At 39.3% G+C, this 136,927-nt stretch overlaps 10 protein-coding genes across 19 annotated transcripts in view; 5 read left to right on the top strand and 5 right to left on the bottom strand.

Annotated features, from left to right (window-relative positions):
• LOC146469001 (orexin receptor type 2-like) overlaps positions 1–572 on the top strand; it is a 1,217-nt gene extending 645 nt beyond the window's left edge. The window contains exon 1 of the mRNA XM_085123996.1: positions 1–572. This exon is cut by the window's left edge and continues 645 nt beyond it. Coding sequence (XP_084980122.1) covers positions 1–543 — 543 coding nt within the window. The 3' untranslated portion in view covers positions 544–572.
• A 14,278-nt stretch (positions 573–14,850) lies between these two features.
• LOC146469000 (orexin/Hypocretin receptor type 1-like) lies at positions 14,851–16,364 on the top strand. The gene has a single exon (XM_085124062.1). The coding sequence runs from the start codon at positions 14,885–14,887 to the stop codon at positions 16,103–16,105; it is 1,221 nt and encodes a 406-aa protein (XP_084980188.1). The 5' UTR covers positions 14,851–14,884; the 3' UTR covers positions 16,106–16,364.
• An 11,165-nt stretch (positions 16,365–27,529) lies between these two features.
• On the bottom strand, positions 27,530–36,156 carry LOC146468999 (neuropeptide Y receptor type 1-like). 3 transcript variants are annotated; one of them, XM_085124118.1, is made up of 3 exons: positions 35,964–36,156; positions 35,706–35,781; positions 27,530–29,368 (listed from the first exon to the last, which is right to left on the bottom strand). In XM_085124118.1, exon 3 carries the CDS (start codon positions 29,257–29,259, stop codon positions 28,024–28,026), a length of 1,236 nt encoding a protein of 411 aa, XP_084980244.1. In that variant the 5' UTR covers positions 29,260–29,368; positions 35,706–35,781; positions 35,964–36,156; the 3' UTR covers positions 27,530–28,023. The 3 variants fall into 3 exon arrangements, with proteins under 3 accessions (XP_084980244.1, XP_084980243.1, XP_084980245.1); XM_085124117.1 differs by having other exon boundaries at positions 27,530–30,725; positions 35,706–36,156; XM_085124119.1 differs by lacking the exons at positions 35,706–35,781; positions 35,964–36,156 and adding an exon at positions 31,062–32,442 and having other exon boundaries at positions 27,530–30,725.
• An 8,864-nt stretch (positions 36,157–45,020) lies between these two features.
• Positions 45,021–58,375, bottom strand: LOC146468998 (neuropeptide Y receptor type 2-like). 4 transcript variants are annotated; one of them, XM_085124058.1, is made up of 3 exons: positions 58,179–58,375; positions 54,929–55,031; positions 45,021–47,357 (listed from the first exon to the last, which is right to left on the bottom strand). In XM_085124058.1, exon 3 carries the CDS (start codon positions 47,320–47,322, stop codon positions 46,264–46,266), a length of 1,059 nt encoding a protein of 352 aa, XP_084980184.1. In that variant the 5' UTR covers positions 47,323–47,357; positions 54,929–55,031; positions 58,179–58,375; the 3' UTR covers positions 45,021–46,263. The 4 variants fall into 4 exon arrangements, with proteins under 4 accessions (XP_084980184.1, XP_084980185.1, XP_084980186.1 ...); XM_085124059.1 differs by lacking the exon at positions 54,929–55,031; XM_085124060.1 differs by lacking the exons at positions 54,929–55,031; positions 58,179–58,375 and adding an exon at positions 54,439–54,672.
• A 10,612-nt stretch (positions 58,376–68,987) lies between these two features.
• LOC146468997 (transcription elongation factor SPT6-like) lies at positions 68,988–97,047 on the top strand. Its single transcript, XM_085124050.1, has 30 exons — positions 68,988–69,295; positions 69,394–69,461; positions 69,756–69,893; positions 71,837–71,918; positions 72,376–72,466; positions 74,478–74,655; positions 75,188–75,274; positions 76,956–77,060; positions 77,802–77,909; positions 78,746–78,835; positions 80,576–80,718; positions 81,087–81,295; positions 81,374–81,509; positions 82,277–82,427; positions 83,554–83,708; positions 83,806–83,848; positions 84,549–84,692; positions 85,936–86,190; positions 86,833–87,045; positions 87,651–87,788; positions 88,491–88,658; positions 90,152–90,379; positions 90,825–91,229; positions 91,543–91,683; positions 92,653–92,759; positions 92,989–93,077; positions 93,800–93,915; positions 94,306–94,428; positions 94,671–95,019; positions 95,811–97,047. The coding sequence occupies exons 1-30, from the start codon at positions 69,079–69,081 to the stop codon at positions 96,269–96,271; spliced, it is 4,938 nt and encodes a 1,645-aa protein (XP_084980176.1). The 5' UTR covers positions 68,988–69,078; the 3' UTR covers positions 96,272–97,047.
• Positions 97,048–101,882: 4,835 nt separating this feature from the next.
• Positions 101,883–110,029, bottom strand: LOC146468996 (uncharacterized). 2 transcript variants are annotated; one of them, XM_085124125.1, is made up of 5 exons: positions 109,772–110,029; positions 104,418–104,625; positions 104,131–104,227; positions 103,538–103,634; positions 101,883–102,280 (listed from the first exon to the last, which is right to left on the bottom strand). In XM_085124125.1, exons 1-5 carry the CDS (start codon positions 109,879–109,881, stop codon positions 102,277–102,279), a joined length of 516 nt encoding a protein of 171 aa, XP_084980251.1. In that variant the 5' UTR covers positions 109,882–110,029; the 3' UTR covers positions 101,883–102,276. The 2 variants fall into 2 exon arrangements, with proteins under 2 accessions (XP_084980251.1, XP_084980250.1); XM_085124124.1 differs by having other exon boundaries at positions 101,885–102,280; positions 104,418–104,628.
• LOC146468995 (uncharacterized) lies at positions 109,929–114,306 on the bottom strand. 3 transcript variants are annotated; one of them, XM_085124121.1, is made up of 3 exons: positions 112,676–113,762; positions 112,052–112,112; positions 109,929–111,542 (listed from the first exon to the last, which is right to left on the bottom strand). In XM_085124121.1, the coding sequence occupies exons 1-3, from the start codon at positions 112,780–112,782 to the stop codon at positions 109,929–109,931; spliced, it is 1,782 nt and encodes a 593-aa protein (XP_084980247.1). In that variant the 5' UTR covers positions 112,783–113,762. The 3 variants fall into 3 exon arrangements, with proteins under 3 accessions (XP_084980247.1, XP_084980248.1, XP_084980249.1); XM_085124122.1 differs by having other exon boundaries at positions 109,929–111,527; XM_085124123.1 differs by lacking the exons at positions 112,052–112,112; positions 112,676–113,762 and adding an exon at positions 114,214–114,306 and having other exon boundaries at positions 109,929–111,527.
• A 5,898-nt stretch (positions 114,307–120,204) lies between these two features.
• LOC146468994 (putative serine incorporator) lies at positions 120,205–126,107 on the bottom strand. The gene is made up of 6 exons (XM_085124046.1): positions 125,809–126,107; positions 124,450–124,675; positions 123,792–124,136; positions 123,057–123,128; positions 122,132–122,495; positions 120,205–121,660 (listed from the first exon to the last, which is right to left on the bottom strand). The coding sequence occupies exons 1-6, from the start codon at positions 126,037–126,039 to the stop codon at positions 121,519–121,521; spliced, it is 1,380 nt and encodes a 459-aa protein (XP_084980172.1). The 5' UTR covers positions 126,040–126,107; the 3' UTR covers positions 120,205–121,518.
• Positions 126,108–126,249: 142 nt separating this feature from the next.
• Positions 126,250–133,873, top strand: LOC146468992 (uncharacterized). 2 transcript variants are annotated; one of them, XM_085124048.1, is made up of 2 exons: positions 126,250–126,358; positions 131,997–133,873. In XM_085124048.1, exon 2 carries the CDS (start codon positions 133,046–133,048, stop codon positions 133,871–133,873), a length of 828 nt encoding a protein of 275 aa, XP_084980174.1. In that variant the 5' UTR covers positions 126,250–126,358; positions 131,997–133,045. The 2 variants fall into 2 exon arrangements, with proteins under 2 accessions (XP_084980174.1, XP_084980173.1); XM_085124047.1 differs by having other exon boundaries at positions 126,250–126,403.
• Positions 132,584–133,018, top strand: LOC146468993 (protein CFDP2-like). The gene has a single exon (XM_085124101.1). The coding sequence runs from the start codon at positions 132,584–132,586 to the stop codon at positions 133,016–133,018; it is 435 nt and encodes a 144-aa protein (XP_084980227.1).
• Positions 133,874–136,927: the final 3,054 nt, after the last annotated feature.

The following is a 136,927-nucleotide window of genomic DNA, read 5'->3' as shown; positions in this document are numbered from 1 at the left end:
ATTTCTTACTCGTTGGTCAGCAAGAAGATAAGAGAGCATATCTTCCTGATAAAAAGGTTTCAAGACGAGCAGAGCAAGGCGATGTTATCTGTCATCCATTGCTCAGTGTGCGTAGACGAACTAGGAACAGCACAAAGAGACAGTAAAGACCAGGCTGACATTGGCCTCGAACATCTTGTAGTCGGCAAGAGCATCAACAATCAACAGACCAGACGTACCACCGCCTTATTTGAAAACCATATACCACCATTGAACGTACAAAACAAAAATACCATGGAACTTGAGAATGATCTACTAAAACTGGCGTTTGCATTAGTGCTCATTTTTTTCATTTGTTATATTCCTTATCAAGTTCAGTTTCTTATGGTCGAATTTAAAGTTGAGGCGTTTACATTCTGGCCTTACCGTTACACTTTTAGTAGAATTGTTTTCACTCTAACTTGTTTACCAAGTGCCTTGCATCCAATATGTTACGGGATGATGAGCAAGTTTTATCATAAAGCATTTATGAGATTAATAACTTGTAGAGATCACAAAACGTGAAAGTTTGAGTTCAATTTACGTCAATTTAAAGGCTGTACTCTTTTGGCTAACACACGTTAATACTGTAATTTGACACGGTGCACAACAATAATATTATGGTCCTCGTGGAGTCACTCATGGGAAGAAATATTTCTGACTGAGGTAGCCTTGGAACAGGTGTAACTATTCTCTTGCTGCTTGAAAAGGTTAGCATTGTACAGTAGCACTTGTCGCTTGGGAGTAAGACGATAGTGGATCTCAATACAACTTGTCGCAGCGTCAGAAAAACAAACATTCTTAGCATTCAGATGACTAGATGTTTTGTTGACAGCTACAATTTTGCCTTTCGATCTATTTACCTGGCTTAGAGTAAAACCGATTATAACTAATAAATTGGGTTGGGTTTATTTTCAGTGTCAGTTTCCCTCCTTTCTGGTAGTCAATATGTACAACATCGATATACCATACTTGTTAACTCGTAATTTATTTCATGTACGTGCTGTGATACAATTCAAGTCATGCACCCACTTTGACACAATTCAATAAAATGCTAATTTCTTTTACCACCCGCCTGGAGTACTGGTTATATCTATCCGGTGGGTGGTGCACTTTTAATTGTATACACATTTAATTATATACTCATTATTCAAAAGTTGAAAATAATATTTTATTAGGAGATATGGGATTAATCTATTGTTTACAGCGTCTGATAACGTAAGTTTGCCGGCCGAGTTCTAGAGGATTGTGAATTGGCTTGATCTGAGTAAACTATACCTCGGTGTCTTCAGTTCGCCATTAGACAGACACATTTAGCTATTAGTGTAAGTTTCAGCTGAGACCCTCAACTGTAAGCTGTTTAAGTACAAACAGTCGTTCGTTAGTTAGAGTTACCGTCAATTATTTCACGGCCGTTCACCCACTAATTCCAGTTTAACTAATACCTAACAATCATCTTTTAAGAGAACTTGCACCTGAGTTTGAGTCGTACTATTACATTAGCTAACCTTCTGATTTCATATTTTCTAAAAAAATGCCAATCAATTTCCAGATTCCCACACAATTTCACAGAGTTATCACGCCAAAAACTAGGAAGTATGGATACAAAAGCGTATTTCACTCGTTCAGATCAAACACATGATGCAGCCCCGATTGTCACTGGAGTGGGACCACATTGGTTTGCGTACAGCCGTCCTCTTCATTGTTTTCATTGTTTTTTCATTGTTCTCTTCATGTTTGTGTCTCCTCTCCTGGGTTGTCAGAGACATTAACCTATAGCGATTCGATGCCAACAGCCAGGCTTGTTTGCAAGAGCTCTTCAGATAAACCTTACCAATATAGGAGATAAACTCAGTCATTCTGGGATAAAACTTTGACCATTGTTCTTGGCTGCTTTTCAAGTCTAAAAGCATAAAGCGTAAGCTAACAACTGACACATGACGAGAAGGCATAAAAGCTTCGCCAGAAGTGAGGGACATATGAAGGCTAACTACAGAATGTTTGCTATAATTACGTAAGCGAGAAGGGGCTGGTTGATGGCTTGATTGTTCTGAAATTTGAAGTTTGAAGCCTGCAGACTTAGAGTGGAACCAAACGCTTCACCCTCTTTTAATGGGTCTTCGCCAAAGTGTGAAAACAAGGGTAAGTATTTTTACAGTAGTGTTTCAACATTTGGCCAAAAGGCTTGTGTTGCTCTCTATTGCCTCATTCTATTGAAAGACACCCCTACCCCATGTCATAAACTATGTGGAAGAAAAATAGGACCAGAACGTCATTAACATCATCATCATAATCGATGCATAGACTTGATAACTCCTGCAGTCAAAAGTTTGCTTATAATGGGGTGCCGTAAAGATTGCAATTTGCTAAAAAAATTTTTAAAGGGATAGAAAGGACACTGTGTGCTGTGTTCCGTGGAAGGAAGGGTTTGATATTAACAGATAAATTTGTAAAATTTGATGCACCATAATAGTATTTAAGAAATCTTTCAGCTTAACTTTCGAGAGAATGATATCAGCATTGGGAGATGTTATGCATTTAAGGTGCTGGACGTTACTCTGGCAACGTAATTTGAAACAGTACCATCTGATGCATATATAACCGCCATAAACACAACAGAAGATTGTTCAGACTGCGTGATACTGATATATTGAACAACTGTAATATATTCTGGTGCATGCCCCGTTATATTTGGAAACTGTTTTAAAAATGCGCAGTTGACATTAAAATGGGGAGAACATGGTTAACCTGGTTGTGAGTTTTTGGCTAAACTATAGAATACAAGGTCACTTCATCAGGTATAAAGCCCGAGCTGGCTCGGCGGCTCCTCAGTCACAGGTGAGCCACCGAGCCCCCGAACCACACAGCGGTCGAGCCGCTTTGTGGTGGATGGCAAAGGATGGCAAAGGAGATATTTTCCGGCAAATAGAGCGAGTGGAACTGTATTTTGCTCTTAATAACGTTGACAAAGATCACGAGGACTTTACGTTTTTGGCTTGGTCGTGGCGGAAGCTTAGTATGGAGATCTTTGCAATACCTGAGCGTCCAAAAGATAGGTTTTTTGGCGATTTTACGAAGTTTTAATTGTACATTATTCTGCAAGTCGAGTTTGATAGCAGAACATTTTAACAACTTGAGGTCGAATCAGGTTTGTGGTTGAGTTAAAAATGACGACGTTACGTGATCGACTTGTTTGTAATTGTGGGCTGAAAAACGACCTGCCTATAGAGGAAGTTCTTGAGATGTTCAAGATTGTGTTTGGAACAGCACAATCCATGTTCTTGGCAGACAAAGAGGTTTCATGACGTCAACGTTCCTACAGATAAATCGGATTACATTTTCCAGTGTTAGGCGACTGGCTGGGAATCTGTTGGTTGCAAAAGTTTGGGGGTCATGCGATGATGGTTAGACATGACTTGAAATGGAATGATCGTGTGAAGGATATAACGGCTAAGGCGGCGAAACGATTGTATCTCCTGAGTCAGCTTAGGAGAACTGCCATAAAGGCCGCTGATTTGGTAGCTTTTTATTGTAGTGCTATTAGATCTGTGTTACAGTACGTACTCGTGTCAGCTTTTCCATAGTAGCCTTCTAAAATACCTGTCTGACGATGTCGAACACATCCAAAGGCGCGCTATGCGAACATTCTTTCGTGTTTTCCTGGCTTAACGTACAGTGAAGCGATTGTCAAGGCTGGTGTCTCTATCACTATCAACCTGTCATACGTGAAATATTAAATTATTTACCTAAAATGCAAATGATAAGATTATAAGATCTCTGTGTTGTCACCCGGCTATAGCCAGTTCTAACACTAACCATTTGAGGAAGAAGTGTCGTTATATTAAGCCATCTTGTTCGCACTGATAGATTCATATAGATTACTTCATGGAAAGTGCGAGCGTACGGTGTTTACGCACGAGCTGTTGACGTATCAGAAATCGAACGAGTGAGCGCAGCGAACGAGTGAGATTTCTGATACAAAACAACGAGTGCGTAAACACCGTACAAAGCACTTTCCATGCTGTAATTTGTTTATTTTATACATACTGAGATTTTTCCGTGCTGAACAGGTTTGATAAACATGTACACATAGCTCACAAGTGTTTTATTGCTATAATGAAAGTACACGAAAATATCACGTTATTTCAAAAATGCGTTTTCGAGTGCTGTGATTGTCAGACGTTTACTTGAAAGGCCTCCTTTTTCCGCCATGGTTTTCATCAAACTGTCAATTTGTTCTGACCCATTTGCACTTGATTTAACCCAGTTTTTTTTTTTTTTTGACGAAGGACTTTTTTTGAAATTTATTTCGAGATAGTATGGCGCACCAGGTTTATTCATCGCGTCAGGTCGCTTTTCAGAATAAATCTTGTAAACGGCAACTGGATCTCTTTCGGGTGGACCGTTTGATGGTGCAAAAGCCTTCGGTTTAACAGCTCCTGACATTACGAGGTTCAGCTCCCGGTCTAGTTTTCGTTTGCCGTTCAGAATACTCTAAGTATTCAGTTCCGTTAGCTTCCATGTGAAGTTGCACGTCGCCCTAAGTCATCTGCCGGTGTTCTTCACAGCCTCTCAAGCCAAAATTTACCGAATTGAAAAACCAGACTGTGTTTGGCAAAGCTTCGGCATTTGAGATTTCGAGTAAATTCTTTTCGTAAAGGCATTTTCTTGCTTGATCAAACGCAATGTCTTCGATAATATTATACTCGCTGAGTACTTGCGTTCTTTTAAATACCGGTTGAACTCTTGAAAACAACTCTCGAAAGCTTGATGGTTAATAGTCTTGGCCATCTTTTCTTTTCACACCAACAATGAATTCACTAACGTAGTGGTTGAGCTCTTCTGGTTAAATTTCTTCAATTTTCCTTTGTTCGCTTTTCTCCAGCAGAAATGCAGTAAGTAGCTTCACATCCCGCTGCGTTCTTGCTCGAGTGTTTTTGTTTTCTTGGTCGGTAATATATTCTCCGCCGGATGGGTTTATCCAAAGGTTTGAACCTACTGTCAGAACATTCAGCCTCCAGTGCCAGAACATTCAGCCATCAGTAGTTGTTTATCAGAATGTTTTAAAGTCGTCTAGAAATGTCCTGCGAAAAAGCCGAAATCCCGGCAAGCGAGAAATTTAGAGCCGTAGAAAAGCTAACGCAATCGACAAAGATACTACCATGTCTCACGTTCATTCATTTATGGAAAACGTTGATGCGTTTTGACAGCCGCTTTCTGATTGGATGAAACGGATTTTCCACGTGTGAGAAAGTCGTTTCGCTGTTGCCATTGGCTGCGAGAATTTCCGAACCGGATTTTCAACAGATCAATTCTATCTGTAAATCTCAGTATGTATGAAGTAAATTATCATCTTCTCTTGACATTATGCATCATGCAGCTGGATGTATTGAATAGTCAACAATTACTACCGCTTAAATGCTTTTTAAATTTATATAGTTTAAATAGCTAACAGAGGATTTTGTACATTATTGTCTTATTTATTTCCTTTAACGAAGCCATTTTGTAATTGTGTAACTTTAAACCTATGAAATTTAGTCTTTTTGACTGCAACATTTTTTAAAATAAACGATCAATAAAGGATCTTGTTTCTTCTGTGGTCAAAAGCATCCTCCATAAAAGTGTTGGTGTAAAACAGCTCAGTGCTACAGATTTCAGAAAAGGGGTCATATTACCATGCCAAACTGTGTAACCATAAATCTGAATCCCACTCTACGTGTTATGTTGACAATGCTTCCCTTGTGGATACTACTGATAGGATGGCTTGTTTCGGTTTGTACACCCTCAGTTCCACAGTGAAGAATTGATCGGGATACCAACTTCAATTGTTACTGGGGGGACCAGCAAGTATATATGCAAGCTAACACTGGATCTGCTGTGCCTATTGTTTCTGATACTGGAAAAACAAAAACTCATTTCCTTCAGTGGAAATCAACAAACCTTCAGTTGAAATTCAAGTAGCTGTGAAGAATCAGATCAAGACCCAGGTTGGGGCTCAAGTAGAAAAGCATGAATTGTTGACATGGAACTGGCTGGAGAAACTGAAGCTGGATAGGTAAAATATTTTAAAGCTGTCTCAATAAAATGCTTTGGAAGGAATTATCTTTAAGAATGAAGCTCTGTTTGAAACTGGGTATGCATACCTCAAGGAATTTAAAGCTGCCATTCAGGTTCGTAAAGATGCGTAGTACATGTTCCTGAAGGCGCAAGCAGTCTCTTATACCCTAAAGGGAAGGGTGGAGCTAGGGTTGCAGAAACTGAAGGATAATTTACGGGGTAAGCCAAAGAAATCCGCTGCCCTTCTTGGTCCCAAAGAAAGGTGGTTCTTTGCGATTTTGTGGTGGCTACAAGCCCACAGTAAACCATTGTATCGATTTTCATCAGTATCCATTGCCAATACAGAAGATTTGTTTGCATCTCTGTCTGAGAGTTAGATGTTTACAAAAACTGATTTACTTAACTACTATCAGCGGGTTGAACTAGATTTTGAAGATTCCCATAGTTACCTGACAATTAACACCCATAATTATTTTCTGGATCAGTCTCCAAGGAGTAAAGTTCACAGCGTGTCGGTTAGACGATGTTCCCAGCGGAACGTTTGCTGATTATCGAGGAAGTTTTTAAGCGGTGAGAAGAACATTATACAAGGTGGAATCGTACCAGGCCGGGGTTTGAGTTTCTGGGGCAATAGATAGACAACGACGGAATTCGACCCCTGTCACAGAAGATCGATACCATAATAGAAGACAAAAGACCTACCGTCAATGTCACAGAATTGAAGTCGAATTCCAAATTTGGCCACGAACCTTTACCCTCTCCATGACCTTTCACTGGGGCGTGCCTTTGACGGTGCACAGAGGAAAGTGAGTGTGCTTTTGTGAAGACAATTCAACAGGGGCAAGATTCCTCCTGTAAGTTCATTATGATCTTCAGAAACTGGTTCGCCTTGCTTGTAATGCATCACCCTATGGGGAAGAGGACGTAATCTCCTATCCGAAGGAGGTTGGAGCGGAAAAACCAGTTTCCTTTGCCTCCAGCACTCTCTCCGCTAGTAAGGGTAGCTATTCTCAGATTGAACAAAAGCGATTTTCATAGTCTTTGGAGTGAAGAGGTTCCATTCGTACCCTTACGGGCGGAACGCTTAGGTTGATCACAGATGATAAACCTTTAAAAACTATTTTTGGGCCCAAGATGGGTGGATACCCCCATTGGAAGCAGTGAGAATGCAGAGTGTCGGAGACTCCACGTTTGAAACCGTTTTCGAAAGTCTCCGTTTTCATCGGCTTTTTCGGGCATTTTAGTGTTGACGATAGGCGAAGACGCATCAAAAGGTATGCGTTTTCAAACGAAAACGCGTTAGTGTGGATGGGGCCTAACACCTCATCTTGAACCGCAGCGGCGTTCACACTGTCACTGATTAAGGTTCTGTTTTTACGCCGTTAAAACGTTGAGGAAGAGGTTGAACTCCTGGAGTTCATGTTGATCAGGTTGTGCTCGTTCAAAATTGGCGACATGGAGCTCAAAGGTTGGTTCCTGGAGCGATCATCCAGGTGAAGCGGAGTCCACGCACCTATCTAGTTTGCTGCGTAACCAAATACGATTTTCCACGTAGACCACCAGAAGAGGACAGAATGCAACCTTTCTTCAAGTCTTGCTGTTTTAAAGAGCCATTTCGAACACGAGAAAGGGTTTGGGAAACCTCAGGCAAAGATGGTGAGTGATTCGTTGGTCTGCCCCAAGCACTCTCTAAATGAGGCCACTCAGAAACATTCTGGGAGACGTTCTGATGCAGGAAGAATGGAGAATTTATTTTCCCGAGTAGACAACAGGCACAGTGATTGCAGACACTACAAAGAAAGCCATTTATCTCCAGGTACACCGTTCTCAATAGGCACCCTCGTCGAGGGAGAAAACCGCCACAGAGACTGAATCTTTGAGATATATTTGTGAACATTGAACATTACTCCTAGATCAGAAGTCATTTGACTGAGATCATATGGAGCACATGGTTGATCTGGTTGTTTTGTGTGCACCGACTGTCACAACTGTTACAAAATGGCACGTGTTTTAGCGTAGAATCACTGTCTGGTAAAATTAGTAATTTCTTAGGCGACCGTTTATTCGATCATTTGCGTTTGTTCGATCATCTGTCAAATGTCCTCTCAGAAGTTAAAAGTTTTCAGTTCCAATTGTTCTATATTTAATCATTTATCGGTATTTTATTCATGTGTGGCGTATGTATCTCACTATTCCAATCCAATCAGTGTAACCTGACTGACGAAGATAATAGCATTCATCCCAAGTCAGCATAACGAAAAATATCACCCAACAGCGACATAAGTATCCAACTGAAAATAGTGATTTAACCCCGGCATCAAATAACACATTTGAGTGCTGAGTGTGTCCTGGCCTGATCACGGTCGGTAATGAAGCTGAAGGGCTTAAGAGCGCCTTTTTTTCATGACTGAGTGAGTGATGGCACAGGGTTCAAAAATTGACTACCCTCATATTTTGCTCAGACATACTCTATGATGAGTTAATAAACGTGGTGTATTTCTAATGTTCAGCTCTGCTTTTGTTTTCCAGAAAATTACCAATAACTGTAACGGGCGCCGACCGTCACAAAATGGCGGAAATTAGTGCGTCGAGTAACAACACAAGAACTTCGCTCGTGTAAAGGGCAAAAGGAAGCACGGTTTTTTCAAATTGGTATATTTGTGTAAGAGACATTGGCAAATGATTCAAGTCTAAAACCAGGATTGTTTACTTAACTGGGAATGCACGGCACGAGTTTGAAAATCACCAATATTTCACTGTTTAAAAATCTCATTTTGGAGCAGTTTTTCAATAAACATTTTTCCCATGCGGTATAACTCAGAAGCGCTCGAGATTAAGGTTGTGATTAGTGGAAATAGTCTTCTTTTCAAGGATATAAAAATTAGTCTGGGGCTTTTCACTTCTGCACGAAAAAACCATGCTCTATGTCGAGAAAATCACAAACTCCACTTGTCAACAAACACAAATAATCGAATTAGTCTCTGTTATCGAAGCCAATATTCCAAGCAAATCTTAGTGCTTAGCACCTATTTGATTAGAAGGTCAACATTACAAGTTTACCTTGCTAAAACAGTGGCTGTAGATTGGTTTTCATTCCTACTTTCTCTTCAAAATTACCATCTTCCCTCCGACAGCGAGCTCGAGTTTACGAAATTAACAACTATCCGAACGATACCTGGGTGGCTCTTGTACAAACATCGGTGCTATTCTTCGCAGTTTCAAATACACCATATCTGCTATCTCTCTCTAACGTAAAACTGAGCTTGTTTCATCGTAAAAAAATGACCATTGAGCGAGATTTTCGATTACTGAGCGACACTGTCGTTTTGACTTCTTCAATCCATGCATATCATTTGTATGTCACGCAATGACATATCACACTCCTTACAAGGAAGGCTTGGTTACCAATATTCCTTCAGGTGTTACACAAGTTTTGCGGATAAGGAAATAATTTTGGTTTGTTAAAAAAGACACTCTGTGATCCAAAATTCTTCAAATAAATGGAAAAAACGCCAAAAAGAACGAGATAGGTTAAGGAAGAAAGAACCTTACCATCGACCGACAGACAAGCAGCCCGAACGATAGAAAGAAAAAAAGAAAGAAAGAAAACGAACTTGTAAGCAAACAAAGGAAGAAATGAAGGAAATAAACAAATGTAAAATTTAGAAGAAGGAAAGTAGTAATAAAATAATGGGAAGGGAAAAGCGGGAACGCTCAACACTAAAGAAAACCAAATTTAATAAGGTGAACCAATCCTAATGATATATATAATGACCATCGCGTCATTCAAAATTTTTAAACAAACAGATGATCGCGCAGCCACGTTGTCCTTCCGGATAACACATGAAATGGATATCAATTGCTCTTTTGGTTTCAGAGGTTAGCTGGGGGACAGTGCTCCCAAGATAAACGAAGACGAGCAAAAGAAAAAAAGTGCCCTTATCCTCCCGTTGCTTCCATGTGGAAAAAGCATCTCAGCACACACACAGTCTGTCGGCGTAAGTGATGTTGAGTCGGAGATCAACTTAATTTTTGCACGGGCTTCAATTTTCACTGCACCTTGTGACATTTCGGACATGACCATCTGTCCAGTTCATCCCACCTCCATGGGCATTGGGTGGTGGAGAGGTTCCCAACGATACCTTATCGAGCTACGCCAAAGGGAAATCGCGCAAGGCTGACCGCGGTATTAACAAGGCGCTTTCGGAGACTATCTAAGACGTACCAGAGCCAACAGGTACAAATTTTCCCGTAAGGCAACGTAGTTTTGCTAATTCATGTTAGGGGAAGGTCAATATGAAATTTAAAAGTTGTGTCTTATTTTCAAACTGAGCGAAAAGCCGTAAGTCGGAAAAAAATTAACATATACTTGCAACAAGAAGCTCGCATTTTTCATAACTAGCCTGTTTTTGGTGTGCGATAATTTAATTAAAATGTTTATCACGAACTTAATTTTTTTTTCCGTAAATGAAACCAACATGCTTATTTTCCTGGAAACCCAACTATAAATGCAACGCTTACGCTATTATTATTATTATTATTATTATTATTATTATTATTATGCAGCCTAGACAAAGTGACTGATTCTTTTTCATGTAAGGCTGTTTGCGATGAACTGATGTGAATGAACTTATTATTATTATTATTAAACTGAACTTATTATTATTATTATTATTATTATTATTATTATTATGGATACTTTTTATAGGCGTAGCTACTAATCTGTGAAGAACTCCGTTAAGTTCTCTCAAATAAACTGAACTCTGACAGTTACACAATTTTGTAGTCTCATTATATTCCCTCAGAAGCCCTTCAGACTAATCGCTGGTACTGAGGGGCTCATTACAGTGGTTATTTTACATCTCCAAATTGGAGACGGGGCCGCCATAAAAATTTCAACGTGGCCATCCGAACCATTTGAGGGTCTAACCTTCTTCTCTAAATATTTCTGACCATGAGTATGGGTGCGGCCGTGGTTAGAACCCTGCGGTGCTTAATATTATTCTAGAAACTTTTTTGTTTTGTTTTTTTTTTATTTTCAGGAGCACAGTTGTCCTAATAATTATCGTTACTTTGGGTAGGAATATGCCGTGGCTGTAAATTGCAATTAATCGGGATTCATCGGCCATATGGAACTGTGTAGCTAAAGCTAAGCCTAGCTGATGTTACAAAGGGCATTGAAAATGTTGTCCTTCTAAAGGACATTTGTTTGTCTTTTAGCATGTCACTGACACATCAGTTCATCGCAAACAGCCTTACATGAAAAAGATTCAGTCACTTTGTCTAGGCTGCATCTGCCAGCAATAAGATTCGTTTTCCGGGCTCTTATCTGCTTTTTGCTTTAAGTATGTTCTTCATTGGCCTTACAAGCTGAGTGCTAAAAGCATTGGTGGCATTTATACCACTGTTAGGCTAACCTTCAGGTGACACTTGCACCACCGGCCCGTGTTACACTACCCGCCTTGAATAGCTTTTGCTAAACGCGGGTAGTGTACATCTGAATAATGTAAAAGATGATTTTAATAAATGGTTGATTTATTTGAGCGTAGCTTACATAAAGCGCGAACTTTCTTATCGTAAAGAAGTAATTGTAATTGCCTTTAAATGCGGTTCTCTTTTATTGTTTTAGTCTCGTCGATAAAGTCAGGCAAGGCTGGGCTATTGAGCTGGACATGGTGTGCCCATTTGACACCAGCCCCCCCAGTGGTACCATTCTGTCCACTGCACGTGCACGATGTACAAAGCATCTGCTTGTAAAACATTTGTACTAAAAAATCCCATACTAAAAGATAAAAAGCTGGTAACAGATTTAGTACCATGTCAGCTAGGGGATTTTAAGCTTGAAGTCGGACGCAGACAAACTGCTGCGGAAAAAAATATAACCTGGTTGTTTATTTTGTTGGGTGTCCTGCGCGCTTGGTCTCATTGCGTGATCGTCTCGTTCTACAGACGATTCCTCTTGTGTGCGTCTTCGGGCTGCAAAATTTCTTCTTCTGCGACTATAGATAATCGCATCATCGTTCTTAATGGTACAATTGAGTTACCTTATTTGCTATAGCTGTGTGGAGACTCAAATATGGTTGAATCTGTCAGGAACTGTAATGTTTCATGCAGGAGTCATACGTATGGTTGTTGATTACTTGTGCTTTGGTAAACATGGTCGAAGGGAAGATAACAATTTTGAAGGGAGAGTGGCGATGAAAAGCAATCTACAGCCACAAGTTTTGCAAGGTAAACTTGTAATGTTGACTTTCAAATCAAATACGGTGCTAAGCACTAAGAGTTTGCTTGGAATATTGGCTTCGATAACGGAGACTAATTCGATTATTTGTGTTTGTTGACAAGTGGAGTTTGTGATTTTTCTCGACATAGAGCGTGTTTTTTCCGTGCAGAAGTTAAGAGCCCCAGACTAATATTTATATCCTTGAAAAGAAGACTATTTCCACTAATCACAGCCTTAATTTCAAGCGCTTCTGAGTTATACCGCATGGGAAAAATGTTTATTGAAAAACTGCTCCAAAATGAGATTTTTAAACAGTGAAATATTGGTGATTTTTAAACTCTTGCCGTGCATTCCCAGTTAAGTAAACAATCCTGGTTTTAGACTTGAATCATTTGCCAGTGTCTCTTACACAAATATACCAATTTGAAAAAACCGTGCTTCCTTTTGCGCTTTACACGAGCGAAGTTCTTGTGTTGTTACTCGACGCACTAATTCCCGCCATTTTATGACGGTCGGCGCCCGTTACAGTTTTGGAGAATTTTCTTGAAAATACAGCCAGCTTTGAACAAAAAAAATATATCACGTTTGTTGGCTTATCATAGGGTATCTCTGAGCGAAATATGAAGATTTTGAATTTTTGAAGCATGTGCCACATTTTACTGATATCACGCGGTCGTCACAGACATTCTCTCTTAAAAGTTGCGGTGAACGAGATGAGCATCAACCAAAATGTCCATTTAACATTCGATACAGACCACTGAAACATTTGACATTTAAAAAAGCAAAGTATTTTAGCAGCCAAAAAAAACATTGCTCTTTATTTTGTAATTTGTAACCTCAACAGTGCAGTCTGTGAGCGTGTTTTACTGTGTTCCCTGTTTGATTACCAAGGCGCTACTTATAAAGATCATTCAGATAAGCTTGGCTGAAACATTGAAATGGTTATGCTTACATCTGCGGAAACATAAATAAAAAAATTAAAATATATTTTGAGTTAATTAAAAACATATCATATATTTATAAACACAAAATAGCTAATGTTAATCAAAACCTCAATCGCCACCCAAGCACAAATCCCTGCCACCCATAAATGATATTTCTATTTACCAGGCAATAAATGTTCATGATGTTCTTGACGCTAGAAGAAGTAAGCCTGCTAGCTAAGGAAAAAGTATGCAATTGAGATCAATGTTTGTGAAACGCAATATCTGCTCATATGCATAGAGGAATTAATATCTGGTTGAAATAGGAAGATACCTTTGTTGCTGGTTTATACCTTTGGTCGGATAACTCACAAGTCTCCAAATTTTGATGCACAAACTAAGCAAAATATGCATTCAGTGATCTTTGAACAAATGGACCCTTTGTACCTAACGGTCACATGGTACAAAAAGTGCCTTGCTGGAGAGCAAGCTAAGCACTGGGACATGACCCGGACATCCAAAACAATAATTATTTAAGTTTGACTGGATGAAGTCACTTTGTTTTGGATGCCCCAGTGCGTAGCTTGATCTCCAGCAGTTTTTTGTACCATGTGACCGTTAGCTTCAAAGGGCCCATTCTATCGTCAGGCACTATAATAAAAATATAGAGAACAGTGAAGAGGATTTGCGAGTTGATATATTGGGAATTGAAGGATGGTTTTTCTTGTATGCTGGCTATGGTATATAGACATAGTATATGGTATATAGGATGTGAAATTTATGGTGGCAGTTCTCAATACAAAAAGAAATGCAAGTAAATATCCACGTCTGGCTTAAAAAACATAGAGCGTCTAATATTTAGTTATCTCGTGAATGATTTTCGAGAGCAAAGCACATATCTTGCGTACCTTTAGGAAATATAGTTGTATGCTTATTTTTACATGATCACAATCCCAGTGAGTGGCCTGTTTTTTTTTTTATTATTATACTTGCCAGTTTCAATCATTTAGAAACATAATTTTATGACAAACAAGCACGAGCATTAACCTCTTGGAAAGAAAAATATTTCGAATCAGGACCTCAACAAAAGAGTATTGTTGTTATCTTCAAATTGAAACACTAATTGCCTGCTGTGAAAAAAAGTGAAGATCAGTAAAAGAACTCCTTTGTTGGTATTGCTAATCAAGCAGTTTTCAAAACACCTTCTCAGGGGGCAAACCTAACAGCAATCCATGACCACACGTAAAACCGGAGGCGCGGCAAGAAGTAATGTTTCATACGCAAGTCACCAAACGACAGCTGCTAAGATTTGAATGGCATTTATCTTATCCGATCAAACACAACAAAAACGTTGGCTTGTAGGTTTATTTTAGCATCCTAAATCATGTCTACCTACACCTGTAGTTTCAAACTAATAGAGCTCATACAAAAATGACTGATATTTTAATATTATTTCGTCTGTGTTCAAACTAGCCTCGTTCAAAGGTAAAATATTATTTTCATTTTTGAACTCAAGAACGAGGTTAGCAGAGCTCATTTGAATGCCAACAAAAGAATGTTAAAATGTCTTCCATTTTTGCATAGGGGCTATTGTGTTGACAAATAGCTGTTCTGATAAATCCTCCTTCCGTTTAAAATAATTGATCACCAGCGAACGCCCGTCATGGATTTAATGTCTTGCACAAGGATAAACGAGACATTCGAAAACAGTTTCACTACTGAACCAGAAGCATTAAGAATAACTCGCACGATTGTGTTCAGTCTGATAGCAGCACTCGCTTTGGTTGGAAACTATGTGGTTTGCCGAGCAGTATGGAGAAATCCTGGCCCAAAACCCATTGCACATTACTTCGTCAGTAATTTGGCTTTTGCTGAAATTGTCAGCATGGTTTGTTTGGTATTTACGTTTCACGCTTACGAACCGCCATGGTCTTGGAAGCTGGGGCATGTGATGTGCAAGATTCTGGAGCCTCTACAAATAGCAAGTCTGCTGGTCGTCACAACAACTTTGGCCCTCCTTGCTGTCTATCGCTGTGTTTTGCTCATCAAGCCAATGGTAAGAAAACCAACTCGTAGACAAACATGCTGTGCTATACTTGTTTCGTGGGTAGGGGCCGTTGGGCTGTCAGTTCCTACAGGACATTTTCGTGTGGTGAATTCATACGGAGAAAAATGTGAGATTCATCATTGCGAAGAACTGTTTCCTGAAGGCTACAAGCACTACCAGAATATTTATTCAGTCGTTCTTTTCGTCATCAACTTTGCCCTACCACTTGTTATCATGACGATATCTTATGTCGTAGTCAGCAAGAAAATTAGGCAACATGTCCTTGTCGTGCAAAGGCTTCGGGACCAGGAAGGCAATACGTTTAAATCGTCCTTAGTTCTGCCATCAACGGGTGGCAAGGAACAAATTGGCGTCATGAGCCAAATGGCGCATGCAAAACACGAAATAATAGAACTCTCGAAAATTGTAAAAAATGGTATCACAGAAATGAAGGAAGGAGAGCCGCAAAGAACGAAATGGCACCTGAAACAAAACGACGTGAGGAGTGGAATCGGCGAAAACCTACATCATGACCAAACCACGCCGTCAACAGAGTACAACCAGCAGAACAAAGACACGTTTGAACTGGAGAACGATATCTTAAAAATGGTTTATGCACTTGTGTTAATTTTTGTACTTTGTTATATTCCTTATCAAGTTCAGTTTCTTCTGAGGGAATTTAATGTTGAAGCGTTTGTATTCTGGCCACACCGTCAAATTGTTGCCAGAGTTTCGTTTACTCTAACTTGCGTACCAAGTGCTTTGCATCCGGTGTTTTATGGTTTAATGAGCAAGTTTTATCGCAAATCCTTTATAAGGATATTTTCATGTAGGTAGTGAATGCTATGATTCACCTTTTAAAAATTAGCCTATATGGCGTACATGTCCGAGTCAGAATCTAACAAAATGCATGAATGTTTTTCTTTCCAAACATCAAATGTCTGAGAATAAAATTCTTGAGCACAATCTGAATATGAATATATGAAACATGTATTTTGAACTTCGGAAGAAAGATTTAATAGAAAAAAGATCCTTGCAGTTAGAACGCAACTTAGGCAGTTGCAAAAAGAAAGCCTAAAAAAAAAATTCAGGCTTGAACGGGATTCGAACCCTCGGGTGTAGTGCTCTATCAACTGAGCTATTAAGCCAACTGGTAGCTGATCATATTGTGAGTTCGCAATATACCCGTGAAGGATGAATAAATGAATATGAATATATGAAACATACATTTTGAACTGCGGATTAAAAATAAAATAGAAGAAAGATCCTCGCAGTAAGTACGCAACTTAGGCAGTTGCAAACAGAGGTCATGAGTTCGAATCTCGTTCAAGCCTGAATTTTTTTCAGGTTTTCTATTCGTAACCGCCTAAGTTGCGTACCAACTGCGAGGATCTTTCTTCTATTTAATCTCTCATCCGCAGTTCAAAATATATGTTTCATATCATAAATTCATATTCATTTATTCATCCTTTACGGGTATATTACGAAATCAAAATACGATCAGCTCCCAGTTAGCTTGAGAGCTCAGTTGGTAGAGCACTGCACCGGCATCGCAGAGGTCATAGGTTCAAACCCCGTTCAAGCCTGAGTTTTTTTCAGGCTTTCTTTTCGTAACTGCCTAAGTTGCGTACTAACTACGAGGATCTTTCTTCTAATTAATATTTTATCTACAGTTCAAAATATGTTTGATGTATTTACATTTATTTATTCATCTTTCACGGATATATTACGAACTAACAATATGACCAGCCCCCAGTTGGCTTGTGATAGCTCAGTTGGTAGAGCACTGCACCGGCGTCGCAGAGGTCATGAGTTCGAACTCCGTTCATGACTGATTTTTTTTTCTCAGGCTTTCTTTTTGCAACTACGTTAGTTGCGTACTAACTTCGAGGATCTTTGTTCTATTTAATGAGCAAAATCTATCCCAAATATCCGTTGACAGTAGTGACCTAACCCCCTCCTCCCAAAAAAATTGATCATCCTTAAGTCTCTGGTACACTAGCAAGTTTCCCTTGACACATGTTCACATGACCAAGTTTCATCTACATCTGCAGTTTATATATGAATAATTTCATATACTTCACATCATTTCACTCCTTTCACGGGAAAATGGGAACCCACAATTGACCTTGCTCCCAATGTGTGGCTTCATAGCTCAGTTGGTAGAGCATCGCACCGGTGACGCGGAGGTCACGGGTTCGAACCCCGTTGAACCCTGAATTTTTTTTAGGCTTCTAATTTCCAATTGCATAAATTGGAAAATTCACTGCGATGATTACTTCTCACTTTCATCTACATCCACAGTTCATATATGAATAATTTCATATACTTCACATCATGACCAAGTTTCTTTGCAAATTATGTTTGTTTTTGTAAGCGACTACCAAGCTTGCTTGAGACTTGGTAGACTGTGGCAAAAGCCTTTACACACGATCAAGGTTTCCTTAACGAGTTTAAATCTTCTTGTTCAAGAACTGTTTTCCCAAGGAGACCTGGAAAAAATGTTTATTTTGTTGTACGTGCATAAGAATATATTGTCAAGGAAATCGTACTCGTGTGCAGCCACTCTGGAATATTAAATTACTAAATAGCGACTCCAAAGTAATGAGACCCAAAGGTAACGAGCTGAAATGTACCTTGACCATCTGCATTTGTTAAAGATATCACATGCTGTGTACTAACACGGTACGGGAGCGAAACGGACTTTGCTAGTAAAACCTGTACAATGCACATAGACTGCTAAGTAAGTAAGTAAGTAAGTAAGTAAGTAAGTAAGTAAGTAAGTAAGTAAGTAAAACCTTTATTAAAGTGTCGTTGTATTTAGCCTAGGTAGACTAATTGGGGACACTAACAAAATATCGTACTAGTAAAAGTTAGATATTTACAAGAAAATAATTAAAATAAACAAACGTGGGAGATCCTGTATAGTTCATGAACAAGATAAAGTTAAAATTTAAAATCTAAAATGATTCTATTGACTACAAAGATTACAGCAATTGCTGTTACAGGGAAGACTAACCTCTTTTAACCTCTCTTCAAAGAGGGACAACTGCTAGCTTTGATAGAGGATGAGAACCCAGATGTTATAGTTGGCATCGAGTCGTGGTTCACTTCTTCACTTAACTCTGGCGAATTGTTTCCACAACAATATCAAGTCTTCGGGAAAGACAGCCGGATTATCTGATGCACATGGAGGTGTTTTTATTGCCACAAAAAACGACCTTGTGGCATCACTTAGGGAACATCTCTCAAAATGGTAGTGAACTGTTATGGGTTCAGCTCCAAATGCACGGTTCAAGCTCTACCCTAGGCTTGTCAAAACCTTCTATAGACCATCATCCGATGAAGCCTATGCTGAAAATCTCCGGGCTTCCCTTGAAAGAATTCCCAGGGCCGTAGCTAGTATGAGGCAAACCGAGGCACTTGCCTCAGTCATTGTTTTTTTTTTTCGGGGAAAGTAAGATTTTTTTTTTAAAGGAGAAAGAAAGGCGCTAGCAGCAAATAAATTGACAACAGTTAAATAAATATAAAAAAATGTTAACGCAACATGGTATTATGTTTAATGATAACGCGAATCAGGCAGTGGCCTGAATTACAGATGAGAAAAATTAAGCAAAAATTCATGCTAACCAGGCAGCGACTTCCTAAAAAAAACTGACTCTTTTTCATGTGTTTTGCCGTCATTTCTCGATTTTTTATGTCCTCTCTGATCTGAGTGAGGAAAATCTATCAAAATGCAGCGTTCTATTTCCCTGCTAGCAGAGGTCTCTGCCGTCAGAGACCTCTGCTAGCAGGGAACGTTCTATCTAATCAACAGCTTTTTTCAAAGAAAGCGGCAAGTAGATGCTCTCATAACATGCTTTCAGTTCTTCTCAATAATCGAAACAAAATTTAAGCTTGTTTTGACATTATTTAGCTAAGCAACTTTGACCACCTAGTAAAGATGGTGATCAGTGAAGAAGCCACCGGAGATGGTGGGAAAGAAGTTGTAGAGGCGGAAAGCGGACAGGCGACAGCGCGACTAAGTGCAGGAAGCTGTTCATGCGAGCGCAGCTTTAGCGCTCTCCGCAAGTTGAAGACCTGGAGTGAGTTGCATGAAATTTAATGTCGGGCGTAACTGCTAAGGCCAGGCTTTCAGCCCAGTCACATTCAGTATTTTAGCACAGGTTGAATGGCCTTGCATTAGCCCAAGTCCACAGCGAAATCCCTGTGGACCCGCTCGAGGTTCTACAGCGATGGGATGCCAGTGGGAACAGGTGAATAACAGCTAAATTCGTTGCCTTTTAGAAACGAGAACGTCCGAGACCAGGTTTTATGAGCCTGCGAGACCCTACTTTTCACGAAACCGCTGGTCAGCCGAACCTGGTTTAGGCCGTTGTTATCTAAGGTCTTCATATAGAAACAAACCACCAACAAACACATTAAAAAGTCGCATACAAGAACACAGAGCCCCTAAAGTAGCATTTAAATAGTTCCCCTCTCCCCCTTCCCCCCGCCAAAACACCTACATCTCTAGATCTATATGTCCTTTAAGGCTCCTAGCGGAATTTTTATCAAATAAGCTTTGATCCCAGTGTTTTGTCTAAACGTAGCCATCATATTTAAGACCCTAAACAGCTAGGCGGGAAATTCAACCATGGATATTGCCTCAGTCATTATTTTTTTCTGGCTACGGCCCTGATTCCTGTTCAGGATACATCAAAATTACCTGACATTGACTGGACTCTCAATCGGTCCAGGCCTTGTGGTAGACATCCAGCTCAAAGTAAAGCTTGACCATAACCTACAATAAATAGTTGTTGAGCCCAGACTGAAGAGGTATGATTATACCGAACCTATTCTTTACGAACAATGAATCACTGGTGCAACACGTGAACGTCAGACCCATCTCCAAGGACATCCCAGCTCTTAACAAAGAGCTTACTATGTTGTCATCCTTCCTCCGGTCAGAGGATGTTCTATGTATGTTGGAACCAGTTTCGCTCAACTCGTGTGGAGTGTATGGTAAAAAACATTTCTCCAGAGCTGTCACCAACAAACATTCTCAACCTTGGATTGACACTGGCGTAAGGCGTGCTTTGAATAAGAAACGTAAGCTTAAAAATCGAACTCTGATGCTGATTGGGCTTCTTTTCGGAAACATATAGACGGTCTCTCGACCGACGCATCAGAAACAAACAGTGCGATTACGTGTCAGGTACTGTTGATGCTTCACTGGAATCAAATAATACCAAACCTTTTTGGAACTATATTAAATCGTGAAAGCCTAACTCTTTTGGTATCTCATCATTAACCAGCGAATCTGGCAAAATAGCTACGTAATCTAAAGACAGGGTAAACGCGCTAAATCATCAGTTTCAGTCTATCCTCTCATCCAAACCATGCAGCCTGTAGAAGACTTAGGTATCCCAGGCTTATCACCGTTGGTGATCAGCACGTCGGGAGTGTACAAGATACTGTCAGACCTTCAAGAGCGCAAGGCCTCAGGACCTGATGGCATCCCTATTTGTGTGCTACCCCAATGTGCATGAAGCGTTGCTCCTGTACGGCAAAAGATTTATCAAGCTTCTATTGACACAAGATACCTATCCTCCGACTTGCGAACTACACGTATTACTCCGGCTGTTTTCAAGAATTAAATTAAAGACCTGCATCATTATAAACATCTACACCTTGTATGACCTCTTGACTGACAATGCAGAAGATGTGAAACACAACTGGCTTTACTCATAGAAGATCTTGCCAGTGCACTCGAGCTCCATCATCGATAACAGATTGATATGATCATCTTAGATTTTTGCAAGGCCTTTGATAAGGTTGCTGTTAAGATTGCTGATCGACCTTGAATGGCTGAGCCTCGAGGCGCTGAGGGTTGTTAGCTGCCTAACCTTCATTTTCAAAATTGTTCTTGGCCTTGTGATGTTGAAAGCCATGCAGATCATCAGGAGTGGGCGTGCCACCAGGCAATCCACAGGACCGTCAACACTACAGGAACGCACCGTCCCAGAGTGGAACCATCTACCCGGCCTCATATTCGGAATGCTACATCTGTTCATACTGGAAATAAATTTAATCTTCACATGGCAAGAATAACTTCAAAGTCTAGCTACAGGTCTTTTACATACTCAGCCTCTAAACTATACACTAGTCTAAATGCTACTTCAAAGAGCTCTAACTCACTCAGGTCTTTTTCTGCCAATTGTTGGTCCGACGCGTGTAGATTTCAATGATAACAGTTTTTTATTGTAACCTGTTTTGTATTATTTTGTTTTATAACCTGAATGCATTTAGTGTTGCTATTTTTTAATTTTTATTGATTAACTGTAGACCTGTTTGTAATTAGTGTTCCTATTTTAATCTGGTATTTTCAATCTCCATAGATTAACTTTAGACCCACAGCTTCATTGTAAATAAGTGTTAGCCTTATGAATTCTGTGCCTAATAAAGTATCTATCTATAATTCAGATATAGTGATTCAAATCCTAGACATTAATGAATTAATAAGCAAAAGCCGTCACTATGACTGAATATCTGCTGACCGCGTCCCTGTGTGCAGATATCCGCATACGGAGATTTTGCACAGTGTCGATTTAAATTTAAATATGGCTTATTAGAAAACGACACTGGATTGCCTTTTCAGTGAAACTTAATGATCTACCGTCCTGAACGTGAAAAAATAGTTTCCCAGAAGGTCACAAGGTACCGAAATGTTGTCGAGCAACTTGTGGCTAAGCCTTCTTCTTTTCCACAGTTGTCTTGTGTCAGATTAGCTGTTAATAATGGTAATTGAATTGAGTGGAGTGCAACCCAAGGTCCATTACCTGACAGTTGAGGTGTGGCTGAAAATTTGACTGGTAGCTGAGATTCTAGCGCCCTCACCCAGACCCCATAAAGACATCTTTTCCCTTTACATGAACACAAGTCGCTCTTATGTCAAGTCATGGACATAAATTTTACAGAAAGTTTTTAATTTATTTTTATACATCGTACAGTTTTAGATTCTCATTTATGCTTAGTTAGGTGTCCCCTATTAGCTAAGGGTTAACCATCTGCTAGATATTTTATTGACACGTTAATAAAGTTTATTCATTCATCCATTCTGGTCAGATTTTGTGGCATGCTTTGCAAACCCACGCGCACAATATAATATAATATAATATAATATAATATAATATAATATAATATGGACATATGTTAGCGCCAAGAAATCACTACGCTGATTAATTGTCATCAATTTGAAGCCAATGCGAAAAGATGAAAATGCATTTTAAGAGATAGTACACTAAATATCGAAGCACAATTCCCAACACAAACTCGCGGCGAAACAAGCAACACCACTGATTATTTCAAATTCAGTTGGCGAAAGTGGAGGTGGCGGTAAAAGACTGAATCTGTGTACACGAAGAAGGTTTCCTTGACAAGTCGGCATTTAAAAAGGGTTTTATGTTCTCGTGTGCACGACCGAACCAATCAAGTTTGCCTTGACAAGTCTTCTTGTGCAAACAAGTTTACGGAAAAAATTTCTACTGTTTACACAGGAACATGTTGAAGCAATAGACTAAAAAAGTTAGTTTTCAAGAAAAGCGTGCCAATGTCAAGAATCTACCGGTCAGCCTCTAGCCTTGGCGCTCTTAAGGGAAAAAAGGCAGACAAAATCTACAGAAGGATCTTGCCTGTAACCTCGCTGAAACCACCGTTACACATGTCTGACGCATAGTGAAGTTCTTCGTAACGCAATATTTTTTCCTGGTATAGATGAACACAGTATGTTATCACGTGGGCATCACATAACGACATAAATAACAATCAAAATGATAGTATATGTGGCCCGAACGTAAGCCTATTTACGTCATATTATTTCGTAAACGTCAGCTCTTCCGTTTTCATGCCCTGACAAGTAAGACATTAACTCCTAGTTGGACGATTCTTCAACATTTTTTCATCAATGGTAACGAAAGTGTAGAAAGTTGAAATATCATTTACAACAAAACGAGAGATATGACTCTCCACTGACAATCGTTCGTTCAAACATTAAGATTGTCAGTTTAATATTATACTAGTATACCGGAACGGCAGTGAATGCTGCCTTGGGGAGACAGGTGACTGCTGTTATGATGAGAATGAGAAGGGGAGGTTGAAAGAGTTGAAAATGACCCATGGTGCTCATTTGAAACCGGAAAACACAGTGATGACAAGAAACGTGTAAAACAACGGAAATGTGTATTTAATGACATGTTGAAAGTACAAAGGAAACAGAACTTACAATTGTATTTGTTTGAAACTGTAAAAATATACAATAAATTGTAGTGTGATTTTACTTAACGGTGGAACAGACTTCTGAGTTATACTTACTACTAGTAGTAATCAAAGATTAAAGAGTGCGTTCGACAGCCCTAAGTTGTGCGATTGTACGGCCTGCTGCGTGACTTTTTTTAGGTAGCTCTTTCGTCCTTTTATATCTGTACGTAATGTGTAACTACCAAGGTGAAATATTTGCAATAAACGAAGCTGAGTTTAAATTTCAGCGGCTACGTTGTTGAACTTTTAAAAAAAAAATAGAAAGTATTTTCGGTCCGCCCGTTGCGTGACACCGTCGAACTTTAAAATAATGCACATCATTGTCGGTATAACGCTTATAATCTTTGAGAAAAACGAAACTTACAGGCCAGCGTACTATTTTGGTCTTCTGACTCAAAAGGTATTTTACCAAAATGCCGCGAAACTTACGCGACTATAAAGCCGTAAAAATGTCGAACTGAAGCGAGCTAATTTGCATACAGTTTTGAAAGACATCTCAGAGCCAAGGTTTATATTCAAAGAGCGGATAACTCTATCCAGTGGATAAAATGTTCTCCAACCAATAGATTTTATCCGCTGGATAGCGAATTATCCGCTGGATAAAATAATCCGCTCTTTAAACAACCGGGGCCTGATGTCAGTTTCTGATGTGTGCATATTTCAGATATTTTTGTATTTTGATTTTATACTAACGTAATACGTGACTCGCAAAACCTCGCGAACCTAGGGCTGGGTGAAAAGCCCTCTTTACCCGTATTGTAGCATCAAATGAGGAGATTAAAAGGTTTCTGAACATAGCAACGATTTTGATGAGAATGGTCTTGTCGTAGTTCCACAGGCTAGTTTGCGGTTGAAATCTATTTCTGACCCGACGAAATGTGCAACAGGCGGCATGCAACGCTGTCGTGTTCGATGAATTTATTTCCCACGGAAAATTATTTTACCGCGGCCACAAAACGTGTAATTTCTTCAATGCAATCTTTCACAAAAAAGATTTTTGGAAGAAAGGGAAAAGATTCTGTAGAGATATTTCCATCCAGTGAATATTGATGAACATTGCAGTTGAAATGTGATCCCGTACACTGAATGTAAAACTTTCCCGATGTATGCAAATTTAGTCAAGAGCGCGAAAACGAGGGGGCGACTCTTATACGAAAACGAGACTAAAAAGATGGCTCCCGCACGAAAACGAGGTCAGATGTCGTCATAAGTTCGCACCAGTTTCCCGGCCGACACATGCCCCTGCAAAACTCAAGCGGGGGCGCCATTTGGGTGTCCTTACAGCAATCTCGAAAAATTCTGCATAGCCGTACACAGGCACACCATCTCGAAAGACACAGGACGCAAAAACGAAATTAGGCTTGCGTTCTCCTTCGTCGAACGCAATTACTAAGTAGTGAGCGTTTCTAAAACGCCCTCTATTAGAGTGATTACATAAAACCTGTGAAGCAGCTACATACAAGGCAAAAAATATCGGACATTTGAAATGTTGTTCCCTGTTGCACTTGTTTATTTGGTAAGATAATGAATCTAACTTTTGTTTTACGGGGCGTATAAACATACACCAAGAGATCAAGTTTGGAACGAGGCGTATAAACATGCACCAAGTGATCAAGTTTAGAACGAAGTGTGAAAATTCACACCAAACGAAGCAATGGAAAACTAACGTTTACTGACCTTGCAGTGAATACAATGATTCGCGTAAATAAAAATCTGATAGAAAATAAAATGTTGTTTACATGTCAAGCATGTCATTGAAAACGACTAACATCCAGTAACACATTTGAAATGCGTATGTTATTCACATATTCATGACTTAAGCTGAGCTAAAATGCAGTTTTGCCCTGCTGAAAAAAATATAATCAGAAGATTGCACGATTGGAATTAAATACGCTGTCTCAGCGATTTCGGCGCGGCCGGCTTCGAGAGTTCTGAAACATGGCTAAACATAAATAATTCTTCTACAAATACAGTCCTTGTATGCATTATTTGCTTTTCGCATGAGGTAGTGTTCAAATTATAGTGTAAGTACGTAGCTTGAGTGCCTACGTTTTGTATTTAAAAATGAACAAAGTTGGAAATAATCAACGCAGATAAGCTTACGTAATCAACAACACAACTTTCAAGAATTTGCCTTCACTTTTACCTCGAGGGTTCTCGAGGATATACCTGACGCTGAAATTGCAAATATATTGCGTTCTGAAATTAAAAGAGATTCAGTTTAGAAAATATAAACGAAGTAGAAACATTCCGCAAAATCAGGGGCATTCAAAACGACGAAAAATACTCACCTTGATTTCTCTCCCTTGCTCTGTCCGAAACTGGAAAAAGCAAAGCAGTGCGTTGCATTGTGGTGCCCACAAAATTAACCACAATTCCTTTTTCCTTTGATCTTTGCGCGACCACAATCCTTTGCATTTTGCAAGAAAGCTCTCGCAAGGCCCCATAAGTATATTTCTGTGCCGATTAGAGTTGCTGCCTTGCTCGGTCGCTGCAGGCTCCCTCGCTGCGGCAGCAATAATCTGTGAGTTGTTCACAAAAAGGGTTGAAACTGCTAAGGTAAATATTCGCCAAATCCTACGTAGGACAAGAAAGTTACCGTTAAAATATTGTAATACGACTGGACAAACTTTATGTGTTTCTAGTTATGTGAATAATCCGATGACTGATTTGGTGTGTAATATGAGTAACCAGGTTTAAATATTAAAGAAAACCAATGAACTCAGTGACTAGTAAACGCTTGAACTGTTAGGAATAAGGCGAAGATGGGAAGAGAAAGCTCAAATGCCCATTTACAGATAGCTTTTAGTGGCACCCAACTTCAATTAAGTGCCCCTCATCTCAGCGTGATTCTGGGGGCAATGTACCGCCACTGCCTTGCATCCAGACCTTTCTCATTTTTCAAATTAGCACGCAAAGATAAGTGGGTATTTCACCTTCTCATGGTGCCTTCCGCTTCGCGCTCGTTTATTGCGACGGGCGCCGTGTGGAGAAGGAAGGATCGCAGACGTTTCGAATATGTTTGAAATTTGTTGCAATTTGGTAAGGATTTCGGTGAAAAAGTATCCATTAAAGTGACATTTACAGGGGTGGCCCGCATTACGAATGACATTAAAAATTAGTTTTCATTCGTTGTCCAATGACTCCACCAAAGGTTACACTTCACTGTCGACCAAATGAAAACAATACTTCACGCCAAGCTAAACCTTTTCCTGCGCCTTCAATGTAGACTTCGTGTAATTTTTCTAGTTCGGTACAACCAATCACAGAACGCAGACGCCAATGACGTACGAAACCTTAGTTTGAGCTCGTGCTAACCTCTGATTGGTTGATATTAATTTCAGACGTGAGCACCTTATGATGAGAGAGAGTTTGTTCACGAGCGGCTCATCAAAGTTTGTTTAGAAACCTGGATAGTTTATATTAAAAAGAAAGGTGTTAAAAGTTAAAATTGATAAATGCCGAATGTAGGCATATATAATGAGGGAGTCCTCATAGAGTTATGGCCAAACTACGACTGCCTTTATTAAACAACCTCACTGGACTACAAACAGCATGCTAACCGCCCGGCAGCTTTTTAACATTTCAAAGACCCTTTGGCTGTTAGAACTTCGCTCCGACATCGCACTGAATTAGCAGCTGGTTTACACGTGTGACTTGAAGTAGCAGTGCTCAGTTGCATCATGTTATTTAACATGCCAAAGAAGCAATCTGAGCCAAAAGAGGCGGAATTTCTGAGTACTAAAGGACTTTTCAGGGCACCAATTAGCTTCACGATATGTTTGACAGAGACGGTATTAAATTCGCGAAAATGAAACACTTTCTGATTTTTGCAGTTGAAAAAAGTCATCTCACAGACACCGTGTAACATCCCAGGAGAAAATCGACCATGTTCTCCATCAGCAAGGACTGAAGAGCAAATACAGGAACAAATAGCAGTAACTGACAATGATACTAAAGATATTCAGATTTAACTTTTTATTTCTATAGTTAGATACCTTAGTTAATTCTTTTACATTCTGACAGCACACAAGATCATCAAGCTTCGCTGGCTATACTAAACAATTAGCATTTTATTTTATAATTTTTTTTGTTGGTTACAATGTTCAATACAATGATTAGAAACAGTCCCACACATAAATCGAGCTAAGATTGCTTGGGACGCTGACTCATTAGGGTCCGAACGTTGGGTCAATTTGTGATTATTTTACTCAAGTGTTTTACTATTTACTTATCAACTTAAGATCTGAATTCATCTCTCCTGACTATAAATTCAATCAGCAAAACTATATAACATAGATTTTACAACGGGTAATAGAAATCATGTTTATAGAATCTTATCAGACTATCGTTACCCGGTCAGTTACATGGAAAAACGTGAAACAACGTTTTGCCACTAAAAATCAAGGCTTTCACGGCCTCTTGCTTTCAAATCTTTTTTTCTTTGAAAAAGTTTTTTATTTTTTGTTGTTTTTTCTACAAGCTATCATTCTGACAAATGCTTTATAATAAAACTTGCTCATCATCCCGTAACATATTGGATGCAAGGCACTTGGTAAACAGGTTAGAGTGAAAACAATTCTACTGAAAGTGTAACGGTGAGGCCAGAACACAAATACTTGGACTTTAAATACCATCATGAGAAACTGAACTTGATAAGGAATATAACAAACTAAAAAAACCAATACCAAAGCATAGACCATTTTTAACAGGTCGTTTTCGAGTTCAAAAGCACCTTTTTCACTCTGTTTTGGCATCTGGTCGTCTGGTGAAGTTTTAAGGGTTTCCTTGTTGTGTTCTTGATCTTCGAGATTGACATACATGGCACGTCCTTTTCGATGATGATCAGCCCTACATTTTTGTTTGTTGCTGTTGTCTGAAATGTTCTCTAGCTCGATTTCGTCCCGGTTTTCCCCGGCTGTTTGCAGTTCCTCTCCACAAACAGAATATTGGGTGACAGATGACAGCGCCTTGCTTTGCTCGTCTCGAAGCCTTTTTATTACGAAGATATGCTCTCTGATCTTCTTGCTGACCAACGCGTAGGAAATCGCCATTATCAGAAGTGGCAAGGCAAAGTTGATGACGAAAAGAACGACTGTATAAGTATCCTGGTGGTGCTGGAGTCCTTCAGGAAACACCTCTTCGCATTGATGGATCGACTCGCATTTGTCTCCGTATGAATTCACCACACGAAAATGTCCTGTAGGAACTGACAGCCCAACGGCCCCTACCCACGAGACAAGTATAACACAGCATGTTTGTCTACGAGTTGGTTTTCTTACCATTGGCTTAATGAGCAAAACACAGCGATAGACAGCAAGGAGGGCCAAAGTTGTTGTGACGACCAGCAGACTTGCTATTTGTAGAGGCTCCAGAATCTTGCACATCACATGCCCCAGCTTCCAAGACCATGGCGGTTCGTACGCGTGAAATGTAAATACCAAACAAACCATGCTGACAATTTCAGCTAAAGCCAAGTTGCTGACCAAGTAATGCGCAATGGGTTTGGGGCCAGGATTTCTCCATACTGCTCGCCACACCACATAGTTTCCAACCAAAGCGAGTGCTGCTATGAGACTGAACACGACCGTGCGAGTTATTCTTAATGCCTCTGGTTCAGGGGCGAACAAAGGTGAACTGGTGTTGCTCGCATCCGCTACTGACTGATTGATACTGTTTTCAATGCAAGACATCTTCAGAAAAGGAAGGGTACTTTAAGGTCTTCTTAAGACTGGTTCTATGCAGTTTTCGTGATGGAAGGCTTATATTACGGAGGGAAGTTGTCACACGTTTTATGAAGACCTGTTGAGAAAATTAAATTTAAATAAATTCATGTTTTTCGCTTTTGTTACTGGAAACCGGTACCATTTACCGATCGTTCTACAAATAATACCGGATACATTGGTCCGTTGACCCCCCAATAAAAGTGGCTAATTTGCGTGCTATTCAACAGCGTTTAGACGGTTTCGCGTATTTTATTTTGTTGAAACGAAGGTTTACTTAAGAAAAAAGCAATAATATAATGTGTCTCAAATAAAGGAATGATAAATTAACCTTGGGTTATTCATTGTGAATGTCTGAAAGATTCTCTTTACTGCGGAAAAACCTACCAATCAAAGTCCGGATGTGTTCAGCGTTTGCTTCAGTCAAGTCATAGAAAGTGGCTCATTTGTTATCAATAACTACATTCGACAGTTTATAGTTTTTCTTGAACCTCTCAAGAGTAATACAATCAGGCAAGATGGCAGAAGATTTAACATGACAATACCTTCAGCTGGGGGCTTAGGCGTCCTGGAGAGAAGCTCAAATGGAGCATTCACGGGCATCTGAAATTCCGTGCCTCGAAAATTCAAATATTCATCTATTTCCCCTCAACACCGCATGAAAACAATTTGAAAGCAATCAATGCTTTGTTTAGAAGTCATTCATTGAACAGCAGTAGACAATATTGATTTTTTCCTCACCTAAAGAAGGCCACTAAAAGAACCTTCCATTGTTTAGAACATTGACATTACGTTATTTGAAAGTCAAAAGAATCTGTTTTCTTTGAATTCATTTTTGTCTTGGATTATTCCTCATAATTCTGAGAACAGATGTGCTGAGATGCCCTTCAGGGTTTAAATTAAAGGCTCAGGGCTGATCAATGTTTGAATTAAAGTGAAAAATTTAAAATTCGACAAAAGAGTAATTATTTTATGTTTAGATACCTTATTCACTGTATAGTTACGAAACATTTGTTATTCAGTTTTATAGAGGTTAAGCTAACGGGATTTAAGTTTTTTTCGCTCTCTCGGTCTTTTAGACATTTATGCTTCAGAACCTTGTTAAACTGTGATAAATTTTATCATTTACAAGCTTGCCAGATTGAGCTGCTTTTGTTGTTACAATATTATGTGTTGTTGTCGCCTCTCCGCAACTGGTTGGTGTGTGTGTGTGGCGATAATTACGCCCTCCGCTGGCTAGAAATTATATTTATGTTGCTCTCCTCCTAAATAAGAAACTAAAATGCACTTTGAAGGTCAATTTTGTGCTTTTAATTCTATTTCATGGTCAATGTTATTACAGGTTGAAATCTTGCTTGTCGAGCTACCGGGAAAAAGCGTTCATACGCAACTTTACTGAGGCCACCATGGTAATGATAATTCTCTATTCAGGGTTTCTGTGGATAAAAAGACACGGATTTGTAATATTTTTAAACCAAAATATGTTGCTCAGAAAATAAACGTATCTGTTAGATTTATTTTAGATTGCACGTTCTTGTTAAAAGATACAAATGAGAATCGTTGGTAAAATTTGGTTACGAATTTGGCATTTGTAAATGGATCCACAAGAGAAATAAATTCTGTCAATACGGCAAATTAAAAAGCAAGATATGAGGGCTAGACGTCAATTAGCAACTGAAAAATATAAAAGAAATGAAATTCATTTTTTGTGAGAAAAGCGTGGTAAACGACGAGGAAGAGCTGATCCAAGCTAGTTAGGAAAAGAGTAATACCTGAACAAAAATGTATTTTTCATGATCACGACAAGCTGCCAAGGATACTTTGTCATATGGGCAACACAACGTCTATACAACTTTCAGCGTAGTTTCTCTATACATGTTGGTGTTAATACGCGCCTTTGCTAAACAAATGAAGCCGGGCAGGAAGAATCTAGCAAGAACGGAAGTAGAAAACCAGCTCACAAGACGGGAAGATACCCACAATCAAGACGAGACGGGAACAAGAAACAAATGAGAAAAAAACAGGAAGAACAAGCGAGGCGGACGAGCTCTTGATTACTATTTTTCGTGGTTTACGTGCATGTACGCCATCTCCTCATCAATTGTTTGCTTTAATTTTATTGAAGTAGGTTAATAACGTATCTAGCTGAGCACAGCTTGAAATTTTAACTTTACTAGCCCCGATTTTCGGGTTTCTTCATAAACTTCATAAATGATCATTTGAATGAATTTTTTTATTAAATAAGTCAAATAAGTTTTTTTTGCCTTTTCTTGTTTTTGTCATTCACAGGCGTGTATAACTTACAATCAATGGATAAAAAGCTGTTTAGCTTTTGTAGAGTCCAAGGAAGCGTTTTAATGAAGCATGGATCCCAAGTTAACTCAAACCAGATTTTCACTTCATCCGCTCGTTAAAGTCTTAAAAGCTCAACTCTGAGAACATTAGGACGCAGGAAACAAAGTTCAGTATGGTTTCTTCAACGTTTTATGATGATATTTTTTCGTTCAGAAGCGATAAGTGTCTGCTTATGTAAAATAAATGAGAACAGTGGGGGTGGTTCTTCACCTGCAGTTGAAATTAAACGACTTGACTAAATTTATCTTGACAGTCAAGATCCTTACTCTTAGCTCTTGTACAAGTCTTAAAAGCCTTGAAACGATCGATGTTCCGATTTCAAGGACGAGACAAAAACATCTTATCTTATCTCTAAATTCCATCGTTTAAAATTTACATGTAACCAACAGCTTGACATAATTTTTTTTATAGTCATTTTTTTTCTATTTGTTATTAGTTTCTTTATTCACAGAATTCGAGGTGAAACAAAGTGCTGTGAGATTAATTTTAACCCTGGAGCGCAGTTAATTTCGCCCAAATTTCTGTTGGTTATTCATCATTAAAAATCCAACAATTATTTTCGCTTGCCTGTGATTGGTCTAAATACATCACGTGAAGCAATATACACCCAGTAAACCTGAGACATATTCACTGATATTCCCTAAGTGCAAAATTACATTATTTTGAATGACCTCCCCGAGTTTCGGTCGGTGCGATGAAGGACCGAAGAATTCACTTGAGATAGAAGAGTACTTGGACATAGTTGTCGATAAAGCTGTGCCGCAAAAGGTCGCAAAACACCAGAACGCCAACAGTATACAGGGAAAAAAATGATTATTTAAACTGGATCATTTGTCTGGCTTAGCGGCCATGGTATATGAACCATTATACCATGTACCATGCCCCAGAAGCTGAGCGACAATTAAATTGCATTCTGGTTGTTCTTGCAAAGCGAAAATCAGCAAGATCTAGCAATATTTCTTGATTGTTTTCAATAAAACAATTATTCCCCTCGCGCTTGTTGGATATGAGATGATTATAGCCAAATCGGCGCTACGCGCCTCATTGGCTATCTGTCATCTCATATCCCACGCGCGCTCGTGGAATAATTGTTAACTAGCCGTCGTTTTGTTCGAGTTTTTTCGAGCTTCGCTTTCAGAGAACTGTTCATTTCTTCAAACAAATAACGCCGCGGACAAATGATTGTTCACATTCGCGCTACGGCGTTTTTATAGTAGACGCATTATCCGACTGGGATGAATTTTGGAAAACTATATTTAGGTTGATATTCTTTTTCATTTTGCACTTTTAAATTCGTCTTTTATATCTTTATAAAGATTATAAGGGCTGAAACAAGATTAATTAAGCATCTACTAGCGGAGTATGTTTTTTTTTTTTTGGCGCACTGCCTTAGATTGTGCGTCGCGACATATAGCTGTCCATCATTTTCTCGTCTGTATACAGACGAACTACATAACATAACCAACCCAGAAAAAGTAAATGTGGTGTACCAATGTCCCTCCCCCCACCCAACCCCCACCTTTAGATAATGCCTCTCTAGTATAAAAGCGGCCAATACCAATTTCAAGCTATTTATGAAATATTTGGTAACCGTACCCTATTTGGTGGCCTTAAAATCCTATTCGGATGCTCACCTTGCAGTTACATGGGCAAATCATATCAATCCTGCATGCTGGCCATTAATACTCAATCAAAGGGGCTCTTGGACGGCTTATTAAATATTCTCTCAAGTGAATTCAATCGCATTGCATTCTGGATGGCTCGGGAAGTGGATCATTCAACACAAAGTCGACTTGACATCAATAATCGCCAAGAATATTCAGTAGAATAGTGGGAGAGACATGCATTAGGAGTTGCTGTAAGTTCTCAAAGATATGTGGCAATTTAAAAATCGCTAAAGAATGCATTCAGCCTGAACATCACCGCCAATTGAATTAATACAATCGAGTTTACCGTTTTAATGAGTCAAATTGCTTGGTGACATTTTATCTAAAGAACGTTTCTTTACCGATTGAAGGGATGGTTGTCAAGATGTGGGCTGAACACAACAGAGCCGAATAGATGATGTAGCCAAATAAACAACAAAACGAATCGAGGATATATAAACTATAAAGGCAGATTGACGACCAGAGAAACTCATTTTGATTATATATCGGTCTTTCCAAAATAAAATTTCATGAATGGATCCATCTCCAACATAGCAGTCCTGTCGTCCCTTCTCCTGGCGCTACGTGTTCTGTTTTACTCTTGGAATCTTTTTTAACCAAAGTCAGTTATATATGTTGTGACAGCTCAGTTGGAAACATAAAATAAAACTTAGCTAGACGGAATTTTGGTCGGCATTGTCCCTTCTAAGGACGCCACGAAATTTTAAAAATCTTCAGCCATAAAAGCTTCACTTACCGTTAATTAAAAATTTCGTAGCAGTTTGCCAAAGATCAGTATTGATCCAGAATCGATGAAGAAGTTGCAAAACGAGTTAAAATGGGAAAATTCATTGCAAGCACTGACCAATTCAACTTCAACAACTAAACAAGCCATTAAACAGCAAGGACCTAGATGAATGAAACAATTTCAATTCACCCATACACCAAAGGAAGAAATTAGAGAAATGTAAGCTTGCAGGTGTCGAGAGGATGCCCTCCGTGTCCTGAAAGATGTTTACCTCGCCACCATCAAGGAGGTGAACAATTTAGGGCTGTCTTAGACGCTGATTGAATATGTCATGGCTTTCGATTGGAAAAGGCCTTGGTAGAAGATCTCAGAGGAATGAAAAGGAGCCATGGAACATCCACGTTAAACAGTCACCTACAATGTTTGAAGCCGCTCTGCTAATGAACCGGGCGGGTGATTTGGATCAACACTGATCGTACAAAGTTAGCCATAAAATGTCGTACTGAAGTTTGGTGGAATCTAGGGTTCATTTAAATAAAGCAGGATATGAACAAGCTGCGATGCTTGTTTCTTCTGCTCGTGGCGTTCAATTGAAAGACAACCGGCAATTATTTGAAATTACTTTCCTTTTGCGGTTGAGTTTGTAACTGGTCAGTTGAAATGAAATAGCGCGCCTGTAAATCAAAGTAACAAAATCAGCACCAAACTTTTGTAAAAACCATAGCGTTTGGCTTACTGCCTAGTTTCCTTGCGCTTACTGAGTGTTGCGTATTTTCACTTGCGATCTAAGTTCTATCCACCTTCGTGCGATGAATTTTAACTTAAGTTTTGTGCCATCAAATCGCTCAGGGTTGTGCCCTAGGCATCGCCCAGTTGCAACTTTTCAGATACGATCGTGTAAAATTACTTTGTATTTCCAAGGAGTACTGGCAGAATGTAGCATTGGACCAGCTCTGCTTGCTGGGATAGACAATGTTAACACCACATTTATATATCTAAACATCAGTGCAAGGCTATATACCACCAAAGGCGAGAAAATGAACCACCATAATGTAGTGACGTAGCAGCCCCAACCCGGCAAGGCCAAAGAAAGCTAACACCAATCAGCCAGCTGATGAACAGAGGGCCTTACAAGGAGACGACCGTTTTTGGTTTTTGCTACAAACTAATCAGGAGAACCCAACGAGAAAATGTGATAAAAAATACTTGAAATGCTGTTTCTGCTTCCTTGGATGGCTTTGGGACCTTTACTAAATAAGGATATTTTAGTGGATATTAAAACTCACTCAGTTTAGCTGAATAGTTAAAGGGCAGAAAATTTTGGCGAACTGAATCTCCCAATTTTTGACTTCACGTTGGCTTCTCAATCCTAAACGGCATTTTTTGTACCTCCGGAGACAAAAGAAATTCAGTGACTTTGGCATCTTACGAAAGTTTGAGGAGACATGTCGCTAAGGAAATTGAAACTCTAGCGTTTATTTGGATGAATTCCGAATTTCTGAGGTGATTAAGTCCTTCAGAATGGTATTCATGTAGCGAAGCAAACCGTCGTCAGACTGTGCCACTGTGTAAATTAAAAAAGATTTCTAAAATAATCAGATAATTATAATAAAAAACGGCTCTGAGAATAACCCGTAAATCCCCCCGAGTTTTCATGAAATACATACCAGTGATCCTGTGTCTGGTTTTTAGACGACGGCACAGAGGGAATTTTCAGCTCAGTTGTTTGTCACCTTGCCAGCACTGTAATCAGAAGCAATATATGTACTCTCTAAGGCAATATCGCTCTTTTGAAATCAATACCAGTGCAAGATTCCATTTGATAACATTGTCTCAGCATGAAAGAGTGATACCTCGATACGAGCGATTCAAATAAGAAAAATGCCGCCTTAAAAGGCCGTAAATTAATAATCGATTGTACTTACAGTGCAATCTCGATTATTCGAACCCTCGAGTTTTCGAAAGTCAGGATTCTTCGAACCAAAAGTTGTTTCCCCTGAATTTGTTTCGGTCAGATTTTTACGCTCGATTTTTGAAACTGCCGATTTTTCGAACCAAATTAATTTTCGCGAGGAGGTTCGAATAATCGGTATTCCACTGTTCCAAATCTGCGGTTGAATTGGCTTGAACAACAGCTGGCTTCTAGCCGATGTATTGGAAAATGCGTCCTTGGGTATGCAAATAACTTAAGTATCCTTGGGTATGCAAATGACTTAAGTACTGGCTAGCACTAGTAAATCCAAGGCAAAGTTTATTTCCGATTTTTCAGAAAAATATTTTCGTCCTTATTTTCTACGAAGTTTTTACAAGGTCTTTACAAGTATGTGCCAGATAAAATTTAATTTTTTTGCGCGAGGTGAAGAAATTAAACTTCAGAAAATCAAGTAGAAACAAGCCCCCAAAACAAGTTTTCCCATCACAGTAAAAGAGGCACCTTTACCCCAGTATATATCCGATGACGGATGGAAATTATAATGATTAGTGTATGGTGATATTCGTGGATTGATTGGTTACTCAAACTCGGGATAGTCTTTGCTATTCCCCATTCGGCATTTTCTCGGATTTTGCCCATTCTTCCAGTTTGTCAGAAATAAAGTAATTGATCTGGGCTGTCTATCCACTGGTTTGGTATATACTAAAACAATAATTTACCTTTAGTTTTTTTTTACACCATTATCCACCTCCAGTTTGATGGATAATTGTTAATTATTCATGAAAAAACGGCGAAAATCGAAATAATGAATCTATTAGAGATGTCATGTTTACCTTACGTGCTGTTAAGTCGGTGGACTGCCAAGTGCTCTCAACGTAATATGGATATAATATTTTAAAAACATCTGAACGAAACAAAACATTTCCGTCATTTTCAGAAAAGAATATGAGGAGTTCTCCACAGTGTCCTTCGCTTTAACAGAATATCTGCGTTCTATTCCGTTCCAAATTTCTTCTTCTGCTTTCGCTTTTTTTTGTCTTCTAAGTATGCTTTCTCGAGTAAAGGCTTTGAGTGTATTTAAACAATGGCGATATTTTCGCGAAATTTATTGCACTTTTAAGTTTATTTTTTTTTAATTATACCTAGCAAAATATGGTTCCCTCATTTCACGAAATAAAGTTACCACAAAAATTGAAATACGGTATTTGAAGGCAAATGGTAACACCTTTTACCGAATATCACAAAAAAGGCTTAAGAGCAGGGGTTATTCCAAATTGAACTCACAGGCTTACCACAGAATTTGTATTTTGTGTCGATCAATCAGATTACCCTTCCTAAGATGATGCTAAGCACGGTTTAAACTCAGATTAAAATGAAATAATAACGGTAAAAATGTGATCTGAGTTGTAAGTTGTACTCTTTTAGGCCTGTTTACATGGAGGGAGGATGATCCTCGCAGTATGATCACTCTATAGGGCGAAGTTACCCTGCATTTTTCGACTGATTACTAAAATAGATAACAGGTTGACTTTAGCAAGTGGGTTAAGTTGTCTTGTGTTAACAAGCGTCAAGCGCCTCAACAACTCGCAACGTAAAATTGTCTTAGTAAGGATTTCACATAAAAAGCATTGTTTAGCGGTAAGCTTCAAAGCTTTTAATAGGCGGCCAATTGCAAATTAGAAAACATCTGCTACCACGGCAATCAAGCTTGAAACAAACTTCGTATTGGCATAAGACTCTACTTGACAAAAAATTTTGACGGGCTGTTTTTAATCGCCTTTATCGCTACGAAGGTTCTTTTTGTTCAATTCCGTCAAATCGCATGGTGGTTTGGGGAGATTGCTGGCTATCACTGACTTGTGATTGACAGGCACCGGGGAAGAAAAAGGGCGTTATAAAATTTAAGGAAAATACTTAACTTTTGTCAAACTGACGAGGGAAGTCATCATGTATGCCATCTCCTGTATTACAACGTTTTAGGGAAAACAGGTCTTCTGATGAGTGTTAACAAAGTTTTAGGCTTAGCCTTTGGGCGGGAAGTCGCCGATTCTTTTCTTCCTTGTCTCACGAAGATTTCAAAGAATTTTGAGACATTTAATACACTGAAGGCACACAGATTAACGCCCTTCCTGCGAAGATGTCAAACGCCTGGACTTACCAACAAGTCGAAATCGGGGATGTTTTAGTTCATGTGTCGGGGGGGGGGGGGGAGGGAAGGGGGGACAAACCGAACGCGAAGTTCTCGGGAGAAGCGCGAAGCACTCGGACAAAACCTGAGAGGAAATGAGACGAAAAAGACTTTAAGAACCCTTAATTTTCCCAGGGTACAAAATTTGCAAAAAAAAAGGGCAAGCGTAATTGGTCAAATCGTAGTGATATTCGATGGTGCCGGGACAACAATTGAGTAAAGCTGCTCTTTACGGGAAAAATATATTTTTGTTGCCAAAAACACGTACACTGACTAAAATTTGCGGGGCACGTTATCTCCTTACCCTTGTGTAAGCAAGCAATAACAGCCTACCCTGCGAGCAGAGCCCTTTCGATCTTCCAGTGCAGGCCTGTCACTCTTGTACACTCTGAGAGAGCTGGTCCGATCATGCAGCACTTATGTGTGACTTAGTAAGTTACAATCGGCATCATCAAGACAGTCCATTAACGCAAACTTCACTCGGTTCCGACGTTATTTGTTTCTTAAAGCCACACTTACAAAACACCTGGACAAAAAAAAAATAATATTAAAGGTTTCCGCCTCTTTTCGAAACAGAATAATGGTTTCTGTTCTTTTTAGGTAGGGGATACTTCTTAAAGAGCTTCTTTTGAGAATTTTAGCTGCGGTTCAATTAATTCTTAATATTAAATGTCTCCTTACCATTTCATCGGACAATAAAATTCCTTGGAATAATCACATTGTTGCTGACTTTAGAAAGAACACAAGACTCCTCACTATCTATTTTTTGATTAAAATCAGCGTTAATTTTCTATAATTTTCAAAACAATCGTCAACAACCACAGTTATCGTACAAACATTCATGGTTTTCTTAAATGAAAGTCTTTGTATCGTAGTATTTAAATTCAGCGATTTGGCTGTTAAATTCAAATGTGAATAAACCTGAAAAAATTGTAATATGATGTTTTTTGTTATCAGTAATCAGTGTACTGCGAAATAACGAACTTCACGACATCCTTTTCAATGATCGACCTAAAATTTATCAACGCTCTCGATGAAATCAATGAAAATATGTGTACTTGGTCAAAGATGTTTGCTATCGAGATAAAATTATCTGATGGCCAGTGTCAAGCTTCTACCGAACAAAACGATTGCGTGTAGTAATAAACAATTAAAAAAAAAAGTTTTCGTAATGATTTACATAATCAACACGGTCCGAGTTTAGCGATTGTGGGTTTAGGGCTTGAGTTGTTTCAGCGCTTGCGGCTCCAGTCGCTTTTTTTCCCTTAAATTTCACGAAAGGGAGCTTGAAGCGCAAAAGCCGTGGTTTCTCTCGTTCCTTACTTCCTCTTTCAAAGGCAGAGTGCGTTCGTATGGTAGAAATGCACTTGCCAGGGGTCACTTTAGGAGTCTAGGTGTAAATAAACCACTCTGATTGCAGGGCTGACACTACGGCAAAGGGCCATTTTTTTGGGCCAATATTTCAACTAGTACAACTAGTCTTCTTCAGTGCCAGCGTTGTTGATAGTTCAACGCCAAAAACAAAACAAAAAAAAAACAAAAACACAAATCAACAACAATAACAAAAAAAACAACAACAACAAAGAAACAGAAAAACGTTCACCCTGTCGTCTGTATGCGACTGTTCCAAGCTTGTGTTTGCTCTCACTTGTTCTCGTTCTCATTATCTGAGAGCCCGGAGCTGGATATGTTTTTCGTTTGCCCGCTTATGTATCACATTGTGTTTAGAATTTTTAATTCCAGAATTAAAATAAATAACTCTCCGAAACGACGAGATCTTACTATTGTTAAGGACACAGGAAAAGCGAAACGAATCATTTTTTCTTGAGTCTTAGGTGTTCAACGTGTGCGGTCATCGGCGGTGATTTCACACACTTTTCACTTTTGATTACCCTTAACGAAAACATAGTTGTTCAGTAAAAATATAAACTCCTTTTGAAACCTAAGAGGAGCTAGGAGGTTGGTTTCTCACAAGTGGCCTTTCACTGGCTCGTTATGAGCATGCGCCAGGAGTCACCACAGTCAGACACTTTTTAGTTTCTCAGTCTTTGGAGTTGTTCTCTTGTTTGGAACTCTTCAAAACACAGGAACACACTTTTCATATCCTTCAACAATCTTATGTTAGGAAGGTAATTACAGTTGGATTTCTGATGAAACACACCTTCTCGTGTTTGATATATTATTTAATTTTAGGAATGATGTATCATTCTAGAAAGTGACACAGGCATGCTCGGAAAAAAATCCGAGTGCTCCTATCAGGAGTCGAACCTAAGACCTTCCGATTACTAGTCCGGATGCTCTACCACTGGGATACAGGAGACTCGTGGGAGCGGAGGCCATTAAACCAGGTTCATGGGACAATAAACATCCTGCATACTGCTAGGATTTGAATGCCGAACGCGAAATGTGATGGTATATTTCCAGCCTGGTGAATGAATGAGAATGATGTATTATTCTAAAAAGTGACACAGGCATACTCGGAAAAAAAATTCATTCACCAGGCTGGAAATGTACCATCACATTTATTTCATATTTAATTTTAATTGATAAAAAATATCCTAGTTAGTTACAATTATTGTTTATCGGTATCTATCTGTGTATTGAGCGAAAATAAAATTGCATTGTATTGTTGTCTCTGTTGACTGTTCCGTTTGCCTTTGTAGTTGTTGTAGGGTAAAACAATTGTTGTTTGAGAAATCTGCATTGATAACGTACAGCTCTGTGAAAAGCGTTTGCTGCGTACATGAATCATGGGAGTTTGATTTAACCAGTAGGCGGAAGAATCTTACAATCAGTGACAGTACGAACTTCAAGACCTAACAATAATTCAAATTTCAAAAATTCTAAAAGGAAGGTAAGTACCCCTTGCCTATCCCTCGCTACGGGACTGAATATCAGTCATTATCTTGAAATTTTGATTTATGGCGGAAACTTAAATTACCCCCTGGTAATTATACGACTTTGCACTACTCAAAACGGGGAACTAGTAAACGCTGGGAACAGCAATGTTTCAGACAGAAATAACGGAGAAGACGAAATCATCCTTTGAGGCTTGGTTTAATGATTACGCTAAAGCAAAATAAAGTAATAATAAATACAAAAAAAGGTATGGTCACCGATTTCTTGCGCATTCGGAACATATGAATAAAGTGATCCCTAATTAATGAATATATACAATTCTAACATCCCCAGAGCAAACGGATTTTTGCTTATAAGTATTGTTCATTCAATCCCGTCTGAATGGCGTGCCCTTGCTAAAGCGTCCACTAATGTTGTATCATTAAGCGCTACCATTCCGAGCACCCCGACAATCAAGACAGACAACGTCAATTTAACTCCGATTTTTGATGTGCAAATCGTCGAAGCATATTTATCAATTTTTCCTTGAGAAAAACAGATCCGCTTACCGATAAACAAAAGTTACAAGATAAGTATTCAGATACAATCGTTGATCGGGAAAAGGTTTTTCCTTAGCCTTTTACGCCACCTAACATTAGAATCAAAACTCAGGGAATTTCAACATAACATACAAAATTGTATTGTTTACACCAATGTCACCAATCAGCTCGGCCCAACTGACTCTTCATGTTGGATTTTCTGCCAAGAGGACATAGAATCCATCGAGCATTTACTTTTCTCGTGCAAAGTATTTTCTGAATTTTGGAAACACGTTTTGTCCTGGTTAAGGGATAATGGAATCCAAATCAAACACGCTAAAAGAGACAAGTTTGATATTTGAAAAATTTGATGCTACGGATGCAGCGGATGATTTCACTCTAATCAATCACATGTTGCTATTGGGTAAATATTATCTTTACTCCAGTAGATGTCAAAAAATAGCTGAACCTAATCTTTCATGCAGGTTTTATCGCGAGGACAAATCGTGTGTACACGATATTGAGCTTTATGTTGCAAGGGAGAATGGTAAACTATTGCAGCATCTAAAGAAATGGGAGAAATAATTCCACAAATTTCAATAATATTACATGATGACCCTGGAAGCTACTTACATAGTTTTGGTTTTTCTGTCAGTGAATTACGCGTTCTTTTTTGTAATTGATTTCGTATTGTTGTTTGTTTTTAGCTTTATTTTATGTACTAGTATTGCGTCTTTTTTCCTTTCTGTAATTATAAAATTGTATTCTTGAATATTTTATAATCAATTAAATGAAAAAAAGAAAGGATATAGGCGATATAAATTAAAGTAAAGGATTTCATGACACAGAAACATAATATTCGCCTAATACATTGAACAAAGAAACCATTATAGATCACGATAGCTAACGTGATCTGTTTGGACTTTAACACGGTATTTAAAACCTACAAAGTTCGCAACAACGGAAAGAAGACAGGTATAAATTGTTGTGTTTGCATTAACTTGATTCAGCGTTGCTTTCGGTAAAAATCTAGAAAAATCTTAGAGTGTGTCATTAGCACTTACCAAGCCATGCATTCTCGATCCCAGAGCTCTTCCCTTTCGCGCATCACTGGCGTCTGACGTAGTCAAGCCGAGAGGCCCTGGGGTCGAGAATGCAAGCCGTGCATTTCAGGCTGTGTTGAACTGCAAGAAATTACAAATTTTTTTCCACTGTAGTTCACATTTCGGTATCGCAGACTCCGAAAACTAGTGTTAACTTTTAGTACTGGTAACACTAGAAAGTTTTGTGTTAGTCTAAGCAAAGAATTAGGACTTAGTGGGAGAAAGTAGTTGGTACAAGCCTTCAAGAACTCCATTTCAAAACAAAGCCCAAAATGCAAGTCCAGGGGGGTGGTCAGTTTTGAAATTAACGTTTCAGGGCAAGTCCTTTTTGTCTTAACAAGCACAGCACCGTATACCTAGTTACCCAAGGGTGTTGCAGTGTGATGAGGAAGTTTATCACGTGACTTGTCGGCGCCCAAACCCTGACTCCAACACAAACCTAATTCTAATGTAAGGAACTGAAACAATTAGTCGTCATTCGTAAATTTGGGGAGGGAAAACTAATCAAAAGGGTCTTTGAATCTGTTGTCCCTTGTCAGTTGTAATTAAAACTGGTACAAATGTCAATTGTCAGTAGAATTTTAAGCTACATACCAGTTTCAATTAAAATCATTTTTCAGTTGTCTTTATAAATGACCCCTTACAGCGCTGTTTGGTGATAACTCGATTTCACTGTGAATCAAATTTTACGCTTCAAATTAGTGGCATTCGAACAAGACACTTGAAAATATCCGCTTCGCGATTTTTACATTCTACTAAAGTATATTTATCTCAGTGAGCGCAAGTGAGAAGCATCGAGCACCTGAAAAACAGTTTTACAGTTTTATTTGCACCCAATTTTAATAACAACAGCAAACTCGAACCTCTTTCCTTGTAACTTATTCCCCAATATACTACTTGACATTCGAGAATACAGTACAATCAAAATATTTTTATTTCGATTTCTTAACCATTAGCGCCTTAATTCATTTAAAATTTAGTTTTATTATTCATTTTCAAAATATTATCAAGTTTAATCTGACGTTCTTTGTCAGCTTTTAACCTTACTGCTTCTCTGTCAATCTTTTGTTGCTTGCCTACATAGGCCCGAATCCACCCGGGTGGTTGGATGTATTCACAAAACTGTGGATCGGACAGACTCCCTTCACATGTTCTCATAAATTCTCCCACAACTTACCTATCACTCCACATACAACCATGAAGTCACTTATGTCCTTAAATGTCCCCTTAATCCACCACGTGATCTCAATCCATGAATTCACCCATTACCCATAATCCATGACACTACCCCAACCCATGAATTCTCACTTCTCAGTAGTCATACCCATGATGCATTCATCCCTAGGCAACACCTTTTGATCTCACCAACTAAGATTTCACCCGCACTCATCTCCAAGCAATCATACATTCATGAATGTAATCACATAGATCTCATCTTAAATTTGTTCACCATTCAACCATAAAATCACTCATTAATTTCTCTGTAATAACTCATAAATTCAATCATATTCTGTCTTATGTATCCCCTTACCCTTTGTGACCCTTTACCTATAAAATAATTCACCCAAGTATTCAACCATACGGTCAATTATAAATACTTCGATGTATTTAGCAAAATACATTCTTCAGTGGAACCTGTCCCCAGACATCTCTTTATTGCGGACAGTTCCTTTTGGTAGCGGCAAAATCCTTATATATTCAATAAAAAAAAGAAAGAAAGAAAAAAGAAAAGACCCTCAAAATACCCTGGAGAGTCCCGATAACTTACCGGGTCCATTACTAGGAACATCCTTAATTAGGAACACGGTTTCCGTAAACCATGTTCCTAAGTAAGGATTCTGTATTTAATGATTTTGAAAACTAAATTTTAATTGTCTTGAACATTTTATGTCACGCACTGACAAGTTTGTACCAAAAATTAGCACCATAGAAGCACCCATCCGCGGGCCTTCCAGAAACAGACCCAGACCCATAGCCACAGTAGAGGCAACTTTGGCAGTAGCTTCGGTTAAAACTTCCAAGTTCAAAATGTTCAAGACATTTGGAAAATTAAGGTTTTCAAGAAATGATTTTAGAAAGATTTTAAGTAAGTAAACACATATTTTGTCGATTGCTAGCCATGGTGGTTGTTTGTATCAGATCGAGTGGAAGAAATTCAGTTCTTCTCTCCAGACCTGACGGAGCTTAAGCCATTAATTTAATGTCTACTGTCAAATTTGATCTAACTACGGTATATTTTTACTTTTGAAAAATATTACAAATGATATCAAATGGGGAATAAACTACTATATTGCCAGCACTTGTCAAATGAGTTTTCCGTCAGATGTGAGATTTCAGCTACAACCATGAAAAATCAATTCGCTCAAGGAAAGGTGTCTTAAAGAAGTCTTAAATATCCAACAGTCGGTGACACTCTAGACTCTGTTTTGTGACTGTGAGTTCTTGCTACACAGTGAATGTTGTCACTCCATACTACCATATCCTATGTTTTTCCATTTACTGAACAAATTTCCCTCCAAACTAAGGCAACTTTCTGTGGACGCAGTGTAAAGTACAGAGCTTTGTTTTATATCACCGCGGGTTGAGGCGTTTCTTGATTTCTTTTTGTGTCAGTGTAGGTATTATTGCCACCATTCAGTCATCCAACACAATGCCTTCCGTCCAGTTTTCTCCCTTCTGCGGAACACCAGATTTTCTTCTAAACATGTCCGCGTAGAGTTCTTAAGAGCGAAACATTATGTTATATACAATGGGGATTGAAGCTGTCTAGGGATACTGAGAAGCTTTTCATAACTAATAGTTGACAAGACGTCTTGACTCTTCACAAACTGCTTAAAGGCTTAACTTGTTCCATTTTCTTAATTTATGGCCTCTAAATTTGTAAAATACTTCAAAGAAGCTCTTTAGAGCGAAATCCATTAGTGTTCAATGATGCAGTGTAAAATTCTCAACTATCTTTTATAGCAGAAGCCTGTCACCTGATGCCTTCTGTTTATACTCGACATGTGACCAGTTTCTTGATCGAGTCTTCTGTATGCGCTAATTCTTGGCATAATTCAGACACCAGATCTCCTCTCAAATACAATGAGAGCAAAGTTTAAAGCAAACAAAGCAAACTGGACTTTCTGTGGACGCACTGTTAAGTATCTGAGCTGTCCTGAATACACTAACTTGATTACTTCTACACCCTTTGCGCGCGTGTTATTCCACTATTTTTTTTAATTTAGTCAAACCAGAGACTACCTTACCTCATAATTTCCCCGTTTTCTTACATTTCGATGCTAAATATGGTGAGAAAATTCTAAGCTCTTTAGCTTCCCAACCTTTTTTGTGCCCGTCAGTTGCCAACACTACTTGAGTTCTTCATTTGTACACATGTTATCGGCCGAATTCAGTCGTTTCGTTGGTCTATTATAAATGTCCTCCCATTTTCTTTACAAATTTCCTATGAAATGTGGACAGAGAATCTATCAAACTAATGACACCGTCTTCAGTGCACTTCGGTGTACGCAGTCTACTGAATCAGCTGTCTTTAACTCTTGTTCCACAGCTCGTGAGTGCCTTGACTTGTTTATAACCGGCAATCCGCTTGATTACATTTAATCTGTTCACATATGGGATACGTCAACGCCTACACATCACAATCTTGGAAAAAGCTCGTGCGAAGAAACTGCTCATTGTACCATAACACAGTGGATGGATGGCGCCTGGTAAACACGTCAAGATATAAAAATACTTGCGCAGAACGATTTGGTAACGAAACCGCCATCTACCATTTGCCTCTGTAGAGTATTCCCACAGGAACAAGACCTGGTAAGGAATATAACACACTACAAATGATATGATTATCAGGTAGATCATTCTCAATAAGTCGAACTCGCGCTCCGCACCACTCTTGCTTCCCCTATGCTGCCTGTTGACTTCCAGGTGTAGACGCTGTCTCCTTGGTTTATCTTGCCCAATGGGGTACGCCTCTCGACGTTCCTCGGAGATTGTTGTCATTTCTGGAGTGTCCAGGGTATTTTCTTGAATATGACGCTTGAGTTTCAGTGTCACAGCGCCATAAGACCACGACATGACCAAATAGGGGAGTACAAAGCACAGACAAAACCGAACCATGCTGTATGTTTTGGAACCATTTCCAGGGAACTTTGAAATGCACACTTTGTGTCCCGATGGCAACTTCGAAAGACTCCGTGTAACAAACAGAGGAAGCGACAATGCTAACGCCACAAACCACATTCCACCAATAATCACTGCCATAACGACACCTGAGACTTTTCTGCTCAGAAGTTTCATCATTATCTGGTACCGATAAACAGCAATAGCTGCCAAGTTGCACGTCACTACAATAACAGCTAAGACTTGAAGCGGATTGACAAGTTTACAGGCGAATTCACCAAACAGCCAGCTGTATTTTTCTTGGTAGGCCATCAGAAATGGTTGACACAATGAGCTGATGATCTCAGCAACAGCCAAGTTAGCAACCAAGTAATACGCAAATGGCTTGCTTCCTCTGGGAAGCTCCATCACGGCTTTTAAAACCAAAGAATTACCGATTAAACTCGCAAAGACGATCACGGAAAATAACACCAGGCTGAACACTCGGAGTCCATACGGTTCCGTATAGGTCGCTTCTTTGGTGGTTTCTGAGGTCTGGTTGGTCAGATTGCTGGTGTTCATTTCTGCTGTATCTTTCCTTTTTCTGACTGAAATTCCTGCCGTGAAAAAAAAAACGGAAAGAATAATTAGAAAACAAAAGCTGGTTTGCGCTTATTCAAAAAGAGGGGACCTAAAACCGTCGGCTCGTGACAGCCTCTAAGCTATGTTTGATAATTTGTCCAACGAAGAAACAATCATGTTAACCCAAACTGGTCACCAAATAGATTTGCCTCTAAACCTTTAATGTGAATTACACTTTGTACTGACAGTTACTTTAAGCACTTTTCGTTTGGGCCCTTATTAATCAGGTCTTCTTCCTCAGTTTCCAGGGGGGGAAGTCCGTTAGTGGGCCATAATTCAAGAATTTGTAGTGAGCAAATGCACAATTTTAACACTGACTTCGGTAACGGCTTCTCACAGCACTTAAAATTTGATTCAAGGGTAAATACTAAAAGTCTTGATCTTCGTTATACTACTAAAATATCATCGATGTTTGTTTCAAGTAGTAAAAACAGCAGCTTTTACTAACCCGCCCCTCCCCCAAGCTTGTTTAAAAAATCAATCAATCAATCAATCAAAATAAATAAAAAATGAATAAATAAGTAAAAACAGAAATAATGTTGAGAATGATGTATTTATTCTAGAAAGTGACACAGGCGTACTCGGAAAAAGGAAATCCGGGTGCTCCTATCAGGAGTCGAACCTTAGACCTTCCGATTACTAGTTCGGATGCTCTACCACTGAGCTACAGGAGACTCGTGGGAGCGGAGACCATTAAACTAGGTTCATGGGACAAATATTCTGCGTACTGCTAGGATTTGAATGTCAATGTGTGGCATATGCGTAATGGAATAAATGTGATGGAATATTTTAAGCCTGGTGTACAAAAATACATGTAAACCAAAAGTGAGACTTCCTACAGCAATGTCTTTGTAGTTATAGAGACAGTGACTTGGTCTTACTTATCATAAAATATAATCGTGTGGCCAGGCGGTTTCAAGACCCTGGCGACGCTTCCAAGAAACAGTATTTTTCAATTATGCAAAGTAGGAGGCTCAACCTTTGCATAAAACTCACAAGATTATATGACTCGGAAAATGCTATCCAACACCAAGAAAATACAGAAATAGTTTCAAAATACAGTAGACTGCAAATATATGTTGGTACTTGTATGTATTAATAAAACTGTTTGCAACGTTCAAATGACGATAATTGACTATGATAAATTCACAGAAAACATGTCATATAGACGCCTCCCGATGATTGCATATTTAACACCGCTAGTAAATTTATGACAACGTCTTGATCTAAAACTATTATTGTAAGAGCAAAGCATTAATTTTAAGACATAATCAATATGTAGCAGCGGTGCTATACAAACTTAGCGTTTAGTAAATGAAATCTACAAATGGCATTTTGCCATGTCTTTATTTGTCCCATTACCTTGCTTATTCCTTCATCCTTGTAGATCCACAGATTTTCAGAAATCATCAGAGAACCATCAATACACTCGGCATGGGAAAATCCTTCGCCCAGAATCCTTGATTTGCAACTCGCTCACGCTATACATTACTATGTGTGGATTAGTCTCCGAGGCAGACATGCTTTTAGGGTTGCCCACTTATGCTCAATGTTCTACACTATTATGCTAATTCTTTATGCTCAACAAATGTCACTATTATGCTCAAATAGCATCACAATTCAGTACATTAGATTGGCACGAATGGTGTCATCTGAAGGAACACCATTTGCTAGGGCGTTTGCGATGCCATATTTTTGACATCCGTTCTCGAAGGTTGCGGAAGTTTTCTGCTACTCGAACAATGAATCACAAAAATTAGTTTCCACCAGAAATGTCAGTCATCTCGAGCCGCAAAAACTTGTTCTCGCAAACCACAAAATATCGCCAATCCGCAAAATTTTCATGCTACACGGTAACTTGTAACCAAGCATGGTCTTAAAAATGTGGTACCTGCCAGTGCCTTGTGTGGGAATTCTAAGTTTTTTATAAAACACAAAGAGTAGAAGAAACTTTGCACTGTTATTGCAGCAAAATGCTCGATTCTTCTACCCCACTATCATGCTCAAAATTACGCCGGCATAATGTGGACAACCCTACATACTTTGGGTTCACCTCACGCACTCCTCCGAGCCAAAGACAGTCTGCGTCGGAACCCCCCACCCCCTCCCCAGGAGGCTAGCCATGGATGGAATGTTCATCTTCCTTTGTGTGTCTAGATGGCAGCCGCTGACCAGTCGTTCACGAGCTTATATACTTTCGAGCGTTCAGAATAAATAGTTTATAAAGCGAACAATATCCAAAAAGTAAATACGCTTTGAATTCATTTGAAAAATAGACAATTGAGTGTATGGAGGTGAAACGAACCAAGAACTTTGGCATCTTTCTCTGGCTGCATGTTAATGTTGTGACATTAGGTGGAAGTCAGGATCCCCTTCCCTGATTTCTCTCCACGTTAAAGTAAATATTATTTCGCACACAGTACACCTGTGTTAACTCGTTTTCAATTTTCTGAATTTTAAGGTTAATTAACTTTGAATTTCTAGTATTAATCCTGAAAGACTTAAAAATTAAACGTCTGGGTTTTTTTTAATGGACCGTTAACTCGGAAATCCTTCCTTAGCTGCTCGTTCAACACTCTCTATCAGACAGGAAAGCTAAGAGGACTTGCTTTCTGACATGGTTAATGTAAGCTATACCAGAACTATCTGAGAAATCCTGAGAGACTGTTAAACATAAAAAAAACAATGTAAAGACTCACACTTGTATTAAATTGCCTTTGGTTTTCTTGAGTTGACTTATCGTTGATGTTGGGAAACGATGCAATCAGTGTATTACTTATGGTGAATATTATATGCAATGGGATAAAATATTCAAATATTTCAAATATTCAATGATTTATCCTTCCATTTATGCTTCAGTATAGTACGGATCTACCGCTGATCAAACGTTGTTTTCTCCTTGTATAAATTTGGTATGAGCAGGTGTTCTGTTTGGACTCAGTTTCTCGGGAAACTGATCATTCGGTCAAGTATTCTTGAAATTGGCTTTCCCCGTTTGAAAATAGATTCTTTACATTAAATCTATTTTACTGTATTTGACCTCAATTTAACCTTTCGCTGGAATTTGCCTGGAAATAGCCATTCTCCTTATTTTTGTCGTTTTCAGTAAAATTCCACTGTGTTTCTTACCGAATTTATACCAGCCGATATTTTAATTTAGAGTTATTCTTAACCGACTTATTTGAATAATAATAATAGTGATAATCATAAGGCCTTTTCATTTGAAGTTGTCTGCTAGTGTAAATACTTTTGTTCTATCACCACGAACTGTATTTTTAATTAGGTAACTAAAGCTTGTGAACACGTACTCCATAATTTATGGAAACAGGCGTGGACTTGTAGTCCCGCTTTTCTTCTTGGAAAGTTGTTGTTTTACAACCACTACGCTTGATGCTGCTTCTAACTTTCGACTTAATATTTTACGTACTCCCGATTGTTAATGTATAATTTTTATCGCTACAAATGTTCATCTCAATTTTAATATTTCTCTCGTTGCTTTACATTGGTTGGACATTTTGAAGAACGTCCAAGAAAATTAAAAAAAAAATCACGTTTCCCTTGTCAAATAAGGGAAGGAACACAATTTATTACTAATTCCGATCCCAACCAATTATACAAAGGCTTATGTCAGTTAGCCTACAATTAATAGCAGTTGACGAGTGTCAGATGACAGTAAGTTGACAATCCTAATCCAGCCAACATAAAAGGAACGCGAGAAGTTCTTAGTAGAGAAATTTATGAGCCATTGAACAACAAATCAGTGTGTTCCAGTACATTGAGGGTGGCTGAGCTGATCGGTTTCAACATTTGCGTCAACATGCGTTCAACAGTTTTTGAACCAAATATCGGGGCGTTTGAACAGGTCGTTCAACATTGTCGAAAGTGTGTTGAATCAAATTTAAGTTGGTTTAAACTTTCATTCAACATCGATTCAACATTTTCTTTGTTCTTCAAAATGTTGAATCAAATGGTGTTGAACCCGTTTAAACACTTCGTTCATCCAACATTTGTCCAACATCCGTTCAACTTTTGCTGAACGAATGTTGGGCAAATGTTGAAACCGTTTAAACGGGCTTTAGACATAAACAGTGCACTAACAACTTGACGTATTCTGGGTATGTTGATGCGCAGCCTATTGATTAGTTATTGGTATGTTTCTCCAATGCACTCCACCTTGTATTTTTAAATCAATTCAATCTTATCGATAAAGAAAATTCTTTGGGATGTACCTTTCCAACTTCAAAAGGCACCAGAAAATGGAGCAAATAAAATAGGCATGGCAGTATACAAACAGACTAATAATTGGACACTACTTGAAGGCACTGCCTGCCAAGTTGGCACAATTGCGGACAAAACAGCTAAGAAACAGGAAAAATACACAGAACTACGTGCAGGCATCAAACGACTTTGTAAAAACACAAGCGTTAAACAAATCAATATTGTTTCCGACTTTCTCGGAGGCTACCATGTGGAGTTAAGGAAAGGACTAAGCTCAATAACGAACACTGACAAAGAGCTGTCCTTCCTTATTGAACGCTGTCAGAAATGGAATATATAATATAGTTGAGAAGTCCCACTTTTGGTTTACATGTATTTTGTGCACCCATTTTTCCTGGTTTTTTTTTTTTTTTACAAGCTGGATGTGGAAACATCAATGATTTTTTTTAGTATAAGGAAGACTTGTGCTTGTCAACCAATCCTAGTTTTTAGCTTTGCATCAAATTTTAAGTGCTGTGAGAAATCCCGAAGTTGTTGAAATTTTGCGTTTGTTCGCTACAAAAAATTGAATTCTAGCCCGCCAGCGGACCCCCTGGAAACTGAGGAAGACGAAAAGCGCCTAAAGTAACTGTGCAAAGTGTAATTCACACTCAAGGTTTGAGGCAAATCTATTTGGTGATTAATTTGGATTGTGAGGAAGTTAGGGAGACAGCCACTTTATTCAGTAAAAACCCGCGTTTAAGAATCTGCTGGCAGAAATTTGCCATTTTAATACTCAAAAATATAAGAACCTGTTTAGCCAAGCAAGATCAAGCAGGTTCTTATATGCGGGTAAACGTTAAATTATGATAAACATTTTAACCAAGGAGTTGACTTTGAGATTGCAAATTTATATAAACTGTAATTACAAATAAAACTATTAATTTCTACAACAAAGACGGGTTTATATAAAGTACAGTTGTGAATAAATACTGTATATTTTAGGACCAAACCCAAGTTTATTTATTTTTCTGGTAATCAACAAATATATCTCCTTCATAGAAATAAAGAAGCTAATTTAAAACCTACTGACCCTAAATTGCAATAAATTACCCCAAAATACAAGAACCTATTTTGCCAGACTTCAAATAATGTAGGTTCTTACACGCGGGTTTTTACTGTACTACTGATATCGTTCACCACTTTAAGTTCAACCACAGAGATCAGCGCACGGTGGGTTCCGCATAGTGTCCATTCGGTGAAAATGCCCGGATGGACAGTATTCGTCTGCGAAAAAACCTCTCATTTATTCTTCCAATACACCAACAAACAGGTTGCTTTCATTGTATTTTTATCCCGTCTTTTCAATTTGATGAGCTGCACAAAAATTGAAATTGGAAATGCCAGTCTCAGCGACGGTTGTGCGAAAGAAATTTATTGGTGAACAATAAAAAGCAATAGAGTTGTTTCTGTCTCGGGGATATCGACCTGAATAGTTGCTCCTTGGAAATTTGATGTTGTTAAAACTAGCATACAAGCCCTAGGGTGTTTTAAGAACATCAGATTTCCTCGGGGCAACTATATCATTTGATCACGGTCGTTCGACAAAACACTCTTTTGTGGCTTAGCGCAAATAACACAACCCATTTGTTTTAGCTGTGTTAGCATTGTTTAGAGTCAACTGTTGAAAGAGAAACGGCTTTAACACAAAGAACTTTGATTTCAGGCAAAAACAGAATCTAAATACAAAATTCGTAGAACGGGTCTTGAATAAGCAGTTGCTAATATAGTGTAGTCGAAATACCCTACTATTTATTTTCGCGGGTTTTGAACGAGAGGAAGTTGTGGAAAATTGGCCGGAAAAATTATCGATATTTCACGAGCAACCACGCAGTATTGGAAAAAAAATACAGCCGATGACGCTCCCAGTTTATTCCGTTGCGTCAAGTGGTCCCTGCCGAGTTTAAGAAGTCAGTGCGGTTAAAAATAGACTCAATTGTCAAACAAATGTGCAAATAAGCTGAGAACAGGCTTCAATGAAAGTAAATAAGTTTCCAAAGGCAATTATCGGCCGCTAAACTCTTGACAGAAGAATTTTAACAACAAGACGGCGAATCAGTAATTAGGTTGTGTCAGTGTTGTGTTTCGTGTTTTCAAGAGCATATAGTCGTATTACTCTTCCCCTACTCTCCAAGGGTAATAGGAAATGAAGAAGGTCTTTCTACAGTTCATCCGACCGGTGATGAAGGAGCCAGTGCTAAGCCTGATACTGCAGAAATTATCGTTGCCTTCAATCTTTTATCATAAACTTATGTGCGCTACATTATTCATTGTGTTAAGGTTATTGTTACGTATTTCTGGATCACTAATGTCTGGCTGTGCGTACTGCGATTCATGTGGCTATGTTTAGTTCCATCAAGCCACTTCTTACCATAATATTGTAATTCAAAACCTTAGCATCATTTCGACGCGCAGCTGTCTAACTCTCGTATGAGAAACGGAAAGGCCGTGCCCAGTAAAGAAACGCCTCAACTGTGAAGCATTTCTTAATTTAGTTTCAAGTTAATGACGTTTGAATGAAAAATGATTTGCCTAGCCGCGACTTACTTAATTAGTTTAAGCAGTCATAATTAAAATTTACGGTTTTAATGGATCATTCGGTAGTTGATTGCTTTTGATTCGGCGTGTGAGAAGGTTCATCACAGCACAGTTCTGATGAACCTAAGATTAATTCGGCTTTCAAATTAAACACCTTCCACAGTGGTGTCCTAGCTAGATCAACAGATCAAAGCGTCCCTAATATATCACAAAACGATGAAGCTCTTATTCAGGAAACATCATGATGATAAACATGCTTACCTTTTCGTTAGTGAAGGCTGACGTTTATGAAGACGTTTTTGTAAAATTTCAGTAAATGGCGGTGAAAATTCGCAAAACTGAAAGTCGTCAATTTAACGAAAGTTGAAGCATGAATGATGATAAAGGATTACAGATGTATATCATATACACTTTTGCTGAGATGTGTTGGAAAACAGAAGCAGCTTATTCAAAATTATGTTATTGTATTGCCATTATCTATATAGGATCACTCAGTTTACATGAATATCCAGTTCATGTAAGCTTCGTTATCTATCCGCTCAGACCACGCAAAAGTAACTTGTATTCATACACTGTAAACTTAAATTGAAATGTCAACGCCGCTCACAACAGTAAGCAGCGGTCAACAAAGTGTCGGTCTAGTGCTACAAGCCTTTAATTTTTAACACCGATTTTAAAAGCAATCTAACAGCGACTCAGTGGAAACGGTCCTTATATATTATTTAATCAACGGTCATTTATAACAACCTACCTTGAGAATCTAGCAGCTTGATGGCGAAATAGTAATTTGCCTCAGCTATAAGTGTATACTCGGTTTCTCCACAGGTATGCTTCGGCCGGTCTCCGATGTTTTACTGAGGTTTGAAGCAGAAACAGAAATTTGATTTGAAACAGAAATATGATTTCAAATGCAAAAGGATTAAAATAATGTTATGCAGTGAGACATCTCGTCTCTATCTTGTTCTCGATGTTTTAATCTTAATGGATAGGTGTTTTAATTCAGGAAACCGAACACCGGCGTTTACTTTATTATCTCAAATAACTTTTAAAACTGTTCTTTTTCTTATCGCTCCGGGGTTATTTTTTTTCCCCAGAAATGAAATATTAATTTGTAGTCTTTATCACGGAGTGCAACAAATGGAAACTCTATAAAGCAGGTGTCATGATGGTTGCACGATATGATTTGGCTGATTAAATCTTGGCAAAATTTTTTTTTCTTGATCTCGTTGTTATTTTCGGTTTTCTCAAAGGGAAAAGTAAACCGGTTACAAAAGTCATAAAAAAAGATTATAATCCAACGAACCGAAAAAGAAGGGGACTGGAACGTTTACCCATAATTCTTAGCGTACAAAATCCCTAAAAAGAAATAAAATACAAACAGCGGTGATAAACATAATAAACTTGCGCATTTTATATAACTTGCCGTTTCGTATGCTAGTCAACATACATTTTAAAAAGTGACCCGTTAGAATTTTTACAACTAGACATATAGTAATAGTGAAAAACTTTAATGGTCACCTTCGAAATTGTCTGTTGACTAGCATACAAAACATCAAGTCATATAAAATGCACAAGTTTGATATGTTTATCACCGCTGTTTGTATTCTATTTCTGATCACTGAAGCTACGATGGTCCAAGAACAAAAGTATCCCTAAAAAAGCTCATTAAAACGCACAGAAAAGTTTTAAAAACTTCAAACCTAGCATACACAGTGCTGTTAGTACAGGGACGAATTCGCACTTAAAATTTGGTTTTCTTTTTGCCTTTTGGCTGTGCTAGGTTTGCAAGGTATTGTGGTAAAACGTTCAGCCGCCATGTTTTCCCTTATGGTCATCCTCCCTTGGGTCTCCCTTGGTATGGTGGATTAACGCCCACAAAAAGCTGTCTTATAGAAGAGCGAAGAGAACCTTTATCTCTCTCTGTGAACGTGGAGGGAGACTGAAAGAAAGAAAAAACCCTTTATTCTTGTAAATAATTTTTTTTCAGTAGACAAAGCAGGCTAATCTTTCCTCTTAGTGTTCAACCAAGCGAGTGTCAGCACGTCTCAGTGTTTTCGATGGAAGATATTTACACCTGTTCTTGATATATGTGTTGTCCAGTACCTTGCTAACTCAGTCGTATATGGTTATTAACTAAAGGAAACACGTTGTGACTAGCACAATCAGAAGATCATTTGTTATTCGATTGTACTTTAGATTTCTTGTTCTTATCTGTTGTGTGTTATTCTATCGTTAAGCCTTAGATCCGTATTAATGCAATTTTCCGTGTTCTGTTTCCTTATGCGTCAAAGTTACGTAGCACATTGTCGTAACAGACGACTGATACCGCATATCTCATCTTGCGAGCCGACATTGTTCTTTGAATTAAGCAGAAGTTTGATTTCCTGGCAATAGTGTTAAAAATAAAAATAATTAATATTTACAAGTAGCTCCAAGTCATCCAAAATAAAAAAATGAAAAATTGCTGAGGGTTAAATGAATTGAAGATTGCGTTTTTATAATAAGACATACAGTTTTTCCTGTTTGCAATCTTGAATGTTTAAAGTGAAATTCTCTGTGTGTTCCGTTGGGTATGTGGTGTATGCACTGTGTGGTTTCCGCTAATTATCATAATCACAAACATTTGTAATTATCTTCAACGAAGCTTGCGACTGATAAGAAACAATAAATCGAGACGGCTCGCTAAAATTAACTTTCTAATATTAAAGAGATAGTCACGTAGCTGTTATCCATCCTTTGTTGAATGTGCTAGCGCTGGGATCTTGAGCCGACGAACTACAGGTTCAGTTATATAAATGTTGTGGCTGAGATTTGATCCGACAAGTGCAGATTTTTGTCAAAGAATCATCATGGTGCAATAAAATTTAACATACAATGTATATGTTAATTGTGGACGCCTCAGCCTGGAATGAGGACTGAAAACACCACACAAGATTCAGTTAACATTTATTAAAAACTTTATTTAACCACACAAATCAAAATGATTCTTTCTAAAAACCAAATCTGAGCGCTATGTATGCGCTAGTGGACGAGATCTCAACCGCAACAATAAGCCACGTAAGTGATGACCCAATAATAAGCCACGTGTCAATCATTGCGCCTGTATGTTCGAAAGAATCAACGTAAATGTCTATATCTTTCTGGAGAACAATGCGTTCATGTACAACATAAATTCATTAAAAGTAGTGTAAACAGTTCCAATTACCTGCCAATATTATTATACCATGATTTTATGAACAATCCGTGATTTCGTGAAGAATGCGTGACTAAGAACAATCAGTGTTTGATTATAAAAGCTTATATACTCTTTCGCCGTATTCTGCCTTGTCTTCATTTCAATAATATAGCAATCGTAGTTTCCTTTCTCATCTTTCTCGACAGCTGAATAACAGTACTCTTTTGTTCATTCAAGACTATTGCTGTGGTTAGCATAGGTCTGGCGAACATTCAATATATCAACTTCAATGTATTCCGTCGTTTTAGCTCTCAGCCACATAGTACAATCAGTACAATGTTATTTTCGTTTCGTTAATTATTTCATTTTGCACTCATTTCTTTGCAGTTGTTGTGATAGATTTTCAATTAATGTTATCTGCGAAACTTAATTCAAGTTTAGAAAAGTCATAGCACAGTGTGTGGCAACCTTTTATTTCAAATCCGTTAGGCAATATAAATCAAAGAAATCTCTGGTAGTGTGATGCGTTTCGACCCAAATTCAATTTGTTAGCTTTTCCCGAAGCAATTGTTTACCGGACGAATTGAGTTTCCTATTATCGCGGTTTCATTGTCATTACAAACTTCAGTAGTGGGTCGCCATCTCTTGAATTGAAGTTGACTTATGTTAGCTTATAATTATATTGGTCGAACGTTTATCATCACGGCATGTATTCAAGTTTGCCATTGAAGAGTATGGATGACAAAGATAATGCAATCAGTCTGAGAGCAGGAATGTATAAGTCTATTTATAAAGTTGCTATAATGTTTCTACTTTTTTGACTTACCGGGAAATGTTGTGCCGTTCGGCTTCAGTCTACAGTCTTTGGTCGCTAATTTAATTGTGCGGTATTTGTTGGTGCGTGATGCATTAGTTTAATGTATACATGAAATGTTGGAGGTTCATACGTAATCCTTTCAAAAAGATGTACATGCTGATGACGCACTGAAGTAATCTCCCCATTATCGCATTAGTGCGAGTGCATACATTCTTGGCATTTCTAACCAAATTTCAAAGAATTTTCAAACATTTCGAGTAACAGGTCAATCCTGTAATAACTATACGATAAACGTTTGTCATTCGACTGAAAAACTCCTGCTTTAAGTCACAACCATGGATTTCAACGGTGATTACATCCGCGAGTGAGTGAGTGAGTGAGTGAGTGACTGGGTGTCGTGGGTGGGTGGGTGAGTAAGTGAGTGAGTAATTGACTGACTGACTGAGTGGGTGGGTAGGTGAGTGAGTGAGTGAGTGAGTGAGTGAGTGGACTTTTATGATCAGGTTGATGTAATTTTCTATAACTTTACAAAGTTGTTTTAAAATCAATCCCTCTAGCGGCTTCCAACAAAGCCAGTTAGTTACTATGGAATCGTGGGCAAGCTCCACAGCTGGCGTCGGAGTCGAACACGACAACGGCTTAAACACCTGTCCTGTCTGGCGTCCCTATGGTACTTTACGAAATAGTACATTACGAAATGGTGCTTTACGAAATGGTACATTGCGAAAGAGTACGTTACGAAATGGTCCTTCACGAAATGTTACTTAACGCCGTACTTTGCGAAATGATTGAGGAAAGAATGCGCGATAACTGAGTAGCGAGAAGTACGAGTTACTTGCCTGGTATCACGCTTTCGCTTAAAATCCTGTTCTAAGCTGAAGCGATGATTTTACACATTTCAAAATTTAAACTGACTATAAACGAACGAGGTTATACCGAGCACTTTATTTTTATCCGCTCTTTGAAGATAGAACATGTGGATGAAGAAGGCACTGAAAGGCAATGTATTATGTTATTATGAAACACTGTATTAAGTACTATATTTTTTTTCTCGGTGTACTTTTTATAAATACTTAAGTACAACAGATTAGTTTACACCGCTCCGCCGGTTTCTTTATCCCAGGTTCTGTACATAGCCTTCGATCAGCTCAAACTGAGCTACCTTGCTTGGTGGCCTCAACAGGTATTGCGTTCTTAGAGCAGAAATGTACCTCCATTTCATCCATTGTTTTGTGGCTTATCTCGCATCCAACAGATATTTAAGAGCGGCTTGCTGTAACTGTCAACTATACCTATGCAAGGAAGAAAAAAAATTGATTTTCTCAAATTTTGCCAAGATATTGGGCTTTGCTAACTTGTTACAAAAATGTAACTTTGAGGTTGTCTGGAATGAACGTTTTAGTTCGTTCTTCTCAGTTGTGCGGCATTTCTGCTTCTGCTTCTGCTCATCTCCTAGTGAAAACCAGGCTTTAGTCGATTACACACGGAAGCAATATGTGACTTTTCCGCAATTGTAGCATACTCTTTTCACTCTCGCTGTTCTTCAAGTTAGCTGCAATCCTACTGCAGATAGCATAAACATGAAATCACGAGAAACGAAATTTACGGATCCTATGTCTTTATCGGCAGATATTATTTAGTGTTCATGGCTGAAATCTTGCAGTTAGTTTGAGCCGATTAGCCCGAACAAATGCCACAGAGCTAGCCGGTACACGACGGCGTAAAGAAACTGATTCAAACGGCTCCGAATGATGAGAAAGTCTCCATTCAGCAGATTTGAGTATTTTCCTTCATGATCAAGATCAAAAGGGTCAACACCATTCAGCAGAGAGATCTCACCACATTTTGATCAAAAAGGAAAAATATCTAGTACTCGAGAGAACAACTTTTATCCTGATGTCTAAGGTACATTTAGCGCCAGCAGGATTCGTGTTTGGCCTGTCACCTTTTAAAAAAGTTGTTCGAGTTATAGTTGATGTAATCTACGTCTTGCTGACCTGAAATAAGTGTCATAACAGATGAAATCGTTATTAATGCGTTCTAAATGTACGTATATTGTTTTACGATCACGAAGCCAGTATCGATTCAAATTTTTTAAATACAAATTACATTTATGGTTCAGCCCAGAAGGAAACGACTTGTGGCAAATTGTTTTGATGTTTAATATGCTATTGTTCCAGTTCCAGTTAGTTTGCTAATCCCTGTATTGTTATAAAAAAAAATTGGCTCAAAAAAGGGGGACTAAAAAGGTATATGTATTGTTTTCGACAAGCAGCTGGCGACTTAGAGCAAACACCAGGCTAAAATTGTGTATGAGGACGAAGTTTGAGTTGATCAAACACTACAGAACCTGGCATAACAAATCCGGCTGAGCGGTATAAACAACCTATTGTACTTTAGTATTTATAAAATGCTTGGGGAATTTGAGAAGACCGAGACCAAAAAATTAAATATAGTACTAATACTAGTAATAATCAAAGATTAGGGAGTGCGTTCGATAATCTCGATCCCAGGCTCTCTTAGCTCCTTTGTGATGTCATCCGCCCCTGCAAAAAAATCTGCGGGGGATGCCAGATGCACCGGTCCCAAGAACCATTCATTCATTCAATCAACGTTGTCCCATACAATCTCGACTCCAACCCGTATTAGGAGTGCGTTCTTCCTACGTTGAACGCAAAAACACTTAGGGAATTTGAGAACACCCCACTGAACCACTACTCCCAGAGGATAATTGTGTTTCATAATAACATAACACATGCCTTCCAGTGGCCTTCTTTATCCACCTGTTCCATCTTTCAGTAAAAAGCGGATAAAAATAAAGTGCTTAGTATAACCTCGTTCGTTTGTAGTCAGTTTAAATTTTGAAACGTGTCAAATCATCGCTTCAGCTTTATAAAACAGGATTTAAACCTTATATTTAAACCTTTTAAAGCGCAAACGTGATGCCAGACAAGTGACGCGTTCTTTTCGCTATTTTGTTTCTCATTCTTCATTGCTCGATCATTTCGCAATACCAAGTACCATTTCGTAAAGTATTATAAGCCTCCTTTGGGCCAATCATGTCCCTTCATTTTTTAACGATTTCCACAAACCCTTAACTGAGAATCAATTAACTGATTCGGACTATATTTTAATAAGTAAGGATTTAGAGAAACAATTTAAAATAAAAATAAGCGAAAAGAGACTACGTTTCGAAGACATACTGGCTCCATTTTCAAGTGAAAATAGCTTGAACAGTTGACCTTCTTTGACTTGAAAATGAAGCCAGGATGTCTTCAGACTATATATACCACCTCGAAAAAATAGTAATAATACTTTTATCTACTGTCAATCAGTTGTCACAACCAGCTGATCACATGCATGTTGTAAACATTTCTAGAGCGAATGATAAATGAATATGAATACCTCACGGGAAAACCTCTTTGTTCGGGGGTTCTTCGTTCTAGTAAGACGAAAACCAGATTGTCCTTGCTTTCTGAGATTGCATCCAAAATTATCGTTAACTTTATGAAGTAATCAGTTCAGCTCAGATTTTCAGGTAGCCTGCGAACGCAGACGTATTTTCGGCTGTCGCTTCTCTCCGACAGCCGGAACGTGTCGTCTGCGTTCGCAGGCTATATCAGGGCTCTCAACCAGGGTCTCAGCAATGGACTTGAACAGTTGCTTCGCTATAGTTTAGTGATGTTTGATAATAGAACCTACCCCAGCTTGGGTTAGTACGTCAGCATAGAACACCAAAGGAAATTACAAGGCGACTAGCTAATCAGGAGTATCTGATGGGGCCGCTCGACTGAAACCCAGGAGTCCGCAGGCTGAAATAGAGCTGGCTGGGAACTTATTAGAATACATTAGACGGTTAACTTGCTGGAACGTTTCTAAATATCTAGTTTGCTGAGATTTGTTTTATTAAAACACTGGTTCTAGCTGGGTAAAAAATGTCTCGTTTGTTTTTCCTGCCTTTCAGGACCCCTCAGTGTCAGGCTCGTAAAAAATCGTATTTGACCTTTCGCTCAAACACCGTCTTTACCAATGAAATTTGAAGGCAAGTAGCACGCCAGGAAATAACGGTGGCTACACTGTTATATGTAAAACTATTTTACACAGAGCATGACCAACGCTTTTCTTCCACTCGAAAAGGCCGTAAAATACACATGGGCCTCCCCAGGCATTTTTGTCTAATAAAATTACCCTCTTCCCAATTTTTCGGTGACATTTACGGAAAAGATTTCGAATTTCCTGACTTTTAATATCTTGCTGTGCCGTAATTATTTCATGTTTCCCTGACATTTTTCCGAAAATCTCTGCAGATTCGCGGAGGCATTTCCCTTGAAACAGGCCCTAAGGTGTTACCCTGCGCGTAAATGTACTTATCGATGTTATATTTTCAAGGGAACGTGTTTAATGTGTAGAATTGGCTTTAAGGCTATGAATTGTACACAATACCCGTCGCCAATTTGACAAGGACATGACAAGGGACATGAATGAAACGCTTCTTTCCCTACGATGTCTTCGGCCGACTTGCCAGCCTTAATATCAAAATGGCTGAAATAGAGAGAAAAATACAGCCGACAGCGGTACCTCTGGACACTTTGCCGGAGCGTTGTACCATGACGATGCACCACGAGATTTCGTCCTGCGGTTCGCTTATGCCAGCTGGAGATGGTTCCGCGCTGCTTTTCCGGATACCTTGTCCCCGACAAGACAGTGAGGGAGAGAAAAGTAGGCCCCTAGACCATATGACACAGATCCCTTTCGTTGGCACCTCAGTTCCACCCTACTGACTTAAACTGAGATTCAGCCATGTATATATATGACAATGTAGTCATTTTGTCTTCTATGCGGTACGTTTTGAGGTTTGCCGGATCTTGCGCACGGGCAAAAACGATATAATGACAGAAGGATGACGTTTGACGTGGTCAAACGACAAACGACCTGTAGTCTTGGAGGTACCGCTGGTCTAGGACTACTTTTACCTTATTTCAATCTTACAATTTTTATTACCGTTTTCCCGAAAACGATTGCTCCTTTCATGGATTGTTGACATTGGTAAGGGAATCGGGTCGTCACTCGAAGAGCTCTGTGAGAGCCGTTGCTATTTTTCTGTTTTTGGCTATTAAGTCAACACTTATTACTGTGCCATGTAATAAAAATCTGCCACGTTTGTTATTACAACCTCTCAGATGCTACCTTTCGCCTCTTGAAGTCTGGTGACATCAATCCTAACCCTGGACCGGCTTCCGTTTCGACTTTTGGTAAGATCAATTGCCTCGTGATGAATGCCAGAAACTTAAAAAGTTATCACCAAGAGAGCACAAAAAGCTTAAGCCAGCAATCCGCGTGTAACCTCCGTCGCTTCCAGGACCTGGTGTACGCCGAAAACTCTGACGTTATATTCGTCAATGAGACATGGTTGAACCAAAATATTAGCAACTCTGAAATATTGCATTCCGGCTTTACAATATTAGGAGAGAACGGTCTGATCGAGGTGGTGGTGGAGTTCTTATTGCAATCAAAACAGCCTCCTTCAAAGCTGTCAAAGAATTTAAACCTGAATCGGAAGCCGAGCTGCAACAGCTTGAGATAATTTTTGCCAAAATTACTACGCTTACTGGTCAAAGAATTTAATTCTGTTTTTGCTTTAGGCCGCCCAATGAAGATTCAAGTTGGATGGATGTTTTCGGCATAAAGTTCATGACCTGCTCGACAACATGGTAATTTCGGGTGATTTTGATTTGTCATGCAGACATCCTCGGGGACTCCATTGACAGCGCATCGGGTGTTAACGAACTAGCCTTGACACAACTCAATAAAAAACGCACTTGCGGCAACAACATTCTTAACCTCGTAATCACGAGCGTGCCGAACCGTGTCAGTGTAACCGACACTGATTGTTTCCAGACCACAGCGTCATTATTTTCCAGTTTAACACTTTTGTAAAAGCCCTACCAAAAACCCTGAGATTTGTCTACAATTATGCAAAAGGCGACTTTGAGGGTCTGCTGTCAGCAATTAACCTCTCTTCGATCATAGCCAATGACGATATAAATACTGACTGGCATGAATGGAAAGACACGTTTCTTGCAGCAGTCTCTGACTATATACAGACCCAGAGGCTAAAGGGACGGAATCTCATCCCTTAGATGTCTGGTGCCATACTTAATTTGATCAAGAAGAAGGAATCTATAAGACAAAAGCTGAAATTATCTACCTCGAGCCACCTAAGGAAAAAGTTAAAAAAAACTTGCGCAAAACGGTTTAGTGCATGCTGCGGAACAGCCAGTGCATTCGCTGGCCCAGGTAATCGTACGCCGTCTTCAGCTGAAAATCCTCGAGAAATAGCCAATCTGTTTAACTCCTACTTCGCATCAGTTTTGGCCCATGAAACTCCTCCCCACCTTAATCTGGAAGCGCTGCTAATGCACCAGCCTCTCCTGATATGTTAGAATTACACTCACGGTTAGCGAAGTCCAATCTGTGCTCGAAGCCCTTGATGTCACGAAAGCCACATGACCTAATAAAATTCCAGCGAAACTTCACTAAGAAAACAGCCTCTGTAACTGAACCATCTTTTTGTAAGCTGTTTAACAAGTCATGAAGCACTGGCTCTTGCACAGAACTGGAAGGACGCTAACGTTGTTCCTGTTTTTAAAAAGGGTGAGGTTGAGTGCACAGAGAATTACAGGCCCATCTCCTTACCGTCGCTGGTAACCAAAGTCTTGGAACGATGTGTATTTAACACTTCAAAGATAGACTGTACCAGGTGGTAAGAAATTGTCAACATGGATTCATTAGAGGGAAATCATGCACCTCGAACCTTTTGGAAGTTTTGGGCCACGTGGGCTCCCTACTAGACGACGGAAAACAGGTGGACATGATCTATATGGGTATGTCTAAGGCCTTCGATTAGGTGAGGCATGGCTGCCTGCTGCAAAAGTTGCACGAGTTCGGATTTGGAGGCAACATCTTGCAGTGGTTTCGCTCTTACCTTATGGGTCGCAAATTAAGTGAAAAAAAAAATAAGTTTTTTGACCCAGGAACGTTAAATAGTAACCAAGATTGAAGTAGGGACACTCAGCTAGTGTTTAGTGCAACATACGATTAATTTTCTCTAAAAGTATCGTTGGGTACTCCTGGCTAGTGCTCTGTATTCTTCCTGATCAGGCTGTAAGTCATTCGGGAGAGCACAATGGTAAACGGAGCATGCGTAATGCATGATGTAACAATCATTTACACACATGATGGACAGAAATCTCTACAAACAAGTGGATCGAACGCTTGCAACGGTTCTAGGAGAGCTGCAAGGTAGAACATGTTCTTTTAATGTTTGTAGCTAAGGGCCACTGAGCCATTCACAAATCCCTCCTAAATTAAGATGTATCGTAAGTATTGATTCTTAACAATAGTCTATTGTTATTTCAACAATAGACTATTCTTTTAAAAACACTGCTTAGGCTTTGTGAATCTGGCCCCTGGCCCTGGGGAAGGCTAGATGTACAATTTGAAGTGTTGGCCTGATTAACTTGCCCCCCACTTCCATACACTTCTGTCAGGTGCATCCTAGCAACAGAATAACAAAGAAGTTAAACCCCCCTCTCCCGAAAATCAATGATGAGTTCGCGCGCAAAGCAAAACGCCCCAGTTTTCCATCATTGAAATGAAAGGGGGGGGGGGGGGGAAGGGGTGGTCTTAATTTTTCATGTCATCTGTCCAAGATTGTAGCCTGTGAAGAGGTTCCCAAGTGGGGCATAGGGCGAAGAGAAGATCGGCGTGCAGACCGAGCCGAGCTCCCTTTCTTTCTCGCCCTCAGACCGAGTCCTTTTTCTTCTCACCCTAGCTCATACCCAACTTGGAAGCCTTTTCGCAGGCTACCAGAGATCAGACAGCAACAATCGACGGCAAAAGGGTTGAAACAAAATTGCATGCATTTATGGTGTTTCCGCTCGGTACGTACCCCGCGTGAGAACGAAAAAATCTCCGTTCCTCGACTCCCATCCCCCGTACAATGTTGTGTCCGTGTAAGAAAAATGCCTTGTAGGCTCCAATATTGTCTTAGGGGAGGAGGGATTGGGTGATTAACACGCGCTTTAAACATTGGTCACTGAGTGAATGAGGCCACAACTCTGTGTTTAAGCCAGAAGTCAATGGGATTTGCCGACTGTTGGTAAAAAAAAAACACGTAGACTGAAGAATGTAACTATCGTATCTATCATGTAATGTGTCAAATGCACTTTTCAAAGTCCTCCCCCAGGAGGGAAGGGAAGGCTACCCGGGGTATATCGATCGACGATCTACCTTGAACATAATACTTGGCAGTAACCCCTCCCCCCCCCCCCACCCCATAGGGGATGGTACTCAAAAATGTTACCCAAAATTTAGACGGCAGACTAATTGGCCCATTATCCTGACGGCGGAGGCTGCGAAAAATAAACAAAATGGCTAGACCAACTGAAATTTATCATTTGTTGTAATATATTCCATTTGTTCTAACCACTTTGTTTATTTTTCGCCACCTCCGTCGTCGTCAGAATTGATGGTTTGCGTGTGACGTCATGGCGGCCATGTTGGTGGACAGGAACAATAAGATTTTTCTTCTCTGGGAGTTAACTTCCATTTTTATGCAAACTATGTGAACAAATTTTCTTTTGTTTTGCAAACCACCGATAGACTTCTTTCGATATATTAAAATTCAACTTTATAATGAGGCTAAGAGAACACAAACAAAGAAAACTGAATAATCATGTTTATTCATTTCTGTTGTTTGTGTCATCAGATCTCGCATTCAAGCTGAATTTAAATATTTTGAAAGGACCCTATTAGTCTGCCGTCTATAGTTTGCAGTTTGCTTTTTCATATCATCTTTTACAGATTATTTGACCCTTTCTTATACCTTCCATGGAAAACTTGTACTCTTTTCACACATGTATCTAATCTAAAGTAGAAAAACTACGTGTGTTATCAATAGATCTGTTCGAGATATTTCAGTTGAGGAACTGGATAATCTAAAAAAAGAGCAAGGCTGATTTCACGGTCAGGGAAGTATATTTTCCAATATTTCGAAAGGCACGGCCTTGTTTCTTCAGGGTTTGTTTGAGACTGACCCTGTGGCAAGATACGTTACAATTTTAAACAGTTACAATAGATACCTGAAAAAAGGCTAAAGTTACATAAACAAAAACGTTACAATTTGAAATTTGAAAATACAACTGGTAAATAGGTATAAGCTAACATTACAACGTGGTAGACGAAAACAAAATACGTAACAATGAGTTAATTGCATAACTTAGGATGAAAGACGGGAAAAATGTTCATGTCTCATCTCTCCTATTAAGACCTAAGGGTTCAATAGTTTGACCTCTGTTGATGAGGTATGCCTCTCGAGCTTTGCGTACACTGTCACGATTAGATTTGATGAGTTCGAGAGGAATTAGTAGCATATCAGAAGCGTTATGGTCGTTAGAAAGAAAATGTTCTGAAACTGTGGTGGGTTTGGAACTGTAAGTTTGTTTGTCGACTGGTCTACGGTGTTCGTTAAAACGGTCTTTAAGTCGTCGTTTTGTTTCTCCTATGTATTGTTTGTGGCAGCGGTTGCAGTGTACCATGTAAATAACGTTTTTAGAGTTACAGTCTATATGATGAGTAATATGTCTAGTTTCGCTGGTAGAATGAAATGTATAACTGGTACGTCCGTCTGTTATGTAGTTGCAAGTTAAACAGTTGTCTCTACATCGAAAAGATCCATGGGGTAGGTTGTTTTGTGTGGGATTACGTAGTTTGGCGCTAACTAGTAAATCACTCAGGTTGTTGGTCCGTCGGAGGGCAACTAGAGGTGTGGCTTTGAAAACGTTAGCGCAGCGGGGAGATGAAGATAGGATGTTGAAGTGTTTGTGAATAATGGATGATACAGAACGAAGGGCTGGATTGTATGTGACGACAAGGGGTACTCGTATAGGTTGGTTGGTGTCGGAGGTGTCTTTCGTAGCTATAGCGTCGGAACGTGGGATGCCGTTAACACGTCCTATTTCTTGGTTGAGGAATGAAAGATTGTATCCCCGTTTGTTGAGATATGTTCTGAGTTCGTTTGTTCGGAGTTTAAAAGTTTCGTCAGAAAACAAATACGTCGAAGTCTGAGAGCTAAGCTGAAAGGAATGGCTCTCTTAGTGTGTCTAGGATGACATGAAGATTGTAACAAGTATTGATGTTTGTCAGTAGGCTTAGTGTAAAGGTCGGTAGTGATAGTGCCGTTATAGAGAGACACACTGACGTCCAGAAAGGGGCGGTATAGATGTGCGAGAATAATTGGGTGTAAATTTAATAGTGGGGTGAATGTTATTGAGATAAGTAGTGAAGGTTTGGAGGTCGTCGAGAGAGTGTGTCCATATCATGAAGATGTCGTCTATGAAGCGCCACCATATGTATGGTTGAAATGGAGCACGTAGTAATGCGTCCGTCTCAAATTTGGCGAGAAATAAATTGGCGTAAGAAGGAGCCATTCTGGTTCCCATAGCAGTTCCGTGCGTCTGTGGATAGTGTTTGTCGTTGAACGTAAAATTGTTCATGGTAAGGATCATGCGTATGAGGTCACATAAACTGGATGGCTCTTTGAACATGTGAAATACCTAAATGACAGTTTTTCCTCCCTACAGGTTTCTCGTCTCCTGAAAAAAGGTTCATCTTGGCCCTCATTGGTGGATTTTCGATTTTTCGCCGATTTTCCGAATTTTATTTTGTTCCCAGGTTTTCCCAGTTTGTTCTCCCACGCGACCCCCGCAGATCGCTCGCAGACTGAAAATTAGACTCAACCCCAGTTCCCTCCTCGTCAGTCAGCCATTTTGATAACTCCACTAGACTCGACGCTTGCCTTCCCTCGTGTCCATTTCTTGTCTTCTTCTGCATTTTATCGTCCTCCGTCATGTCAAATTTTGGTGACAGTGAAGCGGAAGAAGACTCATTGGACGAAAGCCTGTCGAATAAAAGCGACGATGAGGAAGATGATGGGGAAGAAGGCGACGAAGACGAAGAGGAGCAGAGAGATGATGCGAACGACATCATCAATGACGAAGAAGAAGAAAGCGGCGGCGAAGAAGAGGAAGCTCATCACGGGCATCATCATAGAAAACGAAGAAAGGGTACAACAATCACTTTAAGTTGTCATTAAAGAATTTTTGAACACGTCGCTTGTGGAAGTGTGTTTTCAGCTGATTCGAAGATTCCACTATTGTTTCAGATGAAGCTGAACTGGATGAAGAAGATTTGTCTCTGATCGAGGAGAACTTAGGCATCCGTTTACAGCGGGTGAGAACCTCTAGTTTTCTTACTTTATCACGAAAATTAAATTCATCGCCACTTACTCCTTCTCTGACCGTGTAGGAATGAATTCCATCACGATCATTAGCAGCCAAATTAAAACTCATACTGGAACTTAAGCTTAATATAATCAGCGATCATTTATTCGAAACGTGTTTTTAGTTTATTGTTTTATTGACCTCTTGCAGTTTAATGATAACTTCTATGTAAGTCCGCGATATAATATTTTCTTTTTCACCACTGGTAGATTATTAATTACATCAAAATTTATTACGATTCCAGAAAAAGCCTCGTTTAAAGAAAGTTAAGTTGCTGGACTCGGATGATGATGAAGAGGACCAGTCTGCTGGAAATGCTGCTGTGAATGAGAGAGAAGCAATTGCTAATGAACTTTTTGAGGGTGATGAGGATACAGGCGAGGTAATGACTAAATCAAGGATGCTATTTTGTCAGGAAGGCAAGCATGTATAACCATGTTGTTAATTTTTAATTTAAAAAAGACAGATTGTTAACTAACTAGTAAGATGCAGGGCAAAATAATGTTATTGTCCAAATTTGAGGCATGGAGGTAAGTTAGGAAAGATCTTGTGTTTACATGTATTTAAATTTTCAATGTATTTGTTAGTGCATGTAAATTTTGCCTGTAAGCTCTCACCTTGTCAAAGTTCCTTCAGATGCATTGAAAAGTTAGTATTGTAGGAAATTATTTGGTATCAGATTCCCATACAAGCGGTAATTTCTGCCGTTTACCTACCTCACAAAATTGCATCCAAAACCAACACTTGAGGATCCAAAATTAATTTTTTAAGCATTAAGGTGTGGGGGGGGGGGGGGGGGGAGGGGGAGGGGAGTGAAACTTTGTGCAATGACAGCGGTAATAATCTTACCATGACTGCTAGTATATATCCAGTCTATAAATGTGCATTTTGGGCTTAATTTTGTTAGATGTCCCAAATGATCTTAGCAAGGGCTACTGGAATCCAAAGAGAAAATTGGCGCTACCTGCATTTTTCAGAAATAATGAAACAACAAAAATTATAAGATAAAATATAAAATACATAATAATGTACACAGCATTTTTCAAAGTTGATGCTTGATTGTCTCTGACAAATATGTGGTTACCCCAGTTTTCTTTTTGGATTCCAAAAGCCTGGGATAAAGTGTTTTTCCCACAAAGTAATAAACAGCGCAAAAGTACTTTTGTGTTATGAGTGCCATCCTTAAAAAAATCAAGAGTTTCTTGCACCATCCTGCGATATACAGAGTGTGTGCATAGTAGTAAAAGAAGGTGCAATAGTTAATAAGGGTGACTTTTGTGTGGAAGAAAATTTAGTGGTCTACTGATGAAATACTCTGTCAGTTAAAGAGAGGATGGCAACTTGTAATCTTCCCTTTAATGGAGCATGAATAAGGTGCATTAAGCTAAGAGTGTGACTTGTGATAACTTTGGAGTTGAAACTTGAGATCCTGAACTGTGAAATTTGCATTCTGCAGGGAATGTTTTCGTGAACTGCAAATTACTTTGTTTAGCCGTTTCTTGTGGTAATTTTCCCACAAAATCTTCCTTGGAGGGAACATGCTTGTTTCACAAACCTGATCTGTTCTTGTTTTTGTTCCTCAGTCAAAGAAACACTTCTATCTTTGAGCGAGCTTGAGCAGCATGTAGAAATGATTTTTTTTTTTTGAAGACACACTGGCTGTGTTTCTGTCTTTTAGCGATTCATTGTTCAAGATTTTCGATAAGTGCAAATGCACAAAACAAATTGTCTTGAACTGAATCTTTGTATTAGGCTTTTACTGAAACCAAAAAGCTAATTACGACCAAACTATAAAAACCTATCTCATAAGTAAAGTAGAGGATGCTCCTATCCACTGAGCATATTGAAATTTTACCTAAGTGTAAAAATGGGTCGCCGATTAAAGATTATACATGTACACATACTGGTGCACTGCTATGGACTCTCACAATATCCCTACCATCTTAAAGCTTAAATTTGTTTTGCATTGTTTTTGAATTACACTCAAGTCTATCCACAGTGCCCCTTAACTGGGTTAGAGAAAGCATTTTCCTTAGCCCAAACTTTGAGGTTTTTTGCAAAAACAAATTTGTAAAGAGTTCAGTTGCCAGTTGTGTCTTTTACTAGATAGTGGTTTAAGTGGAGGGTCAGTTATCTAGAATTTGATGGTAAAATGTGATTGGCCAAGTGCTGGCAAAGGAATGCTGACCTCTGGTAAGCAGGCGTTTGTCGGGAGGAGGGTAATATATATGACTCCCCTTAAATTGACTGGCTACGTCTAATGAGAGGCTCAGTTCTGTATTGGTATGTTGCAAGGTTGTTTAAACAGTGCTGTGATATCCACAGGTTCCTGCAGAGCCCCCAACCCAGCAGCCACAAGTAGATGACACATATGGAGATATTGTTGACTCTGAAGAATCAGAAGAAGGTGTGTTATGTTATATCATACGATAAATGGTGTTTTTGTTATTGTTTTTTAACATTATTTGGTACAAAGGATTCATTCACATTTTGTTGATTTATTATAATTTTTTTTGCAATAATCAAGTAGTTTGTCTAATCAAGAGTCCCATCCAGTCATTTTTGTGGCTGAGCAAGTAACAGTAACACATTGCACTTAGTTGTCTCATGGTTCAAGCCATGGCAATTACCACACAGAAAACTAAATGATTTAATGCACTGGAGCAAGCCAGAAAGGGCATCTGAATACCAGCTTTCTAATGGGCAAACTAGAGTTAACTTTTTCTTGGGTGCAGGAAATAATATAGTGTGTGGACATGAATTGGGGCAAGAATAGATATCCTGATTTCTAAACTGTAGATCACCATAATTACCTTCATTCTCTTTTGTCTTCCAATTTTAATGGCCATCAATTCCTTGTTTAGATGTGGATGACTTCATTGTTGATGATGAAGGAAATCCTATTAATAAGCATGCCAAGAAAAAAAGACGACTTCCAGGAACTGTGCATGATTCGTAAGTATTTACTGTGCTGTTCAGAATTAGGTGAACCACGCAGATGCGTTCTTTATGCAGGAAAAAATGGGTATATAGGTATTTTTTCAGACTTGTCTAAAAGTGTGCATTTTTGCCATAATTTGGTATTCATTGCTTTAAGTTTTCTTTGTGTGGTACTGTCAAATAAAACAAAAGAATTTAAGCAGTTACCAACAAACGTGAAATTTGCATTTTATGTAATCAGCCAGTGATGGCTGTCATTTGAATCTTGTCCACTTCCCAAACACTGGCAACTTTATAAACAACTTTTAGCTGGTCTTAAATATTAAGTGTATGTTATAAAAAAAAAGAAGAAATCTAAGCTGACAAATCAAATATTGCTAAAAAGGGGCTTAAAACTGATTTAAAAAAACTTAAAAAAGTTTCCCAAATTTTTGAACCGTATCTCTGGTCCTTCTTCAGGGCACAATGAATCTGAAACTCAAAATCACTGCTTCATTTTTCGGCTCCCAAGAGACTTTAACAGCAGCACATATGCCCTTGAATGCAAAGACTGCGATTTTTCCTAATTGGTGAGAGCAAACGGTGCTGGGCTTCGAGAAGAGTGGAACACGATCCCGCACGTGCTGCAAGTAAAGAGTCAACAATCCAACAACATGCCGAAGAAACTGCGTACACATCCACCCACGCTGCGGCGAAATTCTTGAAACGAATGAAACTAATTACAAGTGCAGAATTTTTCTGGACTCTTTACACTCAAACATTGACGAGAACTTTGTGAACGAAAGAATGGAGTTCCCAAGGGCATATGTGCCGCTGTTAAGATCTCTTGGGAGCCGAAATATGAAGCAGCGATTAAATGAATTTCAGATTCATTGTTTCCCGAAGAAGGACCAGAGATACATGTATGGTTCGAAAATTTGGGAAACTTTCTTAAGTTTTTTTTAAGTCAGTTTTAAGCCCCTTTTTAGCAATTTTAATCAGGAACATTGATCGCCAAAAGAGCAAAATCAAATATTAGTTGTTCTTAAAAAGGAACCACGGACTTGTCACGAACTTGTCTATTATAAATGGCATTTTGAATGTTGCAGGCATGCAAAAAATCAATATATGGTAGCTGGCCACGCAGTATTTTGAGTTAAAAAAATGTTTCCTACAGGCTTTATTTCTGTTTTGTACAATTTTAAACTGCATTTTCACCTCTAGTGTCATCGGCACACAACTTTTGATAGGAATTTTGATTTATTCAGTTAAAGGGTGCATTTTAGGGATCACATGTGTGGCTTTCTGTGAACTGCACCTAAAAACCTTTCTGAACTGCCTTACCATCAAACAGACTGTGTGATTTATTTTTGGCTGATACTTCAATGGCAGCTGAAAAATTATGGCCAAATGTTATGATGCAAAATGGCTATTGTATTTATCCAGAAAATCTTCTCAAGTTTTCAGCTTTGGATAGCTAAGAAAGAATGGACACCAACTTAAGAAATCTTTTTTTTTATTTGAAATAATTTCTTGGCCTCATTCTTTCTTTGAACATTCACTTGATTTTATCTTGTTGGGGGTGATTTAGGAGCAACTCATGTATGAGCAAGGTAATCCACACGAAAAGACAAATTTAGCAGACATTTTTACCCAAAAATGGGATGATCTAGAGCAATGATACCACATGAATGCTAAACATTTTGACACTGAAACTTTGGTAGGGCCCAAGGAGGAGGGGAAATGGGAATGTACAGTTCCAGAAAAAATCCACACCCACCCCATGGAAGATCATTGGAAATTCCTAGGGGAAGGGGGGTCTTAAAAGTCAAAATTTTAGTAGCAAAGAATGAAGCTAAACTGGAATTTTCTTGGGGGGAGGGGGGTGTGATACAAAAGACCTTTCGTGGGGGGAGTATGGATATTATTCTGGAACTGCCAGTGTTTAAAACATAATCAATTTCAATAATAAGCCCCTTTCTTTTGGAAACGTACGATTATTTAGTTGGAATTCTTCATGTTGTTTTCTTTGTTTGATTACGACTAGAGCCCTGATGGAAGCCCAAGATATCTTTGGTCTTGATTTTGATTTTGATGAATTTGAGAAGTATGGACGAGATGACTTCTCTTCAGATGAGGAAGAAAATGAATATGAAGAAGAAGATGGAGAAGATGGTGTGCTTCAAAGACAGAAAAAAAAATCCACAAAGAAATCAATTTATGAAGTTAGTGGATTGGTTCTTCTGTTTGCAATTGCCAAATACCAAAAGCTTGAGAATGAGTTTTTTCTTTGACATTGTTCCCTTAAGAATTTTCTTGAAGTTTTCAAATGAGTGCATTTTTACAAAAATCTTGGGAATGGCTCAGTAGATTTTTGCAAGATCTTCACCTCAGATGCCTGATGATGTGAACAATGTTATACCTAAATGTTTTAGTGATTTATATTTTATTCTTGTCCATTTGATTTGTTGTATACCATAGTTTAAGAATTTGGTAATCAGTGACTTCTCTAATTCAAATCTGGATCACGCAAAATGTACAAAATATCAATCCTGACAAACTCCATTCTAAAATCAATAACTGGACCAGGTGTAAATTTCACATTGATCTGTACTAGAGAAGTCTACCTAACAGCCGTTAAAAAAGTGAGGTATGGTCCCTTAAGAAAACTGTATCGAAACACCTTAGAACTGGACACAGTAAGCAATGGTTGTGGTCTTTGGGAAGCAGATAAACTAATGCTTAATATTGTCGTAGGTGTTTGAACCAAGTGAACTTGAGAAAGGAATGTTAACAAGCAAGGACAATGAAATCAGAACTGCAGATATACCTGAAAGGTTTCAGGTAAGAAATGAAAAAGTGAAAAAACATTTTGAAATACAAAAAGGCTTTGGAGTACAAAGCTTCAAATTTAAATCACTGTCGTGGACATTCTTCATCTCCTCAAATAAAATGACACTTCTACTGTTTTGTACAGCTCCACTTCCACCACCCTCTCCCCCTGAAATCAGTGTTGACTTGCAAGTAGCCTCCTGGACACATGGGTTCAACATTAATTATATTGTATCATGCTTAGGGGGTGGGGGTTGGGAGGAAGTTGAGGGGGACAACGTTTTCCAATTGGCTTGCATATAGAGGTAACAGAAAATCAAGTTTCTCCCTAGAGTTTAGTCCATGATTGTAGTTACTACTTAACATGAAGTGGAACATCAAAATTATGTTTATTAGAACTGTGGATGAAAAAATGAATGAGTTTGACCATTGCAGATACATGTATATACACAATTTAAGTACCGGTAGTTGCAAAAAGAAGACCTGAAACAATTTAGGCTTGAATGGGATGCAAACCCAAGACCTCTGCCATACTGGTTTATGTAGCTCCAGTGGCCATTCACTTACAGTATTCATTCTTTCATCTGCAGTTCTAATATATGTATTAAATAAGTTCATAATTATATTCATTTCCATTACTTCACCTCGATACATACATTATAATACATTACATAAATTTTCCACATCCATCACTTCACCTTGATGACCAGCTCCCAGCTGGCTTGATAGCTCGATCAGTTGGTAGAACACTGCAGAGGTCATGGGTTTGAGTCCCGTTCAAGCCTGAACTTTTTTCAGGCTTTCTTTTCACAACTACTTAAGTTCCATACATAACTGGGACATTCATTCACTTATTCATGCGTAGTATGTATGTTGTACACTTGTGTGTAAAGTTTCCTTTGCAGATTTTTGTAATAAATATTGTACAATTTGGACAAACAAAATAACACAGCCTCTCCAGTACCACCCACTTTTACCTAAAATTTGTGTTACCTTAATACTGCACGCCCAATTTGGAAACACTGAAATTTGGCTGATAAAAAGAAAACACAAAATTTACAACTTACAGTAACTGTGATGGGAACAAGACTCAGGTCATTTTAGGTCACTTATCACAATGTTATGGAATATTACACAACTTGTACATAACCTGAATTGATTTAGTATATTTTAGATCAAAAATAGAAAACCTTAGTACTGTAGTTGTTTGAAATCAAGTTTATAAATTTATTCTTTAAATTAGTAGTTAGTTCACAAAGTAATACTTTTTATCTAAATTCTTATTCACTACTGAATTCCTTTTCTGACCTTTATTTACGTTGGGTCCCCTACTTGATTAGTTCCACAAACTGTTTGGGTGTCCCAAACTTGTCTGTTTTCACTTTTCACTTTTTCTTATCTATCTTTAATCACAGTTGTGGATGATTTTGGTTTTTTGCTATGAATACTATTTCCTATACTGGTACGTGTAATTTAAATTGAAAAATCATTCTAACATTTCTGTAATATTTAGGTACCAATTTGTATGAGTTGAATGAAATTGACTTGACTTGATTGACTTTAGGAAAGCTGATTAAGCTGCCACATATACATGTAGTAACTCTCTCTTGCTGCCCTGAAGATGCCACATAATATTTTGCATTGTGTTTCACTGTATCAGAAGCGCAGCTAACTGTGTTATACTTTCTGTTAGGTGCGTGACATGCCCGTGAAATCAACAGAAGAAGGTGAACTAGACGATGAGGCAGAGTGGATTTATCGACATGCATTCCTGGAAATGCCGATATCACAACAGCAGGTTTGGCTCATAATAAAAATAGCTGAATATATTGATTACAATTACATTGTTACATCCAAGTCAAATAGCTATAAATGCATTGCTAAGCAGCTTAACAGTTCAAATGGTTTAGGTTCTCAGTGAGTATTAAATTGGATGAAATAGAAAATAAAATTATGTAAACAAGTAAGAATAAAGCAATACTAAGTCTAACCAACTTTGTCGAAGCTTTTTATCTCAGTTCTAAGAGACCAGCTGGTAACATGAACAATAATGTTGATAGAGGTATTTTTTCAGTCAGTGACACATATGCACTCAGAAAAAGGAAATCCGATCACATTTCTTTAACATATACCATTCATCAACATTCAAATCCTAGCAGTATGCAGGATGTCTGCCATACAAAGCAAGTTTAATGGCTTAGCTCCCATGAGTCTCTTGTAGCTCAGTGTTAGAGCACCCGTACTAGTAATTGGAAGGTCATAGGTTTTCACATTTCTTTAAAATATACCACTCATCAACATTCAAATCCAAGCAGTATAGAGGATGTTTATCACGTGAACCTTGTTTAATGGCCTTAGCTCCCACGAGTCTCCTGTAGCTCAGTGGTAGAGCATCTGAACTGGTAAGGAAGGTCATAGGCTTCAGACATAACATCACATTTCTTTCATGACCATAATGTTGTTCCAGTGTTTATTTCATTGTGTTGTTTGTCTGGTTCTTTTATGGTCAGTAGTGACATTTGTTGCATGACTATTCTAGGATCTTCTTGACGGTGAAATCCACTTGCACTCCAAAGCAGCCAAACCTTACTCTGCTGTTGGCAAGATCAGGGAGGCTTTGAACCTGATGAGGAACCAGCTTTTTGAGGTTTGTTGGGTCAATTTTTTAACCTGTCAGTTCCAGGCTTTTACAGTAATTCATCCCACCGCTACAAAAAGTAGCTATTCACAACTTTAGGCCTAATTAAGAAAACTATATTCAGTCTTCTGTCACTAACATTAAAACATTAAAAACAAAAAAATTCTGAGTTCTCAATGGGAGTTGAACCTGTTTGGATGCTCAAACCACTGAGCTACAAATTAAATCAATTTTTTTTTCTACTGATACATGAGGAAGTTGAAAAAAATTGCTCGCTAGCGTTAGGGAGGCAGCACACTATTCTTTACAATAGCAGAAAAATCCAAAATTCCTTGGATGTAACATCGGGAGCAAGCACAGTTGGTGGGATTTTTATTATCCAGAATATCCATGCCTGCAATGACATCACTGAAAATTGCACATGGAAAGAGATCTAACAGAGTTCCAGGCCAGGCCATATTTGGACACCGTTGATCTTGTAAAGAGAAGCTAGATTTTTTTCAAATTTTTATTGATTATTAAATAATATATTTCAAGAATAAAACTTTTTCAAATACAGAAGGGGAAAAAAGACGTAACACTAGTACATAAAATAAAGCTAAAAAAAAGCAATATGAAATCAATTACAGAAAAGAACACACAATTTACTCACAGAAAAACTGTACCTGTAAGTAGCTTTAAGTGTCATCATGTAATGTTATTGAAATAAGTGGATTAATTTCTCACATTTCTTTAGATGTTGCAATAGTTTGTTATTCTCCCTTGCAACATGAAGCTCAATATCGTATACATATTTAATCCTCGCAGTAAAACCTGAGCGAAACTGAATGATGTCAATCTTTTAGGTTCCATTTATTGCCAACTACAGAAAGGAGTACATTGAACCTGAACTCAATATTGATGACTTGTGGAAGGTTTGGGAATGGGACGAAAAGGTGAGCTTCTCTAATGTGATACACATAAGTAATGCCACAACAACATACTATGCAACTTTATTTGTCAGTCAACTTAGTGTAATCCATTTTTAATTGGGAGGTCTGTAAATGGATGAAAGTAATAATTTATGCAAACTAAACATGAGCATCTTTTAATAAGGTTAAATGTAATTTAACTTAGTTTACAACTTGGAGCAAGTTTGCTCCTTGGTGGCGTGGCGTAGCGAGGCGTTAGCGTTTATTGGCGTATAGTTTGAGCACGGGTGGCACATTAGCGTTTGTTGTTACATTACTGTTTGGGCCTGGTTCAGGTCTGCAGTCAGTTGCATGGCCAGCAGTATTCTCTTGCAGTTTAGGCGTGCTCCTTTGCACGTGCTCGGAAATATACTCTACTCAGCGTTTTTCGTGGCGTGGCTAGTTATCGCGTTTTGTTGGGCTTTTCTATCCCTCCCTTCCCTCCCAGTAGTGTTACCTTGTTATTGCTTGGGATTGGTGTTGGGGGTTGGTTAGGGTTAGGGTTAGTTTGTTGTCTTATGTACTTAGTATTTTTCCACTGAGCTTCTAGTCTCAGTGTGACGGGTGCTAGGGTTGGGGCTGGGTTGTGGGTAGGGCAGGCTTATGGGGTATTCTACCTATCTGGGTTTGGGTTGGCGGTACCAGCCCCTGGCTCCTGGGCACCCAACCTCCATTTGCGACATAGGCGTTAAAAAGTTTCAACTGGTGGGGGTCACACTTACCAGTTGGCTAGTGGCCAAACCTTGGTCAAAGATTTGGTCAGAGGACTACCCTGAAACAAATCCATAGCAATATTGTTTAAAATGAACAGTTTGTATCCTCTTCTTGAGTTTTAATGTAGACAGTTCTGTGAACTGATAATTATTACATTCACTCTGTTAATGGAAATACACATACAGAAACAGAATTTGTCTATAAGTATGTTAGCTATTATAAAGTTTGTAATTTATTTCTGAAATATTATAAACTAAGGATGAAATAACCTAGGACTCCTTAATAAAGTTATTGTAAATAATTATGGTATTGTATTGCATTGCATTTTAATTATTGTCCCAACTAATCAACTGATGAGGAAACCTTTATCGGAACTTGCCAAAGGCTAATGATGTAACTTTTCACTAAGTGATCATGGTACTGTATGATAAATGTTTTCTTGATTGTTAGATGCATCTGTAAATATGAGTTTCTGTGACATTCTACTTGTGTCTTCTTTTCTTGACTTAATTTTCAAAGCAATCATTCCATCAGTGTTTGACTACCATAAATCCTCTATTAACCCCCCCCCCCCTCAAGCAAGAATTTCTTAAGCCTTACTCCTTTTTAAGTCCTTCCCCCTCCTCCCCTTACCCTTTTTTTCTTGACAACAAAAAGAATAAATAACAGACCTGTAGTATCACCAGTTAATTTTTACCATATCAATCCTGACACAAATTTATTGTACAGTACTTGCGACTTCAGCTTTGAGTGACGTTATATATGTATATTGTACAAGTCATTAATTTTAACATTTGTATTCACCTGTGGGAACCTCTTGAAATTTATGAATTATACAAAAAACTGTTAAACTGATAACCTATGGGCAGTTTGAGATCCCCCTCAAATGAGCTTGAAATAAATAAGCTCTTGGGGATTAATAGAGGATTTACGGTCTAACTTTGATTCAGTTGTGTTCTTGCATGTTTGCATGGGTTTGCTTTTCTCATTTTAATTCTTTTGTTGTGTTAGTGGTGCCAGCTGCGCACTCGCAAGGAGAATCTTCATCGTCTATTTCAAGAAATGCAGGATTATCAGTTTAACAAGCTTCAAGAGAGTGGCGACAAACCGCTTGATGATGACGCAAGGATTTTACAACCTGAAGATATTGATAGGTAACAGCATCATGTGTACACCTCCCTCTCTCTTGACCTGAGGGTTGTTTGGTTTACAATTTGGTCTCTACTGCCTGTTGGGACCTTTGGCCAGGCACATACTTTACTACTGACACAATCTCTCTTTTCACCTATAGACTGGTAATTTGTAAGAAAAACCTAACAAGGTGCTGGACAGAAATAACTGATGGTTGATTATTGTGTAACCATGATTCTACTCCCGTTTTCAATGGTCACTACTAACCTGATTAGGTGACCTTGCCTCATCCACCCATACTCCACTAGTTAGGTTAGCATTCCCTTTCCATATAGCATGTAGAGGGATAGCAAACCTTACTGGTTTAATAGCTGTGACCTTTCTTTTTCAGGCTTGATGGAGTTGAGTCTATGGAACAGCTCAAAGATGTGTATAGTCATTTTATGTTGTACTACAGAACTGACATTCCAGCTATGTGGGAAGCTAAGAGAAAAAAGAAGGAATCTGAGGAAGACACAGCTGATGGTGAATCAAAACCTACTCCTCCTAAACAGAAAATGCCAGCAAAACGTGATCTTTATGCCATTTGCAGACAAGCAGGTAGATACATGCAAAACTTGCTGTTGATTTATTACCATGTTGGGGAAATTACAGTCATTCTCATGTTTTCATTTCAAGGTGTCAGTGGTTTGGCCAGAAAGTTTGGCTTAACACCAGATCAGTTGGGTGAGAACTTGCGTGACAACTATCAACGTCATGAGACCCAACAACATCCTGTTGAGCCAGAGGACACAGCTGAGAACTACCTCAGTAGGTAAGCAGTGGCTCCGGGTTAGACTAGGGTTAGGGTTATGTGGGTGACTATATGGTACCTTACCATGAATTACTTGCCCTCAGTCCAGTATATTTATTTGTTACATACATGTGTACCATTATACCAGAACTGCATTCCTCATCAAGTGCTTGATGTGTATGAGGCAGGCCTAAGTGCTATTGTGACAACCCAGAGCTGTGCTATGCTTTGTGGACCCTCTGACATCACTGGCATTTCAAGACATCCTTTTGTAGTTTGATTAAGCACAAGGGGATCTTGTTCATCCATTCTGGCCCAGTAAACATGCTTAGTTATCACTCCATTGAACGGTAAACACTTTTAAATTCATTTATCTGTGGTGGAATTTCAGTGCATTTGACTGTTCATTCAAATTGACATTGTGTAAAATGTGTATTATAAGTACATGTAGTAGCTATAAATTCATTTTGCACTTTTATTTTTTTTTCCATTTCTTGTATGATTTACTGACTTAGTTCCTTATCTCCTCTGGGAGATTTCTTGTATAGTTATGTATAATTTCTATGCCAGTTACATGTAATATTGCACGAGGCAGTGACCAACCCAAAAACCTAAACTACTTTGGTCACTACGTAAATCTTACAATGTTCCTTATCATAATTTGTGTATCTTTTCTTTTTAGCTCGTAATGCATTGTAATGATCATAGTTAGACTATTTTGATAGTATGTAATTGCACGAGGCAGTCAATCAAATGAGTGAAGTTGTAATTTTCTGTTTCCTTCTCAGTACATTCTCAACTGTCAGTCAAGTTCTAGAAGCTGCACGACATATGGTGGCCATGCAGATTGCCAGAGACCCCTTAGTTCGCCAGTGTGTTAGGCAGACATTCTATGAGAGAGCCAAACTCAAGATAAAACCCACCAAGAAAGGAAAGAAGGTAAATGTAGAATAAATTATTAGGAACATGCTCTTGCATAAGAAAGTCACTGGTCAAATACATCTGTGATGAAGCAAGTTGAGGTGAGTTTTGATGGACATGACATGTGAAAACGTACACCAGTGGTTATCCGTTAAATGGTCTAAAGCATTGGCTATCATTCTGTTGGCCATCCGTTATAAAAAATCAATGAAAACTGTTGGCAGCATTAGTCAATCCGTTGGCATCTGACCTTCACACAGAAGAACATAAGTTGTATCCGTTAGATCAGAAATCGAAAGCGTCAACAAACATTCTATCGACAAACATTAATCTTCAGGGCAACCTTTAACTTTTCAGAAATTAGTACTACAAAATGGTACATAGGGCTATGGTTGATAACACTACCAATCACTTGTATTTGAGGCAGATGTGGATCAGATAATAACTTAGTAGTGTTCTTTGTGTTGCTAAGTGAAGCCATGAATTTCCCACTAACTAAGTGTTAGTCCTAGTAAGGAAATGGGAGACCTCATGAGGAAAAAAAAAAAAACCTCGGTGGGAATGAACCCACAACATCTGGATTTGATCACCGTTGCTCTACTGACTGAGCTAAAGGCCAGACAGGAGCAAATAGTGAGTAATTATGGTGGTAATTGTGGCACTGTAAATGTGAAGAGTACAAGATTTCAAGCCTGCAGTGATAGTAGCAACATGAAACAGCTTATTGATATTCAAATAAACCCCAGCTATCTGATTCCAATAGTTGCTTTAATTTTTATTGTCAATCCCAATTATAATTATATTATTATATTATTTTGATCAATGACCCCTAATGAAAGAAGCAAACAAAACTTGTTAAATGTTAAAAACAATAATTATTGGTTGACCTTAAAATTTAGACTATCCATTATTCTAATAAGATTAAATAAAGTTGACTATAAAAATTAGCGAAAGAACGGTATGATGTTTCGGTGTTTACTTGATAAAGGTGCCAAGATGACACCGAAACGTCGTTCCATTTTTTTCGCTAATTTTTATAGTCAACTCTACCCATTATTATTATTATTATTATTATTATTATTATTATTATTATTTTGGAATTGCCATGTGGTGTGATATTGTAGCTGCTGTCCTGTTCTGTTAGGAAATTGACGAATCCCATCCATGCAGCACATTCAAGTACATTAAAAACAAGCCAGTCAAAGACCTGAAAGGTGATCAGTTCCTGCGCATGTGTAAAGCAGAAGAGGATGGACTACTTACCATTTCCATTGGAATTGACCTGGATAAAAGTTCAGGGTAACTGCTCTTTAGTTTACCTGTGAGTATCTTAACATACATGTATAGATCTCTGTTGGATTCTTACGAATGTTTGCAATTTCTTTAATAATTTCAGATACCAGACTTATTTTGATGAAGTCAAGCAGTTATATTACAGGGTGAGTTTTTCATTTGAATTTTCTTGTAATCTCAGTTGTACATGTACATAATAGGCCCTTTGCTTGGAATTCAATTCATTTAGAAATGAACGCCATGTTAAGTTGTGTCAGTTGTATAACGTCATGTGAAGTATGTTTTGTACCACGAGGGTTTCTTAAAAAGTATTGAGCCAAAGTAGTGAGAAAAAGGAGCTCTTCAGTGTATTATTTTGTAAGTGACATGTATTCCTGGGTAATAAGTTGTATTGCCATGGCTACAGTAAGTGTATGATCCAAAGAATACTGAGTTTATGAGGACTAAACAGTGTAGAGTCATTCAACCAAATTTGAGATCATCTCAGATGAAAGAGAAGCTTAAAAGCCAAGTGAATACACAGCGCTGCAGGGTACAACTGTATATTGTATTGACCATAAACTATTTCAAATTTATCCTGCGATTAAATCTCTTGAACTAGTACGTAACTTGCCCAACAAACCAAAAAGGCTATTAAATATTTCAAGGGTAAAAAACTTATAAAAATGATTGTGAAAAGGAAAAACACTTAACTTTTTCAACTATTCAGTTTTTGACTGAATTATAAAAAATGTTAGGTGTTTCCTGTTTAAAACATTTTTGTAAGTTTTTTTAGCCTTTAAAATTTTTCATAAACTAAAAATGGTTGATCTCAATAAAGCAGGACTTCTTTGATGTTTTTCGCAGGATGAATTCAGCCATCTTGTACAAGAGTGGAACACACAGAGGATGAATGCTTTGTCACGAGCCTTCAACCAGATGCTTTATCCACTGTTTGAGAAAGAACTCAAACTCAAACTCCTAGAGGAAGCAAAGAATGCTGTTGTGAAGGTGAGGTCATCTTTTGCTTTGAAGCTGTCATTGTGTGGGTAACTGGAAGAACACAAATGACTTCTGACGACTTGACTTTAATAGATGACAACATTTTACATGATAGTAATTGAAGGGTTTTAGGTAAGACTAGCTTAAGTGACATTTTCTGCCTTGAAAAAGTAAAATGATAAAGGGCACAGAAGGTATCCTTGACTTCCAATTGCCATTTTTAGATAACCTCTATGATAACTCAAAATAAAACAAAGTATAATAAAGATGCAAATAATGAAAATACAAATATTGAATGAATTACAGTGAAACCCCGATTTTACGATCGTGGATCTAACAATATTCCCGATTTAACGATCAACATTCTATGTCCCGGCAACAGATATTTATATATCGGGAGCTCGTTTACAACGATATCCTGATTTAACCAATAATATGATTTTACTGTCCCCTTGCCATATCGTAAAATTGAAGTTCCACTGTAATACAGATCTGTAATAGATATGTTAATGATGATTAGTAAGCAAAGCAAAAGTAAAATTATAGCAGTTACAGTGTATCAGGTTTTCCTTTGCGGCACAGAAACATTCCTCAAATGATGTTGGTGATTATACTCAGGTGATTCTCAGGGATTGGTTTTTGAAAGGAGAAAAAGAAATCTTGGATGTATTTGTGACATGCACTGAGTTATCTTGAGAAGTTTATACATAATGTCCATTGACCACTTGTGTTCATTTTTTGGCGAGGACTCAGACTCAAAACTCAAATTCTTGAATAGGAGAACCGTTTTAATATTTGAGGTAAAACAAGAAACTAAAGCAAAACTGTGGAGTAGAAAGTGTAGAATCTGGTGAGGTTTGACCTGTAAATTGATGGTGAGTGCAAATTAGTGTTGAGACTGAAATCACTGGAGTTGTAATAAACAGTGTTTCAGGGGGCTTTTTTTTTTTAGAAATTTGTTCGCTAGAATAAAAGTTAGTTTTGAAATTATGATTCTTTAGTGTATAACTGCGTTCTTGTTTGGTCTATGAGCCTGAAATTCTCTCAATTATGAAGAGGAAACTGTTGCTTTGACTTCTCGCTTTTACTCTCTTTCACCTGCGGCTCGTGGATCCACAACACCTTTGACAATATTGCAATGAAATTTATCATTAGTTAAAGGACAGAGAAATAAAAAACTACATGATGTCAATTTGTTAGTGAAATAATTAAATATACCTGTAGTCATTTTGTTTTTATGTTGTATTACCAGTCATGCTGCCGCAAACTGAGGTCATGGATTGAAGTTGCTCCATATCAGCCTGAGCAGCATGTTGAGGAACAAGACTATGATGAAGCAACAAACTCTGAAGGATTGCGTGTGCTGACGTGTTCCATCTCACCCAACCCAGACACCCCTGCATTCCTGGCCATGCTGGACAGTGGAGGGCAAGTGAATGACTACCTCAGACTCAAGTACCTACTCAATAGAAGGAATTCAACTCGAGCCAAGGATCGTGAAGACAAGGTAAGCTAGGCTGGCATCTGTCGGAGTTGTGCTTAAATCTGTTGCATGGAACACAAATCCAAATAACCTGGTTTTCATATTTTTAAAAAGCAAGCAAAGCAAACAAACAAAATAGTGACTACAGTAAAAAGAAGATATTTCTTGTTTAATGTTTGTTGCTCTTGGTAGTTAATGAGTTAGGAACCTAATACCTTGAATTAAGCATGTGGAAGGTCAGCATCTGAGTCAATTTACTGAGAGTGTTTTTTTTTTTAATTAGGAACATCTCAGCTGTTCTTCTTGAGTAGCTAAGCCAGGAATATCAGCTTTCGAACAGCTTTGATACAGACATTTAACCGATTACTAAAATGGATTCCAAGCACACACACTCCAATCAGCTGATCTGACCTTATGTAAAGTCACCTGGTACACAAAAATAAGACTGTGCGAGATAACATGTCTGAAAAATGGGACTGCATGTTCCCATACATGAAGTAGAAGGTCATTCCCCGAAAAAAAAGCACGCGCGGGGGGGGGGGGGGGGGGGGGCCTATGGAAGCAGTAATTCCAACACCAGCGACCACATTAGAATGGCGTTCTCCTATGTCAAAAACCCAACAACTTATTAATTTACTTATTTGTTTTTTACTTTTGTTTGAATAGGAAAAGGACCTTGCAAGTTTAAAGCAGTTTATCCTCAAGAAGCGCCCTCAGGTTGTGGTTGTTGCTGCTGAATGTCGTGAAGCAATGTCTGTGGTTGACGATGTGAAGATGTGCATTGCTGAACTGGAGCAAGAGAATCAGATTCCGACAATATCTGTGGAGGCACTGGACGGTGAAGTGGCCCGTGTGTTTATGGGTTCTCCCAGATCTGAGGTATAATGTCTTTTAGATGATGAAGTGTGATTTTGGAGTGCATTTGGACTGCAAATTGAATGCAAAATGAAAGTTTTGATTCAAAAAAGCTTAGGATTTAGAGAAACAACTTCTCATTTCTGGTTCTAGAATCAAATGTCTCAACATGAAGTTGTACAAACCACAGTAGTGCTTTCATTAATGTTGGTTTTTTTAAAGTTTCTTACCTCTTTGTTGATGATAAAGTTTGGCTCTTTCTTTGGCTTTTTGGTATTTTAGAAATGGAAATATGGGGATTTTTTACAGTACTGACTTTGGTTCATTTTAGGAGTGATATGATATTGGGTATTTTTTCTGTGTTTATTATATGTATTAAAATGGTTTGAACCCAGGAGTCATCTCAGAAGTAAGTAAATTATGATCACCCAGGCGAGTGTAGTCCTAAGAAGAACTGTTTGAGGTGATAAGTGGAAGTCATCTTCAGAGTCAAGTGATGATGAAGACTTGACTCTGAAGATGACTTCCACTCAGGTTGTCGAGACACCAGTCAATATCACCTCAAACAGTCCTTCTTAAGATTATACTCATCTTGATGATCATAACTTACTTATCTGTTAATATTCCAGAATGAATTTCGTGAGTACCCATCTCTTCTGCGCCATGCAGTGTCGCTTGGCCGCAGAATCCAGGATCCACTATCCGAGTTTGCTGCCCTGTGTGTTGAGGAAGATGAACTTTTGTGTTTAAGACTACATCCATTTCAGGTGAGGTCTTGTACTAGCTGTATTCCTTACATACAAGAAGATCAGACCACCTCATCAAACCAAATGGTTTTTATAACCAGTGTCAGTCTGATATTAAATCAACCAAGGATTCTCTCTGTTAAATCAAAGTGGTTTGAAAGGGGTATAAGGGAAACCATCTATATCCCCACCCTAAAACCCGCACTCAATCAAGATTTAGGTCACTTTAACCTTTCCCCAATTTTGAACAACTTAATCAAGTCTCTCATATGAGGTCCTAAGCCCAGCTCCACTTCCCATGACTATGCCTCTGCTTGGTTTGAACAGGGCTGAAAGCTGTGATTATGGTTATCATAAAGCTTATAAGTGAGTCATTCAGTCTAGTTGTCCAGTCAACAAAAGTTTAATAGTCAGATTTATTCAAATTCAGTCTGGCTGAGAAGTTTCATTGTAGAGCTGTGTACAGTAGATTGTCTCTAAATACCTATCTTGAGCGTCTGCTTTGAAGAGCCTTGTACATTGTTAAAGGGAATGTAAACCGTTTTCCTTATCTTATTTCCTTATTTACTTAAAGTCATGGAGATTTTAACATTTTTGGCTCAAATCTGAGCTGAAGTAAAAATTTAGCGCCTTTTCTGATATGAGAGAATTCCTAGAACACCGAGATAAGATTTCAATTGCTTTCCTCCAAGGGATAACAAGCAAGCTTTATATTCATTTCAGGACCATGTATCGAAAGAGCATCTTGTCAAGTGCCTTCATCAGGAATTTGTTTCGGTGGTAAATGAAGTAGGTGTTGACCCAAATCGACTGCTGGAGCACCCTCACACTGTTGCACTACTGCAGTTTGTGTGTGGACTGGGACCAAGGAAAGCTTCTTCCCTGTTGAAGGTATAGTTTGTAAACAAAGTAGTCTTAAAGGGGTGCAGGAGAAATAGCTTCAATTTGTAAAGGGAAACTGGTACAGTAAAGCTCAAACAAATTAAACCCATTTTCTAAGTGGATCAAATCTACATGTAAGTCACGATTAAACATTGACTAGGTTTTTTTTGTTTCTGCTTGATAGGCCATTTCCGAGTTGCTGTGAACCTCACTATGAAAGCAAGGCTGAGTGCGAAACTTTTCATATGAAAATTAGTTTTGTTTGCATATGAATGAAAACTAATTTTCATAACAAAAATTTTGCATCGCATCAAATAGAAGAAAGATCCTCACAGTTAGTACGCAACTTAAGCAGTTGCAAAAAGAAAGCCTGAAAAAAATTCAGGCTTCAACAGGATTCGAACTCATGACTTCTGCGATGCCAGTGCAGTGCTCTACTAACTGAGCTATTTAGCCAACTGGGGGCTGGTCATATTGTGAGTTTGTAATGTACCTGTGAAGGATGAATAAATGAATGTAAATATATGAAACATATATTTTGAACTGCGGATGAAAGATCAAATTGAAGAAAGATCCTCGCAGTTAGTACACAACTTAAGCAGTTGCGAAAAGAAAGCCTGAAAAAAATTCAGGCTTAAACGGGATTCGAGCCCATGACCTCTGTGATGCCTGTGCAGTGCTCTACCAACTGAGCTATCAAGCCAACTGGGAGTTGGTACTAACTGCAAGGATCTTTCTTCTATTTGATCTTTCATCCGCACTGAGTTCAAAATATATGTTTCATATATTTTCATTCATTTAAAAACTTTGCACTTAGCCTCGTCTTCATAATGAGGTTCAAAGCATCTCGGAAATGGTCTATTTAATTTTAAGAGGGAAAGGATAATAGAAGGTAATAGATAATAGAATAAAGGATATGTTTATCCTGAATTAGTGTTATTGTGTTTGGAACAATAATTATTGATTTCAATGGATGAACATTACATAAAGGATGACCAGTTGAACAGGACTGAAAAGGATGGCTGATAGAATTATGGACTCACAATGATTAGTCTGTAGCATCATAAACCAGCTTTGTTGTGGGATTACGAGTTGCATAGGTTAAATACCTTTTGTAACATTTGAAAATTGTCCAAATATTATTTGCCTACGGCTCGTGGTATTTGGGACGATTTTAAAATACTTTGTACCGGTAACTGAGGTATTTATCCCATACCCCATGAAACCATGGAATTACATATACAGACCACAGAGGGAATTATGCCACTTGTAAAAATGTTTTAAAAAATATTTCAGCAAATAACTCAATAGAGTTTGTTTTTCACCTTGGGAGCTTAAAGTTTAATTTGAAAACTTAAGTTTACCTTCCTGTAATATGTTGGGTAATGAAGAAGACCTCAAATGGCTACAGAGTATTTTGAAACTGTGTTAGAGGCATCTGTGTCATTCACTGATATTTCTTGTCCAGTAAATTCGAGCTATTGTTTTTGTTTACTTTTCAGAGTCTGCGCCAGCAGTGCACCAGGCTTGAAAACCGCTCCCAACTGGTGACCGTGTGTGGCCTGGGTCCTCAGGTTTTTCTAAACTGTGCGGGGTTTATTAAGATTGACACAGCAGCCATCAGTGATACAACAACCAACTACATCGAGGTGCTTGATGGGTCACGTGTGCATCCAGAAACGTACGAGTGGGCCAAGAAAATGGCTGTTGATGCACTCGAGTATGATGAGGTATTCATTTGAACAAGTTTTTGTGTCCACGAACAGTGTTACAATATGGTTTCAATCTAAGTTCAATAGTTGCCCCTTACTGTGCTCACCTTTATATTCGGTTTATTGGTGTTAAGAGTTGTTTTTTAACGATTTGGTTAATTCCGGTCTTGTTTGCTTTTCTCCTTTGATTGATATTCTAATGAAAAATAGGTATTAGTTACATTTGAATTGAAAGATTGACATCTACTTCTAAACAGTTTACTCTATACTAGGAGTGCTTAAAGAAACGGTTGTCGAATGATTCTATCAAGTTCAATATTTCATACGATGACAGATCACGTTTTCTGGAAATGTGGTATTCTTTTTACAAGGAGGTTAAGCTTGCATTAGTGATAATTTAGGTTGCTAACATTTTAAGCCAAAGAAGTTAAACGATAAGTTTCTTGTCTTGTGACTTTCACAGGCAACAATGGAATCGAATCCATCATCAGCTTTAGAGGAAATTCTTGAGGCTCCAGACAGGTTAAAAGACCTGGATTTGGATGCGTTTGCAGAAGAGCTTGAAAGACAAGGGTATGGCAACAAGCGGATAACACTGTATGACATCCGAGATGAGCTTTTTGGCCAGTACCGTGAACGGCGCTCTCCATACCGTGCTCTGACAGTAGAAGAACGCTTCAGACTCCTGACTGGCGAGACAAATGAGTCCCTGTATGTCGGCAAGATGGTGGTGTGTACTGTGACGGGCTTTGCTTACAGGAAGCCTCCGCGTGACATGATAGATCAGGCGCAGCCAGTGAGGAATGATGAGACTGGACAGTGGCAGTGTCCCTTCTGCTTACAAGACACATTCCCAGATCTCAGTGAGGTAAGGGTTACAGATAAACAAGGGGGGGGGGGGGGGGTGTTAAGTAACAGGAGCGGGGAGGAAAGAAGGACACCTTCCCTACCTGTACAGATAAACAAGGGAGGGGAGGGTAGCTGACAAGAACGGAGAGAGATGGCACATCTTTCTCTCCCTCGTAAAGTTAAACTTTGGGTTACTTGTATTATAGGTAGGTAGTCATTCAGATTTTCTTTCTGTCTTTCTTTCTTTCTTTCTTTTTTTTTTTTGCAGAGAAAGAGGTTTCCTGTCTGTGAGTCAACTGCTTACCATCCTTGTATATTTTGTTTGTGTTTAGGTGTGGACGCATCTTGATAATGGAAGCTGTGCTGGCCAGGCAATTGGTGTGCGCACAAGAATGGACAATGGCCTGTCCGGATTTATTCCTACAAAGATGATAAGCGACAAGCACATCAGCAGCCCTCAGGAAAGAGTCAAGGTAGATAGTGCATCCTTTTCTTTGCGTATCCATGTTCTTCACCCAAATTTCCCAACGTTTTCCAAAACCAAACAGTCCTCAAGTAATCTGATCTCTATAGCTTGGTGTGATGGCTCTAGAACATGACAGAGAGAGCGGAAACGTTTTAGTTTCGTTTTATGTTTTGGACAGACAGTATTTTGTGACACTAAATTTTCGTGAATTTGGAGTACTTGTTGAATGAACACACACATGCAAATAAGCAACTTTTGTTATTCAGAATGTCAGATATTTAACGGCGATTATTATGTTGTACAAGATGGCCCTAACTTCTAAGTTTGTTAAGGAAAGTTCATCCATTCAAATAAGAGTTGTGGAGCAATTCTTTTCTATAGTGCTGGTTGGTCTTACTTTTGAGTCTTCAGATGAAATCTTATACGAAATAAAGTTGCTCATTAGTACTTCCTGTTAGTCTTTTAGCATTGTACTAGATAAAGTTTAAAGCAAGTTCTGGTAGTGATAAGCTCAAGATCATTAAACACAGAAGGGCTCTTCAAGGAAGATCGAAACGTTTAATGGCCTCGTTCGCGCTAATGCGTTTTCAGATTCTTCTTACAAGTGACACTCATATTCTGAGCGTTTTCAACTTAAGGCTACACTAAGGGCTGAAAATTTTTATACAATGACACGTTTTCGTCCCAAGTTCTTCAATTGTTAGAAATTCGTATTGCCGATTCTGCACAGTGCATGTTGATTGTATTTATGACGTCAACATTTTTGAAACCTCTTCCTGTTTGGTCTGTCTCTTTAATACGTCACACCCTCTGATATTAAGTCTCTACTTTGGGGAGCGTATTCGGAGATAAAGCTCTCCATTTTCCATCGTTTTAGTGTGTTATAGCCTGCCAAGACGCGTTAAAAGGTATTTGTTGAGAAACGAATTGTTGTGCATCCGGCCTCAAGCTTTGATTTATTGTTTTATTATTTCAGGTGGGGATGACACTGCACTGTCGCGTGACACGTGTTAATATGGAAAGACTACAGCTCGACCTGACATGTCGCTCATCCGATCTTGCTGATAAAGAAGGAAAATACAGGTAAACTGCTGAAAATTTCATCTACCGTTTAGTCAGTTGCTAATAGTTTAAGTTACCCGAAAAGAAGACTACGATCAGCGATTGACATGTAAATCTTAAATGTTTTTTATTAGCATTTCGCCTGTGCTTTAAATGTCAAATTGAAAAGTTGTTGAATAAGTAGTGCTTAAGTTAAATCTTTGAAATATTATGTTTTTGTGATAATAAAATGATTATTTTATGCTTGCAGTCCTCTAAAGGATTTGTATTATGATCAAGACACAGCTGACAGTGACAAAAAGGAAGACGAGGCAGCAAAAAAGAAAGCAAACAGACCAAGTGAGGAGTTGCCATCCATTCAAATTTGTATTAACTGGGCGTTTCACAACAATTTTTCTAACGTGGATCAGACTCGGGATTAAGATCAGTCTGTTTTTTGTATGGAAACCATTCCCACCGGAAATCTCGCCTACACAGGCTCCCCCTCTCCCCTCTCCCCCTGCTCATCCCTCCTCTTCCCAGTATGTTTGCTGTTGTCCCGTCCCCCCACCTTTTGCGCCCAGAAATGTTGGCTGCGCAGGTTCTGTTGTAACAGTAAACAAGAACACGGAAAGAAATCGGCCTCATCACAGGTTAGCCCTTGCCCGTCCCTGTTTCTGCTTTCACGTGCTATTTTGGTGATTCTTGAATTTGAGCCCCAAGCTTCAAAATGGCAATGAGACATTGCCATCCGTTTCTACTTAAAAAACCGTCATAAAGTAAATGTTTTTATGTGATTTTGATGGCTTGATGGAAAAAATCTTTGTCATGAATTGTCACTTCGTGAAAATAAAAAATTGACTTGATTTGACTAATAAAACAAACAAGGCTGGTTTCTAAAAGTGTAAATGATCGCACTTTGAAGCAAAAATAATCGCACTTCATTGCTGTGAGCCCGAAAAACGCTTATTTATGTCATATGAAGTTAAACTCCCACATAGGTTTCTGGTTTAGTGCAGTGCTGCATGAAAATTTGTATCTGGTCCCTGTATGATGCCAACTTTCATAAACTTCCCTTTCAGAATATGTGAAGCGGGTTATCGTACACCCAGCGTTTAAGAACATCTCTTTTAAGGAGGCCGAGAGGCTGTTGGCTGAAATGGACCAAGGAGAGTGCATTGTTAGACCCAGCAGCAAGGTAACCAAAGAAAATTGTTGACAACTTTTTGTGAGTTCCTATGACCTTCTGATGGTAGAATGTCGCGCAGTATAAATGATATGTGCAACCGTTATCACTAACCAAGTCCAAGCGTTTTTTAAATCCAGGGTGAGATTTCTGCTGCACTTTTCCTCAGTGTTTTCCTGGGTGGAGTAAATCTTCTTCTGATAGGGAATAAAACCATGTCACGGACCAGGAATTGAATCACTACCCTTTCTGTCAAAAGTCCGTTACTAGACGAATGCCTCTTCGACCCCATACAGGGTTTAGTGCCGCTATGTACATGTATCGGCCACTGGGCTGCTCGGGTCGCAAACTGTGGCTGATTATTTCAACTGCACTAAATCACGTGCCATTTTTTTCTTGCAGGGTGCTGATCACCTGACTGTCACATGGAAGGTTGATGAAGGTGTTTACCAGCATGTGGACGTGCGTGAGGAAGGCAAAGAAAATGCGTTTAGTCTCGGGCGTTCACTTTGGATTGACAGCGAGGTGTGTATGAGACCGTTCAAGGGCAGGCCCCCACTTACCTGAAGGTCTGGAAATCCGCCACTGACATACCACAATCTTTCGTTCTACTTTTGTTTTTTATTGGTATCGCGAGGATCTGAATAGGAATCAGTCCAATTTTTATATTAGATACACTGCACTGATATGCATCGCACCAAAACGTCATAGCATACAATTCGATTTTAGTGCTGTTGTCCTAAGAATTTTCGTATTTGACTTTGCAGGAATTTGAAGATCTTGACGAAATCATTGCGCGTCACGTTCAACCAATGGCGTCATTTGCCCGAGAAATTCTAAACCACAAAAACTATCGAGCAGTAGACGGGGAAAAATCAAAACTGGAAGAATATCTTCATACAGAAAAAAGAAAAGCTCCACAAAGAATCCCTTACCTTTTGAGCACATCGAAGGAGTTCCCTGGGAAGTTTTTTCTGGGGTATCTCCCTCGCGTCAAGCCTCGGGTGGAGTATATCAGTGTTACCCCAGATGGGTTCAGGTACCGAGGCAGAGTGCATGCTACTTTAAATGGCTTGTTCAGATGGTTCAAGGAACACTTCAGAGACCCAATACCTGGTAGGTGGATCACATTGGTTTAAAATACAGCAGAATCTCGATTATTCAAACCCTCGGTTTTTCGAAACTCCCGAATCTTCGAACCAAAAGTTGTCTCCCCTGGATTTGCTTCGGTCAGATTTTTCCTCCGATTTTTCGAACCAATTTCAGTTTCCCTAGGAGGTTCGAAAAATCGGTATTCGACTGCAACTTTAACTCTCGCTATCATTATCGAAAAAAGTTATTTTGTCCTTAAGCGTTGGAGTTTTTGGTTAGCACGCAGACAACTTCTGTCCACCTTGAATGTTGGATTTTAACAGCTAACTTTCTTTTCTGTAGTTTCCTTTGTAGACCTTCCCTGGGTGCATGAAATGAATAACGTTATTGCAACTGAATATGAATATCTGAAACAAATATTTCAACTGCGGGTGAAAGATTAAACAGAAGACCCTAGCAGTTATTGACGCAACTTTAAGCAGTTGCCTGAAAAATTTAGGATTGAACGCGAATTTTTTCAGGCTTTCTTTTCAAGTTGCGTAAATAACTGCGAGGGTCTTTCTTCTATTTAAAAGTTATTGCATCTCTGATGTGACCGTAACTTCAAAGATGCCTGTGTTTACGTATCTATCTATCTATCTATCTATCTACTTAAAACACGTGAGTGAGTTAAGGAGAATTCCAATCTAAAGTTTGCGTAAATCCGAACCGCAGGCAATGGTTTACTCAAATTAATTATATGTGTTGTCGCTCTCCTGCCGTCATGACCCCTCTTTCGTTCAGCTTTCTTATTGAAGGTGTGTTTTCCTTTCCAGGCACTCCTCGCCACCGTATGCCTGTAGCCATGTCCGAGAGTAACACACCCTACACCCCAGGGGGTACTCCCTCTATAAACACTGACGTTGACCCCGCTCGACTTGTACCCCAGCTTCAGCAGCACTTCCCCCGGGGAATCACCGACCCCAAGGTCTATTCGGCATTGGCTGCAGTTGCTAGGCAACAGCAAGAGACGCAAAAGAAGTCAACACCAGCACAGCTTACGCCTGCGCAATGGGGGGCGGCCGCAGCCCAGCATATACAGCGACAAAACAAACAGCGGGCTCAAGTTCAACAAACGCCGACACAACAGACCCCTACGCAACAGGGATACCAACAATATCCACAGTACGGCTACTACCAACAGCATCAGGATCAAACGCAGACCCCGACATACGGATACCAGCAGACTTACTCTGGGTCCAAGTCGACTGGAAAGGAAAGCAGCAAGAGCCGGTAGCCAAATCCACCCCTCCCTGAAGCAAATGAGTTTGCATCATGGGGGCATTTGACTGAACATCACCAGAATTTGTTTAGTATTTAAATATTTTATCCCTTTGAAGTTTAGCAAACATAGCTGCAGTTTCCGTGCGTAAAAACAAAGCAAAAAAAAAAAGAAGACATTTAAGAGTTGTAGTCAACTGTGTTGCTTTGCGTACCTCTAGTGTCGTTGTGGTTGTTGTCTTAGAGGTTAGCATGAATACACAGCGTGTTTTAAAATCGTGGTTTTTCACTTGTTATTAAGATTACGTAGCAAGAAAACAGCCCACCACTGTAAATGTGAAATGGTCATATTATGTAAAAATAGAACCAAAAAGATCGTAAAATACTGCTATATGGGCAAACGATTTGTCACAAAAAAATGCTCGTCTCGGCAGCTACTTTCGAAAATTCATTTAACGGAGTGGTCGTGTTGACACGGCGCTTAAAAAATAAACTACAAACTGAATTTACGTTTGCGGAAGTAACGTTTAATAGCGTAGCGATGTAATGAAGGGGTTGTGTATGTTATTTCCCGTACTTTAATTTTCGGAGCTGTTTGTAATTCGTGATGGTTATGTTCTTGCGTTGTGAGCTACTTATTCGTACATCAGTGCGCAGTTTTTTTTTTCTGTTCTCTATGATATATATTTTTTAGGATATCCATGATCATTGTCATAATGGCACTTGTTTTGTAACTATGAGCTTTCTGTTGTAAGAAAAAAAGAGTAAAAATAAAATACGATACAAAAATAACTTTGTTCTATTCGTGTTTAGCACGATAATGATAATGTTTATTTGTGCTTTTTTTCTATTTACATGTTGATTATTACAATCTTTTAGTGGTGTTATATAAATTAAATTAATTATTAGTTAAATTAACGTGTAAAGCAAGGAAGCTAAATAAACCATTAGGTTGTCTTGTTAGCTCCCTGGCTAATTTAGGTTCTAGATAGCAGGCAAAAAAGAAAGAAAAGAAAAGAAAAGAAAGAAAAAAAATAAAAAAGCAAAAGGAAGGAAGAACTTATTAATTGTAAAAAAAGTTAACGTATGGTACGAGGTCAGCATAAAAGAAAATTAGTTCATTTGTTGTTCTGACAGTAAATAATGTATAATTTGTTTCGGAAAAGCAGACACACTTTGTATAAGTTTTTTTAAAGGAGTTGGAAGGTCTTTCCAAATATCGGTTGCCATGAAGGAGATTAATTGTTTACCTACATTAGTTCTTACATTCGGCTTATAAAGATTATGCTTAGCTGCATATCTTGTGTTGTAGCCATGTATATTACTAGCATATTGAAACATGTTGTCGAACACTTCAGGCAGGAGGCCTTTATGCCATGAATGCAAGAATTTCAACACTTGTAGGCGATAAATATTATTCACTGTCAGAAGGCCTAGTAGATTTAGCAAAGGTTTGGCTTTCTCTGTTTCGCTGCCAAATGATTTGGCAAAAAATATTAATCTTACAATATGATTTTGTTTCACTTGAATTTTTCTTATATGTGTTTTGTATACACTTCCCCAAGCTAATATGCCATAAGAAATATATGGGTAGATTAGATTATAGTATATTTGTCTTAGTTGTTTAATTGAGAGGTAATACCTTAATTTCGATATTATTCCAGTGTTTCGAGATATGCGAGAACAGACAAACGAAATGTGGTGTTTCCAGCTTAAAGACTCGTCAATCATAACACCTAGGTATTTTATACATTGCTTTCGTTCTAACGAATAAGAGGAGCCATCGGTATTTATTATGTTAAGATTTATTGGGATATCCTTTTTTTTGTGGATTTGATTATCATGAAGTTTGTTTTATCCCTATTGATAGACAGTTTGTTAATATCGCACCATCTTTTCACTTTGGCTTGTTCAGAGTTCATTAAGTGTTCGAGTGTTTTAGGGTCCCTTGCGGATGCAAATACATTTGTATCATCCGCAAAGATTTTGAAGCTTAATTTTTGCGAGCTATTTGGCAAATCATTAATGTAGATCAAAAATAGGAGAGGTCCTAGTGTGCTTCCTTGTGGAATTCCACATAACATTGTCTGCTTAGGAGACTTAACCCCATCCAACTCAACATACTGTTTCTTATTTGTAAGATAGCTTTGAAACCAGTTTAAAGGAGTCCCCCTTATTCCATAGGCTTCCAGTTTTCTCAGCAAGATCGTATGGTTTACAGTATCAAAGGCTTTTGAAAAGTCTAAGAAAATACCACAAGTGTATAAATTATTATCAATGGCTTTTCTTAGTGTATTTGTGATTTCAGTTATAGCTTCCTTCGGTGGTTGAATGTCCTTTTCTAAAGCCAAATTGAAATTGAAAGAGGATTTTCTGCTTCTCAATATAGTTGTTAAGTTGCTTGTGTATAAGTTTTTCAAATATTTGTGATAACGTTGAGATAGGGCGAAAATTGGTGGGATCTGTAACGTCCCCTCCTTTGTCAATTGGCGTAACCTTAGAAATTTTCAGAATATCAGGTACGACACCCTGTTGTAATGATTGGTTAAAAATGTAGGTTAGACATTCACTAATATAGCTTGAAGCTAGTTTAATAAAATTTCGAGGTACTCCGATAGTTGATTTGTTGAGGTTTGTTCCCATTAATAAATCGTAAACTTCGTGGACAAGGATACTGCGGAATGCAAAACTATCTCGGAAAGAACGTTTGATATATTGGATGGGTCTATTATCATCCTTATTCGGCGGTAGTTTGTCAGCAAGTTCACAACCAATATTAATGAAATGTGAATTAAATTGATGCGCAATACTGGCTTTATCGGTGTAACACCTATTTTTATAAATTAGTTTTGTAATTGGAGGTTGACCACAACCTTTTTTCCTGTTTATTATCATGCCGATTTATTTCCATGTTGTTTTCAGATTTTCACTATTTAATCTAAATTGTTTTTGAAAATACTCTTTTTTGGCTGCATCCTTAATTCGGTTTAATTTGTTGTTATAAGTTTTTAATAGGTTACTTTATTGGGATCATTACTAAGGAAGTGAGTTTTAAAAAGTTGTTGCCTTCGTTTTATAGATTTCAGAATGGCGTTAGATATCCACGGTTTAGCTGACCGTTTTCTTTTTCTGTTTGATAATTTGCGCATAGGTGCATGTTTATCAGATAAGGATTGTAGCGTATTGATTACATTATTCATACTCTGATTAACATCTTCATCTACTAGGTTATTAAAATCTATAGATTCAAGGTCACAAAACCTTGTTAAAACGAGAAAAGTCCCTAAAATGTTTTGTTTCTTGGCGTAGAGGAAGCCGGTTTCTTAGGGACTGGTCATAAAGTACAGGGGGGGGTGGGCTGGAAAAAAAGGGGGGGTGGGTCACTGTTTTCATGCATGTAAAAAGGGGTGGGCTAGCAAAAACCATGCATCATTAAAGGGGTGGGGCACATAATATTTTTGCACATGTTTTGCATCAAATGGTGCCTTTTGCCAGTAAAACTGTGAAATGTATTAACAGTAAAAGCACAAATTATAATTGTGTAGTTTCAGAAAATATCCATCCCCCATCACAGAGGGAATTTATAAAAGGACGCCCTACCGCCAGGAACTTCCAAGTTTCTTTCATACAATCTCTGTAATTTTGTTCTTTCTCTTACCACCATCCCCTCCAGAATCTTGAATTCCCTCCATGGGTGGGGTAAGGATATTTTCTGGAACTACACATTCTATCAAGAAAAGGGCAAGTTCACTCGCATCCATTAAAATGAACAACTATGATTCCATGTGGTTATTAATGATACATATTAGATGCACATTATCTTCTCAAAATCATTTCAGGTATTTCAACAAAAATAGATCTCATGCAATGATAAACTTCAAAAACAAGACTTTGTGCATGTGTGCTCCTTCCTCTATCATACTTGTCCTCTAATTTGTCTAGTTTTATGTATAGTCTTACCTTTATTTACTAGGGGTGGGTCATTTCATTTTTTACCTGAAAAATATGGGTGGGCCATGCATTATTCTGCAAAAATATGAGGGTGGGTCACACAAAACTAGCCTTCGTAAAAATGAATTTTTCCAGCCCACCCCCCCCGGTACTTTATGACCAGTCCCTTACTGTACAAAAAACGGGTAAATGATCTGTTATATCAGCTAAACATATTCCTGCTTTTGTTATTTTTTGAGGCACGTTTGTGTAGATGTGATCAATCAGCGTTACGGAGTGATCTGTTATACGTGTGGCTTTAGTGATCAGTGGCATGTAACCCAAGCTAAATAGCATGTCTAGGTAATCAGATGTTTAGTTATCTCTATTGTAGTTTAAGAAGTTTATGTTTATCGCACGGTTTTTGCAAAAGACAGTAATGGAGTAATAAATGTGATGGATTTTTTTAAATGACACACACACAACCGGAAAAAAACCCGAGTGCTGCTATCAGGAATCGAACCTAAGACCTTCCGATTACTAGTTCGGATGCTCTACCACTGAGCTACAAGAGACTCGTGGGAGCTAAGGCCATTAAGCTAGGTTCATGGGGTGGTAGTGTGTTTGGCCGGCCATGAGAAAATATTGACTAATAGCCCTTTTCACGGTTAACTCTGCTCATTTGAATTACAATGAAATCTAGCATGTATGTGAAGCAATTTCGGGCCATTTTGTAGTTTTAGCCCGAAATTGCCTCGCATCCACGTTAGATAACATTGTAATGCAAATGAGAACAATCAACCGTGAAAAGGGCTATTGGGTTCTTGTATTGCCAGTTTATAAGTCGACCTAAGCGGGAGAGGAGCAAGACCAATATTCCCTCAACACAGGCCCAATTAACTAGTTAAGTGGAGGCTCTGACGTGGTTCTTTTTACAAGTCTGCCGACATTATTTATCGGTAACGCTCACGCTGCAAAGGAGAAAGTTACGCTGGCCACACACGAGCACTTTTTCTTTGAAGAATTACTTTTAAATTATGACTTGAGTGTAAAGAGCGGACAGATTTTCTCGTGGACTTATTCAAAACATGAAGTTCAGCTGTGTTCCTATTACAGACGTTACACAGTTGAATGGCTTTTGCGTGCATAGTTATATTTGAAATCGCTCTCTACAACGCACCTGAAAACGCTACACTACAAATGTACTCTGTTATCAAAGCAACTTATCTCTAAATCTCTTAATTTTACAAAACCAATAGCAAAATTGTTTTCGTGCGAAAAAGAAAAACACAGTCCAAACATGTTCGACCAGGCCCCAGTTGTTCAAAGGGCGGATAACTTTATCCAGTGGATAAGTCACTATCCAGCGGTGCAAATGTACTCCAAACAGCACTTCTGGCAAGTTTTCCACACAATCCCATACTTAAATTAAACAAACGTTTCTACTTTATACACAAATTATAGGGCTTTAGTGAAATTCTTGAACGCATTTATTTGCCGAATAGCAACCTATTCAGTGGATAAAATTAACCGCTCTTTGAACAACCGGGGCCAGGTGTCCTAACAACTCGGTGGTGTAACCGAGAACAGCCGGAAATCCAACCTCGTTCCCAGGGTCTCTCCTCTTCACGTCCCAGGGAGCGACGTCCCTTGGGACGTGAAGAGGAGAGACCCTGGAAACGAGGTTGTCCCTACTCTTCCATTTTTTACTCTCGTTTGTTCTCTCTTTCATTTCTTCCCCAAAGCCTTGAGCACTAGAAACAGGTTGGTGAACCTAAGATCTTGAGTATTAAGGTTACCTGGGTATGAATCTAAAAGGGACACCGCCCAGCTTGCTACAGTTGTCATCCCCTTTCTATTTCTGTTTGTTCGTTTGTTCTATTTTCCAATCCCGTCAGACAGTGGGAAGACAACGTAACAAAAGCATACATAATATAAATAAGGTAGGGAGACAGAGACGAAAAGACAAATGGCAATGTGAAACTAGGGCAAATTTATTGTTACCATTAAAATATTAAAAAAGAGAAACAGATTTTAGGAAAACAGAACTTTTTTATAAACTTGGCTTCTGTATCATCACTCTGAGATCAGCTATCTGTTAAGAAGAAAACAAGAATAACATATTTATCAACAGACACTGAAGAAGCTCTGATAACTAGTAAACATTTCATTCCATTCCAAATTCCCTTTTCTGCAGTTGTAACCAATAAGGTTTTCATTTCAACAATCGATCAGTTGTTCTAGAAAAAGTGCAATGTTCATCTTGTCAGAACTATAGGGCCAAAGAAAATAGCTAACCCCACGATAGAATTGAACCCTTCTCATTCCAAACACCAGTCAGATGCTATAATTATGAAGCTACTAGAAACTCATAGTGAACTAGGCCATATGACATTCATCCCGCATACTGCTAAGGATCAGCAATGTTGAAAGAGTTATGTGTGGTAAAGAGAGTTAATTTTAAGTTTTTTTATATAATGCTTTATTTTTAATTCCAAAATTAATCCTATTAGTATATTCAGAATACTTCAAAAGAATGAAATAGATTGACTATTCATTGAATTCATGATTATGCACCTATCAATGTCAAGCCCGAGGGGGGAGGGGTCAGGCTACCCACGGGAATTTGACTGTGAGGTCTGTCCCCAGGGTAGGGATTTTGACCATATGTGATGTCCCAGGGGTGGGGAATTTTGACAATGTTGCCATCTTGAGGTACAGATCATTTATTGAATAACAGTGCAATGAACAGTTCATATTATCATTGATTTGTAAGATTATTTTCAAAAACTTCAGCTTTAATATTGCCTAGCCCTACAATGCTAGGCATAGTAAAAAGGTTTTTAAAGCATTTTAATCCAGTCGCTTTAAGATAAATCTTTCAGTTTTATCTCTGGTAGAGCGGACAAGCCTTAACTACTTTCACGAGAAATGACCATAAATGATCACACTTGAAATTTCACAAATTGTGCAGTAATTATTAAGCTTTAAACCTAAGGGTTGGTTAAAAAGTTAGTTTCCGTTCCCGGAAAGATCCCGAAAAAGAAAAGAAATAAACCACTTGTTGCTGTGATGTAATTTCGTTGATTCTGTTGTAATTTAATTTCTGCACTCCTCTTGTGTCAGCAAGGTCTGAATGGTATTTGACCACTTCTACTTGCCCCAGGATGGGGGATTTTGATACTTTTGATCAATTATGTTGTCCCTGGGGTGGGGAATTTGACTCATTTTTTCAGAAAATGTCAAAATCCCCACCCCTTGCCCGACCTCCCCCCCCCTCGGGCTTGACATTGATAGGTGCATTATCCATTCATCGAAGTTAGTATTATTAAAAATAGCTTGTATGATTTACCTCCTTGTACTCCACCGTGGAACAACTTGAAAATGAGAAATTGGCTGCCATTGAAATTGTGGATGGTGAGGTGCCCTGTTAAGAGGAATTCTTGGTCCTGTTGTGGTTGCAAAATATTTTAATTGGTTTTAGAATATGAAAAATAAACTGGCCCACTTCCAAATTTAGGCCTTCCATTTTTAATCCTTAGTGCAATAATAAAGAATATATTCTGATAATCTTGCTAAAACAAAATTAGATTTAATTCCATCCTAATAAGAACTGTAAAAGCAATTACTTCAGAACTAATCTCACACAGGTGTTTGATGTGTAACTGCTTTCGCTCTTGTTTTGTAGTGAGTGAGGGTATAATAAAAATAATAATAACAACTAAATAACAATGATGATGATAATAATAATAATAATAATAATAATGATAATAATAATGAATGAATTTGTAAATGAATAGTGTTTTTACAATTTGCTTGGTATATGTTAATGAAGAGATGATTATTTTTATAATAATAATAATAATAATAATAATAATATTAATAATAATAATAAATAGTGGTATAATTCAATAATTTTTATGATATGATTTTGAGGCAACAAACCTGCTAAGTTTTGAGGTGGAGCCTGGGGCCTAGGCTGATATCTGGGCCGTAGGAAGTAGGCAGCAGGCTGTTGTACTCGCTGCTGATACTCCAGTCTCTGCAATAAGTATAAAATCAATTTTTCTTACTGTTAGCTAGGCATGGCATGCAGATGTTCATAGAATGAATGCTGATTTTACCATATTTCCAATTAAATAACAACAGGTATACTCAAATGTTAATTTCAACATTGATGGTATTAATTAGAAACACAGGATCAACAAGGCTGCCTTTGTACCAATACCCACCTTTGCGGCTGGAAGAAATGCCCTGGCCTCAGGATTTAGGCCCCTGGGGCGAAATTCAGTGGCATCAGCATTGAGGTAAGTTCTCTTTGATGTTTGGCTTGTTGCAGGAGTCTTTGTTCTCCTGGTGAATTCGTCTCTGTGTAAAACTGGATCTGCTGCCACAGCTCCCTGATTGGGTGTGAACTCCTTGGCATCCGGATTGAAGCAACTGCTAGGATTAAAATCAGTAACATGACAATAACAACGTGATGCATTTGGTATGTGTATGTGCCAAGTTGAGTTAAATAAAACTGAATGTCAGGAATAATCATTAACATCTGACACTACAAGTAATTTTGCAAATCCAAAGAACAAATCATTGAAACTATTATGGTACAAGGACTCTTAAATGCGTGTTTTCTCTTTAGTCTCTTTAAATTATGAGATCATTCCCACTAATTAAAACTGAGTGTTTTGACCATGGCCCTTGGTGCCTGAAAAAACTCTTTTGCAGCTAAATTTAAGCACCTAGAGGGAACAAATTTAGTGACATAGAAAACAAAACAGAATCTGTACCCTTCAGGAGCATGTTACTGTAACGAGTATAGTTACATGAAGTACAAGTCTAGTTCCCGCCTTGCGTGTCACGTGACCGAGCTTGTACGAAGCCATCTTGAAGTTTTGTTGTCGCTGTTCAACCGGAATAAATAAGTTGCGTTTTGCGGACTCTGTGTCTTTCCGCCTGTCGTTACATGGTGTCAGAAGTTTCCCGGATCCACACGTCACGAAAAGGAAGGATTTGTGGCAGAAGCTACCGAATTTATGCCTGAAACCAGTGTTCAAAATAGCGAAAGTCCGGCTTCAAGTTTGATAACCATGGCGAATTTCCAAATACCTCCTCCTGACATACTCGAGCTAAACGATGGTTCGACAGCGTCCAATTGGCGAACTTGGGTTTCTGCTTGGAATAATTACAGGCTGGCTACGAAGCTAGATAAAGAGGAAGAAGCACGCCAAGTAGCAACACTTTTGGCCGTAATTGGAAAAGAAGCGAACAAGGTGTTTCGTACTTTCACGTGGGCCTCGCCAGACGACGCGAAGAAAATCGCTGCGGTTGTAAGCAAGTTCGAAGAGTATTGCATTCCCAGGGAAAACACTATTTACGAACGTTTTCTTTTCTTTACGCGGGATCAGCGGGAATCTGAAACTGTTGATCAATATTTGACGGAGCTTCGCCAAATTGCAGCAAATTGTGATTTCGAGTCAATCACACCCGATCAGCTTCTCCGGGATCGACTGGTGACAGGTACCAAAACTGCCAAGGTACGTGAAAATTTGCTCAAAGAGAAGAAATTGACTCTTGAGAAAGCTATAGATATCGCTCGTGCCGCCGAGAGTACGGCTGTTCAAATGAAAGTTATGTCTGCTGAGTCTGGATTGAGTGCTGTGAAAGAGAAAGAGAAAGAGCAGTCAGAAAATGTCCCATCTGTCAGCAGTGGCTGGATCAAGGACTGCAGATTCTGTGGTAGGAACCACGAAAGACGTAGCTGCCCTGCCTTTGGCCAGATTTGTGCATATTGTAAAAAAAGGAATCATTTTGTTGTCAAGTGCCCAGCAAAAAGCAAGGTGTCTTCTGTCCAAGAGCGATTTTATTTAAGTGCCGCAGGTGTTGGAAACGGAGGTCGTGAGATGGTTACCCTCACTGTATCAAAAGAGTCTAACCCCCTTTCAGGTCACGATGTAAGCTTCTTGATGGACACGGGGGCTGAATGCAATCTTTTGCCCTTGGATGTGTACAAGAAGGTGACTGGCGATCTGCACTTGAATTTCCTCAATGCACGCGGCAAGTCAATCCTGGTTTTAGCTAATGGAGATGAGCAACCCATCGAGGGCAAAGCCACAGTGTATGTCTCCCGCAAAGGAAACGCACACAAAATTGAAGTCAATGTAGTCAGGGGCCATGGGTATGAGCCCATACTGTCTAAGCAGACAATGCTGGAAATGAACTTGATAAAGATTCTAGACAGTGACCGAGATCCACGCGTCAATGTACTGAAGTTCGACACAGAGCCATTGCTGGAAGAGTATGACGATGTATTTGAAGGCCTTGGAAAGTTGGACGGACAGTACCACATTGTAACAGACGAGTCCATCAGACCTGTAGTGCATCCTCCGCGGCGTTTACCTGTTGCGATGACTGAGCGAGTTCAGCGGAAACTCGAAGAAATGGTAGCTGCTAACATAATCGAACAAGTCGACCATCCTACTGACTGGGTATCCAGTATGCTAGTGGTGACCAAGCCATCCACCGAAGCTGAGGGGGAAACCAAGTTACGCATCTGTTTGGATCCCAGGGATCTGAATCTTGCCATAAAGCGTGAACACTTCCCGATGCCGACAATTGAAGAGATTGCAACTAGGCTGAATGGGGCAAAATTGTTCAGTGTTTTTGATGCCAGTAATGGTTTCTGGCAAGTGGAACTTGACGATGAGTCTAGTAGTTTAACAACGTTTAACACCCCGTTCGGGCGCTACCGTTGGAAGCGAATGCCATTCGGCATCAATAGTGCACCGGAAGTTTGGCAGCGCAAAATGCGAGAGCACATTGAGGGGCTTAAAGGAGTAGAAGTAATTGCAGATGATTTTGTGATCGTTGGATTTGGCAACACACCTGCTGAGTGGCAGACAGACCATGACCGGAATGTGCGTGCCTTCCTAGACCGTTGCCGTGAGAGAAACCTGAAGTTGAACAAGAAGAAAGCCCGACTGAGACAGCAAGAAGTTCCCTTCATCGGACACATTCTAACCCGTGAGGGACTGAAACCAGATCCACACAAGGTTGAGGCAATTGTGGGGATGCCAGACCCGACTGATGTCCAGTCCTTACGTAGGTTCCTGGGCATGGTGAACTACTTGGCAAAGTTCCTCCCACGTCTATCCGAAGAAACAGAAGTCTTGAGAAAACTCACTGAAAAGGATGCTGAGTGGTGTTGGCTGCAAAGTCATACTGATGCTGTGGCCCATGTCAAGGAAATGATTGTATCTGCACCTGTACTTGCCTACTATGACGTGAATAAGCCAGTGGTCATTCAATGCGATGCTTCCCAAAGTGGACTTGGTGCAGCTCTGCTACAGGAGGAGCGCCCAGTGGCTTACAGCTCTCGTGTGATGACTCAAACGGAACAAAACTATGCGCAGATTGAAAAAGAGCTACTCGCCATAGTTTATGCTTGTGAGAAATTTGATCAGTACATTTTTGGAAGGAGCAATGTAATTGTGCAGTCAGACCACAAGCCGTTGGAAACCATATTCAAGAAGCCAATCCACAGTTCGCCAAAACGCCTCCAACGCATGCGTCTCCGCTTACAGAACTATGACATCCAAGTGGTATACAAGAAAGGAGAGACCATGTTCTTGGCTGACACATTAAGTCGCGCTTACTTGGAAAAGGAACCAGTGAGTCAGACTCAGGACAGTGACGTCCGTTCTGTCAGAGAACGACTGTTCGCTTTTGAGTTAGAGCAGATTAAAAATGGTGAAGATCTAAGTGTCTCCCCCACTCGCCTGGAAGAGCTGCGCAAGGAGACTGCTCAGGATGAAGAATTACAGACCCTGTCTGATGTTATTCATGAGGGTTGGCCAGAGACCCTGTCAGAAGCTCACAAATATGACCGGCGTCGGAGGCAAGTAATTGAGCTGTATTGGAACAGCCGTGATGAGCTGACCATAGAAGATGGATTGGTATACAAGGGTCATCGCCTTGTGATACCATTTAAAGAGCGTTCTGGTGTTGTAAAGAGCCTGCATGAATCACATATTGGAATAGAAGGAACATTGCGTCGTGCCCGCGACATTGTTTACTGGCCTGGAATCACAGCCCAGCTCAAAGATCACTTGTCAAGGTGTGGAATCTGTAACCGTTATCAGCCCGAACAATGTAAAGAGCCTTTAAAGCCTCATGATGTGCCTAATTTGCCATGGCAGAAAGTTGGTGTTGATCTTTTCGTGCTGGACGGGCAATCATTTTTGATAGCCGTTGATTACTACTCTGGCTATTTTGAAGTGCAAGATATGAGTAGCACCACCAGCAACCGTGTTATCACCATTCTAAAGGCGTGGTTTTCCAGGCATGGTATTCCTGTGACTCTCATCAGTGACAATGGGCCCCCCTTCAACAGTGAAGATTTCCAGACCTTCAGTAAGGAATGGGATTTTCACCACGTCACATCAAGCCCTTATCATGCACAAAGTAATGGTCGTGTGGAAAATGCAGTTAAGACTTGCAAGTCATTGCTGACCAAAGCCCGAGCTGATAAGCGTGATCCTCTGCTGGCGTTACTTGAGTGGCGCAACACACCAACTGAGGGTATGAATGCTTCTCCTGTTCAGCTACTATATGGTAGGCGAACACGCACCCGTCTCCCAGTAGCCAAGCAATTGTTAACTCCACAGGTGATAACTGATGTCCCCGAAAAGATCAAGATTAGAAAGCAGAAGCAGAAATACTACTATGATCGTCACTCACATGAACTGCCAAAATTGCTTGACGGTGATGCCATTAGAATGCGATTGCCACGCGAGAAGGAATGGTCACTGGGGCGCGTCATTGGAGAGGAGGGGACCCGTTCCTACTTGGTTGAAGTGAACGGAAAGCATTATCGTCGGAACCGCAAATGGCTCAGAGCAACACCCGAGGAGTTACCGGAGTCAGTGGAGACAAACCTCGACATGACCGATCCAATGGAACTGGTAGAGTCAAGTCCTGCTGAGCCGCCACAGGCAATGATACCATCATCACCAGTGGTTTCTGGGCCTCATACTGAAGGTCGTCCAGTGCGGGACCGCCGCCCCCCAGTGTGGTTAAAAGATTATGAGTGCTGAAATAAGACACTGACTCTGCCTTGTTGCCCCTTTTTTCAATTCGGCTTTATTATGTACTTTTGCAGGGGCGTTTTAATATAGGAGACTTTCTAAGGCAGATTTGAACATTATGTTATTGCTTATTTATTATCATTAACGTTCTGTATGCATAAACTAAACTATTAGACTTAGGAAGGGAGATGTAACGAGTATAGTTACATGAAGTACAAGTCTAGTTCCCGCCTTGCGTGTCACGTGACCGAGCTTGTACGAAGCCATCTTGAAGTTTTGTTGTCGCTGTTCAACCGGAATAAATAAGTTGCGTTTTGCGGACTCTGTGTCTTTCCGCCTGTCGTTACAGTTACATATAATTTACTGTCAGTAGCTACCATTACAACCTAACATTAAAATGGTGATTTTTTCATCCTGGAGCATCACCAGAACACAAATATGATACCATTTGTTGCAACCGGTTAAAATGTTTTAAAATGAATAATAAAATTGTACATGTATACCTGCAGGGAAGAGTGACTTGATCAGTAAAAGGAGTGTTTGTGTTGTCTTCTTTTTCCTTGGAGGACAAATCCCCAATGAGCAGTAATGACTCTTTTTTCAGGGCCCGCATAGCTGGAATAAACTCTGCAGCATCCAGATTTAAGTAGCTCGCGTGCCTTAATTGACCTGTAGCACCACTGCATGATCAGTACGCCATTTTTTGAGCTCTGGCTCCACTCCATGATCAGAGCACCGTTTCATGACCTCCGGCTTTATGGCCTCATTGAAGTAACCAGAATTGACCTCAGGTTGTCTGATCTCATTTGTGAAGCTGGTGGTCAGCCCATCCTGTCCAACATAATTGCTGCAGCTTCTACTTATCCCATGTTGCTCCACGTAGTCGGTCCGGGTAGTGGTAACCTGATGCTGTTCAACTATGTCACTGCAGCCAGTTGAGACCCGATGTTGTTCCACTTCATCACTGCAGCCAGTGGCAACCTGATGCTGTTCGACTTCGTCACTGCAGCCAGTGGTGACTTGATGTTGTTCCACTTCATCACTGCAGCCAGTGGTGACTTGATGATGTACGACATCTTCAGTGCAATCAGTGGTGACTTGATGCTGTTCCTTTTCATCACTGCAGCCAGTGGTGACTTGATGATGTACGACATCTTCAGTGCAGTCAGTGGTGACTTGATGTTGTTCCACTTCATCACTGCAGCCAGTGGTGACTTGATGATGTACGACATCTTCAGTGCAGTCAGTGGTGACTTGATGTTGTTCCACTTCATCACTGCAGCCAGTGGTGACTTGATGATGTACGACGTCTTTAGTGCAGCCAGTGGTGACTTGATGTTGTTCCACTCCATCACTGCAGCCAGTGGTGACTTGATGATGTACGACATCTTTAGTGCAGCCAGTGGTGACTTGATGTTGTTCCACTTCATCACTGCAGCCAGTGGTGACTTGATGATGTACGACATCTTCAGTGCAATCAGTGGTGACTTGATGCTGTTCCTTTTCATCACTGCAGCCAGTGGTGACTTGATGATGTACGACATCTTCAGTGCAGTCAGTGGTGACTTGATGTTGTTCCACTTCATCACTGCAGCCAGTGGTGACTTGATGATGTACGACATCTTCAGTGCAGTCAGTGGTGACTTGATGTTGTTCCACTTCATCACTGCAGCCAGTGGTGACTTGATGATGTACGACGTCTTTAGTGCAGCCAGTGGTGACTTGATGTTGTTCCACTCCATCACTGCAGCCAGTGGTGACTTGATGATGTACGACATCTTTAGTGCAGCCAGTGGTGACTTGATGTTGTTCCACTTCATCACTGCAGCCAGTGGTGACTTGATGTTGTTCCACTTCATCACTGCAGGCAGTGGTAACTTGATGCTGTTCGACTTCATCACTGCAGCCAGTGGCGACTTGATGCTGTTCCACTTCATCACTGCAGCCAGTGGTGACTTGATGCTGTTCCACTTCATCACTGCAGCCAGTGGTGACTTGATTCTGTTCCACTTCATCACTGCAGCCAGTGGTAACTTGATGCTGTTCGACTTCATCACTGCAGCCAGTGGCGACTTGATGCTGTTCCACTTCATCACTGCAGCCAGTGGTAACTTGATGCTGTTCGACTTCATCACTGCAGCCAGTGGTCACCCGATGCTGTTCGACGTCATTAGTGCAGCCTGTGGCTAGCTCATGGCGTTCAATGGAGCAGTCTTTGACTTGGATCTTCATAGTTTGGTGAATGCAGCCTTTGCTGACCTGTGGGTCCACAACCTGCATGTTAGAAGGAGTGTTGTTGACCTCTTACTCTGCGGCAGGGTTGGTGTTAATTACTTTAATTCACCGTCGCACTGCTTATGAATTAATTTAGATTTTGTGATAACATGCAGTGAATTAGAGCTATGTTGATCTAGAATATAGTGCTAAGTTTTTATGCATATCACGGTTTTATGCAATGGATACAGATTGAATGGCCGAGCTGTATCCGCCGATTGACTTGTGTGTATCGAGATATTAATTTCTATCGACTTTACTGGAAATTCAATTTACGTTCTTAGAATGAAGAAAAATGAATAACGTATGTGTATTTGTAACTCGGGACGAAATCTGAATCCGAATGTCAGACAGCTAATTGTGTTTTACATGATATGCTAATACATTTCTGAGCTAAACTTTTCGCCAGCTCATCTGAAATATGTTTTGTTCTAAATTGTTCAAGCATTTTTCGTCTTTGTTTCCTGTGTTATAATAGTGCCGGAAACTGAGACGTGAAAATAACTTACCGTTAGGTCTTGGACAATGCCTATCCTGGCGTCGTCGGTTTGGTAAAGATTATTACCCGAGCTGAAAGTTAGACATAATGTCACGAAGTTAATGATTACCATCCAGTTTCGTCGTTGAAATATTGGATTTTTTAAAAGTCACAAACTAAAATACTTTTGTTTTTTTTTTTCTTTACGTCTCTAGATTCTTTTATTTTATTCTGTAATTTAGTTTCTCTTTAAAAAATTCTTGAATTGTTCTGGATCTAGTGAAGTGACCCGAAAACGTAAGCTTAAACTTTAGAGAGTGAACATATGAATGGTTTGTTGTTTTATTTCTTGAAAGCTTCCCTGATAAGGCCGAAACGGTAGACGCATAATTTTACTCTTAATTTTTCAGCCTTGACGGAATGAAATCAAAGATGACTGATATCTTTCCGGTTAGGTCTACAAAACTGTTTTGCCTTACATTTTTTGTCACAAACGCCAGAAAGGCCAGGGAGCTTGTCAAACTTTTCTTTCGTTGTTAAAAGCAATGAAAATCACACATGAGCTTTTTTCCTGAGCGAAGAAAAAAGACCATTGAGAAGACTAAGAGAGCGGGATCGGTAAACTGAAACCGTACAATGAAAAAAAAAATATCACCTTGTGACCGAATGATTCCTTTTCCCATTCTCAGTAATGTTTTGAAATGTGTCACTTAGAAACTGTGTACTTAAAATAAACACGCTCCAGAAAGGTCCGAAAAACATCTCGCTGGACGGTAGAAAACTTTTCAATTTCCATTAGTTACGTAGCAGACGTCATAGTCGTTTTCTTCGTCGAATGAACCTGATGAGCCCGCGGTTTTGTCCACGATCTTTGTGGAGCTCACAGTTACTGGCAACGAACAACTCCTCCGACATTTCTTTTTTGTTGAATAAATAGAAGAGAAGGCAGTTGAGGCAATAGAAAGCTGTAGGCATAAATAAGGTGTAGGTTGTAAGGTGTAGTTGGAAATTTTATTTGTTAATCGGGCGTTTCATTTTAAAATTGTTTTCTGTTTGCGCGAACGCGCGTCTCTACACTTTTTCTTAACTCCAGGAGTAATCCGACAGTTCACAATAGGGTCGATTAAACAGACTATACAACGAAAATTAAACTGGCGATTTTTTTCGCACAGAATGAATAGAGGCTGTGCATCTGACATGAACATTTAATTATGAATTCAATACATAGTTCTTCGCATCGTGAGCCCTGCCCGTCTACAATTAACTAACTCCGTTTTCAGGCTCTTAATACTGAGCCTGTTGTGCGTAAAGTTGGTGACATTAAAATGTTGAGCTTGGGTATGGCTAGAAAATTGCGGGCCAAAAGCAAAGATGAATGGTGTAAGAATGGATTGCGTCTATGAAAAGAAAAGGGGTCCAGCTCTGCGGAGTTTCAATTATTGATAACAAGTAACCCCTTGAAAAATCAATAACGTTTTGCCAAAACCGAAGAAGAGAGGGTCTAGCAATTGGTTGCTGCACGTGTGAATGAGGCGAAGTGAGACATTTCAGTGTTTTCTTCTGCGTTAAGGTTAATTTAAAATATCTTTAACATGCGCGCGCAAGGACGAGTTTGTTAACATTTTTGTTTGAATAGTCCGCAATGAAATAAATATGATGGTATATTTTTTCTTTTTGCTCTAAAATTCTTGTAAAAAAACAGAATAACTAAAGCAAGTTGAACATACTAAGTAGGTATTTAAACATCACCAGTTTCAATGCGCTGTCAGTTTTTTGTCTGTTTTTGTTTTGCTTTGTTGTTGTTGTTGTTTTTCGCGCATCGTGTACCCTATGTTGTCAGTGTTTTTATCACTTACGCCATATTTGCTCCCTATCTCATATGCCTGACAATGATGTATGCACAGTTCTACTTTGCTTGGTTACGGATAAAAAAATTTCCCGCCAGAATCAAAGTTAATCAACTCAAGAATTGCTGACATCTACGAAAAGTTATCCTCAAAACCTTGGCCATTTTTTCCACATACAGGACAATGTCGATACAGCTAATCCAATTTGCTTTCTTTGGTAAAACCAATGGAAGTCACATCGACACGCACTCAGTTTACTCGTGAGTCACGGAGAAAAAATTGATTAATTTACAAGTATGAACGATCTTCGCATTTTTTCAACCCAGAAACCGAAAAATATAATTACCTTGTGGTCGTGTCTTCTCTTTTCCTCTTCTCCGTTATTTGTCTTACTAACTCTTTACTTAATATGAAAACACTCCAGAAAGGAGCGAAAAACGTACAGGAAAATGTTCAACTACCATTAGTTACGTCACAATTTTTTATTCAATAATCATTAATAATCATATTACACGTCAATTGATTGTTATTAGAATATTGAGCCCGCAGTTTTTGTCAATCATCTCTGCGGAGTTCGTAGTTTTTGTTAACTCCTCTGAGTAAATAACTCTTTTTGTCGGGCAAATCGAGGAGCAGTGGGTGAGGCACTAAACAAACTGCATGTATAAATAACACGAATTTGGAGCGTAATTTTTTTTAGCATTTGAAATTTCCTTCACGTGTACGCTTGCTTGCCTAGTTCCTGTAGTGTTTTTAAAGTTTTTATAAAATCTAATTTTTACTGTTTTTAGACCAGATTCAAAATAGTTTTAATTGAAACATGTTTAACACTGATCCCCCAAATAACAAGTGAAACTTTCTGATGATCCTGAGTCGAAATATTTAACAAGAAAACCATAATAAGGAACGTCATTTATTCCCTATTCTAGCCGTCCCCCTCATCAAGATTGAGCTCCTTGAATAGTTTTGTGTTTGTTAAGAAAGTTTTAATTTTGAAAGTTGTTTGGAGCCTTTGGAGTGCTGGCTTTTAAAGGCGAAAAGGAAAAAGAAAACAGAACAAAATTATCTCCATCACCTCGGGAGGTTTGTACCCGGGATCCTTCGCCTCAAAATGCACGCACTACGCCACATGTGCACGATTTCCAAAGAAATTTATTTTTGTATTTATCGTTGTTTAGGGTGTTTAACTATGTGAAACCCGTGGCGCAACGATTTGAACGGTCAAATGACTTCGGACCACCAAAGAAGAAAACGTGAGCACGGAACACCCTCAGAAGTTTGTTAATCGTATTTTTGACATTACACATAACGATAACTCGTTCATTGCGCATGCGCATATTCACGAGTTAAAAACTGCGGAACATGTTCAGTTCGGGGCATGTCACAGCAGGCAATTTTCGTAAAATAGGCCGGCCATTCCCGAGTTGCTTATTTGAAAAGCTTTGGGCTTAGACTCGCTTTCATAATGAGGTTCACACAACTCGGAAATGGCTTAGAGCCCGGACTCAGTAGGCGAATTTTTGTTTATTTTGCAAAAATGTTTGTCATCAGTTTCGTTCTACAAGCACGCACGGTGTTTTTGTTCCGAGCAAACTTTTGTCAAGCCGTACCAAACTTCAAAGGCGCCGTCGTCCTGCCTCGGAGCTGGACAAGTTTTTGTCAAGCGTTAAAACTGTCAGATTTTACAATTTGCAGGCGTTAATCTGGATGAAAATGTCAATCAAGTAAATTTGATCTTACTTTCAAAGAGTCTATTCAGGCAGTAGCCCGCCAAAATATTTAATTTTTGCGCGGCAATCGAGCTGTGAAGATGGAGAAAGGCGAAGACTTTAACGACCATTTGAAGTCGAAGGAGATGAAGTCTCTACTGGCACAATATAAAAAACAACAACTGCCATTAAGCAAATTGATTTACTTGAATGACGAAAAAATAATAATATACAAGTAATAATACGCCGAGGCAACATTTTCTCTCAAGAAGTTAAGGTTACATATAAACATATGCTTTCCCGCGAACAGAACCTAAAGGAAGGTGTTCGATTTCAACGTGATTGACACTTTGTGGTTAGGGATGGACCATTTTATTTTTGAGCGGGGGGCGGGGGGGGAGCGGTGGGCAATTACCAAAAATAAATTCCTTCATAGCAAAACTAGAGAAAAAAAATCATGCGCAGTGGGCCAAGGGAAAAAATCGGGCAAGCCTTTCTACTCGTAGGATCCTGTTAGACCAAATGAAAATCTAATCTGTAATTTTTGTCATAATTCAATTTCAACAGACAAAAATGCTGTATAATTATGTATTTGTATAATAATTCACCTCTTTGTGTTTCATATCATAAATCCATCTATCTCTTGTATTAAAACATAAATTTGAACCTTTTCACTGAACCGGTATAATATGAAATTCATGTCATTATGTATCACTTTCCATCTCTTGTATTATTATATCTTTCAATCAAATAAACAGTAACTATTATTAAATAGTGTTCACTATAAGGGACAATTTGTGGAGTGGTAAAACTTTGAACTCATTAAAAACTGTCTAACAGTTGTTGTGTAATAGACTGACAAAATTGAAACAAACGAAAACAACCAAATAGTGTCTGATAGATAAACTACCTTCTGCCCCTGCTTCTGCTTCTACCTCTGCTTCCACTTCTGCCCCTGTTTCTACTTTTGCCATTGCTTCTGCTTCTGCCACTGCTACTGCCAATTGCAGAGCGAATTGTACATACATCGTGGGACTTCCTGCCCATCTTCAGCCTCCAAGCAACTTCGAACTTCAGGGTACTGCTCGCACATTTGCTTATATAGCCCCCAAACGCTCTGGCTTCTGTAGTATGGGGTCCACTTCGATAATACACGCTTTTGTGCAGCAGTAATCAGCAGGGAAGTTCGCTGTTGGCGCATTTATCGACACCAAAGTTCGCGTTCTCTAAGAGACTTTGAAAACTGCATCGCCTGTAGTCAACCATTTGTAAAATAAATGTATTAGAGAATGTTTGAAACGGGTTCAGTGGGTTTTCATACCAGAAGTTCTTGTATTTAACCTTCAAGGCTTTTGCAGAAAACACGATATTTCCTTGGCCATCTCTGGTGTGAAAAAGTCCTTAAATCCAGGCCGTAAGGACAGCACTACAGAGGAACTGAGCGTCTTGTAAGATGTGACACAAGTACTAGTATTTCATGATGGTGGTGCGCTTTTTGTTTTCTCTGCGTTCCAAAGAGCATACTCCCGTTTTAACCTTTTTTGTTGGATTTAGTTAACCCAAATTCTGCCGCAGCTGGTTCCACTATGATGGTCTATGGGAGAGGCACCAGCCAGGAAGTGGTTTAAGACTTGGGGGCACAGCTACGCCACATGGCTTTATGCTGTCAAGCTGCATTTATGTCAAGGCTTTGTTACTTTGTGAAGTAAATGGCTAGTTGTTTTCTTTAGAACACATTTGCGTTTTAAAAAAAGATATTCAATACTAATTTCCTGGCATTGAATAAAAAAACTTCAGGCATTTTTAAAAGGTTTGAAATTCAGCTGATTAGAATTTTTCATTTATTTTTGTAACCCAACATGTAACACTGAACAGACTAAATGCAGCTTGTATCAGCCTGGAGAGAAAGCAGTGCTTGAGGTACATGTATCATTTTCTGTTCCATACTTGTATAGGCATACCTCATAAAATGCTCATTTTTGGTGATACTTTAATAAATATGAAGACTGAAAACCGATGGAAAAAAAATCGTGTACAACCTTAAGGTGCTAAAAAAAATTCTTGCACAGCTTAAAGGCGAAACAAAAAACTCTAAACAAGACAAAATTGCCCAACCCCCCCCCTCAAAAATAAAATGGTCTATCCCTTATCAAATATTTTAGTGTTTTCAAGTGCCTTCGCGATTACCAAATTCAAAATTTGGTGGAGACAAAATTTGTCGAGATTTTTGGCAGAGCCAAACAAATTTTGTCAACCAAGTGCGTACGGTACCTTATTGCAACAAATACTGGCAGCAAGGGTATGGACTGCTTAGCGAGCATCCCCCCTCTGGATAGTTAGGCGGGAGGGCACAAAGGGTGGCGTGAACTGGAGTGAGATTAAGAACAGGACGAGACACTCGTTCGCTTCATTTCCTAAAAATAGAAAATAAGCCAATAACCATCTTGTTTTGCAGCTTAGTTTTATTTGTTTTTCTCCAGAATTAAGAACCTATTTTAAGAACCTAGGTAGCCTCAAATTGTGTTAACTACCATTTATATAAGAACCTGTTTAGGCCACTTCCCAAAAATGTATGTTCTTAGTTGCGGGTTTTTACTGTACTTTGTCCCCAACAAGACAGTTAGGGAGAGAAAAGGCGGCCCCTAGACCATATGAGACAAATCCCTTTCGTTGGCACCTCAGTTCCTTACTGACTTAAACTGAGATTTAGCCATGTATATATATATATGACAATGTAGTCATTTTGTCTTCCATGTGGTACGTTTTGGGGTTTGAGCTAGCGCGCGGGCTAAAACGACATAATGACAGAAGGAGACTCTTGGTTGAAAGACCTGTAGTCTTGGAGGTACCGCTAGTCTTGGACTCTTTTATCTTATTTCATTCTTACAATTGTTATTGCCATTTTCCCGAAAACGATTGCTCCTTCGATGGATTGTTGACATTGTTAAGGAAATGAGATCGTCACTCAAAGAGGTCTGTGAAAGGCGTTGCTATGGTAACCTGTGTCACATACGCTTTAGTGACCTGTGATGACAACCCCCCCCCCCCTCCCCCTCTTCATCTGGAAGCGCTGCCAATGCCCGAGCTTCTCCTGATATGTCGGAATTTACGCTCACAGTTAGCGAAGTCCAATCCGTGTTCGAAGCCCTTGATGTCACGAAAGCCACCCGAGTGCACAGAGCATTACAGGCCTATCTCCTTGCCGTCACTGGTAACCAAAGTCTAGGAGCGATGTGTATTTTTAAACACTTCAAAGATAGACTGTACGAGGTGGTAAGAGATTGTCAACATGGATTCATTAGACCTCCAACCTTTTGAAAGTTTTGGACCACGTGGGCTCCCTTCTAGATAACGGAAAACAGGTGGAGAAAATCTATATGGATATGTCTCAGGCCTTCGATATGGTGAACCACCGGGCTGCCTGTGCAAATATTTCACGAGTTCGGATTGGGAGGCAGCCTCTTGCAGTGGTTTAGCTCTTACCTTATGGGTCGCTACCAACGTAACAGTGCTGGGTGAAACCTCTTATACTTTGCCTGGCAGCTCTGGGATTCCTCAGGGCTCCACGCTTAGGCCCGATGTTATTTCTCATCTATGTAAATAACTTACCCGGTTCGGTCCTGACGAGCCATGTTGCCATGTTTGCCGATGACACAAAAATTAAGTCTCAGGAAGATGCTGCGTACGCACAAGCTGACTTGCTTGCTGGCTAGTTGACAGACATCACACTTACAGCTGGCTGGGATTTTCATTTCTTTAAAGTCTTCCTCGCTGAAGGTGAAGAGCGGGTATTTTTCCCCAGGAACGTTAAATAGTAACCAAGTTTGAGGGACACTCAGCTAGTGTTTAGAGCAACATACGATTAATTTTCTCAAAAGGGTCGTTGGGTACTCCTATTCGATTTTGATTGTTTAGGAAAATCCGCAAATTGCTGCAGTCTAAAGCATTCTACATGAAGCAAGACATTTGAAAACGCTCGACATTGTGACTCCATTCGCAGGGATGAGAAATTAGAATATTTTTAAAATTAGCATCTTCAAACTTAAGTCCACTCTTTACTTCTTGCAGTCTGTCTCGCGTTCAAACTGAATTGTCTACAGGGAAATGTATGCAATTTTAAAATGTGGCATTATACCACCAGGTAAATTACGTCCGAAACTTCGAGAATAAACGTCAGCTATATGCCAAGAATCGTCCGAAAGTTTTATGTCAGAAGTTTATCCACCGAAAATTTGAAGTCCGAGCACCAGTTTCTAGTCAAAGTATGAGAATTAAAAAAGCTCTTAAAAAACCTCTTAAGAGGGCTCACTGGACCTTTATAAGCCAATTGAGAATAGACAACACAAAAACTCCTGTTTGTAAAAGTTTGGGATGAGTTTGACTTTCAACCAGTTAGGTTACCAGGACCTCCATGAATGTACTCCACGCTCAACTTTGAACAATCAGCTGGTCGCAAGTTCCATACATTCAATAGTTCATGTTTTCCCTTTCAAATTCAAATTTTGTAATCCCAGTGGAGAATTGGCACGAGAGAACAAAAAACAGAAGGGTTCTGGTAGTTCTATATGAGAATGCCCTGTTGGAAAGATTTTGTACCACTTTTTTGGAAAGAAACATTTTGACTTGCATAAAAACATTAAATTTTTATTTCTCACACATTAATATATAACATAAATTTTTCATTAATATCAAGATAGTATGTTTTAATAAAACTCATTTTATCGTCAGTGAAGACATCTAAATCACTTACAATCTTCTGTTCAACAATGCTATTAACATACAGCTATTCCAGTTATTGTTGCCCGAAAGCCTACGCAACAAGACCACAAGTTGATATGGATAATTGCTAAATAACTTTACCAAACTCGGCTATGGCCCTGCAGAAAATAAATCGCGGGAGCAAATGTTTATGGTATTTTCACCAATCCTTCCAGCATTAAAATGACAGACAAATTAAATATTGCATAAGCTTGAGGCTTTGGAATCCAACAATGTTCATTAAAATACCTTTGCAATTTGTAACAGTGCAAGGGTGAAATTGCAGCCGTAGCCTTACAGTTACTCTCATTACATAATCATAGATTAGGGTGGTTTGGGAGAGGGCAAGGGAACTAAGACCTAACATGACTTAGGCTTATAGCACAAGAATTTTAACTTTTTTGACTAAGTGTTCCGTTCTTACATACTTACATAAATTTGTGAAAAACTTTGAAACCTTTAATTAATGTTTATCTGGTTTTCAACAACCAGGCCTTGAGATAGTATTCACTTTACTATCCCACACAAAAAGTAAGGTACTACTTGTAGTCTGGCTCCCACTGCACTAAAACCTATTTGGTATTGGTCACCTTTCACTGTCATAATTTTATATGAAACGCACATCATTTACTCATGTATTGAATGGCATGGGTTTTTGCACTCATGTAACTTTGGAGAAAAGTAGGAAAACCCAGTTATGTGAGTTTTTTAACTGCAGGACTATGGAGCAGTTTTTAAACTTGGGCTACAGTTTATAAGTGGGCTGGGTATATCTGAAATCTCAGGAGCAAGACAAAAAATATGTTCTTACACTGTTCTACCAACACTTTGTTAGTACAAAGCCGTTAGAACGTTTCACGTTTTCTGAGCCATGCATTTTCATTGTTATACAAAAAATAGTGGATGTGCTTTCCAACAACATTATAAATGTGAACAGAAGACCAACCAATTTCACAGTAAGGTATCCTATCTTGGATTAAGATAGCTTACTGTAGCTTACGGAACTCCAGCTGTCATAAAACACTTAGTCACTACTACTTAGTTTTGTTTTCCCTCCAGACAAGTAATCAAGTTGATATTAATTGCACCGTACACAAGTAACAGCCTTTGTTTAACATAATACTCTATTGTGTTATTCCTGTAGCAAGACTTCATGACACGGGATCGGTGTGGTGACATTCATTTTAGTCAAAGTCCCTATCTGGAAACAGGACAGGGGCAATCAATGTCCAAATGTAGACTAACAGTCCCATCCAACTGGAGGTGATCTTGATCCACACGGCAGCATTACTGTTCGTCAGGTTGTGCAGGTTACTGGATTCAGGCCTGTTGAGTAATGTGATAAAAATAAGATAAATTTTCCATATGGAGGACGCATTCAATGCAAGCAAACAATTTCTTGCATCTCCATCACATCAACAAAAGCGACGGAACAAATCTAAATATACTGGTGACAGCATATTTTAGTCAAGAGTGATTTAAACTGAGTGTTAAAAATCGTCTGTATTTGCTTTGGTCTTGCTTTACTACAACCTAAGGTTGCTTTTAAAAATCTTGAGTCATTTTTTTCAGAAAGAAAAAAAGAAAATAGAACCAATATCAAGACTAGTTTGTAGATGTATGTAGACCTCTTACATGTAGATATTAAACAGACAGCTTTATCGTAACGACTTAAGTGTTTATAACAGTTTACATAATTGAAAGCAGATCAAAATTAACCCAACCTCAATAGAAGAGACACCTACAGTATACAGACACTCAGTACACTAATTTAGAAAATAGCAATTGCATACTTACTTGTACCAGTTAGTCAGTGTCATCATGATGTACAGAGATGCCAAAAACAGCATGAAGTGGTAAAAGGAATAGCTATAAGCCACTTGGTCCTGCTCGTCATCATACACCTGCTGTCTGTGTCCTTCCTCCATTAGGTTCACATCACTTGTTTCGCCGCCTGCTTCACCATGCAGGGTTGTGGCTTCTGTGGCTCCTGATGAACTCGCTTTACTTGCCATGCCAAGTTTTCCTACCTGTGAACTGCTTGCTGTCCTGACACTTGCATAGACAACCATGAGAAACATCAGCACAATGCCAATGATTGCCTGGTTATCAACACTCTTCACTGCAGGGTCAGTGTTGACAAATGGATTACACGAAGCATCTGTAACAATACAACAGAGCCTTTAGATGACAGCCAGAAGGTAAATGCATTGTAAGCAAATTAGGGAGAAGTTGAATAATGACATTGCTAATTTATTAAGTTAAAGCATGCCTCTGACAAAAAGGTAGTCAGAAAAGATTTAATTACAAGAAAAGTGCTGACATAATAATTATAATCTTAACTGTGTACGACTCCGACTCAAAAAAATATATATTAAAACAACATTTATGAAAAAAAAAACTTTGAAAGACTTTTCCGCCCAAAATCTTCGCCTTCGTCAAATTAAAAAGACAAATAAGCAAATGCTTATCTAGCAATTCCCAATTTGCGTGTACCACACTGACAGCGCATAACGAACAAATTATCTGAGTGGCCTAGAAATATCCGGAATGTCAATACTGTATGTTCATTGCCTACATTAATTTTTGTTCTCAATGAAAATGCCAGGCCTCAAGGAAAAGTCTCTTGTGGTAATCACGCACTTTGTTAACAATGGTAGCTCGGTCAAAATCTTAACTATGGCAGAAGTGCTGACAAATTAAACATATATACCAGACCAACCTGGGTCATACAGGAGAGCAGACCATGTCAAATAAACTGCATACAATGAAATAATGGCAGATTGAAGCAGACCTGAAGGAAATTAAAGCAGTCAACATAATTAATTTTCTTCACATTTGCCACAATGAAATCAGCTTTGTGTTTAGTTCAAGATGAAAAAGCTTCATGATTGTAATGATACTCAAGATGACAACAACCTACTACCTCAAACAAAACTTACCACACACCAAATTCAGATTTGAGATTTTTTTTTTTCAATAGATAACTACAAAAGGAAATTACAATACATCACAAAAGTAACATAAAGACAAGTGCAGCTGTAAGACAGACTGCATCCTACTTTATTGTCAAGGTCTTCTAGGCAAATCCACCTCCATTTAAATGTAGACCCTTACCTCAGGTGGTCCACACAACTGGAGCTTAACCTAGTTACTATAGCATGAAGCAACTAATAGTACTGCCCCCCCCCCCACCCCCCACCCCCCAGATGGATGCTAGTCCAGCCAGGGTTAATGACAGCAGTGGTGAAGAGGAAATGGGGGCTCATTCAGTTTCTTATCTCTGTCAGGAAATAACATGAAAGCAGATGCTAGTCCTCAAACCACCAACCGTTTGGATCTGAAGTCCAGCCTGCTAACTACTTCACCACCACACTTTCAAAAGACTCATGAGGTGGCTTATAAACATTACCATAAAATTATTTTGTGCTAAATCTCCTATGCTTACAGCACCTACCAGATCTGGGCTGACGCTCCTGCACTTTAGGATGAATGGCCAAAGCTGATGCAATCACACACAGGATCAAATTAAAACTGATAAAGAACTTGTTGGTGTGACATGCTTTCTCTGGTGCACCTTCCTTCCCATGAGTGAAGTAGATGTACAAACAGACAATTCCTGCCACTGCAACACCATACATCAAAAATGTGAAGAAAAGAAGTAATCCTGCCCACACCTTTGAACCAGTGTCTTCCATTCGTTCAACCCAAGCACTGTTCCATGAATGTGCAAAGTCCACAAGAAGAACCAGTTGGATCAGGATAAACAGGAATGCACCAATGAGGCCAAAGTACATCCACACTAAAAGGGCGAGAGAAGAACTTGTCAGTTCAAAATTTAAGTTCAAGATAAATGTAACTCTGTTCAGTCCAGAGCAATTCACTGCAGTATTTTGAAACGTATATGTGACTTCAGAAAGTGACACTTGCTTACAAATTAAGCAAATTATTAGTAAGAACAAAAATTAATAAATTATCTTAAAAATTTGTTCAGTGATGGCTGCCCCACAAGTGAGAAAACATGATAGGAATGTGGCTAAAATATAGTAAAGCAGGCCATTAGAGATTGATTGACTGATGAAAAGGAGAGTGATGCTTTAATAATATTCATATACCTTCTTGAAATGTTCCACTGGGGATAAAAAATGCTCCCACAATAGCTGCTACGTATATCAGGACCTTGATACCCCAGAAGCCATTCTGTATTCCAGATCGAGGATCTTTACTGCTACTGACACCATACATGAGAAGACAGAAAAGGAAAAAGAAAGCTGCCATGGCAAAACAGATGCGATACACTGCAAAGTAACCAACAACATTCTCACAGAAGCTGGCTTCCTTCTGTCAATAAAAAAAATAAAGATATTAATTCTTGGTGGAACGACATTATGAGCTGATGGTACAGGTACAGTATGTAGTTGCAAATCTCTTAACTTTCAATGAGAGTTTTGAAGAAATTATTCAGCGACGTGCACTATAGGTAATATTGTGCCACGCAAGGTGAATGGTTTCACATTTTAGTCAATATCTCCCACAGCCATTCTGTGTGGAGAGGATATCGGTGTAAGACAAAAGTTAATGAGAAGATGCATTTGTTTCAGTCAATAATGCATGCATACTCAGAAAAAGAAAATCCAAGTTCTCCAAACATCTTTCGATTACCAGTTTGGATGCTCTACCACTTGACAAACATCCTGCATACTGAGCACTAGGATAATTTTGAATATCGATGAGTGGTGCACTGTAATATTATTGTGAAGGAGATATGATGCTATTTTTGGCAGTTAGTGGCACCAGTGTACTCAGGAAGAAAATCTGAATAAATTTCTCCCAACAGGAGACAAACCTAGTTGAATGGCCCAGTTTAAGGTACCTATTTCAATGGCCTTAGTCTCAGGCTAAATTGCCTTAGTTGGATGGTCATAGGTTTGAAAAAGATCTCCAGAAATATTGACACTGATTGTTACTTTCAAATAAGCTTAATTTCATTAAATTTTTAAAATGAGGAAGCTCAGGGCATAATTAAGCTGTGCATCATGTTTCAATAAACGAAATCATCTTTAATTTCACGACAACGCATGACAACGTAAGTCTTATACTTTTTTCAAGCGCATCTCATGCTCAAAGGATGAAAAAAGAAACACCAATCTTCCTCATCTTCCTCAAACGTAATATAATGTAGCAGGAGTAATTTAATAGCTGCTTCATAGGAAAGTTGATTGTCAAATTTCCATTTGGCGAAAATTGATGGATAAGCAGTCTAACCAGTGAAAAGAACTGCGCAGCAGACAGTAGTTTTCATTTGAATGGCATTACGTTTGGATTTCATCCATAGACTCAAAAGTGAGAACCAGATTCCCTGGCACAGAAGGGATTTCAAGCCATTTCAAGCAGACAGCAAAATATCGACTGATAAATATACAACAAACCAGCAGCTGGTATAATGAACAAACAACACGAACGACTCAACTTACCTCGCAAAAATGCGGTATTTTATCGAGTTCCTCTCTTATCCCAGGTATCAACACAATACAAGAGCTAATCAGACCAAAGAGAAGAAACAACGAGTATACAATTCTCGTGGAAGTCGAGTTCTTGCATGTCGGACAGGCTTTACAGCAAAGGCCACAGGCAGCAGAACCACAGCAACAAGCTATATTTGCAGCACAAGTAGCAGCCGAACAAACACCTAAAACTGCTCCCATATCAAGGAAGACTCTGACAAAGACTTTTCCAGTTAAATATTCAAAACAAGCTACTTCAACAATTATTGGAGAAAATCTGCAGCAAAGACATAATAGTCAGCGGTAATCACCCAATTGCATATGACGTAAGTTTCCAGAAGTTGGAAGTGACGTCACTTTATCCTACTGTCATTCTTACTGTCACGTTCGCCACATGCACAAGGAACTGTCAGGGGTTCGTTTATGACGGGTGAAGTTTGGTAGGCATGCGAAACGGACGAGAGGAAACTCAGTACCAGAAGTACCAGAATGCGCGAACAGAATCGAAATGGAGAAACCAGTAAGAAATCTTACGATTTCATGTTTTCTGCTAATCCCAGAAATGGTATGAATTCTAGACTGCAAAACAGTCGTTTTTTCTCTTAGCGCCGTAAGCGTGGATTCGCGCGCGCGAAGCGCGAGCGCCTGCAGAGGTCTCTCCCCAGTCCCACTCTCCGTTTTCACACTCGGTCCAGACCTTTCGATCGAAGACCGCGCGTACTCCTACGACCGTGAACCAACGCAAAAAAATACGACTGTTTTGCAGTCTATATGAATTCCGACGAGTTGCAAGAAGTTGCTGTGACTAAATTGTTTCCTGGTTCAGTGTCTGTAGTCGCAACATCAGGAGATAACAAGCTCCCTTATTTCCTTGTTCAGAATTTTTTCCAGGAATATTTGCGGCCTTCGCAATTCGGCGAGTAGTGACTGAAGACAAAGCCCAAGTTGCAACTAGCAACCCCTTTCCCCCTAAGAGTGTGGAGCCCTGGGGGCGGGGGGGGGGGGTGGGGGTACTCCCTTATATGGGCTGTATAGGTATGTGCTGCGCCAAAGGGTATGGTTTTTCGGCTGTTTTGGTCATAAATAGGGTATCGATTTTAGCCACTTTGCCGCCATTTTGGTAATAAATAGGGTATAGATTTTTGCACTGTAGTCCTGGGTTCGTTTTTTTTTTTTTTTTTAGAAGAAGCTACTTCAGGTCATAAATAGGGTAGGGAAAATTGCAGAGTTTGGTCATAAATAGGGTAAGGGTTTTGGGAAGCGGACCGCACATCCCTACCCAATTTTTTTTTGGAGTACCCCTCCCCCCCGGGGTGTGGAGCCAGATGTTTATCCGTGCTCAGTTCTGTTTGGTGGTGGCCCATTTTCGCAATCTATCTCTATTTGTACCCAGTATGCAAAACAGTACTAAGAAAAAATTTACTTTAATAAATCGTGCATATCCTGGAAATTAAACCTTGCGGAAGCTCACAATCCCGAATTCAATCAACGTTCCTATTGAATTTCGACTCCAAGCGGGTTTCATACGGATGCGATTTTTTCAAATTTTGTCGCGTCGCCAGCGCGAGAGGGTGGCCACACGAGTGACAAATTCTAGCGAGTTTGGCGACAAATTGAAAGCCGCGTGAATTGCATACTTCAAGAGACCTGGCACTATAAACAGACATGGCGGATGGCCCTTTCGGACGAAGATATTGTTTTATCGCCTATTTGCATTCTTCTTCTTGACGATAAAAAGCAAACGAAGGAAGAATTAAGAAAAGAAATTAAGAAAAAATTAAGAAAAGGTCAACGTGGGTCCGTCTGAGGCTCGCAAAGAGAAAGGAACAAGGATTTTACCATCAACTTCTGACGGAAATTTCAGTCGTTGATATCCCAGCGTTTCCCGAGCTATTGCAGATGACGAGGCTTAGTTGCAGGGTGGCTACTCTACGATTTTGTCGCGAAAATTTCAATTCTGGCGACTTTTTTCTTGCGATTTTTTTCACCTGTCACGTCGCAAGTTCGAGGGTGGCTACGCGTGCGATTTTCATCTCGCGCTGGCGACGCGACAAAATTTGAAAAAATCGCATCACCTGCGCGAGCAAAAAATCGCTCGTGTGGCCGCAGCTTTAAGTATTCACGTTTACTGATGTCGCGTCTCAGTGGCTGCGTCTATGATAAATATGTTGTAAGAGTGTGAGGCGCGTAAGTCTTAGCGACGTCGGATCAATGGCGGATTTCGACAAAGATATCTCGATCGTGAAATTGCTGCTTGTAACAGTTTCAAGAACAAATTTAGGATCTCTTTTCTTGGCAAAAGATGTCGTCTTTAGAAGGCTAATAAAAATTGGCATAATTTCGATCGGTTGATTAGGGAAATACAGGGATATTTTGTGCGGTTAAAAACTATGCGGAGAAGGCAGAACTTAGCAAGTGCTCTTGGTATCCAAAAAAGAAAATTGGGGGTAATCATGCATTTTTCAGAAATAATAAAGCTTCAATATGGAAAAAAGCCATACATTGCTTTGTATTTTACTGTTTTTATTTGAATTATTGTTGCTTAATTATCTCTGGAAAAAATGCGTGATTACCCCCCCTTTCCTATTTGGATTTCAATAACCCAATATAGGAGCCATGCACTCAAAATGAAGAAGCTTTCTCCAGTAATTAATTAATAAACTTATTTATTTATTGAGAAGGTCTTACAATCATTTACACTTTTAAAGGTTTTTACCGTACACTTGTATACTTCCGAGAAAAAAATAAGCAAATAGCAGTTTGAGTTATCTAGGTGACGAGAGCTGTAAATAATTTGTCTATAAAGGCGATATATTGTTTATATAAGAAGTGTTGAGCACCCGCTTGGCTATATAGTGTAGAGCCAGTACGGCCAAGACTCTGTGTTACATTTTCGTGTAATCTTTACCTGGCTTGATACACTCATTGCTAGTCACAACTGCTCTTCACAACTCAACTATCAATTCGACTATCAACCCATCTAACGGCTAACTAGCTACAAGCTTGAAGTATTCTGAATTGTAACCACACATTCAAATAACAGGTATTGAGTGGCAATAATTGACTAAACGACAACAGCTATAAACTACAAAACATATATATCCTAGATATCCTAGACTTTGAATTATATAAAAATCAACCTGATGATCGCAACTAAAATAATCAGCACTTTTGTCCTTTAAACCTACAAGAGTTAAATGCTTTAGGAGTTCAAAATGTTCTTGTTGTGAGTTTCTTTCCACCTAACCGTACTAACCCTTTTATGCTCTGTCGAGTTACTCAGCCACATGCAAATTCTGCAAAGCTGCAAGTACATCCTCCAAGTCTGTCTCCTGTAACTCGAAATAACTAAAACGTTGGCAAGTAAGGGTGGCATTCACAGTGTACTGGTTCTCGTCGTTTACGACGTTTCTAACAGTAGTGCTGCTAAATTGAACATGGGCCACGTACTCTTGGTTGTCACGGCGATAAAAGACTAACATGTTAAGAGTCTCGCGTCGTTGTTGTCCTACTATATTCAGGTAGTGCTTGTATGTGTTATACTCAAATAGGCAGTCGAAAGCTTCGCGGATAATTCGATGGTCTTCTTGCTGTAGTCCTGGCAGTACATCGCGTAGGTAAGCGGCCATGTTCTCCCTCATTTGAGGTTTAGCCGTGCGGGTGAAGTCGTAAGTGCGTCCTGCATTGTAGACAAAGGCTTCAGGTGCGTGGTTGTTAACATGACCTTGGAAATGAATGGCATTATTTTGTAACCCATTCCTTAAAAAAGCCAGGTTGTCGTAGTACCTAAAACTCGGGTCCTGCCTTGAGCTTACGATTGTTACCATGCTGAAGCTGCGATTCAAGTGAATTCAATCCACATCTGAAAAAACTCGGAGAGCGTGTCAAGTCTGAGACTGAGAGGACGAGCACGAGGCAATAGCCACATTTTATACTGGCAGTTTGAAGTCGAGGCTAAGTACTTTTCCGTGAAAGCTCGTGATTATTGCTCAATGTTGTTAATATTTTCATTTAATGAGAATTAGGGTTTTATCGAAAATATACCTCCAGTCACGCCCTGAAACGATGTTCCACCACAACTCTCCCACAGGTCTATACCGAGTTAATTAATAAGCCTAGTTAATATATTTAAATCACTAAGTAGGCAGAAGTCATAAAAGTTTTTATTTGCCGGCAAATAAATTCCTTTATGTCTCCTTTCCCACACGTAATACAATTAAGTGCCAATATTTCGTGATGTCAGTTTTATGCCAACAGACGAGCTTCGTTTGCTTAGAGCGTCAAAACACAAATAAACCAGGCAATGTAATTGGTAGACGCACATCGTGCGCCGGAACTAACTTCCGATAGCCTTTAATTGAGCCCATTCTGTAAATAGATTCCATGACCTTTTATAAGCGGCCGTAGAACCTTTACTTATAATAAAGGAACGCGCTCCAACTGGCTGGGATGAACGGTACCTTGGTCGCCGGGCGCCGGTGTTTTTCCAGCTTTTCCACGCTTGGCCTTCGCACTACCAGATGTGGATTGAATTCAAGTGCTTTAAGTAACTCTTTGGCAAGCTACAAGTCTAACTCAATCATATCTGCGCACTAATATAACAGTCCGTGAGCAGGCGTTCTTAACCGATCGGATCCCAATACGTTACCTCCTGTACTTCTGGGAATTGCATCCTGTATTTCGAAGAAAACCCCATACTTTCTATGACAGACGAATTCCGACCGGCCTAACGTTCAAATTACTTACACACCCCGTGGGTGACGATACAATGATGCCAAAAACAATACGCGCAATCAGTGGTGACAAATCTCTACCGTCAGCCACGGGGTGTGTAAGTAACTCGAACCCTAGGCCAGGAATCTATATAGTAAGCTCTCTTTGAAACGCTTGGGGCACGAGGGAAAGCACTTGTGTGCAGTCCGTGAGCAGGTGTTCTTAACCAATCGGATCCCAACACGTTACATCCTGTATTTCGAAGAAAACCCTATACTTCCTGAGACAGACGAATTCCAATTTGTTTAAAGCAGGTTGTTAATACAGGCGGCCATCACGACAAGAATAAATAAAACATTACACATATCCTAGAAGTTAAAATTTGACAGAAAATCGTTATCAAGAGATTAACATCTCTTGTGTCTTCAGTGTCGATTTTTTAAAAGCATTCACTTAGAGACTGCTGCGTCTATGATAAAGGTGGTTGATACACGAGGGAAAGATAGAGTGCTCATGCACGAGTGATTTCGACAAATATATTTGGAGAAATATAGTTTCTTCAGGAAGGAAATGGAATGACTTGCCAGGATATATTGTACATGCCGAATCATTATCTGTCTTTAAGAGCAGACTTGAATATCTTGAATATCTATTGAATCAGTAGCCATCGAATTTTATCTAGTTCTAGAAATTTTAAGATATTTTTGTTACTTTTAAGTTAGGGAAATTGTTTTTATACAGGGTTAGTATAACGATTTCCCTATTCAGGATGATTTTGTGTTTGTGTTGAAGCCTCCTGAATAAAATGTTATGTTATGTTATGTTATCTTTTAACGGAAAATGTCGTCTTTAGAAGGCTAATAGAAATTTGCATTAAATTGGAACGAATTAGAGCTTGGTGGTAGCAAAAAACATTAACACCTAAAGAACTAGCTTGTTCCAGTAAATTCTTTTATTGTAACTCAATAAGGTTTTACAATTTGCTTTTTTAAGACGTTTCACCGTACACTTCGACTTTGTTGAAAAAGAAACAAACTGTGTAAGTGAACAAAAGCGAAAACTATGTGGAGAGAGGTGCACAAGATGTTAAACTACGGCTTTTGAGGGGGAAGAATAAGGCTTAAAACACCACTCGCTGTTTTTGTCGTTTAAACCTGCAAGAGTTCTATTGTAAATGCTTTTAGTGTTCAAATTAAAGGTTCTTGTTGGGAGTTTGTTTCCATCTAACAGTACTAGCCCTTTTATGCTCTGTCGAGTTACGAAACCGCATGCAAATTTTGAATGCTGCAAGTACAGCTTCCAAGACTGCCTCCTGTAACTCGAAATAAGTAAAACGTTGGCAAGCAAGGCTGTGTTCAAAGAGTAATGGTCTTCTTTGTCTCTAACAGTGACCAGGAGTTCTTAACCTTTTGGATCCCAATTTCTAACTTCCTCGGTGTTTCTAGGAAAACCTCATCAAGTTGCTGTGATAAACGAATTCCAGCTGTGCAAAACAAACTGTGATCAGGCCCAATTGTAGCAGCTCTGCGCACTCCTGAATGTCGCGCGGTAATGACTGAAGATGAAGTCACCACTAATGGATGCAACTAGCCACTCCCTGAGAGTGTGGAGAATTATGTGTGAGTATGTGCTTACAGTATTGCTGCCATCCAAAGTGTCACTTGCCCAGTCTAAATCATCTAAGTACAGCGAAGACTCTTGTAGTGCACTCTGGACAATATCCGATTCTCCCACGGTATCCTCTACACTCCCCTACGGAAGTCGGAGCGCCCAGGGATCTCACAGTCCCCATCTCCTCGGAGGTGCCTCATCGTGGTGTAGGGGTAAACTCAGGTTGAAAGTTGGGTGGAGACACCCCAATGATTCCTGAGGCTAATAGGCGCACGCGAAGCTCCCCGGGCTAACCACCCGTCGAGTGGATGAAGATAGTTACAGAAACTTACACTACAGCTAGACCTGCCCCGGACGGTTCCCCAGGACTGGAAGGGGGGGTAACTTTAACCCATCCAATCACCAACACAGGGGGCAAACTATGACGCCGCCAAGGCCGAAGCTATTGTCCCCCAAGTACCGTACCCGAATCGGGACGTGGAATGTACGAACTATGTATCAAACGGGCAAAGTACACCAAGTTGCCAAGGAAATGAAGAGGTTGAGGCTCGCTATCCTGGGAGTTAGCGAAACAAGATGGACAGGGGCCGGGAAGGTCCATTTGACGACTGGAGAAACGGTACTTTACTCTGGTCAGGCAGGAGATGATGCACCACACGAGAAGGGTGTGGCATTGATCCTGTCAAAGGAGGCAGGAAAGAGTTTGAAAGAGTGGGAGCCAATCTCTGAGCGGATTATCTCTGCTAGGTTTGAGTCTAAGTGTCAGAACACTACAATCATCCAAGTCTATGCACCAACGAACGAAGCCGAGGAGGAAGAAAAGGAGGACTTTTACCACCAGCTTCAGTCCGCCTAGAACAATAGGAAAGCGAGAGATCTCATCATGGTCATTGGCGATCTGAACACAAAGGTGGGCTCGGACAACAGGAACTGGGAGGCGTCCATGGGGACACACGGTGAAGGAGTCATCAACGAGAACGGTGAAATGTTTTGTGACTTTTGTGCATCAAATGGGCTTGTTATCGGGGGAACACTCTTCCCGCACAAGAAATCCCATAAGCTTACATGGAGATCCCCTGATGGGATCACTGAGAACCAAATTGACCATGTGGCTATCAACAAAACGTGGAAGAGCTCACTACAGGACACCAGGGTGATGCGAAGTGCTGATGCAGGATCAGACCATCACCTTGTCGTGGCGGTGATCAAGATGAAACTGTTAGCCTTGAAGAAGCCGAGGACCTCAAGGAAGAAATACTGCAGTTACAGGTTTAACGACCAAACTGTAAGGGAGGAGTTTGTCATTGCACTGACCAACAGATATGATGCTCTGTACAACGAACCGGTGGATGAGGAGGAGACGGAGCTTGGTATCGAGCAAGAGTGGACTAAGATCAAGGAAATGTACTCATCCACATGTGAGGAAGTCCTTGGAACCGCCAAAAGAGAGCGGAAGGCGTGGATGAGTGAGACCACCTGGGGACTTGTCGAGGAGAGACGCGTGCTGAAAGCAAAGCTGGAAGCCACCAAGACAAGACAGCAGAAGTTGGCTGCAGTAAAGAGGTACAATGAGAAGAACCATGAGGTGAAGAGAAGCTGCAGGAGAGATAAGAGAAGGAGAATCGACGAATTGGCTCGAGAAGCAGAGGCAGCTGCAGAACAAAGAGATATGAAGAGAGTTTACGATACCACAAGACTGCTTAGCGGGTGAAAGACAGTCCAGAGCAAAACCAGTTAAGGACAAGAACGGAGTGGCCTTGACCAGGACAGACGACCAGCTAAACCAGTGGAAAGAACCCTTCCAGGAAGTCTTGAACAGGCCGACCCCAGAGAACCCTCCCGACCTAACAGAAGGTCCACTGCTAGACATTCGAACAGGACAAATCACCATGGCAGAGGTGAAGAGATCCTTGAAATCCCTGAAGAATGGGAAGGCTTCTGGGTGTGACAACATCCCCCCAGAAGCTTGGAAGGAAGGAGGGGTGGTCCTCGACTCACTTTTGAATAAGATCTGGAATGAGGAGGACATCCCTCAGGACTGGAAGGTGGGCCTACTGGTTAAACTTCCCAAGAAAGGAGATTTGTGCCTGTGTAAGAACTGGAGAGGTATTATGCTCCTGACAGTTGCCAGCAAGGTTCTTTGTAAGATCATGTTGGAGAGGATGAGGGATGCTCTTGAGGGCAGACTCCGGGATGAACAAGCGGGATTTCGTAAGGAGAGATCCTGCTGCGACCAGATCGCTACATTGAGGATCATAGTGGAGCAGACCATGCAGTGGAACACTGGGCTCTATATGGTTTTCGTGGACTTTGAGAAGGCCTTCGATTCCCTTGATCGAGAAGTGCTCTGGAAGATCTTGCAGCACTATGGGGTCCCTGAGAAAATCGTGAGGATGATCCGTGTCTTTTACGATGGCTTCCAAGCAAGAGTTTTACTTGAAGGTGAAATGACCGGGCCCTTCAGCATGAACACTGGGGTTCGCCAGGGGTGCTTGCTTAGCCCCCTTCTCTTCCTTGTGGCACTAGACTAGGTATCTCGACAAGCTTTTGGAGACAACAAGACCGGGATCCAATTTACCCTACTGCAGAAGTTGGAGGATTTAGACTTTGCTGACGATATGGTTTTGTTGAGTCAGAAGATCACCCACATGAGACAGACGTTCGCGACGCTGCTAGAACAGGCTGCCAGGGTCGGTCTCAAGATTAACGCGTCCAAAACCAAGGAGATGAGGATTCGGTCCCCAGAAAATACTGGTAACATCAATTGTGATGGAGAGTTCCTGGAGCAAGTATCGGCCTTCACATACCTCGGAAGTCTTATCACCACCTCGGGAGGCACTGAGGAAGATTTTGAGGCCAGGTGCAGAAAGGCACAGGTTGCATTTTCCATTTTAAGACCCATATGGAGATCAAAGTTCATCTCACTGTGGACAAAGATAAGAATCTTTAATTCCAACGTGAAGTCGGTCCTCCTGTACGGATCTGAGACTTGGAGATTAACAAAGAAGATCATCACCCAGCTCCAGACTTTTACCAACGGCGCAGACTCTGCTACATCTTGGGAGTGTGGTGGCCCAAGAAGCTCTCAAACGAGGAGCTGTGGCAGCGGACGAACCAAGAGAAGATCGAAGTTACCATCCGGAGAAGGAAATGGCGATGGATCGGCCACACTTTGAGGAAGCCTGCCACTAACATCACCCGCCTGTCCCTTGAGTAGAACCCTCAAGGGGTCAGGCGGAGGGGCAGACCGAAGAAGTCTTGGACAAGGACAATCCAGCAAGAATATGAGGACTTGGGGATGTCATGGGATGAAGTGAAACGGACAGCAAAAAATCGGGTCCGATGGAAGGCTGCGGTGGAAGCCCTACGCTCCGGTCGGAGCGAAGAGGATTAAGCAAATCCTCTACACTAGCCGGAATTAAGAGGACCAGTCAACGATGCCTCTACCTCTGCGTCAGCATCCAAATGGCCTTTCATTTCGTACTGCCAGGCTGGTCCCCTGAGGAGGCATAACCACTAATGCCCAAAATGTGCAAACATTTTTGCAAGTTATGAGGCATAATGTTCCTCAATGCCAAAGTTTTGTGTGCTCCAGTAGTAATGTACTAAACTACACGGCACTTTGTACCTTGTAGCATGTAGTACATCTCTACTCTGATTTGTTGTGCTCAAAAATATGAAAAATAAAATGAAAATATATAAAATTAAAAAAATGTTGTAACTCCATAATTTTATAAACTCTTTGTCAAAATTAAATATTTACATAAAAAGAATCATCATAGCGTGATATTCTCAGAAAAAGCAGGAGGTTAAGTGGTAGGGGGTTTCCCGAGGAGATCATAAGACTGTCGCATGATTTTTTCAATCAATCGAGAGCTCCACAATTTTACTTCACAATTGTGAAATTTTTCAGTGAAACACATATCCATTCGTGAAAATGTAACATACCCACAGCTGTGCCGCAACATGACGACTTTGGCTTGTTAATATCTGTACGGCACTGTGTTGATACAATTATCTTTGGTTGATTTGATAACTCTTTTGTGGTAGCCGAATTTAAAAACTTTTTCATAATATTTGTTAACTATTCCTTTGTTATTTCAAGTGATCTTGTTTTCATGTAAGATTGTTATTTCTCTTATTTGTTGCTTTACAATTTTATTGAACCTATCATGATACAAAACCAAAAAATCCTTTAATTGCTTTAATTCCTGATTTTTGTTGATTATCACCATATTTTCGGACCTGTTAAGATAAATTGAGTGACTTTTTTCCTGATAATTCCTCAGTTAATTGACCTAACAGAAAGCCGTTGCTAGATTTTTTGGAACGAGGCGGGGCGGGGGGGGGGGGGGGGTAGCGTCTGGGGGGATCTGGGCGTCTTGGGGGTTTGGAATCTAGACGCTCGGAAAAGCTTTTTCAGCATTTCAGTGTAAAATGACTGGTATTTTTATTATATTTATATTTCCAAGGTTTTGTTAAGTTGATACACATATCTCGGTCTTAGTACACTAAACAGGTATCGCTAACTAACCGGATTAGTCTATTTCGCGTGTAAAAAATTTCTTCAGTTGGATTTTCGTTGAAAAAAATATTTTTCAATCCATCGTAAATTTTCAAGTTAGTCTTGTATCGAAAATATATTCTTCAAATGACTTGTACAGGCCCGCAAATGATCCCCGGACCAGAAATGATCCCCAGATTGGACCGCAAATGATTCGCGATCGTCTCACCATAAATATAGAATGGAATGGACTCAAATTTG

This window comes from Pavona decussata, unplaced genomic scaffold (genome assembly GCF_977016875.1).
Source record: "Pavona decussata unplaced genomic scaffold, jaPavDecu1.1 SCAFFOLD_128, whole genome shotgun sequence".
In the NCBI taxonomy this organism is placed as follows: domain Eukaryota; kingdom Metazoa; phylum Cnidaria; class Anthozoa; order Scleractinia; family Agariciidae; genus Pavona; species Pavona decussata.
The sequence above is the reverse complement of the archived record's forward strand: the minus strand, read 5'-3'. Positions and strand labels throughout refer to the sequence as shown.

What these genes read in the sequence shown, in the direction of transcription:
- LOC146469000 (XM_085124062.1), top strand. Translation starts at nt 14,885, where the DNA reads ATGGATTTAATGTCTTGCACAAGGATAAACGAGACATTCGAAAACAGT.
- LOC146468999 (XM_085124117.1), bottom strand. Translation starts at nt 29,259, where the DNA reads ATGTCTTGCATTGAAAACAGTATCAATCAGTCAGTAGCGGATGCGAGC.
- LOC146468998 (XM_085124058.1), bottom strand. Translation starts at nt 47,322, where the DNA reads ATGAACACCAGCAATCTGACCAACCAGACCTCAGAAACCACCAAAGAA.
- LOC146468997 (XM_085124050.1), top strand. Translation starts at nt 69,079, where the DNA reads ATGTCAAATTTTGGTGACAGTGAAGCGGAAGAAGACTCATTGGACGAA. An exon ending in TTTGGGAATGGGACGAAAAG is followed by an intron (nt 78,836 to 80,575) that starts GTGAGCTTCTCT and finishes TTGTTGTGTTAG; the next exon opens with TGGTGCCAGCTGCGCACTCG. An exon ending in TGCCATTTGCAGACAAGCAG is followed by an intron (nt 81,296 to 81,373) that starts GTAGATACATGC and finishes TTTCATTTCAAG; the next exon opens with GTGTCAGTGGTTTGGCCAGA.
- LOC146468996 (XM_085124124.1), bottom strand. Translation starts at nt 109,881, where the DNA reads ATGCGGGCCCTGAAAAAAGAGTCATTACTGCTCATTGGGGATTTGTCC. An exon ending in CAAGTCACTCTTCCCTGCAG is followed by an intron (nt 104,629 to 109,771) that starts GTATACATGTAC and finishes TTTTAATCCTAG; the next exon opens with CAGTTGCTTCAATCCGGATG. An exon ending in TCCACCTCAAAACTTAGCAG is followed by an intron (nt 103,635 to 104,130) that starts GTTTGTTGCCTC and finishes CAACCACAACAG; the next exon opens with GACCAAGAATTCCTCTTAAC.
- LOC146468995 (XM_085124121.1), bottom strand. Translation starts at nt 112,782, where the DNA reads ATGTTTTTCGGACCTTTCTGGAGCGTGTTTATTTTAAGTACACAGTTT. An exon ending in AGGAATCATTCGGTCACAAG is followed by an intron (nt 112,113 to 112,675) that starts GTGATATTTTTT and finishes TCTAACTTTCAG; the next exon opens with CTCGGGTAATAATCTTTACC. An exon ending in GCATTGTCCAAGACCTAACG is followed by an intron (nt 111,543 to 112,051) that starts GTAAGTTATTTT and finishes TCTAACATGCAG; the next exon opens with GTTGTGGACCCACAGGTCAG.
- LOC146468994 (XM_085124046.1), bottom strand. Translation starts at nt 126,039, where the DNA reads ATGGGAGCAGTTTTAGGTGTTTGTTCGGCTGCTACTTGTGCTGCAAAT. An exon ending in GGAGCGTCAGCCCAGATCTG is followed by an intron (nt 123,129 to 123,791) that starts GTAGGTGCTGTA and finishes AATTTCCTTCAG; the next exon opens with GTCTGCTTCAATCTGCCATT. An exon ending in ACACTGACTAACTGGTACAA is followed by an intron (nt 121,661 to 122,131) that starts GTAAGTATGCAA and finishes ATTACTCAACAG; the next exon opens with GCCTGAATCCAGTAACCTGC.
- LOC146468993 (XM_085124101.1), top strand. Translation starts at nt 132,584, where the DNA reads ATGACGCCGCCAAGGCCGAAGCTATTGTCCCCCAAGTACCGTACCCGA.
- LOC146468992 (XM_085124048.1), top strand. Translation starts at nt 133,046, where the DNA reads ATGGTCATTGGCGATCTGAACACAAAGGTGGGCTCGGACAACAGGAAC.